Source organism: Talpa occidentalis, unplaced genomic scaffold (assembly GCF_014898055.3).
Source record: "Talpa occidentalis isolate TD23 unplaced genomic scaffold, MPIMG_talOcc4v2.1, whole genome shotgun sequence".
Classification (NCBI taxonomy): Eukaryota; Metazoa; Chordata; class Mammalia; order Eulipotyphla; family Talpidae; genus Talpa; species Talpa occidentalis.
Window position 1 is genome coordinate 51,214,947 of NW_026555331.1, and position 144,179 is coordinate 51,359,125.

The 144,179-nt window shown below is 38.1% G+C and overlaps 2 protein-coding genes across 4 annotated transcripts; both read left to right on the forward strand.

The window, feature by feature from the left end:
• Positions 1 to 5,773: 5,773 nt before the first annotated feature.
• TRPA1 (transient receptor potential cation channel subfamily A member 1) lies at positions 5,774 to 51,154 on the forward strand. 3 transcript variants are annotated; one of them, XM_037505429.1, is made up of 29 exons: positions 5,774 to 5,984; positions 6,066 to 6,226; positions 6,301 to 6,348; positions 10,021 to 10,180; positions 13,499 to 13,674; positions 17,404 to 17,511; positions 19,415 to 19,523; positions 19,992 to 20,137; positions 20,812 to 20,948; positions 22,961 to 23,009; positions 25,175 to 25,274; positions 25,899 to 25,999; positions 27,054 to 27,223; positions 27,590 to 27,754; positions 28,552 to 28,666; positions 29,848 to 30,014; positions 30,486 to 30,579; positions 33,510 to 33,569; positions 34,115 to 34,213; positions 37,279 to 37,349; positions 37,869 to 38,031; positions 38,588 to 38,677; positions 40,496 to 40,665; positions 42,359 to 42,488; positions 42,910 to 43,092; positions 43,980 to 44,048; positions 47,336 to 47,449; positions 49,245 to 49,342; positions 50,313 to 51,154. In XM_037505429.1, the coding sequence occupies exons 2-29, from the start codon at positions 6,119 to 6,121 to the stop codon at positions 50,518 to 50,520; spliced, it is 3,408 nt and encodes a 1,135-aa protein (XP_037361326.1). In that variant the 5' UTR covers positions 5,774 to 5,984; positions 6,066 to 6,118; the 3' UTR covers positions 50,521 to 51,154. The 3 variants fall into 3 exon arrangements, with proteins under 3 accessions (XP_037361326.1, XP_054548164.1, XP_037361334.1); XM_054692189.1 differs by having other exon boundaries at positions 5,774 to 5,954; XM_037505437.1 differs by lacking the exon at positions 6,301 to 6,348.
• A 64,632-nt stretch (positions 51,155 to 115,786) lies between these two features.
• On the forward strand, positions 115,787 to 116,995 carry LOC119249678 (10 kDa heat shock protein, mitochondrial-like). The gene is made up of 2 exons (XM_037517146.1): positions 115,787 to 116,044; positions 116,939 to 116,995. Exons 1-2 carry the CDS (start codon positions 115,787 to 115,789, stop codon positions 116,993 to 116,995), a joined length of 315 nt encoding a protein of 104 aa, XP_037373043.1.
• Positions 116,996 to 144,179: the final 27,184 nt, after the last annotated feature.

Genomic DNA, 144,179 nt, shown 5'->3' on the forward strand with positions numbered 1-144,179 from the left:
AGATTGAAAGGATAAGCACCAAACAGCAATTCAAATTTACAGAAAAAAATACAAAGCAGTGGATATGGTAAGCGTATAACACTGTATTTTGTAATATACAACATATTTATACATATGTTTGTATAAATATATTACATATGACAAGGATAGTAAAAAGGAGGGAGAGGACATGGAGATACATTGTAACAAAGTTGCTATAGTTTGTTAGATTAAAATAAACATTAACCTGAGGAGGTAAATTGTGATGTTAAATATGAATGTTGTAACCACTAGATTAAGAAAATAACATTTAAAATATCTACCAATGGATGGAAATGACTTACTAAAAAAATTGTTGAGCAAAAAATAAGTCATAAAGGAGAAACAGAGTGGCAGAAACAGACATAAGACATAGAAAACAAATATCAAATTGGCAGTATTATATCAATGGTTATATTAAATGTCAATGTCTAAACAGTGCCTTTAAAGGTAAAAACTACCAAGCTGTATACAAGAGCAAAATATAATTATTTACTATGTATAAGAAATACTTCAAAGTAAAGACACAAATAGGTTAAAAGTAAAAGTATGGAGAAAAAGCTACCATGTAAATAGCAAATATAGAGATTTGAGTAGCTGTCTCAGACAAAATAGATTTTTCTGTGGAGAGGGGCGTCATAGTTCTCATTTGTTGTGGATTCTAAAACTATTATATTTTAAAAATTATCTTTTCAGGAGTATATCCTTTTATACCTTTTAACTTTGTTTTCATAATTGATTTGCTAATTGTTTACATAAGTATATAATCTTTTGAAATTATAACTTCACATTTTCACATGGTGATCCACTCACCCTCCACTGAAGTCCCAGTGCTAATAATGCCCAACCACCCACTGCCTCTCTTTCCTCTACCCAATCCTCTGGAATGTTCTTCTCCCTCTGTTCGCTTCACCTTCCTCCCAAGTCCTCTAGTAAGGACCACATTTTTCATAGGATCTAAGAATTATTCTTGAGTCTCTCCAGTTTTCCTTCCTTCCTTCCTTCCTTCCTTCCTTCCTTCCTTCCTTCCTTCCTTCCTTCCTTCCTTCCTTCCTTCCTTCTTCCTTCCTTCCTTCCTTCCTTCCTTCCTTCCTTCCTTCCTTCCTTCCGTTCATATTCTACAAATAAGTAAAACCATATGGTAACTATCTTTCTCTGCCTTAGGTTTCTTAAAAGAAGAAATATTTCTAAACATAGAGAAATTTCATAGTGGTGGGAAAGAAAGCAGAAAAAAATTACAAATATGCACACACTCAAGAACTGAGACTTCCCAAAATGAAATAAATCCTGACCAGAACTGAGAAAAGAGATGCAAATGAATGATTATGATTGGAGATTCATATATTCCTCCCTTAGTAACTGATGATCAACCAGAATCACTAAAAATGTAGACTTGAACAACACTATTAACCAATTGGACCTAATGAGATATTCAGAAACTTTATCAAATAACAGCAGGACACAGATGCTGTTCAAGTGTACATGTGCCAACATCAGGATAAGTTATATATAGCCATAAAAAATATAAATCACATTTAAATTTACATGATTTGAAATCATACAAAATAGGCTCTTTGACTAACTGTGTTGAATAGAAAATCAACAACAGAAAGAAATTTGGGGAAAACCCACAATTGGAAATTAAACAACACTTTCCCCCCAAAATATCTTGTGAGTCAAACGAAGAAACCATAAATGAAAACACAGCAAGTCAAAGTTTATGGGATGCACTTGATTCAATACTTAGAAGTATTTTGTATCTTTGAATGCTTACTTCAGAAGGGGAAAAAACCTAAAATCAGTAACCTAAGATTATGTATCAAGAAAGTAGAGAAAGAAGACAAAATGAAACCCAAATTAGAAAGAAAATCCACAAAAACTAACTTAAAATGGATCTATGTGATAGCTAAAACTATAAATTTTCTCCAAGAAAATATTGAAGAGAATCTTTTTAATCTTGCATATGCAAAAATTTCTATATATGGCATACCTAAAGCACAATCCATAAAAAAACTAACAAACTGGACTTTCAATAAATTAAAAAGGTTTGCTTTTCAAAAGACACCATTAAGAAAATAAAGAGAAATCACAGATTCTGAGAAAATATTTGCAAATTTATTGCCTAATAAACAATTATATACAGAATAAAGAATTCTTATATATCAATAGTATGAAGATGTACAACAATGAGTCAAAAGAATTTAGTAAACTTTTAAGAGTCAAAAACCTTAATAAGCATTTCATTAAAAAAAAATACATGAACAGCTAATAAGGAATGAAAACGTGGACAGTATCATTAGTCACTAAAGAAGTGCTAATTAATATCACAATTAGACGCCACTATATGCTATCTAAAATGACCACAGTAAAAAAAAATTGTTTATACTAAATTTTGGTAAGAATATGGAGAAACTGAAGTCTTCATACAGTGCTGATGGCCATGTAAAATAGTATCATCATGTTAGAAAACTAGCAGTTTCAGACAAAGCTAAGTACATCTTATCAAATGAGCTAACAATTCACTGCTAGGTATTTGACCAAGAGGTGTGAAAGAATCTACAAAAATGTTTGATGAAAAAGTTCATAGGAGTTTTATTTATGATAGACAAAAATTGAAAATGATCCAAATGCCATCAACTGGAAAAGGGATAAAGAAAATATGGTCTATTCATACAATAGAATAGAACTGGAGAATAAGAAGGAAGAAACAAGCTATTTATACTACAGTACTGATGATTCTCAAGTGTATTATCTTAGCAAAGGAAGCCAGATCCTAAAGACTCCAAGTGCGTGAATTGATATATCTGAAATTTCTAGAAAAGTCAAAATTACACAGATAGCAAGCAGATCAAAAGTTGCTTGGGAACCAAATAAGACATAATTGTAAAAAAATAATAATAACAGTACAAATCACAACAAAGTAAAAACAGACAATTACAAATCAGAGACATACTGCAGGGGAGGAGGAGGCAGAGGGATCAGAGGGAGGGAGGGAGGAGCACAGGGGACTGTGGTGATGGTGCATGGGTGCCTTAGGGAAGGAAATTCTATGGGGACTCAATCTGAGGGGGTGGGGGGAAGCAAATATTGTTTAAAAAAATAAAAATTAAAAAAAAATTGTTTGGGGCTGGAAGGGGAGAGGAGATTGACTATATTTGGGAACAAGGGAACTTATTGAATTGATGGAAGTATTTTAAAACTGTATTGTGTTAATTGTTGCAAAATTGTATAAATGTATTAAAAAATCATTAAACTGCAATTCTTATCATGGATCAATTGTATGTTTTTGTTCCCTAACTTATTTATTGGATCCCTTGTCATTTTTTTACACACACGCACACACACGCACACACACACATATACATGCATACATATATGAGTTACAGCAGTTAATGAATGTAAGGTACTTTTAATAATGTATCTGGATTAATCATATTTTTCTAAAAGCAATTCTTTGTAATTTATTTGGAAAAAACAATTTTTTAATGTAAGGAGCAAAATAATTTTTGGTAATTTAAGTTTTTTGTAAAAAGTCACTAAACTGACATATGTATAGAACTTTTTTCCCAAACAATTAAATAAAAGTATCTTTATTATTATTTTTCATTTTCTTAGTTCTGTGAGATATCAAAAAGTAATTTAATTATAAAAATTACCCTGTCAAAATTTGTAATAAAAGTTTATTTTCTCAAAAAAAAGTTTATTTTCTCTAATAATTGTTTCTACTTTGAAATTAAAATAGTGACAAAAAGATTGCATTTGCATTACCGGATATCAATAACTAAACTTAAAAGAGAATAAGATCTTGATTGTAAATGGTCAGGTACTACCTTGTTCCCTTCTACAATATGCATTTTAAAAATGAGGATTTGCAGAAACTTTAAAAAGCAACTCTGCCTATGAAAAAGACATTTTTAATCAATAGGAAGTAATTTAGCTATTAATAAAAAACACTAATGGGAACTCCTGAGAGGTCTTAGGAAGACGCTGATTGAAAAATGCCTGAAGTGGGCAACTCCAGCAAAAGATAAAAGGAAAATTACATAATATTTCTGTCTTTGTTTTCATAAGCAGAAGGTGAGTGTGGGGGTTGTAAAATCTATAGTGTCAGTCATGTATCTTTCAGTTTAAGACAAGAACAAATTTAAAAGAATACATGTTCTGGGGATTGACAATGAGGTACAGAAAAAAGAACACAGAAGGCATTCTGTGAAGATTCTGTGCTGGCAGTTGAAGACCAAGAATATTTCAAAGGAGGAATGGTGGCCACCCTTGGCCCTCTTTCCAGCATGATGTAATTCCCTGGCCCCCACATTAGTCTCTCAAAGCCAACACACACAACCCACTGATGCTTGCTGCCATGGCATGCCCTCTAACCAGCTGCCCAAATAACTTGTCAGATTCCTCCTTATTTTCTTTTTGTAATACTGAATCTTTTCAGCTCAGTGTTAGGAGAAAAACAATTGACCAAAGTAAATGATAATAATAAATAAAAAGTATTAGTATTCCTATGAGAGAGTGCCTTCTTAAAGGGAGGGCCTAATGCAAATAAAATGGTAGGCAGTGACTCAAAGTTATTCTTTATCTCCATCCCCCTGATTCTTGCATTATTTTTCCAAATACATTACCTACTTTATCTAAAAAAATAACAGCAAACTATGTAGCTGATCCCTGCTCTGTACTCCCTGAACAGTCTCTGATGGGAAAACTGCACAGATGGTTCAGATGAAGACTGTATCCTTCACCAGTGTTCCAGCTGGTCACACTCAAGGTTTGATGACTAGTGATAACTGCACTCTTGTCCTTCCAAGGAATTCCATTCCAAGGATGGAATTAATGCCAAACTGACATATGTATCATAAGACTTGGGGGACATTTCCATAGTCTTCAATATCGTCATGACCGCTCTGTCTACTCTTGAGTTTGGTCCAGTGTAATCCCTGGGTCCACAAACCTTTATTTAGTGCCCACTTTATAACAGGTCCTAAATCCATGTGGCTCTTGGAGAGGTACCTGTGATCAGCAGGTGAATATAAACAATCAGGGCCTGTTTAAAGGGGCACATCTATCCAAACCTTTGATAGATGGTCAAAGCTTAGTTCTGTCTGGTGCAGTGTTCTCAGCTTAGGAAGAAAGCTTTTTGCTTTCTAACTTTGTGGCAAACTTTTGAGAGATGCCATTGCCTGTACTTAAGGTAGAACTAACCTCTCCAGTTCAGGGGACACACCTTCCACTCCACAATCTACACCTGTGTGTAGATTAATAAATACAATATAGGCCCATGCAGATAAAAGCTTCCAAACAAAGCTAGCTTGAAATAGCAATCACCGGTCAATACATTGTGTTTAACTTACTAAGGGTTTTCAATCATTCTAAAAAAGAACCCTGAGGCGATTACTATTTGTACCCGCAGTAAATGAGACCTAAGTTCAAAGGGACTTGATCTAGTTGCTCAAATCCATGCCCTTAGCCAATCTCCCTTTTCTTCTGGAAAGCGTTTTTTTTTTTTCCTAATAGCCTAATTACCAAAACAAAGAAGCTTCTAAAAAGAAGCGGACAAGATCTAAGCCCAGGCAAGCGACTTTTTGCTGGAAAAAAAAAATACCCCAACAGATAAAAATCTTCCCAATGCATCTAGTTATCTTCTTTCACCCTCTCCCTCCCTCCTGACCTCCCTGGGGAGATGGGAGGGGGGTTCTTGGAGTTTTATTATAAAAGATCCCCCATTCGCTAGTTCACTCAGACCTCACACCTCTGCGAGGAGAGACCCCTGGAGCTGCAGAGAGGACGGGCAACTTAGGCGCTCAGCCCCAAGCGGTGAGCACCGCACTGGAGGCGCCTCGGCCCCCTGCCTTCTCCCGGCGCCCCTCCAGCTTCCTGAGCTACCAGTAACCTAGACCAGACGACTTCCAGAAGTTTTTCTGGTCTTCCAGAGTGTGCGTTTGTAGCAGCCCGGGGATTGCCAGGTGAGCCAGGGCTGAGAACTCGGGCGGCCCCTCCGCAGCCGCCCACGCCCCAGCCTGGCTCACCGCGCTTTCTCCTCCCAGATACCTGCGCACGTGGGCAGCAGCTGCGCCAGGTGGCATCACGGGTGGGGTCGATGAAGCGCAGTGTGAGGAAGATGCTGCGCCCTGGGGAGAAGGAGCCTCAGGGCGTTGTCTACCAGGGTGTGGAGGACGACATGGACGAATCAAAGGACTCCTTAAAGGTACCCTGGGCGATCGGCTGTGGGGACCGCCCCGAAGTCTGGGCGGGGGTCTGTTCTTAATTTTGTCTTCCTAGGTTCGAAGTTTATTTGCGCGCAGCTTTGGGATGGACATGGCTGGAGAGGTAAGGGCTGCTTGCTTGAGGGTTTGTGAGAGCGGTACCAGAGGAACTCTCAGAATGTGAAAAGGGCGTTTAATGACGCGCCCGCACTTGGTCCTGCCTGCTTGGTCCTTTCTGTTAGCTTGTTTGTTTATTCAGCCTGTTCCGGCCGGTGATGGAGAGACGGAGCCGAAGAGTCCCCGGGACATTTGGCAGAATTAGGCAAGCACTTAAAATCAGGACACTTTCGTGGCATGTACTCATTCACTTAACCTTTTTTGCAGAATTTATTTAGAACCCAGCTGCTAAATGGCTGTATCTAGTAGACATGTAGTTAGTTACTCAAGAGGCACCCTGGCTGGGTGAGGAAGCATTCTTGTCTCATGGAGTGAAACAGAAATCCACACGGCAAGGGAAGTGTTAGAGGGAATGGCAGGATGACCAATTTCTCCTGGGACTGAGGACATCGAGAGAAATTGTGGAGGGGAGACCCTACAAAGATGGGTAGTTGATCTTGAGACTCCTAAAGTCGAGGGGCAGGGAAGTGTTGGGGACATCAGTGTTTTAAGCAGTTCCAGGGACTTTCAGACCGAAGGGCAGCACTGCCTAGCGCCGCCGCAAGATGGCGCAGTCTGAGGGGGAGCCCGGTAGGTGCTCAGAACACTCGCCCCTGGAGTTTTTTGTTTTGTTTTGTTTTGTTTTTTTTTTCCCAGACTGTTGGCAGTGGGAGGTCTCCTTTAAAATGTAAAGATATCATTAAAAGTGTCTTTTCAAACTCCCACCAGAAATCCTTTTCACAGTGGATTCATGTTAACAGTTACCTATGTATATATTCTTTTGTTTACTCACAAAATATATTTTAAAATAATTTTCAAAATAGCACCTGGAGATGTGCCTCACTCTTTTTAGCAGCTTTATAGTAATCACTTCTATAAATATGTCATGCTTTATTTAACCCGTTCTGTATTTGATGGGCACCTGGGTTATATTTGCTTTTGTTTTGCTATTGCACGTGTGATTGAGTGTATTTGTGAGTGTATTGTGGGGTGGTTTTTTTTTTTTGTCTGTCTATTCTTTGTTACCTTCTAGTTGGTATGTCTGTATGTCAAAATTCTAGCAGGATCAGAGGTACATGTAGATGTAAATTTGGTAGAAATTGCCAAATTGCCCTTGAAACAGTTGTCATGAATTGACGCTGTCAATCATGTGTGTGAGCTGGGCTTTTCAAATAAATCAACTAAACCAACAAATCACATCTCCCAAGGTGAGTCTTTCTGTATATCTAAGTTGAATACCTGCTCTTTACCCTTCTAAATATTAGCATGGTAGCCATCACCTTTTGGTCTAATCCAAAGAATGGAGGTCCTGAGTGAATTTCAAGCACTAGGATAGTGTCTTTGGAATCAATATTATGGGATAGGAATTAATTTAAATATTTTGAAAATCACACTGGAAATACTTCCCTAACTTTTTTTTGTGGGGGTGGGGAGGGGTTACCTCCTAGAGATATTTGGTGAAGGATTTCTGTATCACAAAACCTAGTTTTTAACGTTTTTGTTTAATTGTCTTTATTTAGTTTTATTGCCTATGTTCCAGTCAATCCATTTATGTTTTGTAAAACTTTTAGAGGCTATAATAGGTCTTATAGATTGAGAGGATTTATGTATTTATGTATTTTATATTATTACCTGCAGTAATTCTGGAGTATTTCTGTAGCAATCTCTGGGGTGAGAATATTTACAATCAATATATATATATAGAACACTGAGGAGAGTTCGCAATTGTAATGATTTTCTGATGAAAAAGATATTTTGTATAATATTTTCTCCAGCGTGCATTTGCACACACACATGTACACACAGACAGAGAGAGAGAGAGAGAGAGAGAGAGAGACTATTTCAGGAATACTAATAAAATAAAAAAGATGGCAGAGATCTTACAAGATGGGAAATATAGAAAAAGAACCATTGGACTGATGGTTAAAACCTTACCAATGATGTTCTTTTTTAAAAAAAAAAAAGATTTATTTATGCATACAAGAACTGGGGTACAGGCCAGAGGTGTGGGGGGTGAGAGGATTCACCAGAGACAAAGTGAGGAACAGTACAGGTAGACTGACTGAAATACACTGCTGAGGGGAGTAGCAGGCAAGACAGGAGAGGTCTGCTGCACCGTTTGGTTAGCTGCCTGGCTGGCCAGGGATCCAACTGGCTGCAGATAGCTTCACAGTGTTGTGCTTAACCCCTTGTGCCACCAGGGAGGCCCTCAATAACTTTCTTTCAAGAGAATTAATTCTTTAGAATTTCACCTTTCATTTCTTATAATCTCTGACCTTAGTTTCCCTTCTTTTTTGCCCCATTCTGGCTTATATGCATTTCATTATAACAACCCTAAAACAGATATATTTGATAACTCCATTTTATTTTTTTTTCAGAAAGTTTTTTTTTTTTTTTTTTAAGATTTATTTATTTATTTATACAAGCACTGGGTACAGTCAGAAGCATGGGAGGGTGAGAGAATTCACCAAGCCAGAGTGGGGAGCAGAGCAGGCAGAAAGACCGAAGCACACTGCTGAGGGGAGCAGCGGGCGGCAGGAGAGGTCTGCGCGCCATGTGGGACCCTCCTCCAGTGGCCGGGGAGCAGCCGGGGATCGAACTAGTGCTGCTGAGGCTTCTGGCAGCTTCACAACCCAGCGCTCAACTGCTGCACCACCGGGGAGGCCCGATATCTCCATTTTAAAAGAGTTAGAACCAGCTTCTTTAAAAGTGATCCGATCTGTTATGTTCTATATCTTGTCATTTATATTCATGCAGTGTAGAACCCAGAGAAATATAGGACTATATACGAGTAGATACAGAGCATAGCAGACTAGATCACCGTCATTCTGTGACATTAAAAAACTACTTTGAAAGAACATGTACTAGTTTGCCTATTTGGCATCCTTGACTTGCTTTCAGAGCTTTAACGAATCTTCAGTCTGAGTTAACCTATATCATATACTGAATACATACTATTTATTAATCTGGTGAGCTTGTATAAAGTACTAGATGGTAATTTGTCATTATGAATTCAGCAGTGTCTGAATCTAGTGCTTACTCTTAAGAGTTTATAAATTGGGTGTGTGTTAAGATCACAGCTTGAGCAGACCTTTATGTTGCTCTTCCTGGTACTGTAGGGCAGATGACCTTACCTTTGGTAACCAAATATCAGAATATCTAGTTCAGTATCATTTTGTCATCCCTGAACTCATGTGTGATTAAGTAACACCATCATATCTCAATAGTGTAAAAATTTTAGCAATGGAATAATGTGTGTCATTCATATTTGTTGACAACACCTAAATATTCATTTACAAATATAGGTAGGAATTCTAGAAGCAACTTTTAATAAAAACCTTGTCATCCAATTAAAGTACAATTAAATATGATTATAATTAATGGCTTTGAAAATTCTTAATTTTCTGTATAGAACAGATATTAAAAATTCTTTGTTGAATAGGGAAATAGATTGCCAGTTAACATAAATGTTTAGGCATTTACTTGCACCTTCCATATGTCTATAAGCACTTTGTATACTTAAAAAAGTATTTTTAACCTCATTGTAAGCCTGGGAGTTTTAGATAATAACCTTTTAACTATTAACTTACAGTAAGAAGTTTTACCTGTGTTTTATTGTGGTGACAATTTTTGTTTCTAGGTGGTTTTTGAAGGAAGTGCATGTGGATTGAAAAAACTTATGAAGAAAAGAAGGCCATGTAGAAAATATGAAGATATGAATGCCTCCCCTTTGCATTATGCTGCAGAAGAAGGCCAAATTCAGCTGATAGAGATGATCATCAATGACTCCTGTTGTGATGGTAAGAAAATGTTACATTGAGAGCTATATAAATCTATCATCCCATTAGATCCATTGGAAGAGTGGTATGAAGTGACTCTGAAGGGTAGGCAATATCTGGATTATAAAGGGCCTGAATATCCCACTCAGGAATGTGGTTTTCAATATAGACCATTGCTGTTCAGTCCTTTCCATTGAAATACTACACAAGAAATTGCAGAGATCTTGAACATTCCACAGCAAGAGCAGATTTTCTTTGATTCTCTATGATAGATAATAAAAATTTCTAAATACCTTATGTAATCTTCTCTACTATTTCTACTGAGGTTACTCTATACTTACAAATTCATTAACATTGGAAAAAAAATGGCATTCCAAGAAGATATAACATTCTCTCTTCACCCCAGCTTTGTACACAAATAAAGAATATGAATGCCATAAAGATTTAAGCAGTGTGAATGTGTGATAAAACCTATGTTATTTAAGATGATTCTGTCACTATTGTCAAAGAAGGGTTGGAGTAGAAGCCAGTTAAAAAGCTATTTAAGTACTGAAGAGAATATGAGTCCACCAGAGTTTTGAGGCTGGAATAAGGAAAAAGGGAGAGATTCAGGATCTTGTTTGCCTGTAGATTTGGTAGTGCTTGCAGTGTGGAGGTTTCTCAAAAGACTAAAAATGGATCTTCCACATAGTCCAGCAGTTTCACTCCTGTGTATCTACCCCAAAGATACAAAAACACTAATTTTAAAGGAACCTGCACCCCTATGTTCACAGTAGCATTTTTTATAATAACCAGATATGAAAACAACCTACATACCCCAAAACATATGAATGGATCAAAAAAATGTGGTATGTATATGTGTGTGTGTGTGTGTGTGTGTGTGTGTGTGTATCAAGAAGATGTGCTGTGTGTGTGACCCTTGAAAGCTAGCTATAGAACTGAAGCATCTAGAGGGGTAAGGGTGTTGGGTAGGAGTAAGAACACAGATGGAAGGAAGCACAATAGCATTGTACTATGGGTGATTTTGTAGCAGATACTCTACAGTGGCAATACCTGATGGGGAGGATCATAATGTTATCTCAATTAAAAGAATAAAATAATGAACTATAAAGTTTGGATGCAAAGAGTAAGTAGAAAGAGGTTGAAATGACTTTGAGATTCCTAATTAAAAGATTAAGCTAATGGTATAAACATCCAGAAAAAGAGGTACATAAGAAAACAGAAGAAAAGTGAGCCTAAAGATGTGAAGGCATAAGAAATTTGATTTTGATCATACTGAGTTTGGAAAGTTCCAGGGACAGTTACTTAGAAATACAATATCTGGTAGACAACTAGAAATAGAAAAAGGAAAGGCACCAACCTACTGAGCCATTATTGCATAAGGAAGTAGCTGAGACTATGGAAATGCATGAAAACCTTTTAAGAGACCATGCAATTTCTAACAAAGGTAGTTGGGAGTATTTCACCAACACTAAGGGACAAATGGTAGAGGAAAAGGCAGTAAAAGGCTGAAGAAGAGACTTCTGTGTAGGGGGTTGATGAGACATGAGCCAGGAGAGAAGTTTTTGGGAAAGATGAAGTAAAATGATCAATTGCCACAATGAGAGAAAGTAGGAAAGTCACAATAACTCCTATATTAGATCTGAATAAGCTTTATTAAACTAATTTTTGAAAAGTGCTAGAGATAAAAGCCAAATTCAAGATTTTTAATCAGTGAATGAGAAATTTGTAAGTTAAGGTATCTCTTTAAGTTTGGTACTGAATGGAACACTTTATTTTGATCACACAGAATGGCCAAAGGATACATATGTAAGTGTGTATGACTTGGTTGTGTCAGTGTGTGTGGGAAGGTGTGTATATGTTTAAAAATGAGGCTCTTGAATGAATGAAAGGATATATTGGAGAGAGATTTTTTTAAAGAAGAGAAATAGGAAATGTGGCTGCATCTTGGTTGCAGATATTATAAATGATTCCCAGTCATATTTATGAGTGAGAACATTTCCCTTTCCTCAGACATAAAAGTATATGGCCTCTAACTAAAATGGTTGATAAAATAAACAGTCATGTCTGTTTTAGAACTGATGCTATAGTATGAAAGTTATATTCTTATACTGAGCTTACAGGGTAAATAGTAAAATATATTTTATTGCAGAAATATACAAGGGAAAGGTGTGTGGGATCAGGGTCTCAAGTCTGTAATTCTAGTTATTAGTGGTGTGTCATTCTTTTGATTCAGATATTTTGAACCATTGCTATGAGTCAAGCACTCCACTAATGTCTTTTTTTTAAAATAAATTTTATTTTTATATTCCCCATACAATTGCAATCCCCTTATTTTGACCCCAATCCCTCCCCTCCCCACCCCCTACCCCCCATAGAGTGTCTCTGGCTCATAGTTGTTTGTTGATTTTGATTTTCACTTTCTTATAGTTATTCATTTTCCTGGTCCCTTATTTAAGTTTTCTAGATTCCTGCCATGAGTGAGACCATCCGGTATTTTTCTTTTTCTTTGTGGCTTATTTCGCTGAGCATGATCCCTTCCAGCACCATCCATGTTGCTGCAAATTGCATGTGTTTATCTTTTTTGAATGCTGAGTAATATTCCATGGTGTGTATGTACCACATCTTCTTGATCCAGTCATCTGTTTTTGGGCTAATGTCTTTGGAGACATAACTTAAAATATTCCTCTGAACAGTATTACACATTGCAAAATACATATACATCCTTCTCCTCCATCTATTTCCTGCCTCTCCCTTCCCTTTCTTTTCTTTCCCCTCCTTTCCCCTCCCTTTCCATTTTTCCCTTGTCCTCCCCTTCCTATTTGAATATGAAAAAACTGACGTTCAAAAAGGTAATTTAGAGAGCTCCTTAATAGGGATGTAACACTGGTAAATTTCGAACCTCTCTAGGCTTCATCTATCTTGACTTTTTCTTATCTTTGTGAAAAAGGGTCAAGGTGCCTTGTGGGCTGTTAGAGGGTTGAATGAAATAATGGTTGTATGGAACCTAGTAGAGTGCCTGGCACATGGGTTAATATTTTACAACAACTCCCAAATTCATACCACAGATAAAAACATGTGGCAATAGGAGGATCTATTTCTTGTGTGTGCTAGGGACTGTCATTTCACTCATCAACAAAGTCAGCACCACAGTTCTGTGCCTCTTCTCAGATGTCCATTAGATGTTTCTTGAGAACCAAAGCTATATTTTTATTTTTCATAAGGAAGGTAAAGCATTATTGTAGCATTTAGCACTGAGTTTTGAAGTGAATTGACATGCAGTGGGGGTTTCAAACAGTACGAGAACAGTCTAACCCATATATTTGTGTCTTTTTCTAGTTCTGAATGTGATGGACAATTTTGGAAATACCCCTCTGCACTGGGCGGCAGGAAAAAACCAAGCTGAAAGTGTGAAGTTTCTTCTTAGCAAAGGAGCCAACCCAAACCTCCGAAACAACAACATGATGGCGCCCCTCCACCTAGCTGTGCAGGGCTTGCATAATGAGGTGGTGAAGGTAAGGATGTTGGCAGGCTCCCAGGGCACTGACCCTCACAGCATGGGTTGTGCCCATGGCCAGCTGTCTCTGGGCTGGCATGGCCAACCTAAGTTGGCAGAGCAATGCAATGTAATGATTACACTATTAGCTTTATTTCCAACCACGTGGTGATGGTGAGAGAGATGGCAGTGATAATATTATTAGTTTTACCTTGACTGAGTAATTCTTATGTACCAAGCATCTTAGAGCTTTGTAGGCTTTAGTTGCTTTAATCTTCATATAAAAATATTAAACAAAAGTATGAAGTATGACTATTATCCCTACTTCCTAGCTTAGGAAATGAAATCACAGAGAGAAATACTTTGCCTAATGTTGCATAACTGCTAAAGGCCAAAATTAGGAACTTTGTTTTCATCTTTGTGTTTGCAAGTTAAGGCACTATCACTTTTACTTGACTTATTAGAATTATTAAAATTAAGACATGATTGATTATAAGTGAAAATGGATTCCTCAATGAATGTTTTTGAAGAATTATTGATTATACCATAATATGTGAGTTAAATCATTTATCAATGATGAATGAGAATTATCTAGCCTCAGATACAGGGAGGATGAGTTAACTAGTAGAACTTCAGAACATTGGAATTCTGAGGGACTCATTTGGTCCTTTACATCATATTAAAACTTATTTTGTATAAAAATCTTCAAAGAGATTTAGGGGTATTCACAACCTCCATGCTCTCTCTAGTACAAACGCCTTTCTCTCCAGTCACTGATTCCTTTAAGTCAGGCTTAGAGGACATGAGGGGAGCCCCCTTTCTGCTTTTCTGTTGTACCTTATATACAACTCTGTTGTAATTCTTAACACATGTAATATAATACAATCAAATATAATGTGCTTTTCTCCCCCTCTGACTGTTTATCCTTGAAGGATGTTGAGTAATTTTAATATGTTCAGTTCTCAGCACTACTGAGTGAGTGAATAAATGAATGTGTAAATGGGGGTTCTTGCTGAAAGAGAAGGGGAGAGTTGAGTGAGAGAAGCCCCTCAAGGAAGTTATTGGAAAGGCTTTTGGCAATACCGTTTCTTAAATGTCTGCGTTTTTCATGAGCCAGGTGCTGCCTGTACATCATCTGAGTTCAGAGAGCCCTCAGACATGTCAGCTGTTTCTCCAAGGAGCTCTTATGCTTCCTCTGAGGCTCTTTTGAAGAAAAATGCACATTGACTTAATTAACCTTGGCTATAAAGCATGGTTTGGGAATTCAAAGACAGGATAACAATTGAAAAGGTTATTGTAAATTAGAAATCTGAAATCCTCAGACTCACAAATATAGAAAGTTGATATCATATAGAAATAGAAAAAGAAAGTTTAGAAATAAACCGACATTGATTTTAAAATAGACGGTGGGTATAACAAAGATTCTCCTGGGTGATGTGTGAACAAGAAGAAAAATAGGGTTATAAGAGAATTGAAATTAATTGCTTTACTTTAATTTGGTCTTACCAGTTATAACTCCATCAAATATACTTTCAAACCCCTCTGCTTCACCAAAGGTGAAGAGAATAGAATAAGGAGGAAGAAATTGTGTTGTGTCTCCTTATGTTCTTGCAAGTAGCCATCGTCTGCCAATTCTGTCCATGGGTCAGGTCTCTGCCCGACTAGCTCTTGCCAGTTTAAAATGCTTTTCCTTTGTCTGCTCTGCCACTTCCCTCCATCATTCCCAATCTTCTACTGCTTCTCATGAAGCAGTGAAGTGAAAAAAAATTGTTACCTCAAGCTCTTGCCCAGAGGGCCTGAGGCACAGGGACCTGGGATTTAGAAGGTAGCCTTGTTTTTCTATAGCCTGCAGGCCTTGGGGCTTAACTTCAAAGTATCCAGTGGTTGACCTTCTCCTGAGGCTCCTTCATTTCTCATCAGAGGGATCCCTGGAGGCCACACCTGCAGACCTTCCAGACTTGCTCTGTCTTGAGTAAATTTGAAATGGGCACACAGTTTAGTTGCTCTCTCTGGGACCCTTGCCACCAATAATTTAACATGACTGTGTGAAAGATGGTACTTATGGTAGTACAGCAATAACAACCTAACAGATGCTAGCGATCTCCAACTCCAAAGGGCAAAAAGAAATATCGGGCCTTCCCTGGGGGCGCAGTAGTTGAGTGCTGGGCTGCGAAGCTGCCTGCAGCCTCTGCAGTGCTGGGTCAATCCCCAGCCAACGTGGAGGGTCCCACATGGTTGCCAGACCTCTCCTGCCGCCTGCTGCTCCCCTCAGCAGTGTGTTTCGTCGGTCTGTCTGTTTTGTTCCCCGCTCTGGTTCTGGTGAATCCTCTCACCCTCCCGTGCTTCTGACTGCACCCCAGTTCTTGTATAAATAAATAAATAAATCTTAAAAAAAAAAGAAAAATCTCCTGCTATAGACTTTGGTGAGTTTCCTATACATGTGAATCTAGAGTTTTGTCAAATGACAAAACTAAAATAAATTAGTAATGAGTTTGATGTCCTTTAATCAAGGTTGCTGACATATCAGGGTACATTCTATAAAATGTAGTTCTGTTAGGAGCTTGTGTGATTTAAAAAAAGCCAAAGTGTGTAAGACACAACTTGTTCAATAAACTCTTATTAAATAATTTAATTGTAAGCATGTCATAGTTTTATAGTCTTGTTGCAAGACAACTCAAAAGATTTTTCTCTAGAGAGTTAATTATATTAGATAAATATTGTTTGATTTAATAGCAAAAAAATACTGGTTAAAGATCTATAGATTCTTGGCCAGTAAGCAGCTGGAAGATGAGGAAGGAATGGGTCTTGGATTAAATCTTATTAGAAAATTGCTTAAGCGTATTATAAGGAAAGCTAATTTCTTACATCATGAAAACAGTTTCTGTTTCAGACTAAATTTGAACTAATTGAGTTAAGCTATACCAGTGTTATATGAAACTCCTTTCTCTGCTGAAGAGAATGGAGTTTTAATTGCCATTTCCCAGAATGCTCGCAATGTAATTAATATTTATTTATTTATTTACACAAGCACTGGGTACAGTCAGAAGCGTGGGAGGGTGAGAGAATTCACCAGAACCAGAGTGGGGAGCAGAGCAGGCAGAAGGACTGAAGTACACTGCTGAGGGGAGCAGCGAGCCAGGCAGGAAAGGTCTGCATGCCATGTGGGACCCTCACAGGCGGCCGGGGATCGAACCGGCGCTGCAGAGGCTGCGAGCAGTTTCGCATCCCAGCGCTCAACCGCTGCGCCACCAGGGGAGGCCCTTACAATGTAATTAAAAGAAAAATGACTAGAGAATAAAGAGACCATTTTCTCCCTTTTTCCACCCTCCTACCCTCCCTTAGTCTTTCTTTCTTTCTCTTCTCCCTTCTCTTCCTCCTTCCCAACCCACACATTCCAGATGACTCCACAAATTTGTTTTTTGTAGATGTTAGTTAACATTGCTCACTCAACACAAGTATAAAATGAGCTATGTTAACTAGTATCTTCAATTCCTAGTCTATTTCCACTTCCAAAATTCAATATTTCTTAATTGATATGATAAAGAAATTAAAATTATTTCATCTATTTGAGAAATGTAATACCTACCCAAGATATTTAAGATTTTGTGCCAGATTCTGTGAGAGATGGGTGAAGGAAGATAAAGACATGGTCCCTGAATCCTAGAGCTTATATTCAAGTTGAAGTCAAGTACCTTTTTTGCAAACCTGCAAGTTAACTTTTTGATAATTATTCCTCTCTTTTGTATAGGTCTTGACTGATCACAGCAGTACTAATCTTAATTTGGAAGGAGAAAATGGAAACACAGCTGTGGTGATTGCCTGTTCCAAAGACAATATTGAAGCACTACAAATTTTGGTTTGTACTTTAATCATATTTTTGTTTTTGTTGTCTTCAAAGAAAATGATCAAAATTCTAGAAATAGTTAAAATCACACACTTCTGTAGATTTTATAAGTTCTTTTAAAATTCATGGAAAAAATTTCATTTCAGTTAAGTTTTTTATAGCAAATTAATTTTATGAAGCAAATGTAATTCCAATATTTGATCATTTTCCTCAAAAAAGATATGTAATCTTTTTTTAAAAAAAAAATATTTATTTATTTATGCATACAAGAACTGGAGTACAGGCCAGAGGTGCAGAGGGGTGAAAGGATTCACCAGAGACAGAGTGGGGAACAGAACAGGCAGATCTACTGAAATACACTTCTGAGGGGAGCAGCTGGCAAGACAGGAGAGGTCTGCTGTACCTGTGGGTCACCTCTCTGGCTGTGGATCGAACTCATGCTGTAGTGGCTGTGGATAACTTCATAGTTCTGTGTCTTAACCCCTTGCACCACCAGGGAGGCCCCTGTAATCATTTTAAATTAAACATATAGACAGAAATATTAAAAATACTAGCAAATTACTGATTGAAATAATTAAGAGTCACATGCAACATCTTGATGTCTTTATCCAGGAAATACATCTATATATCTATATAGTAATATCTATTGCACCTCAGTTGGCCTTTAGAGACAAAACATATGATTATATCCACCTATTTATGTTTTAATGGAAATAAATTTATCTTGTCAAGTATTCTTACAAGTGTATAAGGAAAATACAATGCACTATAGAAAATTGGCAAGGAACACAAAGTTTAATTAATTTCTCTAATAATCAGAGAAATAGATTAAAGCAATGATATATCTTTTTGTCTCAATTTGCAATGTTGAAAACACTGTTGACATAATTCAGTGTTAGAAAAATTTTGATGAGTCAGGGAATTTCATTAACTGTGGAAGTAATACTTTTGCACTCAACAATTTCATTTCTTGAAAGCTTCCCAAGGATATAATAAAAACATCATTGAACTATATATAAGAGGGAAGGAAACTAAAAATTGACATTCAATAATAAGGACTCATCATATGTTTAGAACTTTCTGTACTCCAAAATGGGATATGTACTTGACAGATTCATAATTTTAAAAATATTAATAAATAAACATTGTTTTGAATGGCATGATCCACCAGTATACATATAAAAATTACTTTTGCAAAGAAATGAGACAAAAAAGTATTATTTTCTGAAATATAAACCAATGCTATTCCTAGACGGCAAGATTACAAAAGATATTGTTTCTTCACACATTACTGCTTTTCCAAAATCTTTCCTTTTGTGAGAATAAAAGGTACTCAAAGTAAATCTGAAGTGCAATGACCTATAAAAAGAGATAGTTGAAAATGATTGATGCAGAGGTCAAAGTAGTACATGATTCAGTTCTTCAAACATCTTTTTAGTAAAAAGATTTTTAATAGTAAAAATGCCGGATTTTCAAAGTTTAGGAAAAGTAAATCATTTACTATTTCTACACTAATGAAATTAAATGATTCTGGCAAATGTTACCTCTTTATTTGATTAAGTACTTGAGAATAAGTATGGGAGGGGTCATGGCAAAGTTTTTTAAAAATCTCATTAATCTCATTGAAAGATGTATTTATTTAGTTCACTGAGGTATTAAGAGTGTTAATTTTGTATCTACTTTTTTATTTCATCTTTGAAAATTTTTAACTGTCTCTGTTTCAGAATCTTAGCCCAGTTCCCAAATTACCTTTTATCTAGATTTTATATCATATGGAACTTTTCTGTGTAGTTTTACATAGGCATAGAATTGTGAAATCATCTGGGAGATGCATGTAAATTCTTGTCTACCCTTGTGATTTTGGGTTTTACTTGAGTCAATTTGAGTTTTTTAAAAATTCTTTCCTTTTCTCCAGTTAAATAAAGGAGCTAAGCCATGTAAATCAAATAAATGGGGATGTTACCCAGTTCACCAGGCTGCATTTTCAGGTGCCCAGAGATGCATGGAAATAATATTAAAGTATGGTGAGTAGAGGTTTTCCTACATCATATATTATAAGATACCTATTATGGTGAATGCTATCAATTTCATAAAAATACTTAACAAAATTTATGTGTGGGCTTTATAGAAGTCTAAAACAAGTCTTTACTGAAAAATGTTGTATTTGTTGGGCCTCCCCTGGTGGCGCAGGTGGTTGAGCACCGTGCTATGAAGCTGTCCGCAGTCTCTGCAGCGCCGGTTCGATCCTAGCCAGCCGGGGAGGGTCCCACATGGTGCGGCAGACCCCTCCTGTCTCCCCTGCTGCTCCCTCAGCAGTGTATTTCGTCAGTCTGCCTGTTCTGTTCCCTGCCCTGTCTCTGGTGAATCCTTTCACCTTCCCGACGCATCTGGCCTGTACCCCAGTTCTTGTATGAATAAATAAATAAATATTTTTTTAAAAAGTTGTATTTGTTTATAATATTTGTTATCTTGAGTTTTATTTTCTTCTAAAGGTGAAGAACATGGATATAGAAGACAATCTCATATTAACTTTGTGAATAATGGGAAATCTAGCCCGCTCCACATGGCAGTTCAAAGTGGTGACTTGGGAATGATTAAAATGTGCCTGGATAATGGTGCCAAGCTGGACATGATGGAGGTAAATGTTTATTTGTTTCATGATGCTATAATTTTAAAATTGTTATTAAATTATTTTTAAAAATGATGTATAGTTCTTTTATAGTTTTATATATTTATAGCTCTTTTGTATAATTTTCCCACGATACTATAATTTTAGAATTGTTATTAAATTATTTTCCAAAATGATTTATAGCTCTTTCATAGTTAGTTTACATTGATATAAATATTATTTCCTGCTATTGATGTAGAAGCATGGTAAGAGAATTTCTCAGATTTTTTAAGTTCTTTTTTTCTTTTTTTATTATATTAATTTTTTTATTTTTTACATCATTGTTCATTTTTTAAACAATATTTGCTTCCCCCTACCCTCTCAGGTGTAGTCCCCATAGAGTTTAACTTCTCAAATTTTTAATTTCTATTAAAGATTTTGAGTGCTACTCAAAACAATTGAAAAGAGAACACATAAAGAGTAATCATGGTGATGCTGATAGTGGAAGCGCTGGCAGGACTGGGAAGGACCTTAAGATTGCAAGGAAGCAAATTGCCAGCTGTGATTTTTATATTAATGCTTTTCAATACATAAAATTACTATTCCTCATCTTAAATTCCATATTCCATGATTTTGTTGATGTAGGAAGAAAAGCTAAATTGAGAGTTTAAACATTGATTCTGATAACAGTCACCTCTTTACAGAATGGCAAGTGCACAGCCCTTCATTTTGCTGCCACCCAGGGAGCCACTGAGATTGTTAAATTGATGATATCTTCCTACACTGGCAGCAGTGATATTGTCAATGCAGTGGATGGAAATCAGGAGACACTGCTTCACAGGCAAGTTTTCTGCCTGTCATCCTGGGTACTGTGCACAGGAATTTAAAAACTTTTAAGTGATTCCAGTGTTTAACCAATTTAGAAATGCAGTGATCTGGGTATAGTTAAATGTGTTCATTTAGACATGGTTTTAATATACAAATATGCCCCAAAAGGAATTATTTTAGGAAAATAGGTCTATCCACTTGACCCATAAGTATGCTTAGCCTGATGACTACTAGGCTGGAATACTCAGCTTGGATTGGCTGGTATTTCTTGTACCAGTTCAGCCCAATTCAGATGAAGGTAATTCTGACCTACAATCATGGAATCTCTTTATAATAACCAGTGGCATCTGAAATTTGTCTTGAATTCAAAGAAAAGTTTTCCCTTTGGGATACACTTCCCTTTATTACTGTGATGCAAAGATCTAAGTATATTGTTTTAGTTGAAACAGTGAGCTTTGGAGTAAGAAGCATGGGGCTCAGCCCTACCTGACTATGTTACCTTTGACAGGTCATTTAAACTTTGCAAGCCTCCATTCATTCCAGATCTCTTGACAATTTGCATTTTTTATGGACTCCTAGTACTGATGCTACTGGTCTGCAGCAAACTTTCACTAGCAAAGCTAGACTGGGGAAGAATAAGAACAAATCAAATGGGCCCTTAATGTTGTTCTTAAAATTAATAATTTAAATACAATTTAAATATAATACAGTATCTTGTGAATTTGGGTGAAAATTGGGAAGCTGATTCCAAGATTTATATACAAAAGCTAAGAAAAGCTGAGGTAACAGTGAGTAGGAACAAAGAAATGGATTTGCAATCAGAAACAAAGGTTTTTTTTTTAAGATTTATTTTATTTATTTATGCATACAAGAGCTGGGGTGTAGGTCAGAGGGGGAGGTGAGAGGAATCACCAGAGATAGAATGGGGAGTAGAACAGGCAGATTTGACTGAAATGCACTGCTGAGGAAAGCAGCGGACAGGACAGGAGAGGTCTGCTGAGCCATGTGTGTCCCTGGCCAGGGGATTGAACTTGTGCTGGAGTGGCTGCCAAAAGCTTAATAGTGCTGAGACTTAACCCCTTGTGCCACCAGGGAGGCCCAGTAACAAAGTTTTTAAATCATTAGTGTTAACATTTGTTATAGTGGTATTATAGATAGAACGTTTTATTTGCTTTATTCATTAATATCACCCTTGTGATTAGGTGTGATGTAATACCAAAATGACTTCCGTTCTCCTGATGATTTGTTTGACTTCATAAAACTGTAAGAGAGCTAACACTGCCTTGACAACTTTTGCCTAAGAGGCAGCATTTTGAACATTGCAGATGAATTTTAGGCACACATTGCATGAAACCTATTACTTTCCATATTTACAGTGATAACACCCTGAACTTTTCTATTTTCAGTTGTTAGTATAGATGTTACTGCTCACTTCAGATCATCTTCTTAAAGGTTTTACATGGAGAAAATGGAATGGGCTTTATAAAAGATGAGGAAGAAAATCTTAATGATGTATTTATTTGATCTTTTTCACTCCTGCTATTTTTAAAATATTACCCTAATCAGATCAATTAGAAATTATAAAAGGTGATTAATTCTCTAGCATTTTATCATTAAATGATTTTTTTTATTTTATTATTTTTTTTTTTTATAGAGGCATGTTTTTTTGTTTTTGTTTATACATGCACTGGGTACAGTCAGAAGCGCGGGAGGGTGAGAGAATTCACCAGAGCCAGAGCGGGGAGCAGAGCAGGCAGAAGGACCAAAGTACACTGCTGAGGGGAGCAGCGGGCGGCAGGAGAGGTCTGCGCGCCATGCGGGACTCTCCTCGGGTGGCCAGGGAGCAGCCGGGGATCGAACCGGCGTCACAGAGGCCGAGGGCAGCTTCGCAACCCAGCGCTCAACCGCTGCGCCACCGGGGAGGCCCTCATTAAATGATTTTTAAATTGACTTTAAAAATCTGGTAACTCTGTGTTATGTTTATATCAACAGTACCTTAATATGCTTATTATTCTCTTTCTACAGAGCCTCATTATTTGATCACCATGAACTAGCAGAATACTTAATCTCAATGGTAACTATTCCATTGACATGTTTATTTTTATTTCATATAAAATTTTTTAATTTCATAATGTGCATTTGCAAAAATGAATCAAATTTTAAATTCTTGCTTATCAGCAAAAACATTTACTAAAAGCTGATTGACATCTTTGCAATTGTTGTGTATGACTACATAATGGCCAAACTTAGTTACCATGAAGTTAGAAGCACCAAAACCTATACTCAATATACGTATCCATGTTTTTAGTGTCGGGAGTTGGTGGATCCCTGGCAAGGAAAACTCTTTGCCTTTCAGCTAGACTAAGAGAATGTTAGCTTGGTGACCCCCTTCAGAGCAGGTGGCTTTAAAGGGGAAGCTGGCCAGGTAGCAGGCGTCACCTTCACTTTCCAATGTAAAGTTCTACCCTGGCCACTTCCATGCCATCTTTAAAAGAGTGAAAAACTGAAAACATAAAAATATTGTCCAAGGTTTGTTACAACCGAAAGGTTTTTCACTCTACAGAGGATTTTGAGTTAAATTTTAGTTTATTTTTTTGGTTAAAATTTAATAAGCCCACTGTGAGTGAGACCATCTGGTATTTTTCTTTTTCTTTCTGGCTTATTTCGCTCAGCATGATCCCATCTAGTTTAGAAAACCTAAATAAGGGACCAGGGAAAAGACTAATTATAATAAAAGTAAAAAATCAAAATCAACAAGCAACTATAAACCAGAGACACTGTACAGAGGGGGGAGGAGTGAGTAGGATCAAAACAAGGTGGGGGGAAATGTATGGGGACTATACCCAAGATGAAAATGCATACATTGCACAAAAATGAAAAATGATGTAAAAATATATAAAATTTAAAAAATAATTAATAAATTTAAAAAATTAACAAGCCTTTTATACGAATGAATATATGATTTATTTATTTAAGCTCCAACACATCAGCAATGACTGCAGCTCCCTTTGTAGTATTTAGCATGTGCTTTTGCCAAATAGCAACTATTGCAATTATAGTATTTATATAGAATCCTGGGAAGATGCATTATATACCAAATCCTGTCATGCCTGATTTTCTGCAAATGTAGCTCTTCATCTGGCAAGAGAACTGTTATGGCAGGACCTCCCTACTAAAGCTGATTGACATATCTGCAAATGGAATTTGTTGTGTTTTCAAAAAAGGATGTGCTTCTATCATTTTCTGTGCTCAGATTTTATACTACCTTTATTACCCTGTCCAAAAGATAGATTTCTTTCAATGAAATTTTAAAAAGCCTCTGTTTCTTGTCATATCAATTATGATAACCATAATACATAATGGTGAGTGTTGACTTACTCATTTAAAAAGCACATATGTGTCATACTTTTATTTTTAAAGATTTATTTATTTTTATACAAGAGTTGGGGTACAGGCCAGCGGCATAGGAGGGTGAGAGTATTCACCAGAGACAAAGCAGGGAGCAGAACAGGCAGACGGACAGAAATACACTGCTGAGGGGAGCAGTGGGCGTGACAGGAGAGGTCTGCTGTTCCATGTGGGGATCTCCCTGGCAGGCCGAGAATCGAACCCACACTGCAGAGGCTGCGGACAGCTTCACAGAGCTGCGCTCAACTCACTGCACCACCAGGGAGACCTGTGTTACACTTTTAAAGTATAAATGCATAAAAAAATGAAAAAATAAAGTACTAATGTTATCAAATATTTGACTAAAATTTTACCTTAGGGTTGAATCATTTCCGTTCCATTTATTCAGTTCTCTGTTTCAAATAAAGTAGGTTTTCTAAAAAGTGAGGAGTTTCTTATAAAGGTTTGAAAAATCACATATATAATATTTTTGGAAGGCTATTTTTGTCATGGACATTCAGTGGTAATTAAGCTATTGATATTGGTGAAAGGATTTTGTTTTTTATGGTTTAGGTAATGACATAATTCTCTTGCGATGTTAATCAAAGTATTAACATGTGAGGGTAATTTTTGTTGTCAAATTTATAAAAGAATGCCTTGATTCCTGATGTTACAACATATAAATTATAGAGAAACATTTAGCAGTTCTATAATCATATGATTGGGTGCTAACTGTCCCAAGGATATTATCCCAAGGACACTATCCCAGGGAATTAGCATTATTTTTAACTTGCAAGGTAAGCTGGTTTGTCTGTACTTAAGCTCTATGTGGAATGACTTGTTTTATTTTAGGGAGCAGATATTAATGCCACCGATTCTGAAGGACGTTCTCCACTGCTACTAGCAACTACTTCTGCATCTTGGAATATTGTAAATTTGCTACTCTCTAGAGGTACCAAGAGTGACCAATTCAAATCTTTTGAAATACTACTCAATTTGGTTAGATAAACCAAATTTATTAACCATTTTATTATGTGTCAGTCATTGAGCCAGGTGCTATGAATGCAGACATAAGTAGAATAATTTTCATGTCTAGAATAATTTTCTGTATAGTAAGGGAGAAGTAGTTTGATAATTTCAGGATGATATTAAGAATAAGGCAATTATATTTCAGACATTTTGCTGGGCATTTTATCTATATTCTTTCAATGAATTAATGCTGTGTGAAGTAGGTACTGTAACTATTTAACATAATAACCTGGTGTGATGGTAACTAGGAAGAGTGGTATCCTCCCTTCTTTCTCACTTTCCAAGCTCTCCATGTTTATATTTTATACGTTAAAATGTAAGGACTCATATATTAATGTTAATAGGTCACATATCCCCTACCCTTTATTCACATACACAGAGGTAAGCCCATTTTTTAAATGTTTAGTTTTCCTGTATAAAGTTTCCTGTGTGTTTAAAGTTGGCAACATTTTAAGTCAAAAAACTTATTTTTAATTGAAAATCCACTATAGACCCTATGCTTTAAATGAATGGTGGTTATATTTATTTTGTGTGTTTTTTTTTTCAGGTGCCCATGTAGACATAAAAGATCATCTAGGACGTAATTTTCTACATTTGACCGTACAACAGCCTTGTGGATTAAAAAATTTGCAACCTGAGTTTATGCAGGTTATATGCATATATGTATATATGTGTGTGTGTGTGATAATATATATGTATGTTTCCATTAACTGAGTTGGCTTATTTAGAGAGTAAAGTGATTTTGTACATTTACTAAAAGTAAAACATATGAGTTTTACTCTTTTGAAGGCTGATTCTGGAATTTAAAATTATTTACAGCAAATAAATGATGTTATATTTGAATATTTATTTGTAACATAATGGTGATGGTTATGAATATGACAATAATAAATTAATTGGGATTGATTTTTCAAAAATACAGAGGGTTCCCATATCGCTCCATCTATAGTCAGTCAGCTTTTTTTGACTGCATATAAATGGAAATATGCAAATTGCATATAAATGGAAAAAGCAAGTATGTGAGTGAATTAGCAATACTCCATCATCAATGACTCAACGTGTTGACAGGTTAAAAACATTATCTCCGTATTTATATTCAGGAATTAATTCTTATTGAGGGATTGTTAGGTGTATCTATGTTAGGTGTATATATGAAGTTCATATTTTTATAAGTAAGCTTTTATATTAGCAATGTCTTTAATAAAGAATCAAATGCATACATACAATTGAATATTTAAAAAATAAACATGTCTGTAAATTGGTTGGACTAAATAACACATTTGTATTCATTTTTATGTAATATACATATAAAAGATAACCCAAATGTTATATATATCATTTCTTAACAGAATCCATTAGCATTAAGTTCTTAAGTGTTACTCAGGGAGGGAAGGGAAGGGGAGGTTGAGAGGGTGGTCTATGATCAGATAAATTTGGAAAATGTTGGGTTAAAGATGTAAAGTACATTTACCACTTCAGGAGTTCTCAGAACCTTTAATATTGTAGCATACAGTGTGGAAAGACAGCCTGCACCATTACCCAGATTTACTTTACCCTAGTGCTTATTAGTTTATACACATTTTTGCCCTCAAGGTATAGATATTAATCCTTACTGAAATATATAATCTTGAAGAATAGTTTGAAAACTGTTAGCTTAATAGCTTCACAGCAGAATTATATTTAGAATATTTTTTTTCTCTAGATGCAACATATTAAAGAACTGGTAATGGATGAAGATGTTGATGGGTGTACTCCTCTACATTATGCATGTAGACAGGGGGTACCTGTCTCTGTAAATAACCTACTTGACTTTAATGTGTCTATTCATTCCAAAAGCAAAGATAAGAAATCACCCCTACACTTTGCAGCCAGGTAAGGATCCGTTTATGTGTTCTATCAGCAGGCCTGTTTCTCTCTATTTAATAGGTGCTTTGAAAATTTGAAACCTAATTTTTTTAAATTAAATACTATTTGTTATTGAGGTAATGTTGGTTTACAACATTGCATATGATTTGGGATATAGTTTTGCACCTCTTGAGCTGTATGTTACCATAACCCACCCACCACCAAAGCACCAGTAATTCATCATAGTCCACTGGGCCCTCTCCCTGTTTGCTTCACTCCTCGAGGACTCTTCCCCCACTCTGCCCCGTAGCCTCATTTTTGCAGACACGTTTCTAGGGTATATTTACATTGTGATTTCACTAATTTTGCCTGATGAATCTTAATGTTTTCAAGTTATGGGCGTATCAATACTTGTCAGAGGCTCCTACAAGACATAAGCGATACGAGGCTTTTGAATGAAGGTGACCTTAATGGAATGACTCCTCTCCACCTGGCAGCAAAAAATGGGCATGATAAAGTAGTTCAGCTTCTTCTGAAAAAGGGTGCATTGTTTCTCAGGTGAGGACTTAATTATATTTATATAGCTTTTTTTATAAATTCTCTTTAATTTGTGATTTTCAGGCTGTTTTCTATTTTATTTTAAATTATGATATCTAACTTTGTGTGATATCTAACTTGTGATCTAAAGCAGTTGCTCACTAGAAGTGAGGTTAAATTGTGTTGCAGCTATTTTTTGTTTTCCAAAAAGGGATTTTTCCAAAGGGATTAAATTAGCATCTTCAAGAGAACAAGAGAAAACTCACCTTTTCAAACCTGAACTCTTAGAAGAATAAGAGACAATATTCTAAGTATCTTATAGCCTTGTATTGTCATTTGTTATTATTAATAATGACAACAGTAGCAGGCACAATAACTTTGGGCCGTGAAGACTAATACTGCCATCATGGAAATGTTTCAATACAGTGTTCAATGAAATAATAAAAAGAGGTTTAAAAGTGTGTATAATTACATTTGCACCTGGAGAAAAAAACTTGTCTGACACAGACATGCAAATTCTAATTTCACCCATTCCCCAGGGTTTGATAATATAATTATATACTTTTACATTTTAATCAGCTAAATTAAAGAAAAAAATGTGTGAGTCATTTTGTAGTTAGATCACATAAGACATGAGCTTTAAAATTAGCTCATTTGGTATAAATATGTAACAAATATTTAGTTGCTAGGACTCAGATAGCCTTTTTTTTTTTTTGTCTTGTGCTCCATCCACCATTCAGATTAATGGGCCAAGTGAGAACCTGCCCACGTTTCATCTGTAACGCGAACACCCACATCTTTTCTTAACTCTTTAACAGTGACCACAATGGCTGGACCGCTTTGCATCATGCTTCCTTGGGTGGGTACACCCAAACCATGAAGGTCATCCTTGACACCAATTTGAAGTGTACAGATCGACTAGATGAAGAAGGGGTATGTACTATGTCCTCATACCTACCCCAAATCTTGGCATTAAAAAAAACTGCCCAGGGCCTCCCTGGTGGTGCAGGCAGTTGAGCGCAGCACTGTGAAGCTGTCCACAGCCTCCGCAATGCCAGTTCGATCCCTGCCGGCCTCAGAGCAACCCACATGGCGAGCAGACCTCTCCTGTCTCGCCTCCTGCTCCCCTCAGCAGTGTATTTCGTCAGTCTGCCTGTTCTGTTCCCCGCTCTGTCTCTGGTGAATCCTCTCACCCTCCCGTGCATCTAGCCTGTACCCCGGCTCTTGTATAAATAACATAAATCTTAAAAAAAAAAAGTCCCAATTCCAAGAAAGCCTTCTTCTTAGCCACCCTTTTGCTCTTCCTTGCCCTGTTTCTAACTTTTCCTTGGATTCTTAATATGCAGACCCTTAGAATGTGGGAAGAGTAACAGGGAAACAGAATTAGGAGTTTGTTAAGAGGTGGGGTTGCATTGCACTCTTCAGGCTCTAAATCTCCCAGAGGCCGATTGACAGGCCCATGTGGATAGATGCTAAATTTTTCACTCTCCCTGGTGAACTGAGAAAAATAAAGAGGACAGGAGTAACTTTTCATAAAACTAAATGTACTCTATTTAAAGGAGTATCCTTTATTTGGCGGGATGGGCTCCTTCCTTTTTTGAGAACTAGTATTGAAATGTAGGCTCTTTCATGAAATAATGGGGGTAGAAGCTTTTCCAATATCTTCATGTGACAATACTAAAGGCTGGGTATCTTACAACACTCTTTGATTTTTAAAAATTTTACAAGCCTATGAAAATCCCAAATATTAAAACTACTGCTCTACTAGAAGATAAATATCTCCCAGAATTATTTTCATGTGCATTCATTCCAACATTCTTACCCTGAATACTTGTCCTTTGTCCTTGTGGAATCAACCAACCACAAAAACAAAGTAAAATAAAATACCCAGAATTCACATACACCCACACAGCCATCCTTACACCTCAAACCTATGCACGCCATGTTTAAAGCGTGTGTTTGAACACCTGTCTTAAACTTTATGTATTTTGGTATTAGATAATTTTGTTAATAATTTCTCTTAAGTAGTTCAGCAATGAACCAATGCAATAAAATAACCAAAAGGACAATTAGCCACTGTCACTGGATTTTTCATGTTCTGTTTTCTCTAAAAGAACACTGCATTGCACTTTGCTGCACGGGAAGGCCATGCCAAAGCTGTTGCCCTTCTTCTGAGCTATGATGCTGACATTGTCCTGAACAAGCAGCAGGCCTCCTTTTTGCATGTTGCAATTCACAATAAGAGGAAGGAGGTGGTTCTTTCGGCCATCAAGAATAAAAGGTATGGTATTTTCCTGCCTACTATCTTTTAGTGTACTCTGGCATCAGTGATTATTCCCAACCTAGGAAGAAACAGGAGAAAAATAATATATCTCAATATGCTTTAAAAGTCATTACTTACATAATATTTTTAGTGAACTCTTGGAGAGATAATAGATATGTTGCTTAATCTCTGATCTTTAGTTTCCATTTCTAAATCAAGGCACATAACAGCTTCATAGCACATTTGTGAGACTCACAGAGTTCAGGAATGTGTCGTGTTGGACAAAAGAGTCATTATCAAGTAAACTGTGCAGCCCTACATGAACTTATCCTATACTCTCCTGTCAACAGAGACTCTCAAACTGGTTATCAGTTTTAGAACCAATTCATTTTCTGATAAGATTCAATCTTGAGTTTCAACTGGTAGCTTTGTTGGTATACAGAACAGAAGGATCAAGATTTGTTTATCTCTCATTATGATGTTTTGCAGATGGCAAGAATGTTTAGAGGTTTTTAGTCATCATTCTTCAAGCAATAAATGTCCAGTCATGGAAATGGTAGAATACCTCCCTGAATGCATGAAAGTAAGTTTTCAAAACAAAATTCTTTCTGGGTCTATACTTGGCATATAATATAATGTGAGGATTTATTATTATGACCACAACCTAAATAATAGAAATGTTCACCTTTATATTAAGTTTCTAGTTTTTCATAGGCCATAAGGAAGTTGATTAATTAACAAATATTTAATAAGAATATACTTGGATTAAAAAATCCTGCTTGTTTTAGGTACAGAATAGGAAAATGTATTAAACAGAATTTTTACTCAAGCCATCCAAGCCTAGAGCAGAGACCACCAGTGGTTTGTTGTTGCTGGCCAAATAAATCATATATATAAATATAGATTTATAGATATAAATATTTGTACTTTTGGCATGCATGTTTTTTTTTTATTGAGGTATATGACTAACCCTGTATATAATACAGAGGAATAGGCTCACACCTGTTCAGATGTATGTTACCACACCCCATCCACCACCATAGCACTCATATCATCCTCTACCATAGTGCATTGAACTCCCTCCCCATTATTGTTTTAATGGGAATTACATGGGGATGATAACCAAAATGAACATGTATATATTGTGCAAAAATGAAAAATGATGTAAAAAATAAATTAAATAAAAATAAATAAATCTATAAAATTGTATTAGTTTCTAACAGTTAAAACCAGAATACTTCCCTTAAGGATCCAGATACCTGCCTTCCTATAAAAACCAGAAGCTGACCTTTACTGGGTCTGCTTTTCAAGACCGGATCACTGGGCCCAGTAGCAGCTGCCTCCTTAGCTGGCCAGCACACTCCCATTTGAGACCATCTACCTCTTCCTTTTTTGCATTTGGCTCTGCTGCCATGTTGTTTGCCATGTATTGTCAGAAATTTCTTGTACAGTTTCATTCCTTTTGATAGGAAGATAGTTCTACAGTTCATTCACACTACAGTTATCTCATGCACAGGTCCACTTGGACATATAAGTGGACAGTGCAGGTCCACTTATATGCAGATTTATTTGTAAACAGTTCTTGCAAACTTGCTCTATTGATACAGTGTAGTACTGTAAATGTTTTTCCTTTTCCTAATAATTTTTTCTCTAGAACTTTATTCTAGAGAACAAAATTCTAAAATTTTAGTCTAAGAATATAGTACACAATACTTATAACATACAAAATGTATGTGTTAATCGACTATTTATCTTAGTTGGTAAGACTTTCAGTCAACAGAAAGCTATGAGTAATTGAGTTTTGGGGTAGTCAGAAGTTGTATACAGATTTTACATTGTGTGGGAGATTGGTGCCCCTACCATTCACACCATTCAGGGGCCCGTTGTTCCTATCTGGTCTCTGTGGGCCTCCAAATGTAAGCCTATACTAGATTAAACATACCCCAGCACTGACAGGATGCTCATGCAATGACAAACATGCATGAACTGTTGAGAACATGATTGTTAAAGTACACGTCAAAAAGACTTGGGATTCATCAGACATGGAATGAAGAAGAAAAGACAAATGGCTTCAAATGTCATTTGAAGGAAAAAATATATCCAAATACAATAGAAGTCCGTGAGACATAGTGACGTGGGGATAGAGGACCAGATCAGGAGACAGTGGCTCTTGAATTTAGTGCCAGCTTTGCCTCTTGCTGTGCTGCTTTAGGTGAATCACTTTGCCTCTCTAAGCTTTATTTCCTAAATCTCTAAAGCTGTTATGCTGATACTGATCTCACAATGTAGTTACAAATATTAGAAGTAAATATATATAAAGTGTTCAGGATAGTGGTTGGCGCATATTACACACCCTGCTATTTTTATACTGCTCAATGACGTTTTTTTAGAACCACTACCACTTACTGTTTTTGATTTATTCAAAAGCACTAAGTATGTGTGACTGTTTCATGGACAGTCTTTCTATATGATGTCTAATGGACATTGCAGCCTGTCCAAAGTAGATTAACATTTTAGGTTTATTAATCCCATCAAAGAGCACATAAATATTGGGATTGAAAATGATCTCTCACATTTTCTTACTCAGTAATTCCTGTTGTTGCAATCTGTTCTAATGATCAGAGGTACAGACAGATTAATTTATGAAATGTTTTCTAACCAGCATTCTTAATATTAGTGTGTGTGTGTATATACATATATATACACATACATATATGGAATTCTCACATGTGAAAATCATAGAAAGTAATTGAAGAAATTGCAACATAATGTTAATTAGAATTATGACAACTGTGCTATGTAATTGGTTTATTTTTCTTCATTTTTGCCAGTAATTATTTTCTAGTTAGTTTTCTATAATGACTTATTATTTTATAGGGATGACTCAAATGTTCATATCAAAGGAACCCAACAAAATTTTGTGCTCACACACCCTAGGGGCAACTCTATTAACCCCTAAGTGTTAGCTGCATTTATTAAACATCTATAATGTCTTCAACTATTTATCATTTTAACATCTATCCCCCACTATCCTATTCCTCACCCTGGACAATTACTTTGGTAGCAAAAAGATACAGAAGCAGCACAGTACTCTTATAGAATACAGAAGACACGATCTTGACCATGGAAACTCCTCTGCAAGGTCTTGATTAGGGACAATAAGTTATCACTATAAGATGATGTGCAAAGTAATCCTTAATAATCTGTATATTCTCAAGAAAGCCAGAAAGACATCAAACCTTGGGCAAAAATAATGGGATATTCCTTACCAAATCTTAATAAATGCACTTTCATTCTCAAGTACATTTTTCTGAGTCATTTGGTATTTCTGAGGCATGCTGTAGTAGTTGTGACACTATCTATTTTAAACTTTGTTCCTAGAAGACTAGTTTATTTTTGAAGTGCAAGAAGCAAAGGAAGGGGAAGGGCACATCTCAGGAGTGATATTAGAAATGGGATCCAATCCTCTCTAATTTCCTGCCCAGTATCTTAGCTGGCTTCTCTCTTTCAAAGGTACTTTTAGATTTTTGTATGCTGCCCTCCACAGAAGACAAGTCCTGTCGAGACTACTATGTAAGTCACTTTTAGCATTATAAATTGAAGTTTCTTTTACTATAATTCTTTAAAGATTAGCAGAAGATTTTCTGGCATTCCATGATCATCCAAAGTGGTAATCATTGTCTTCATTTTCCATATTATTATATTAGCTATAGGCAAGATAATTTTTCCCTTAGATTCTCAGTTTTCCCCTATAATTTCAATTATTTATAATAACATTATTTAGGGTTATTTAGGGTTATTTCTACTATTTAACATCTGTATCTAATATTTATATTACTTATATATATTTAGAATGTAGTTCTAAAAGATTTAAGTGATCTTTTAAGAAGTCGTCTTTTCGTTGTGACTATGAGGTATAAAACAATCAAATAGCAGCCTTCTAGGATATCTACATCTTAAATATGCAATATCTTACTTTTTTTTCTCCAGGTGAAATGACTCAACTTTATTTGAATTACTTAATTTTCAGCTGAATTATACCTTGTGCATTTGATTTGTCAACAATGACTTTGGGGGCTATACTAGGTGGTAATTTTTTCAAATTATATCTTCTACAGATCGAATATAATTTTACATATCTTCAATGTCCATTAGAATTCACCAAAAAAGTAACATCTCCACAGGATATTACATATGAACCTCTTACAACCCTCAACGTAAGTCTAATGTTTTCATTATCTGGGTAGTTTCTACACTGGTTCTGTAATGTTTTACTAAGTATTTCCAGAAAGGGAAAGGGACCTTGAGAGAATTCTAGGTTTATAGTTTTATATCTGTGTCTTTCATGTGTCTCAAGTCTTCGTTTTTTAGTAAAGAAAGCAATCATTTTCTACAATTGTTATAATTTGGTCCCATTGAAAGTTCCATACTCTTGATCACTGTGGTCTTAATTGATGGAGCCTTGGAGTCCTGAGGGGCCCTGGAGTTTCTTGCCTTAATTTGGAGGCCAGGATCAGCATCTTTGCAAATTCAGTTAACTCCACTATCCCAATCACAGCAGACGTTTTCAAGAAACATAGAGTATACAACTCCAATAAAATCTTTGTGGTGACAACTCTGGGCATTGTCAGAGACAACATTTTTGTTGCAGAACTGAAGGGTTTGAAAACGATATTCCTGGCAGCCATGCTGGGCAGCCCATCATCCCTGATCTCTCAGTGCACTTCCAAGATGGACCTCCCCCAGGACCAGCTGACAGCCTCACAGGACAGATCTAGGAGGTTGGCATGGACATGGTCAAGGCAAAGCTGGGGCAGGCTCTGCTACCCTATCCTTGGCCTGATTTGTCTTCTTCCTTGTGGATGCAATGAACAGAAATGAAGGAGTTGTGCAATGTTTGTGAAGTTCCAAGACACAGACTCTACCTATTTCTCCACACCACTGCTGCTGGGGAGTAGGAGCTTGGAGAAGAAACTTGGCATCAGAAAAGTCTCCCCCTTTGAAGAGAAGATGACAGCAGAGGCCATTTCTGAGTCAAAGGCCTCCATCAGGAAAGGAGAAGAGTTTGTGAGGAACAAGAAATGAGAAAGCAGTTCATGAGCAGTTGTTTCCCTAACTGATTTAGGCATCACATCACTGTAAAGCCATTTCAGACACCTTGGTTTATTCGCTCCTGTGATGGGTATTGTATTGATGTTACCATGCCATCCAAATCATGGTTCAGTCTACTGGTACAGCCATAAAAGCAGTCTTTTGAAAAAAAAATCAAAATTTACTTCTTCATTTACATGTCAAGGCTCTTGGCTCTCATATTGAACAGCACAGATACAGAAGAATTCTATCATTGCAGAAAGTATCTGTTGTACAGTACTGGTCTCAATCAATTAGGCATTTTCATTTGCCTTAAATGAATTCATTTCTCTGCATGGGAGCTTTTGCTCAGATCATGATACCAAGGGCTTACTGAGTACTTGAAGTATCAGGGACACAAAACCTTTTTAACTCTGTTGGAGTCTTCAGGTTTTGCAATTGTTATTATAATTCAGACTCAATGACCAAGTGACTAAAAGCAACTACAAGGACATTTGCACTTCAGAGAATTTTTGTGTATGCATGTGGGTATATCTTTAAAAAATCTCTTTTTTTAAAGAGATTTATTTATTTATACAAGAACTGGGGTACAGGCCAGATGTGTGGGAGGGTGAGAGGATTCACCAGAGACAGAGTGGGGAACAGAACAGGCAGATTGACGGAATACACTGCTGAGGGGAGCAGTGGGCAGCAGGAGAGGTCTGCTGCGCCGTGTGGGATTCTCACTGGCCGGCAAGGATAGAACCCGTGCTGCAGAGGCTGTGGACAGCTTTACAGTGCTGTGCTCAAACGCCTGTGCCACCAGGGAGTCCCTGCATGTGGGTTTTAAAAAGAATAATTTAAATTTCTATCAAAGTTTATTGTTGCCACCACCAGAATGAGAATAGGAGAACATAAAATCTTTGTAGCTGCTAAAAAGAAATAGACTCTCTATAAAATACACTTAGTATAATTTTTAGTAGTTCATTTGAATGAACAACTGCACTCAGTGGATAACTGTCAGCATGATTGATTAATGTTTTAACAGATAGCAAACCCAGCCTAAATTATGAGACACCACAGATAGCAAACCCAGCCTAAATTATGAGACACCCTCCTCGAGGGGCAGCTAGCCTGGCATAGTAAATTTCTGTGCAAAGAAGTCTGAATATCTAGTTGGACCTGTCAGTGCTTACATTCAAGTAAGTCAGAAAGAAGGGGGTTACTTGGGCATTTCCCCCAAAAATTAGAATTTCCTTGCTGTGCTTGATGAGGTTCTTCTTAACTGCAGGTTGATTTAACTGGTTTCTGGATTTTTCACAAAAGAAGTTGGTCTATGAATTGTTAAGTTGATGTTTCCCTATATCTGTTTCTCTGGGGGAAGAAGGATTTGGGGGTTCCTGTCCCACCATGTTGTCATCACTCCCTCTGTGTATCTCTTGAATAATTAATTTTAAAATAGATGCTAGTAGTTACCATTAATTCATGGGCACTTAGAATTGATAGACTAATCTAACCACTATCATGTGAATTCTACAGTTTAAAATCTTTCTAGGAAGATAAGCTTTAGTGTCTTCAAAAAATAAGTAAGTTCTTGTTTATTTATTATTAATGTCCTTTCCTTTCTTGTAAGATTGAAAAACTTTCTCAATTAGTGAGAAACAGAAAGAGACAAACTGAATCAAAAGCTTGTATAAATGGTTCTCTCTAGTTTGTGTTTTTAATATATATATATATATATTTTTTTTTAAGATTTTTTATTTTTTATTTATTTATACAAGCACTGGGTACAGTCAGAAGTGCTGGAGGGTGTGGAGGGTAAGAGAATTCACCAGAGCCAGAGCGGGGAGCAGAGCAGGCAGAAGGACCAAAGTACACTGCTGAGGGGAGCAGCGGGCGGCAGGAGAGGTCTGCACGCCATGTGGGACCCTCCTCCGGTGGCCGGGGAGCAGCCGGGGATTGAACTGGCGCTGCAGAGGCTTTGGGCAGCTTCACAACCCAGCGCTCAACCGCTGCGCCACCGGGGAGGCCCTAAATATATGTATATATATTCTTGATATAATTTTGGAGTTTTCAAATTTTCTTAAGTATTATTTGTATATATCAAAATTAATTTATAAGTTGAATTGTCAAGTTAAGCAGGAAATCTTAGCTTATACTCAACAACTTAAAAATATGATTGCATTTTTACTGATCTTTTCTTATTTCTCAGGTAATGGTACATCATAACCGCATAGAGCTTCTCAACCATCCTGTGTGTAAAGAATATTTACTTATGAAATGGTGGGTATTAAGTCATATTTCCTTTTAATGATATCCCCATTGAATTTATTAAAAGACTTTAAAAGTTATGTTTTTATGTGTATTTAATGTACTTTAATGCTTTAGATTCTAATATTTTAATGTTTTACACTTTGAAAAGAAATGCCAATGGCAAATTTTTGGTATCTAAAAATGCTGTTGTTTATGTTTAACAATAATGAAATTTAACATTCATTAAATAACATTAATGAAACATTAATGAAAATGGGGGAGTGTCACTAAATCATACATGAAGGAAGGTAAGAGCTAAAGTTTCTTCTCTTCCATTAATTGGTGAGATATTTTAAGTAAGTCATGACTTGCATGGAAATTGAGATTCCTTTTCTTAAAATGAAAAAGGTGAATTTGAAGGTATTCTTGGTTCTAAGCTCTATGAATTCACTGCAAAAATTTTTTTAAGTGATTATAATTTCTTTTCCCACATGTATGTGAATTGTTTTGGTTGAAATGACTCAGTTATGGTTTGCTTACTTTTTGTAGGTTGGCTTATGGATTTAGAGCCCATATTATGAACCTAGGATTTTACTGTCTTGGTCTCTTGCCTATGACCTTTCTTGTTATCAGTATAAAGCCAGGTATGGCTTTCAACTCAACTGGAATCATCAACGAAACAAGCGATCATTCAGAAATTTTAGACACAACGGTATTTTCAATTGGTTTTTATATTTCAACTTTTAAAAATACAGGATGACCAAAGGTGTGGTTTTTTCTTTAGGAATACTAACCCCATAGTAAGTCTAAAGTATCAAGACTTTAATTACTATAAATAGCCTAAAACGTACATTTATGGTAGCAATTTCTTCTAAAATCTTTTGTGGAATGAGAGGGAATATAAATAAAGAAACCCATAAATGAGTTTGAAACTAATTTAAAAGAAACTGACACTGTGAGATAGTAGTTTGATTGCTGAAGTTTAAACTTTAAAATAGGTATACAAGAAAGCAGATTTCTAACTGCTAGGGATTGTGGAGAGAAGCAAATGATACTTAGTGGGAACAGGGGAGTGATATAAATGTTAAGGACACTGAAATGAGTATGTGTCATTGTTAGATTGGTAACAGTAATTTTCTGTTTAAAGTAAACAATAGACAATACATAGAAATGAAGCAAAACAAAAAATACTTAGTAGAAATTATGAAACTAAAATGTTTTAATTTATAATCCTCATAAGTGCTTGTCTTACTTTTTTTTTGTTTCAGAATTCATATCTTATAAAAGTGTGTATGATATTCGTTTTCCTTGCCAGCATATTTGGATATTGCAAAGAAGTGGTTCAAATATTTCAACAGGTACACGATGCATTTTATATTGCTAAGATTATAATATTTTTAACAATCCAGAATATAAATTAATTGCTAACATATTACTAAAATAATGTATGTCAGAATAAAATCACATACCTTGAACAATATATAGATTGGGAATAGCAAGCATAAAATGTTCAAAATTAGGAAATCAAATGATATTATATAAGGTCTCTGAACTGAATAGTGCTAGTTTGGTGTGACTAAAGTAAAGATGGTCCATATTTCAGCCATATCAGTTTTACTGGCTGAAAATGAACTCAGGAATGAATTTTCTGGGGTTATTTTTCTTATATTAGTTTAACATTTTAACATGATAGATTTTTTCATTAAATCATTTTGAATGTAAATGTTTATAATGTTGATCTAAGACTCCATTTCAAAGGAGGCTTTTCTTGATTTTCTTTTCTAACAGAAGTATTTTGCTGTATTGGATAAAATTTCAAAGTTCAATAAAATTTGTGAAATTTTTGTAGCATAATTTTTACTTTATACTCTACTTTTTAAAATGGATGAGCCATGTTCAGGTTGACCCAAGAATTATGTAAAATTATCTGTAGGTCTTGCTTTGGTTGATAAATGGCACCAATCTTTCTCATGTGGAGGTTTAAATGCCTTTATTATTGATTTTGGGGTGTATATTTTGTGAATGCTGTTTTTTGTAAGTTATGTATCTTTTATACAAAGCTCATTTTATATAAAAATTTACTTTATGACATAATATAAGCATATGGATATTTGCATTAAAGAATGTTGATACTTACAATTTTTTGCTTTTGCTTGATATTATACATTCTGAATATACACTTTCAACAAATTATTACCATTCTGAAGGTTTGACTGAATTATTCCATTGCACCTTAAATGGCTTAGAGGATATTATTTAATCTGTTATCATTATTTTTAATTTCTTAAGATAATTATTTTAGAAGTTGAACTATAAAGTTAAATGATATCTCTATCAAATCAGTCCCCCAATTATCTTATTGGTATTTAAGTCATATTCTCTACAGGAAATTTGATGTCAAAGCATAAAATTCTTAAGAATATTAAATGACACCAAATATTTTGGTAATGAAGTCTTAGCATGGGTCTCAAAACTTCCTTAAAAGCAATTTTAGTTCATTTGTATCTTGGGAGATGCACGTTGCATGTCCTTGTATAGGCAGAAAGGAATTACATCTGACCGTTGAATAGCATGAGGTTGAATTGTATGGGTGGACTTATATGGACTTATATATGGATTTTCTTGCACACATTAATTTATGGAATCTATAAATACAGTACAGTATTGTAAATGTATTTTCTCTTCCTTAATATTTTCTTTTCTCTAGCTTACTTTATTATAAAATATAGTATATAATACATGTAGCATATGAAACTCATATTGGCTATTAATAGTAAGGCTTCCAGTCAACAGAATGTTATTAATTGTTAAGTTTTGGGGGAGTGAAGAGTTACATGTGCAGAACAATTTGTGTCTGCTCCCTTTACCCCCGATAGTCTACTAAGTCAACTTGTAGCCCCTCAGTTTCCTTAACATGGAGTATTCTCCTTGGGGAAAGCCTACAAGCTTATAATGCTTCTTTAGGCATCAGATTCCCCACATGCCAGGTCATCTCCAAAACCCATCGATACTTAGGGTTCTGAGTTCAGTTCAGAGTGGCACCAGCTGGTTCTTTAGTCCTAAACTTCTTTACAGCTACAATGCCAGAAAACTGTTATTACTAGCTATGTTTCCCCACCTATAGGGTGCTGGGTCTCTGTCGCTAATGTGGTAATTCTCATTCTTTTCAACCCCAGAAAAGGAATTACTTTTTGGATATTAACAACGCAGTTGAATGGATCATCTATACAACAAGCATCATTTTTGTGGCACCCTTGTTCATTGGTTTACCAGCTTACATGCAGTGGCAGTGTGGAGCAATTTCTATATTCTTCTATTGGATGAACTTCTTATTGTATCTTCAGAGGTAAAACCAGCTTAAGTGATTTCTACATCTATTAGGCTTTTTTAATATCAAATAAAATGTTATAAACACTATACACTTACAAGGACTAGCCTTTAACATTTTATTTTTTATTTTTTTAAGATTTATTTATATATGCATACAAAAACTGGAGTACAGGCCAGAGGTGGGGAGGGTGAGAGGATTCACTAGAGACAGAGTGGGGAGCAGAACAAGTGGATTGACTGAAATATACTGCTGAGGGGAGCAGCGGGCGAGACAGGAGAGGTCTGCTGCGCCATGTGGGTAGCTCCCTGGCCAGCGATCGAACTCATGATGCAGAGGCTGTGGATAGCTTCACAATGCTGAGCTTAACTCCTTGCACCACCAGAGAGGCTCCTAGCCTGTAACATTTTAGATGCATCCCTGACCTCTACCAATCAGATACTAGTAGTGTCTTCCTCATTGGCTGTAACAACAAAAAAAGTCTCCATATATTTCCAAATATCTTCTGGGTGGCAAAATCACTGCAGGTTGAAAACCACTGGTCTAGACAAATGTAGGGAGAAATAAATGGTATTAACAATGGTATTATTACTGTGCATTTACTTTAAATTAAAACAAAGAGAAGTGATAAATATAGGAAATCATAGTAGTATAAGAGAAAAAGTAAGCATAAAGAATCTAATTCTAGAGGAGTTAAAAGGACAAAGCTCCCTTACCTTTTACAGTTACTATATTATTGAGATAAATATGTGATTTTGGATAATCTTTATAAAAAGAAGTAAATGTTATTAATCATGGTGTATAAAATAAGCTGAAGCATTTAGTTAACTTGCTCAAGATTTCAGAAGATAAGATGTACGCATTTTACCAAAGTCTTCTCAACCCCAGATATTATGCTTTTTTACCATATTATCAGCATTAGTGTGTCATGAGCTCAGTGTTAGGGATTGAGCCTAGCTCCTTACAAAGAACAGGGTGTGGGAGGAGAGCAGTGGTCCGGACAACAGTAGCCTTTAAGACAGGTCCCAGCACTGCTGCTCCCTTGGCTTTGACATGATCAGTGACCCTAGCTAGTTACTAGCCAAAAATGGAAACTAGTTCTGACACCTCTGCAGTTCCTTCAAGCTTTTAAAACTTGTGACTTTCCCTTTGAACAAGTTGTCTTTGCTCAAGGAAATGTACAAGCTAACTGCCACACCCAACAGTTCCCCCAAATATTTCACAGTATAAATTGCTAAAAGAGAAAATGGAAACCAAGGGAGGCTTTGAGGATGGCAAATGTAAATCATATGTGCGTCTCTGTAGGTGGCTTTGGTGACATGAGCTCATTGAATCAGCCCCCACTGAATGCAAAGCATAACTCCTCTCTCTAATTCCTTCATTAGACATGTGATAGCATGACCTTTGATAATGGAAAGCTATGAATTTTCTCTCACTTTGGTTGAAGTAATGTGCAGTGGTCAAGTGAGAACACAAAGATAATATTAATGAGAAAGAAAAAGAAGAAGAAAATAAAATAGAAGGTCAATGAACAGTTTCAAAATGAAACTTGGCTATTCCTGAATTCTCATGTCTCCTTTTTGAAAGTAGCTGTCATTTATGGTCTCATCTGTGAAATCAAGTGCCTAGTGTGTCACAAATACTGACATTGAATGAAATGTAATTTGATCAGAAAAATGTATAAATATTTTAATTTCTAAAATTTTCCCAGATTTGAAAATTGTGGAATTTTCATTGTTATGTTGGAGGTCATTATGAAAACTATGTTGAGGTCTACAGTAGTGTTTGTCTTCCTTTTTTTGGCATATGGACTCAGCTTCTATGTGCTCCTGAATTTACAGGTGAGTCACTTGCATGGGTAATTGATTTTGTTACTTCAAATATTGAAATTGAATATATATTTATTTTAAATCTAACTGGCCTAAAAATTAATAACAGAATAGTATGTGAATATTTTTATCTGATAATCATAGCATTCATATGACTTTTATTGCAGGAAAAGTATAGTCTTACTAAATGATTTTTTTCTATGGTCAGAAGGTTCATGTATAATGCATGATGATTTGTTATACATACAGAAAAATCTTAGCAATGACTTCACTAGCAATTTATTAGTAGTTCTTGTGGTTGTATTTCCAGAAACTCGGTCCATGACTTAAAAAAATTTTTAAATATGATTTTTATCATTTTACTTTCTAGGAAAGAGTTCTTCATTACAACATTTCTCATTTCATTTATACTTTACTCTCTTTTTTTAATCAGGATGCTTTCAGCTCTCCATTGCTTTCTATAATCCAGACCTTCACCATGATGCTAGGAGATACCAATTATCGTGATGCTTTCCTAGAGCCATTTTTGAGAAATGAACTGGTATATCCAGTTTTGTCCTTTGCACAACTTATTACCTTCACAATGTTTGTCCCAATTGTCCTCATGAATTTACTTGTAAGTAGTTTATTCTTATATTTTCTATTTTTTGATCACTTGGGATAATTAATAATAATGCTTAACCTCCCTCCATGAGAAAAAAAAAAGGCACTACTATAAAAATTCACTCATTCCACTTTCATTATGTGCCTGGGATATATTAGGCAGAGTGTAAAACGCAGGGGATGCAAAGATGCATTCACTTAGCAAACACTTATCACGAATCTACTAGGTTCCAGAAACAAAGGTTCCTGGTTTTGGTAAAGAGAGGTGAACAAAAAAGACTGACACCCAGTCTTTAGATTAAAGACTGGTCAGGAAGTTAAGCAGTAAACAAATAAATATGTAATGTAATTCCATGGGGGTGACACTTTCTATGAAGAACCACAAAGCAGAATAAGGAAGTAAAGATGAATGGTATGTGTTACATTAGGTCAGGCTAGGGATCAACTGTACCTTTCCTGCCAAACATGTGAGGTATGAATTTCTTTGTTCCTTCTGTTTAATGTTTTAACTTTTCCATATTGTCCACTTATTCTCATTTATATCATATGCTAAACATCTGTGGTTAGCAACCATATTGCTTGGCTACACCAGCTGCATGTGATATCACATCACCCCTGTCCTCCCAAATGACATATTATTATTTTAAATTAAGGTGAATTTCAGATTAATTTGTGTGTCTTCAGTTTTCACCAATAACATTAAGACCTACCGCTGGGACTATCACTGTGACAAAAGAATATACAGCTTTGCACTGTTCTGTAAGGTGTGCAAGCAGAGTGTTTTGAGGTCACTAAATAAATTATGTGCCCACTCCTCCTACTGTGGCCAGAGAGGCCTTAGTTCATTTTCAGATGAGCCATTAAACTCATTCAGTGTGTCATTGATGTGTTGGAACTCAGATTGGTTTGGCAGTTGGTGACATTGCTGAGGTCCAGAAACATGCATCACTGAAGAGGATTGCTATGCAGGTCAGTATTATATTTATTTAAAACTTATTGAAATTGGCATGGTAATTATTCACACAGAAGAATAACTGATTTCTGAGAATATTGTACAGAGAAGAACTATACTGTGCACTGTGTGTATTCTCTGTGCTCCCTGCTGTATCAGAGAATCAAAAAAAAAAAAAAAAAGCCCTAGAACAATGTCAATGGAGTTATTGAGAAACCGCCTCATTTTATGTCAAATATGGTGACAAGGTAGGTAGCAGCTGGACCAAGAACATCACAGGTAAGAGGTATTCTCTCTTGTCACAGCCCAACTGCTGGACAGAGCTCTTAACATGCTGAGCACAGAGTTACAAGGTCCCCACAGCGTTGTTAGACTGAAGTGTTGGTTGTATCTGTGAGCTTTTATTCCTTTGTGACATCCCTTTCATTTTTCTAGATAATTTGATGTAAAATTTGTGAAACAGTTTTGGATAGGTCCTTGACTGTTGAATCTTGTGAATTTGTTTCCTGGTAAACAACACAAAACAAATTCTGTGCTCTTGTTTACATTGTCTTTAGATTTCAAATTTGAATAGGAATATTTCATGCTTCAGGATTATCTGATGACCAGTGGTATGTACTTGTTCAGAAACTTAGGTCAATTGAAGAGAAAGAAAAATTCATGCTAAGATATAACTCTCTTTATTCTTCCCTTGATTGTTCTTTGCCACACTGCTTTCTTCCATTATACATTAGCATATATTTAAAGCATATGTTTTTACTGCATGGCATATGCAAGGTATAGTACCACGTAGCATTCAAGCCCAGAGAAATTAAAGGAATGTTATCTTTGAGTTCCATAAACAAACTCTCTTAAAGAGCATAATGTATCAAATATCAACTTAGAATCATTCTCAAATTCTGTACTCTATAACCAGACTAGGTATTACACAGGCAGCTTGGAACATTAAAGAATAAAATATATGAATTAAATTGCTAAAATATCAGGCACAGAAAATAAATGAAAAAATATTTGAGGGAATGCTAAATGGAAGTGTTGGCTATGAACTGCACATTGAGAGATGGGATTTATATGGGCCATGAGGCCACTGCAGAAAGGAGAAACGCAGAATCACAGAGCAAAAAAATGAAGGCAGAACAAAGGGAAATGGCTAACAGGTGTGACAGGACTCCCCTTGCCTGGAAGGAGTCTCACTGGAGGGTATTAAGGCTGATGCAGATGCTGGGAGGCTTTGTCTCAGAACAGTGAGCCCAGAAAGACCTTAACTTTGAAAGGAATTGTGATAAATGGAAAGTGCCTCAAGTTACTTGGTTAGTGAGTGGAAAGTTGTTATCAGTCCTTCTAAAGAATGGGAACAAAATGAATGTGGTGTTTAAGACGATCTATTTCATCTTGGCTTGGTGGGAAAAACACTAGAGGAAGGAAGCTCTGGCTATTACCATAATCATGATGAAGTGTAAGACTCCAGGTAGGTGGATGAGGGGGAGAAGGGATGTAGCAACATCCTGGCTGGCGTGTCAGCAGTCCTGCACAATTGATAACTCTTAAAATACCAGGGAAAATAAACAAAAATATATATATAAACAGTAGACATGGCTGGGGAAGCCGGTTAAATGGCACTGTCAGCACAGTTGATTAGAAAAGCATGATCTCTGCTGGATTTATTATGTTTCCTGAAACAAAGCAGCACAAAGCCTTATGAAGGAAGTAGGCAAAGTAAATACCTGTGTTTTCCATCCTTGTTTTGTATCAAGGGTATCATGGCTAGAAAACCCAAAAAAGCATTCTCCTATTACCCCGGAGTTTTTTTCAAGCAACTCTCTACCTCCATTATGATGCTCTAATCCATGCATGACCCTCTGCATCAGACTTCCAGCCTAAGTCTGAGCCCACCACAGAAGCAGGAGCAGGTGGGGACAGGCAGCTCTGCACCCTACAGAGAACTTTGTTCTGCTGACAAAATCATCTCAAACCAAGTGAGGACAGTAAGTCCCTGGGATAGCACATGCAGGAGATGTGCTCATTAAAGTGACAATCATTGGGGTCCTGAGGACAGGCATTGTATTTTGGGGGACTTGATGCTGTTTGACGTCATTATTCCGTCTTTTCAGCATGGGCAGGCAGCTGTAAGAACTGTATGAACATTTATATATGTGCTCCAAATTATGAGAGGAAACTCATGGGGTACATTTTACTCGTCTACATGGAAATCCCCCGTTAGAGGAGGTGAAGAAGCTCCTTAGCCCAGAGGAACTGCGACCCAGTCGGTTCCTCCAGGCCCACCCCCCAACTTTGGACTGGAGTCTTTGCTTGCCATATTTGAGAGAGGAAACCTGGAAGCTACTATGTAGAGAATGAATGAGGTTAAGACAAACCATGTGCCTTATCTGCTGGCAAACACTGCTTGAATAAAAAATTTTCAATCAAGTAAGTATAAGTAAGAGTAACACGATCTCTGAAAAATGTATATGGCAAGGGGAAAGTAATCTTGACTAAAGACCTAAGGGAAAAAGGAACCCTAAACATTATTTATTATAAAAACTCACAGAAAACACCTAATTGGTGCCATTAATACAGTACAAGAAAACAAAGCTTTTCTTGAAACTGGAACTAACATACAAAGTGACAAAGTGCCATAAAAATAGCCAGCAAGCCAGAAGGTATGCTATAAAGGGAAGGGGGTTGTGGGGCTATGATTTTAGAAAGTGGCACAGGGAAGGGAAGTCTTGGCATCTCATCATTTGGAAATAGAAATATCTTCAATGCCCATGTAGCTAAGAGCATGCAGTCTTAGATTAGAAATCAAGATCTCATTTATGTAGTAATTACAATAAATGTAGATAAACACAGGTACAAAGTTTTTTAAAAAGTGTCAAAGATAAATATGGCAAGTACAAACAGAAAGTTGATACTCTAAGAATTAACCTAAATCTAAACTCAAGGTAAAAATGTTAAATGAGACAAAAGATTGCATCTCTGGAAACAGAAATTATACTTACGATAGCTTATGGGTAAACCATTTGACACCTGAGTGTCATGAACAATTGATGAAACGCCCTGAGATGTATAGTTGTCTATCTCACGGCTTTCCCCACCTCTCCCGCAAGGGCATTCAGTCCTGCTGTCCTCAGCTTCCCAGGGGTGCCCTTTTGTAGTGTTAGCCACCCCAAGTGCCTGGACTGTCTTTTCTTCCACACAGACCACGACAGAGGCCTCATTCTGTTGTTCTGAGTCCTTCCATGCAGAGTCATCATTCCAATTGCAAACTAATGTTTCCTATCAATAAATCCAAAATACACTTTAGGTGGAACTTCATACCAGCTTAGAAAAGAAGCTGCCACTCTGGTTTCTACGCAAAGTGGATCAGAAATCCATCATTGTCTATCCCAACAGACCCAGATACGGCAGAGGATTATTTGTAAGTACATGTGGCAAATACCAGCACAAATAATTAGATAATGCTAGGCATTCACTCACTGTATTATCTGTAAGGGTGCCCTTTTATAGACGTTACGTCTGCTCTGCTCTGTAGTTATGATTTTTTTTAAAAAAGTGCATGATTAATTCTCAATGCATGCGTGATGGGCAGTGGGGAGGGACACATCTGTTCTCCCTGGCCAAGTGGCATCTTTGTGGCATCTGTGTAAAACATGCATCACATCCCTGTGACACCTGCAGAGCACACATGCATATATTCACAGATACAAACGAACATACATGGAAGTGTGCATTAGAGAAAACATATAAAGTATCCAAGACTCAGCAACACCATTGCATCATAGTGTTAAAGGGACTATGCTTAGGGCCCTCCCTGGTGGCCCAGGGTTTAAGACACAGCACTATGAAGCTATCCGCAGCCACTGCTGCATGAGTTCATGAGTTGGATTCCCAGCCAGGGAGCTACCTACATGGCACAGCAGACCTCTCCTGTCTCACCCTCTGCTCCCTCCAGTAGTGTATTTCAGTCAGTCTACCTGTTCTGTTCCCCACTCTGTCTCTGGTGAATCTTCTCACCCCCACACCTCTGGCCTGTACCCCAGTTTTTGTATGCATAAATAAAAAAATCTTTTTTTTAAAAAAGGGACTATGCTAAGTGTCTGCCTGGCCTCTTCACTGTTACCTCTCAAAGGTACCTCCAATTCAGCATGTTCAAAATAACTCAGGCCAAACAAACCCATGATCTTCTCAGCTCACATGTATACTTCCTCCTGTCATTGACTACAGAAAGAAAGTGAACAAGCCCCCTTCTTCTCCAGAGAGTCTCATTTCAACACGTCATTTTTCTGGGCAGGACGTCATCCATGACAGCCCTCTTCCTTCCTCTCCCTTCACAAACGAGTCCCATGTTCAGGCATCCAGGTGACTTCCTGGGTGACCTGAGCGTGTGCTCCTCTTTTCCTGCCTGGAATTATCTTATCTGTGGTCTTTTCACATCTGCTCTGCACCCTCTCCAGCCTACCAGTTGTTTAAAAGACACAGAATTGGGGCCTTCCTGGTGGTGCAAAGGGGTTAAGAGCAACCTATGATGCTGTCCGCAGCCACTAAAGCATGAGTTTCATCCCCAGCCAGCCAGGGAGTTACCCACATAGCACAGCAGACCTCTCCTGTCTTGCCTGCTGCTCCCCTCAGCAGTGTATTTCAGTCAGTCTGCCTGTTTTGTTACCCATTCTGTCTCTAGTGAGTCCTCTCACACCTGTACCTCTGGCCTATACCCCAGTTCTTGTGTGCATAAATAAATAAATCTTTAAAATAAATAAATAAAATACACCAAATTAAAAAAAAATGAGATATCATTTCAGAAATATCACCATGTGAAATTCAGTTGTGCTGGATAACAGTAGAGAGCCATTTTGAAGAATTAAAAATTAATCCTGTGTGAAATAGTACCATTTATGATAAACATTTTTTCATGAGCATATATAAAATGATTTAGTTAAACCTTTTCTTCATCCATCCCTCACATCAGTTTACTGTATTATTAGCACATCTTATACTGTCCTCTATTACATTATATATGTCTTCGTTTTGTGGTTCTTTTCATGTCTACTTTTCTCACAGACCATGAGGTCTGAGGGCCAGACTGTGTCTTAGAATATCTGTGCTTGTAGAATATCTTAGAATATCTGGCTCAATAGCTGAATTCTGGCACGTGTTCAAGAAATAGTTCCTAAATTTAGTTCTACTTAAGTAACTACTAATCTTTTATTCCATAGTGTTTTTTTCGTTCTCTGTTTTGCACCTGCGAAGCAAACCAAGAAATGCCAAATGTTGATACATCTTTAGAAACAGAAATATTGAAACAGAAATACCGGTATGTATTTTTCCATTTTTTTTTTATTTGACAAACGTAAAACTCTTCAACAATGAGGCATTGTGTAAAGCTGTACTATGTATTAGTGTTTATATATTTCATATATTAAGTCATACCTTAACTGACTGATGGTGCCAATATGTTGAAAATCATGAAACATTTTTTAGACCGAACATTTTATTTGCTGCTATTCACCATTCACTTGGCCAGTCTGTATCTTGAACTTTCTTCATCACAAGTCATCTGAATTCATACATCAGAGCTATAAAGGTTTTTGAGGATCTTTGGAGAAACTATATTATGTGCAGTCATTAAACATAAGGGCTTTAGTGTACATTTGCCAAAGTTCAAAGCCCCACTCAACTGTTACTAACTGTACTATACCAACTGTACTATATTGCTAACTGTACCCTGGGAAGCTGCTCAGACCTTCTGTGTAGCAGTGTTTTAATCTTTAAAATAGAAACTAGGGCCTCCCCTGGTGGCACAGGGGTTGAGCACTGGGCTGTGAAGCTGCCCGCAGCCTCTACAGCACCATTTCGATCCCTGGCTGCCTGTGAGGATCCCACATGGCGCGCAGACCTCTCCTGCCTCGCCCACTGCTCCCCTCAGCAGTGTACTTCGTCAATCTGCCTATTCTGTTCCCCACCCTGGCTCTGGTGAATCCTCTCACCCTCCTTTGCATCTGGCCTGTCCCCTGGTTCTTGTATAAATGAATAAATAAATCTTTAAAAAAAAAAAAACAGAAACTGAAAAAAAAAAAAAAACTAGCCATGAACTAATAGGGTTACCTTAGGAAAATTACTTAAACTTTAAAAATTCCTTAGTAGGATTATGACTAGAATGAGGCTATGACCTGAGCACAGTTAATCTAATATGGAACACTTAGAACCAGGGGGGTGGGGGGTTTGCATGTAAATGGGTTAAAAGAATAGTTAGAAATAAATTGATGAAACGTGTATCCTTTTAGGCTGAAGGATCTCACTTCTCTGCTGGAAAAACAGCATGAGCTGATTAAACTCATCATTCAGAAGATGGAAATCATCTCAGAGACAGGGGATGATGAAGATAACCACAGTTCCTTCCAAGACAGGTTTAAAAAAGAGCAGTTGGAACAAAAGAATAGCAAATGGAATTCTGTGTTGAAAGCAGTTAAGGCAAAGACACAAGCCCCTTAGCATTAGTCACCCCAGCCTGTAGTGGGGTTCCTGTGGGCAATTGCAGGGCTTGCTGGGTCTAAGTTCCAGTTTGGAAAGAGTGGGAAAGAAAGCAGAAATTTGATTCTGACTTCACTGCACATGAAACATGGTTCCTGCATTCTATATAAAAATAAACTATCTTTCTCTCCACATTTTCTGCGAGTCACTCCTATTGGGAAACCTTGCTGATATGTTCAAGTTAGACTTTACCTCTCATTATTTGAAACTAAATTGCTAGAGCACACATTTTTAATGATGATAAGGAGTTATAAATGTAACAGTTAAGCTAGAATATAAATGTAATATTGAATTGCTTAAAAACGATATAATATGTGATGCATTTGACAATGAATAATTAGATTAGTTTCTATCATTTGGTAGGCTTTTTGCCCTGAAAATCCTGTGGGTGGAACCCTGTGTCCTCTGTTCTGACAATAAGTAATTTCTTCAACCTCTTCTCTTGCTGCTCCAACACAACCAGTGGCACTTTAGTCAAGACCCAAATTAATAGATGTCATGATGTATGTGAATTTTACTGGAGATGGCATGTTATTTCTGTTTTTTTTTTTTTGTTTGCCAGTAACTACAACAAATATAAAACCTGTGTTATCACCTCAGCAATTATTGTGTGAGTCTCTTTTTTTAATTTTTTCTAGCTCTGCAAAAATGCCTCCATCACATGTATCATTTTTTCTTTTGTTGTTTGATATAAAGTATGACTTAATCACCTGCCTCACCACTGATCTTCTCAATGTCCTCTTGTTTCATTTCCCCTTTACCCTGATTCTCAAGTTTATTCCCCAGGAGGTAATATCTTTGATGAATGTCTTTGGCCACTTATATATCTGGATAAGTTATAAAAATTGAAGTATACATTTTACTTCTTTTATTCTAAGTTAGATGGATATGGTTTCATTTCACCAGTCAGCTATATGATTTCAAGTGGTGGTGATTTATGTGAAGATGATGTAAATAAAAAAAATCATTTGAGGACTAGATATAGAATTAATATATGTAAGAACTTCCAGTTTCTCTGCTAAATACATTGAAATCACAGATTTGTTTTATAGGCTGATATTTAAGGAGAATGAGATTTAAAAGGTAGCTGAAAATTGGTGGCATCCTTCCAAAACTATTATTTGCCATGGCACAAGAGGATTATTTTAAAACATATCAAGTCTAAGAAATACTTCACTTTAAAAATCACTTAGCCAACACATGCAGCACATGGACAAAAGGCCTGACAATAGCCAGTAGCCCCACAACCCCAGGGGCTTGGATGTCAAGCCTCCTGGGAACTCTGCTGTAGAGTGACACATTCGTGGCTACAAGATCCAGAGTGCCAGGAAGGGCAAATTGCCAGACTGTGGAACTAGAAAACCTCCTGCTGACATTATGGGAGTGGTTTTGAACCAGCAGAGTCAGAGCCCAAAGACAGAGGACTCGTGTGACTTTATGATGGGTTAAGCTTTGCTCTGCTACAACTGGACCCTCTGGTCTGAAGTCCCTGACACCGACATGTTTGATACTGACATGGGGTCAAGCAATTTCAGCAGGGATATGAATGAGAACAGGAAGCTGCAGGCCACCCTTTGTGATGTCCACCCCTTGTACTCCCAAAAGGCTATTCAAGTGTTTCCACAGGTCCTGAGGAGGAAAATAAGTAACAAGATCACTATGGGCCAACCCAACTAATGTCAGCAACTAGACCCGCACCTTTTAAATCTCAAGAAAACCTGCAGGGACAGTTAAGTAATTATGCTCAAACTTCTATTGAAATTTATTGCTCAGTTGCAAATTCAAAGAGAGGTGGTAGTACTAATTTAAATAATCTTCAATTGCAATTACACCATTACAGTATTAGGCTGCCAATGAATATATACAGAACAACCAGATGCAAAATTGGTACTTTTATGTGAATCAGAAGTATTTAGAAGCCTAAGGGAGCTATAATCCACTCTCTGAACCAAATCTGAAAAAAAAAATGAGTATCAAGGAAGAAAACTCTGTAAGAGAAAGCTATCATTGAGAAATTCAGTAGTTTTTAAAAAATTGATAGAGGAAGAAGAGGTGATTTTGGCTCTTGGTCAGAAGTGGTATTGCAATATGTCAGTAACAACAAAACCTGGAAAGAAGACTTCACTTAATCTTTCCAAACAAGCTTGCAAGTCTCTTGGAGAAATACTGAAGAAACTATTGTGCTCAGAACTCAAATTTCTCAAGACCTATTATAGGCACAGCCAGAGGCAAAGCAGGATCTTTATGAAAGGATTCCACAAAAAGAGAAATATTGAGGGGGGGAATCAAGGGGCACTTCAGAGACTATTGTTTTCCTGTCTACAAATTGAGTCCATAAAGGTAAAAACACTGCAGCTCAGGCAAAGAACAACCATATGCCATACAGTTACAGATCATTGATTCTGAAGATGCCAGTAGTGAAAAAAAGCAGGAGGAAAATCACAGTGAAAAAAAGCAGGAGCTGGGGTTGAAGTGCAGACATGTTTACTTTCAGAACCTTCGCTAGACACAAAATCACATATGACAGCATAAACCTCCATGTCCTGAGTTTACTGTGATGCTGGTGATATCCCCAGTCTTTGAGATACAGGCTAGGTCCTGTGAAGAAATGAAACCAGTTAGCCAAACTTCAGTCTTCAAAGAGGGGCTCAGTCTCTCCCACCCCAACAAGGGCCTAAGCTCCGTGACTCAGTGAGGTTTACTCATCAAATGCTGGGTGTACTAAGGGACCAGAACAGTCCCAAAGAACTGCAAAGCTGACCTATCTTTAAAAATATGTGCGCTTCAAATACTGTACAGAAATGAACAATATAAGAAAAGAAAAATTAAAAAAAAAGTGTGCACTTACCACTGTCTGGTGGCACCCTGAAATATTTACCAATTATAAGTTTGCAAAAAAATATTTCTCATCCAAATTTAAAAACGTTGGGAAATGTATTAAATCAGATTGTCGCTCTGCTCAGGTGAGCAGGACCGGCTCTGTGACTGTGAGAACACTGCCATCTAGTGGTCAACTGTGTCATTGCCACTCAATTTGTAAGATCAATGGCCCTTATCTCATTTAAGTCATTGTGGCCTTTAACACTCAAGGTACAAGCCCTGACTGTACACTTTAATATCCTGTAATGGCTATGCTGGTGGCATCATGCCTTGAAATGAATTTAAGCCAACCTGGTAAATAACACTGCCAGCTAATGACCTTCCAGAGATCAGGGATTTTGAAAGTTTTCATAAACTAGTGAATCCACAGAACTTATCAAGCCCTTGAAAGACAGAATATGTTTATGTTTTAATATGAAGTGTACTGCCTATGTGACAGGTATAATTTTTCAAAATAGTAAGTCTTTTTAAGTTGCTTTAAATTCAATTATGAGGAAAAACCCAGAGATAGAAAAAGCTAAATTCTATGAAAATATTTTGACATGTTTTAATAATCTTTTTTTGAAGATTAATTTATTTATGCATACAAGAACAGGGGTACAGGCCAGAGGTGTGGGGGTGAGAGGATTCACCAGAGACAGAGTGGGGAACAGAACAGGCAGACTGACCGAAGTACACTGCTGAGGGGAGCAGCGGGCGAGACAGGAGAGGTCTGCTGCACCATGTGGGTTGCTCTCTGGCCGGGGATCGAACTTGTGCGGCAGTGGCTGTGGATTGCTTCATAGGTTGCGTCTTAACCCTTACGCCACCAGGGAGGCCCCATTTTGACATGTTTTAAGCCTTAGCATTTATAAGAAATATAAAAATCTGGGAACTTCACTGTTATTTAGATAGTACCACATTGGCTTCATTGATGTTCTTTGCATATGGAGATTCATCAAGAGTAGTCTCTGCGGGCCTCCCTGGTGGCATAGGCTGTTGAGCGCTGCATTGTGTAGCTGTCCGCAGCCTCTGCAGCGCAGGTTCAATCCTGGCCGGCCGATGAGAAGCCCACATGGCGTGGCAGACCTCTCCTGTCTTGCCCGCTGCTCCCCTCAGCAGTGTATTTCAGTCAGTCTGCCTGTTCTGTTCCCTGCTCTGTCTCTGGTGAATCCTCTCACCCTCCCATGCATCTGGCCTGTACCCCAGTTCTTGTATAAATAAATCTTTAAAAAAAAAGAGTAGTATCTGTGAAAACTGAGTCACTTGTTTTAGTGCACCCCAAATTGGTGCACAAATACCATAACCCATTTTGAAAACATAGTAAAATAGGGCCCTAACAGTGCTGGGATGCATATAGTAGTTGTTCTAATTTTAGTTTTTAAAATAGTTTAATTTGAAAAGCATACCAATAGAGCAAAAATGTGGATTAGATCTTTCAGGTTGGATACTACACTGGGTAAAATGTTTTCTAAGATGCAGGTCTTTACTTGCAAAGAATGAGTGGGAAAAAGTCAAGATGGATGTTTTGCTTAAACCATTTAAAATGGCAATTGCAAAAATAAGTATAATTTTATACTTATTTTTATTGTATACTTATTTTATACTTATTTATACTTATTTTATACTTATTTATATTTTATACTTATAATTTTCATTTATTGATAATATTATTTTTAAATAAATTTTAAGAAACCATTATAGAAAATACTCATGTATGTACACACACAGTGCCAGAAAATAGTAATTTGGTGCAGAATTTTAAGTTCACAAGAACATATAGTTATATCTTCATATTTTGAAAATTGTACTAAGGACTGTTTACTATGACTATACTGAGAGTTACTACTGATGATAATTTTTGAAATGTCAAATCTGATCTAAACAGTATATTTTAAATGACACAAATAGGATGAGCAAATAGCAGATTAGGATTATATGTTTAGACTGTCATATTAATATACAGAGATTTATATGTATCATTTAAATGTTTTTATTAAGATATGTAGTATCATTGGTTTTGAATTAAACAAGAAATGTATTACTGATTAAAAAACAAAACAGCTTGGTCACTAAGCAGCTATCTTAACATTCAAAGAAGAAAATTTAAGTTAACACAAACAAAAATATGATTTAATTTTAACCTTCCCATGTAAATATTCCGAAGAGTCAGGTCTAGCTAGACGGGGGCTTCTATGCACTGCTAATGACACTTGTGACCCACAGAATTCCCAACTGGATTTAGCCTGTCTGCATTGCATTTTAAAACAGGTTAGAGAAAAGGCAAATTCTCAGTTCTTCCATTGCCTGTGTATATATTTTGGCCAACTCAGGATACAAGGTAATGGGGGAAAATATCACCCTTTGTTTCATTTTTCACCATAATGAGGAGTCCCAAGTGACAAGTGCTACAAATCCATGAGATAAGACAAGGGCAGTAAGGCACAGTAAGGTCTGAAACATGAGGGGAAAAAAAATAAAAAGAAAGAAAAGAAAAGAAAAAGAATGTTTCCTAAAGTCCTGTTGGGCACTGGCTGTTTTTATGATATTTCAAAAGTTATTTTTAACTTCCCATGCCTGAATGCCAAGTGTGAAACAACAGGCACTTATGAATTCTCACTAATCAAAGGTTCCAAGAGATCAGGAATTCCGGAATATGCATGACATAGGACATATGTTTATGAGAAAATGACTAACCCATTGCCAAATTTCCACTGTGTACAGCTCATAGAGCAAGCCAGCTCTATGTAACTAGATTATACTTTCAGTATTGACCCCGATGGCTCTGGCAACTACAACAAAGGGGGAAAAAGTGAAACTGTTTACATTTCACAATTTTGGTGGTGAATATGAATGTTAAATCATTCATTTTTTTGTAGTGAGGAGTCCATTCTACTCAAATAAAAGTTAAAAATACTGCCTCATACCCGGTACTTCTAACTAAATATAGGTTAATTTTGTTTTAAAATTAAATAACCACAAACATAATTTAAACAGAATAAATACCTACCAATAAAAAAGGAAAACAAGCAATAAAATAAAAGAGCAAACCCCACAAAAATCCAAAACATTATCACTATACAGATGAAATAGATTATATCAATTCCAATAGCAAATCTAAACGTCTATAAAAGTCACGTTGCCCTTCATTTGAGTTAGGAAAGTTAATTACTAAGGAATAATCTAAATTTTCATCCTGAAAGATGATAAAGATAAGTTTAAAAATGTAAACAAGAGTGACAAATGAACTTAAAGAAATCAAGGAGGAAAATATAAAATTAGGCAAAAATATTGTTTTACACTGATAAGGTTTTGATCTACTAGGAAGTCATGAGTTTTAAACTTTTTGTTTCTAGCAAGTTATCAAAATATGTCAAGCTGTAACTGGTAGAAATGAATCATCGGTAGAAACATCATGGGAGAATCTTATCACACCTCCATTAGCCTAATCCCAGCTCTACATTTATGAATTGTGTGACCCACAAAGGTTATTAAAACACAGTTGCCAGGAGAGGAGTCTCTGGACCAAGACAGCTGGCAGGGAGAGCAGCTGCTGGCAGCACTCCTGCCAAAGTTGGGTTCCCAGGCAAGAACAGGGTCTGATCAGAAAGAAGGGTCTTTGAAATAGGCAGATTTGTGAAGCTTTTAAATATCTGATTATATTTTGTATAATATATAATGCGTTCACCTGGCTCAGGTTAGCCTTCTTTTCATCCCAGCCCACTTTCCCCTTCTAATTTCTGAGGTTAATATCCCATGTTTTATTAGAGTTTTTTAAAAATTCATAACCCATGGAACTTGAGATTATGACTAGAGAGAGAAAATAATACTAAATTAGACCAATACTTCCTTCCTTTCTTCCTTCCTTATTTCCTCCTTCTTACCCTCCTTCCCTCCCATGCTCCTGCTCTGCTCTCTCCTCTACTGCTCACTAGCTCTTTCTTGGTTCTTCCTGTTTTTTTTTTTTTAATAAGATTTATTTATTTATTTATGCATAAAGAACTGGGGTACAGGCCAGAGGTTGGGGGTTAGAGGATTCACCAGAGACAGAGTGGGGAACAGAACAGGCAGACTGACTGAAATACACTGCTGAGGGGAGCAGAGGACAAGGCAGGAGAGGTCTGCTGTGCCATGTGGGTAGCTTCCTGGCTGGCCAGCTGGGGATTGAACTCATGCTGCAGAGACTGCAAGTAGCTTCACAGTGCTGTGCTTAACCCCTTGCACCACCAGGGAGGCCCTTTTCTTGGGTTTTAATGACAAAAATGAAGGCACCTAAGCCCATGAACGAATTGAGGGGCTATTTAACCATCTCTGTCCCTTTCCCAAACAATTTACCACTTACATTTTAGGTGAATGAGGCCTGACCTACTTATCTAACTTTAGTCTTGCTCTCTGCTCCTCCAAATCTTGCTCTTCGTGTGGTTTGTCCCACATTCCCTAATCCCTTCCAAACAGCATACTTGTTTAAACAGTTGGTCTAGTGGCAAGTAGGATGTGCTTCAGTAGTGTTTGCCCTTTCATAGGATGCCAAATATTTCTTCTTGATTTTGGTAGATGCTAATGTCTTGCCAGTCTAAGTGTGGGAAAGTATCCCATGGATGGTTGTTAGAAATGCAGAATCTCAGACCCTGTATTAGACCCACTGAGTCAGAATTTGCATTTTAACAAGATTGCCTGATCATTGAAATGAACAGTACTGTGTGAAAAGCACTGCTTCAATGAGAGTTTCACTGGATTGCTGCTGAATACATTATTTAAAAAATCTGCAAAGATGAGAAATGCTACCTATATTACCCCAGGTTCACAAAGCACATTGGTTTAATAAAGTCTGATAAAAACCTGAAGTAATTAAGTAGATTGTCTTTATTTTTTCACTTCACTATTCTTGAAACATTTTTCCATAGATTCCTCTGTCACATAATCCCTATTAACAGTTGCCAGAATTCACAATCTATGAAACACATTTTGGGAAATGCTGGACTAATGGATGTATTAATTCATTTGAAAGAAAGCAAATCATTAACTAGGGACTTCTTTGGATTTCAGTTTCCTTGCTATGCAATGGGGATAAAACTCAACCTCTCAAAGTAAAAGAATAGTTTGGGAGAAAAGATGAAATATATGAGAAAGCCCTTTGAAAAATGCAAATGTTTGGGAAATTTTCTTCATTATTTATTCACTTAACAAATATTTAGGAACGCCTACTCTCTTTGTACTCCTTACAGCAATGATGGAACCAAAGGCCAGTCCTAGTGAATTAAAGATTAAGATCTATAGACCACAAATGTATGCACCGATTCTTCTGAGGTAATCAATTGCTAGAGGAATCCCATCGATGTTATTTTAATTCAAATTATTTAATTAGCAAAATGCCTTCACAAAACCACAAGGGAGTTGTAGTGCCTACTGGGTCATGATGTTAACATTTATGTAAAGCTTCCTGTAAAAGTTCCTTATAAACAACGGCCATGCAAGAAAGTCCCTGAGGTTTACCAGTTTCCATCATGTTTATACTCTCATTAATTATTTTCAAGGTATAAAATGATGCCCCGAATGTGGGATTGGGAAGATTTGCAGAACCATAAAGAATGTGCACTATCGATCTCTGAGAGTCAGTTCAAACTGGCTGCAGCACCATGGCATGAGTCATTTTAAGCAGTTCATGTACCTCATGACAAAGTAATTATTATCTGCCCATTTTACAGATGAGGAAACTGAGATATAGAAAGATCACATAATTTCCAAGGTCATGTACATCGTAAATGGTAGAGCTGAGATTTCTATCCAGGGACATGTGACTCCAGAGGCCCTACCTGGCCCAGAATTTGTTGAAAAGGTCTGATGTACTTTCCTAGGCTAGTGTCATACAAATCCACCTCATTGTTCATTTATTCTTTCAATAACTGGCCAGTAATAGTCAAAAATGGGAAATACACTTTGGCCAAGAACCTCATAGTTGCTTCTCTTGAATGAAGATAATTTGCATAGAAACCAAAACAAACCAACATTTGGAGTGACCAGTGCACTCCTGTGTGACAGAGCTGACTTCCATGGGACAATGACAAGAGTCCCTTACTGTAGTGTTTCAGATAAACTGAGATTTCTCCAAAACTGCTGATGAAGAACTTAGCTAACAGGTTCTGATAGAAGTTCAGGTGGGCACATGGATGCATATGTAATTCTTGTTATCAGAATGGTAAGAATATTAGCCTAGATTAAGCTCAGATTATTTTAATCAGTCTTTAATTAGTGAAGATAATGTGTTATCACACAATGAGTGACTTAAACAATAGACATTTAATTTCTCACAGTTTTGGAGACTAGAAATCCAAGATCAAGGTGTCAGCAGGCCCTTGAGGAACAATCTATTCCATGCCTGTTATCAAGCTTCTGGTGATTTTCAGACAAACTGTGGCATTCTTTGGCTTGTAGTAACATCTCCCTAATCTGTGCCTTCTTCTTGAGCTGGGGGTCTCCTTGTGTGTGTGTTTGTGTTTGTCCTTTTTTATAAGGACGACCATCATATTGGATAAGGGCCCCATTAATGACTCATCTTAACTAATTACATCTGCAATAATCTTATTTGGATATATTTCAACACATAACAGACAGATCTATCTATAAGAGCAAAATGCTGGCTTTTTGTCATAGCATGACTCTAAATGAAAAGTTTAAATTAAAATGAAATAAACTAAAGTATATTTCTTTGTAACATAACAAAGTCTAGAGGTGACTACACTGCGCTACATGCAACCTTGTTCCACTGAATCCTCTACTCACCATCCTACCATCCAGCCTGTGCCCTTGACTTCAAAGTCTAGAATGTTGGCACTCATGTTCCAGACTGTGCATTAAAGGAAAGGACATGGGGGGGAAAAAAAAAAAAACAGCACAATCATCTCTTAAAAAGGTTCCTGGAACCTGTATATTTACTTGGTTTATATGTGAATTATTGAACTGGGTAAAATGACTATGTATTGCTTTAAGAGACACTGAAAAATAAGAGTTCTTTTTTTCCAAGCAATTTCATCCTTGGTGAACCTTGCTTTTATTTGGAAGAGTCGACCAATAGGTGGCAGTCAACCAACAAGATTATAAGAAAACATTACAAAATCAAACTACCCCCTAGTGGAGACTGAACTTTGAAGGAGGCCGTCATTTCTAATGTCAGTTACTTTATCTGCTGAGGAAGCCATGGGTCTCAGAACAAAAACATTTTCTGGAAGAGTGAGTCATAGCTAAATGGCAACAAGAATTTTGCTGAATCTGATCTGAGAAATGGCAGAGGTATTCAAAAGGTTTTGCAAGAGGTTAAGTGTTAAACAGAAAGCCAGTCTTAAGGAAATATAACAGAAGCGGGTTAATGGCATAGCCCAGGCAAAGCATTTACCTTCTTTTTCTTTCTGGAGGTCCAGGAAGACTGGGTAACAGTTGAAATACCCCAGAAAATCAGTTCTTTTTTTTTTTTTTTTTTTGCAAGACAAATTATTTAGTTTATGGCACTCTGTGTGTTTATTTCTCTCTTTTACTTAAGCATTTCTGTAGTTTATTTTTGAACATTTCATTTCTGTTTGAGCTGTGAGCCACTTGCTGAGTTGAGAGATTTTGTTCATGGTGAGGTCAGAATATTGAAATGATGAAACAGTCCACCTGAGGTAAATACTGTAGAGGAAGCAGGAATTACTCTGGCTACAGATGTTACACTGTGTGGTCCATCACACCCTCTTCTTTATAGCAGAATTTATAGACTAATAGAGCTAACTTTGGAAGTCTGGAGTGTGTGTGCTACATTATCAAAAATTTTGCAAGTATCTATTACAGCTCCAACAGCAGAGGAGAGAAAGGTTGCTGTATGGATAACTCACAAAGTTCTTGGTATGGGAAGATCTAGCATACCACTGATTGAATAACAGATAACATTAAAAGAGGATTTACTTCATTCTAGAAGTTGTACTAAAAATCCAGCCCCAAGTGAGTAGCACCAACAGACTTACAAGTATGGCAAGTTTGTATAGAAATCTTCATCTTCAGGAAAGCAAAAAACTGCTTTATCTAGAAAATGAAATAGGGAAGAAAAGAATGGATTAAGTGAACAAATAAAGGATGTTCTTGCTTCAACACATTTTCCATTATTAATATTAAATCTCTCCCCACCAAATACTGAGTTCATTTTCTTATCCCTATATCTTAAGATAAGAGGTAATTCAATTGTCAGATAAGCTTACTTTGAAGGATCCAGGAACATAATAATAATATTGATCTCCTGCAAAATGTGTTTTTGAAATTTTTATATTTTTATTTCACTACCATTAGGGGATTATGCAAATTGCAAAGTGAAACTTGATAGAGTTATTAAGATAGTATTTATAAACAAAGAGGATTTAAATTTGAATGAATAAATTATTTTCTATTTATTCTATTTCTAAATAATTTAGTGTTTTGTTGATATTTTTATTCAGCAAGTTCACAAAACAACAAAAATTTTAGAAGAGAAACTGGAGACTTTTGAAGCAAAGACCGCTTTGTATATGTCCACAGATGTATGGATTATCTGTAGGTGAATTTATTATATAGACAGACAGGAAACAACTTGATATTTACCCAAGTAAGTTTTAGCTGGCTTTTAGAAAATATTTCAGTCTTCCAACCTTGAGTATTTAATAGAAAGAGGTATCTTTTGGAGTTCTATTAAAGTGAAAGTAAAGTTAGAAATGTTTAAACTTTTTACAAAAAAAAATGAAGGAGTGCTTTCTTAGTCATCTCCCCAATTTATTTGTGAGTTATAGACTTTCTGTTTTTTTCTGGAACACTTTGGGCCTCTTGGACAGGACATCTGCTTGGTTCATTTCCCAGACTGAGCTGGTGGTTACTATTTCTTTAAATAAATTTTCTATGCCTTTTTCTTTTCCTCTGGGATCTGTATAATATGGATGTTATTTGTCTTTAGGTTATCTCAAAGAGCTCTTACACTTTTCATTTTTTATTGTTTTTTTTTTCTCTTTGTTGTTCAGTTTGTGGGTTCTCTGTGACTGTGCTTTCAAGATCCACTGTTTGTGTTTGTCTACTGCTGAGGCCCTCTATTATGTTTTTAAATTCAGTTATAATATATTTTAGATCCATTTGCTCTGGTTGTAGCAGTCTCATGTTTTCTTGACCTTGGCTTTGTTCCTGTTTAACATCATCCATTGTTTTACTTAATTCAGCAAGCATGTTTTATAATTGTTACCTTAAACTCCTCTGCAGGCATATTCAGCAATTATGCACAATGGAAACTTCTCTTGGAAGTTTTTTTTTTTTTTTTTTGCTCTAGCATTTGTTATATGTTCTTTTGTCCCTTCATTTTAGTTTATATGGGTTGTAGTAGGGAGTTTCCTTTTCCTTATTTTAGTAAATTGGCTTTATATCCCTTCTATGAGAAGCTGAGTTTAATCCTAGGTTTAATGCCCAGGATCTTAGGTATCTACTATTTTACAGACTACTGCCTTGGCACCTGTTCAGATGCCTGGGGCACTGGTGCTGACAAAGTTAACAGCAGTAAGGAGTCAACAGGTCTAGTTCCATGAACATCAAGGTTCAAGCTCCCTAGTATACCGTCGGTATCTAGTTGTATGGTGGGATTCCTCAATGAACCCCTCCCCTAGGATATCTTGGTCAAAATATCTTCTACAGTGTAGGGTAAATGAATCAATCAGGCTTTTTTTCACCACTAGCCTCTGTGGCTATCACCTGTGACCCTGATTGTGTTAATGCAGAAGGCACATGATCACAGGGCAAGCGTGCCTGAGCGTGGACACCTGGAGTATGGGTACATACACATGTGCAAGTGTGCACACCTGAACTTAGAGGTGGTGATAAAAATCAGCAGCGGCAGCAACAATGAAAAGGCCAGTGGCGTGACTACAAAAAAGGTGAGACCACAAGATGATGTAAGAGAGAGAACAACAGACAGAACCCAGAGAAAGACATAGAGACTCATGGGGAAGGTTGGGAAGCTCGGTTACCTGTCTGCCTCACAGCCCACTGCCCTGCCAGTGCCTGCCTCCTTGCATGACAGCCTCCCTGTCTAGAGTGCCTGTGCACCTGGTTCCCTGAGAGCATAAAGCCTGAAAAATCCCCTGAGGGCTCCAGTAATCTCCTTTATCCCTCTATCCAAATAGATAGTGAAGCTGCCCTGTGCCTACTGGCACTACATACAGTTAATCCCATGCCAACATTAACTGCTAGATTGTGGTTGAACAATAGACTTAGTCCTGGTGGAGAATTTTTCTCTGCCTTTTTAGTTTAGGGCCTCTTCCTGGGGTACTTGTTCCTGCTGTTAATATACAGGTGCTTCAATCCCTGGATAGTGAGAGCATTCAGTGTTTGTGGCAGTTTGCCCTTGGTCAGGTACTTAGTAAATCATAGCCACATGCTGCAAATAATAGCCTCTTCTAGGAGGAGAAGGAGGTGATCTGATCTGGCTCTACCCACCAGTTTGGACTCCAACAGTTCTAGTTTGAGAGCCTCAGGCTTAAATCAGTAATCACCATTCTGCTCCCTTACTCCTATATTTTTCCAGTGATGCCCCCTCTGTCCTGGACACTGACTCTGTGCTCCCCTTCTGCAGTGCAGTACCCAGCTTTTAAATTGTTAATGTAGGCATGTGCTCCTGAGTTAACAGCAGAGAGGCTCATATGGCAGCCGTATCAGTAGCACTCTAAACACAATAGACAGTTTCTCCTAGTCCTTTCCCTTGTGCATTGCTCCTGGTGTAAGGGATAGTCATCCATTTATCTTTCAGTGGTTGCTTGCTTTGTTTTGTTGTGAGTTGCTTGAGAACACGTGGAGGAAGCAAACCTGGTAATTCCACTCCTCTGCTATCTTGTCAGGCTGCTCCCCCAATATTTTAAAATGAAATAATCTATGGATACTGCGCCACATCTTGTTGGTCTTCCTGCAGTAACAGTTTCATTATTTTTTTAAATTTATTTATTTATGCATACAAGAAGTGGGGTATAAGCCAGAGGTGTGGGGGGCGGGGGAATGAGAGGATTCACCAGAGGCAGAGTGGGAAACAGAACAGGCAGACTGACTGAAATACACTGCTGAGAGGAGCAGTGGGCGAGACAGGAGAGGTCTGCTGCATCATGCGGTTGCTCCCTGGCCGGCTGGGGATCAAACTCGTGCTGTAGCGGCTAGCAATAGCTTGATAGCGCTGTGTCTTTAACCCCTGCGCCAGCAGGGAGGCCCAACATTTCCATTATCAATGTGTCCTTTAAGAGCCTTGGATAGAACAGGAGTTTTGTGGCCATTCCTCAGGGCATCTAGAGCAGAGAGTAGGCAGCCATGGGTCTCACATTATGGGATACAGTATGCAGACATTCATGGGAACCTAAGAAGCTAGAACATAATCCCCAGAAAAAAAACTACTGTTTACAAAAGAGGAAGCCAAGACAGGGTGGGACTGGAACAATCTTTGGATCTTCTGGGAACAGAAGCCAATATTTCTCTTCTTTAGGCTTTTTAATTTTCCTAATGACCGTCTGTTTCATGTCATAATGACAATTTCAATGCAGAACTTGTGCTCTTTCGTACACCTTGAAGAGCTTAAAGTTGGCAATATGCCTGTTACAGTACTTAATACTTGGTAAATGACAAAATGGAAGCATTTTATTCTTTCTTTATATCTCACCCCATAAGTGCACTTTAAGGTATCCTTTGTCTTCGTCACCCATAGGTGAAACTCCAGTCACACGTGTAGATCTGAAACCCAAAGTTTCTCATTTATCAGATTTCCCTGTCCTAGCCTGGCTGGCCTTAAATGGCTGCAGGTGTAGAGAATGAGTCATATTTTGCTCCTGTCCTCTTTCCTCTTTCAATCCTCCTTCCACACTCAGTGTGCTGCTCCTGCCCCCTATTGGAAGAGCAAAAAGAGAAATCTTACTGGATAAATGCGGCTCTAGTCTATCTTTGGTACCCTTCGATATGGCAGAGGCCCAGAGTGCTTTCTCTCATGGGCAACTAAATGGGCTCTTGGGAGTCTCTGCTGGACCTTTTACTGCAGTCCCCTAGTGTTGGTTCTTTTGCCTTACCACATCTTGGGTTTTGTATTCAATATCATAGACAGGTTTCCCCCACTATTGGAAAGTAGAGCTTCCTAACTGGTATGATTTAGTAGATTATTGGTGGGGGGGGGGTCTGGGAATGTTCAAGTTACCATTATAAAAGAAAGGTAATCATCTCATGCTATGATGCTAACCATCCTCCACTGTCAGCTCCCACAACAGAGGATTGTTCCTGAAATGTCAACAGCCTGAGATCAACACACACTGGATCAGAGTAGCCATATTCAGGACTCTACAAAAGTCTATAAAACCCTACATGAGTTAAAACTGAAGTAGAACAGAATGAGAAACTGAGAAGAGCCATCACAACTGTGAATTTCCAGAACAACTGGCCTACTTACCTCCCATCAGTGTGCACGGGCTCATTTACAGAACCTAGTTTCAAGACTGTAAGGTACTCTCAGAATGTGTTCTAGTTACCCACAAGGATGTCCCTCAATGATCGATCAATTTCTCGTTAAGGGACTTTTGCTAATTCTTAAACTACCTCCTTACTTTGCATTTCCGTAAGTCCACTCAGTATCACATCTGAAAATAGAAAGATTAGTCAGCATTGCATCTGAAAATGGGAAGATTAGTCAGAAACTGAAAATGAGTGTTTTTTTTTTTTTTTTTTTAAGTACTTGCTTTGAAGGCAAAGGGCTTAATCACCAATCACAGCTGCATTCTGAAGGGTGTCAGAGTAAGCACAGTGGTTGGTTAGCAGCTCAGGGGCCACTAACTCTACCAATAATCCTGAAGGTACAAAGGACAAAGGATGTGCAAGCTCAGCCTCAATAGTCAAGTTGTTCACACCTCAGCTGGTGAGACAGACAGTTTTCATCTTAACTAAACTTAACAGGTAGGAGGGAAAGAGTTGCACTTCATAAGGTTGGGGCTGCAGAGAATTGTCGTTTCTTTATTTCATGAATTGAATCATTGTCAACCTCATGTTTATTTCAAACGTTGCTAGGTAATCAACAGACAGTGGACAGCAGAAGAGGATGGATTTTATAATGTGGGAAGGTAGCAGTCTCAGGATGTGATATATCAGGGAAAGGTGTTATATTATGGTGGAAAGAAATCACAACGTGTGCAGCTGCAATCATGAGGTTTTGGAAGAAATACGTAAATAGAGCAATGGAACATAAACATGATGAGGAAATTGGCAGGGTTACACCCTGTAGTGGTTAGAGTAAACACAGCTTGCTTAAAAAACAGAGATAGTCCTTAAATTTCTTCTAACTCCTGTAGGAGCAAAGGACTTTTCCCTGTTTCCAGCCTGTGGTAGCGAGACTCTTCTTTACCTTGAATAAACAGGAAATTACAACCAAGAATGTGGTGTACGGCAGAGTAACCTGACCTGTATCACCCTGCACACCATTGACTGCAGGGCTTCCGGATTTATATATAAATAAGTCAGAGTTTTAAACAGTAAAAAGTAAGATCTGTTTATCTCTGCATTGTGTACTTGAGAATTAAGACAGAATTAAGGAAAAAACTCACTTTACAGTATAGGCCCTGAGTGTAATGTTTATAATATAAAATTCCTTTCCTTAGAAAAGGTGGGGGAATATGTGTGGGAACTTTTAAAATAACATACAGAATGCCTGACAGACCTTTGCTCAGGCCCTCCATTGTTAGATTTTATTAGAGATTCACGTTGTGTCCCTTGGGAAAAAATTACCATACTCAGAAATGTGTCCCTCAAATGCCTGTCCTGCACCTTTGTTGTGAAGCACTGTTAGGAAGCTGTAGACCCCCCATCAGAGAGTACCCAGGAGTGCTTCAACCGCCCCTGACGCTTTAGAGGCAAAAGCCCAACAAGGTCCTGGGATTTGCCTGGGACTGAGTGACAGGGAGTGACCTTGCAGCAGTAGGAAGGGCACAGGGCAGGATCACTATAGGATCTGAGCAGACAGGGTAAAGGAGAGTCCTGGGAGCCCTTGGTGGCTTTTTCAGGCTTTGAGTTTAGCAGGTACACAGCAGGCAGGGGTGCAGGGGTGCAGGTGGGGGGCTGGAGCCTGGCAAATCTTTACTCTTTCTGGGCTCTCCGGTGTTCTCTCATGGTCTCATTGTCTCTCTTCTGGTTCTCTTCTGGTCTCTTGCTTGTTCCTCCTTCTAGTTCCCTTTCGCTCTCCTGGCGTCCCATGACGCTGCCCTTATAAGCCCAGTCTCTCAGCCCAGGTGTACTCACCTATGTATGCCCACGCCCCACTCCAGGTGCCCGCCATCAGGCATGCATTCAGGACCGCAGGGATCCGTCATCAATCCTAATGGAGGCAGGGCAGAAAAGCCTGACAATCATTTACCCTACTGTAGGGTAAGGGAAAATATCAGGCTTTTCTGCCCTCCCGCCATCAGGATAGATGAGGGAACCCTGTGATCCTGAATGCATGCCTGATGGCGGGCACCTGGAGTGGGTACACCTGGGCTAAGACTGTGTTTTTAAGGGTGGCGTCACAGGGACGCGAGGAGAAGCAGAAGAAGAAGCCGAAAGAGAAGCCAAGAAGCTGAGAAGCAGCAGAACGAACAGAAGACCAGAGAAGCAGAGAGAACGCCAGAGAGCCCAGATAGAGTGAGGATTTCCTGGGGGCTGGGAGGCCTGCCAGCCCCCCGGCCCCCCAGCACCCCTGCCTGCCATATGCCTGGTGAACCCCAATAAAAGACCTGCAAAAACCCACTAAGGACTCTGACTCCTCCTTTACTCGGTCTGCATGGGATCAGAAAACCTGCACTGTGGTCCATTCCTGCCCTTACACCTAACACCCCAACAGCACTGGCACCCTGGGCTCCTGATTCTAGTTCAGGGTCATTTCTGCTTCTCCCAAAGAAACACCGATGGTCCTAGAAGTCTGAACAGCTGTGCTAATAGACCCAATCATCTGAGGGATTCTCTCCAGTCAAAGTACCTGAAACACATTTACATGTGTAAGCTAAGCCTCATGATACCCGACTCTAAAGGAAAGGTAGAAAGGTGGTCCATACTGACTCACCCTTCTGAAAGCTTGGGAGAGGTGGCACAAGGTCTCCAAATGTACCTTTCAGTATGACCCAAAGTCCCTTTAGCTTTTAGCATTTGAGACCTTGGAAAAGGAAATAGGTTGCTTGTTATAGAAGCATGAATAACACTAAGACCAACAGGAGTACAACTTAAAAAAAAAAAAAACATTTATAATCTTTTCCCTTTGATATACAAGAAATTCCAACTCTAAAATGATATGGCTAATCTAATAGAAAAGTACTTTATAGGACAGCTTCTCTTCAAACATAACTCTTAGAATGATTTATGTTTGTGAGGGAATATGTCTGTGTGAGAGAGTGGATGTATTTAGAGAAGTAATCATATTGTTTATTTCCAAAAAATTTCAAAAACTCCTTTTAATATGTTTTGATTAACAGCTACAAATAATAGTCATGCAATAAAAACATCAGGTCCTAAAAATCTAGTTTTATTTAACAAAGGAGCTTTAAAATGATTAAAAGGTTTATCTACTAAAATTAATATTAAAATCTGGTGGATTTTATCCCTATGGTTATATTAGTTTTTTTTTTTTTTTTCAATTTATTTTTCTTTATTGTTGTCATTATTAGTTAATGTTGCCGCTGTTTTATTTGCATTAGGCCCCAGGACAACATCTTTTCTCTGAAAATACAGGCCCTGCTGGCAATAATTTGGGAGCAACATAGAGAGGAGGAGCTCTTCCCGTTCAGTCCTCAGTGAAGCAGGAGAGGGGCTTGGTGGCCCTAAATACACTTCCTGTTTACAGGAAAATGATGCAACTGAGTCCAACCTGCCTGTGGTGCTGTCCGGCCCTGGGAGGTCTTTCACAGCAATGCATCCATTCCTGCTTTAGAATCACTTTCTCCTCCACTACATTCTAAACTTTGCTGTGCAGCCTTCTCTACAGTCTAGTCTCTTTTCATCTATAATCAGTAAGGTCCCAAAGGAGATGTTTCCTCAGTTTCCTTTTGATCAAGCATTTCATCCCCTATGGCCTCCTGGTGACAATATCTGTATATTAGTTTTTGGTCCTCTTCGGAAAAAAGTTTTCATTTTGGACCACCAAATCATTTAGTTGTTCATGGAACTCTTCCTTCATAATTACTCTTAAGGAAAGTTTCAGAAAACTTTCTTCAGGAAGTCTCTTTCTCTGTTCCTGAAATCATCAGTTGGAGGCTGGATGAAAGTGCTTAAGAACACTGAAATTACTTTGAAATTAATGGTTAGTGATTTTTTTTCTGATACACACACAAAAGAGCATTCTAAGTAAATGATGTTTACTTTTAGCTAGAATTTAAAAATTATTAAATTATGAATCAAATAAAAAAAAAACCTGCAGACATCCTTTGTTTGAATGTAGCTCTTCCACTTACTATCTTTGTAACTTCAGGCTGTTACTTAACTTTCATGCAAAGCAGTTACCTTTTCTTTGAAAGGAGTATTGAAAATACCATTCTCATTGGAAATGCAGATTCCTGGATCTCATCCGGTATGGGGTGTGAGCCAGCAACTTGTATTTTTGGAAAGCTCCTCCTGTCATTCTGATATGTAGCCATACACCGGGACCACTGATTACTCTAACCCCTAGAAAATAAAAACATCATCTCATCTTAGGCATCAACTGGAAGAAGACTATTTTAATTCAAGAAAAGTTTAAATTTAACACATATAATTTTATAAACCAAAACAACTAAGGGGGAAAAGCAGCAAGCTCCTTGGCTGCTGACAGAATTTTTTCAGCTAATTAGTGTAAAGTGCTTAGAACAATGCTGGGTACAAGTAAATGCTCAACTGAGTTAGCAGTTATTTTTAGTATTAAGTGGAAATTATGGAGGCTAGTTGAGGAAAATTGCAAGTGATCATTTAATTGGATAATCAGTTCTTTCTGTGAGCCCAATATATTTTAGAAAATATATATAAATATCAAAACACATTAAAACTTCATTCAGTATGTTAACTTCTCATTTTTCTAACTAACATTTTGGATCATCTAACTTTTTATTTTCACCCTTCCTTTTTCTCTTTAAAACTGATACTGATAACCCTTTCTAGTCTTCTGAAAACAAATACCAAAAATGATATGGAAAAGGCTTATGTTCTCATTTAAAGAAATTAGAGCCGAAAAGATCCTTTAGATCAGCTAGTTCTTCATTCGGACAAATGTTATAAGAGTATTTTGAAACGCACACAATCAAGCACACTTATCTATCATAAAACTTCACAAACTTTTTCTGTCTTAGGCATATTTATGGTAAAAGATGTAAATGAAGTAGGCATGATGGCTTGAAGGTATAAGATGTTGGGTTTGATTGCAACTTTGCCTTAATTGTCTGGTTTATTTGAGTTTCAATGGAGTCCTTTGTCTTCCTGCATAAGCATTTTGTACCCTGCAGGTATCAGCCCATTTTTTTCCCCATTCCTTGCTGGGGAACACTTAGCTGATATAAATGATTAAGGGACTTTCAGCTACGTCAATCTTGTGCTGGGTCAATAATGCAAGACCACTTTGTGACCCTGTTCAATTATTTCAACCCTTTCTTCTCCCCAAGGTGTACTACTCGGTGAGAATACCAGCCACTATTAAAACATGATTATAAGTTGTGGTTACTTACTCACTGACCCTTTACAATGCCAAAAAAGCAGCAGCTCTGAGGGCTCAGATCTAACTTAGACAGCATCTCTGCTGCTGATGAATCTTTATGGAAGCCTTATCTTATATTTTTAACAGCAAAGCTCAGGCTCTGTTTTACTGAGCCTGTTTATATATCTAATCAGAGTAGATCAGGAAATGTGGTTGACAGCATTGGGCTGCTTGAGAAACATAATATTTGCTGGCTAGCATTAAGGAGACCTTTCAGCTTAGAGGCATGATCAATGAAGTGTGCCTGAGACACTGTTTAGATGAAGGGAAATAACACATTGGTGGCCACATTCATCCTGAGCAAATCGCTTTCCCTCAAGTGATCTGCAGTGAAAAGCTTTCCAATAAACTGATGACAGGATTAAATACAAGCAACTTCTCACAAGCCCCTCTGGTGGTTGCTGGCCACAGGCTGGAGGGACACCGGCTTTCTTTGACTAGAAGGAGAATGTCCCTGCCAGCAGGAGCCGGCTGAGTGCTGCCCGGCCTGCCTCTGGCTAACCAGCTTGCTGTGTGGCCTGTGGCATGGTGTTTTATCTCTGAGATTTTGTTTCGTATTTGTAAAATGTATATAATTCAGGGTTCACCAGAGAGATAATATATATGTGTGTGTATGTATGTGCGGTACAAGAAAGAGTTAAAGAATTAGTGCCTGGGACTATAACTGACAAGTAGGAGAACTGCAGGCAGACTAGCAGACCGGAAGGCAGGGAAGAGCTGATATTGTAGCTGGGTCCAAAAACAGTCTGGAGGTAGAATTCCCTCTTCTTCTGTGAACTTCCTTCTTTTTTTCCTTAGGATATTCAACTTGTTAGGGTATAGCAAACTGATTGGGTGAGCTTACCCACATTATGGAAGGCAACCTGTGTTACTGAAAATCTACTGTTTTTTTTTTTTTAAGATTTATTTATTTATTTGTTTGTTTATACAAGCATTGGGTACAGTCAGAAGCACGGGAGGGCGAGAGAATCCACCAGAGCCAGAGCGGGGAGCAGAGCAGGCAGAAGGACCGAAGTACACTGCTGAGGGGAGCAGCGGGCAGCAGGAGAGGTCTGCGCGCCATGCGGGACCCTCCTCCGGTGGCCGGGGAGTAGCCGGGGATTGAACCGGCGCCGCAGAGGCCGCGGGCAGCTTCGCAACCCAGCGCTCAACCGCTGCGCCACCAGGGAGGCCCAAAATCTACTGTTTTAAATATTAATCTCATCTAATGTCATCAGTATAGTAACACCTAGACTGGTGTTTGGCCAAATATTGGTTACCATGACCTAGCTAGTTGACACCTATACCATCACTGGAGATCCTAATACTTCAGCCAGAGAGGTAGAAGTGTTACACTTTGCACTGTACGGGGTAATTGACTCTGTGTCCCAAGCTTTTAAGCTAATACAACTAATGATTTAAAATTAAATTTAGAGCATTCAGAAAACATGAGTTATGCTGGGGCATTCAGCATTACCATATGACAACATCTACTTCTTCAGACTCCTTACCAGCCTCCGGAAGTAAACTCCCGAGTCCCCAGAAACTGAGAAGTGGCATGTTTGTGGCAAAGACATAATTACAAGCTCCTACGACTTTGTAAAGATGTACCTTGTGGCCAGTGAAAAACTAAGAACTTTCGTGGATACAGTCAAACTTTCATGGGCGTTTTCATACCACATGGACCCCCAACAGCATGGAACATAGACGTTAAAGGCTCATTTAACATTGTCACACAAAGTGCTTGCCCCAGAGTTGGAAAAGGGCACCTGCAAATGTGACTTCCATGTACATCCTTCTCTTCGCACTGTGAAATATAGCCTCAAAGAAAACTTCGTTGTTTCCATTTCAAGGACCTTTTGTGAGAGGAGAAACTGGGCAGTTACCGGTGGAATGCTACCTTTCCAAGATTTATTAGGAGTCGTGGAGGGCTCAGTAAACTCGGAAGGTAGCTTTTGTATCCTATAGCACTCAAGACTGATTTAATTTCATGTCAGTCCTGGAACTGCAACCACAATATGAACTGCAAGTTTATAAATTGCTCCTTGGAGCAGCTGACCTTGCAGGTGGGGGAGTCAAATGGGGTAGAAATGTGGAGGAAGTTGGAAGATTGAGAATCAGTACACCGTACACCAAGCAAGCAGATACATTTCACCAAAACACCGGAGTTCTCATCTGCCCCTAATTTCACCCCCCAAATCCCTCCTTTCCCTTGTGTTTGTCTCCTGTCTAAAATATTCATTTTTCCCCCAAAAAGATGTCAGATGAGATAGAAACTGTCAGATGAGGGGGAAACTGGATTATGCTACAGTAGTGTATAGGGTCTTTTGGATTGTCAAAGATTATTTCATCAAAATTCTGCTCATGAGAAATTCAGAAAAATAAAGTAAAGCCTAAATTAAATCTCCTCTCACAATAGAACCCCAGATGGAAATGTTAAAACAAACTGATGTCACTAAAAAAACAAAAGCTAATACTCAGAAGCACAGAATTCTTACAGGAGCTAGAAAATGTGGTTTAGCTTCATGGCATCAATTAAGTCATGCCTTCAAAATGAGTTAGCAATAGACAATGTTATTGGAAGGAAACCACATATTGAGTATCAGGATAAATCTCCTAACAGTTTATTAGTTCCATTGCAATGGAACGTTGTCTATGCCAGTGGTGACAGCTTATTCCCTTGCAATTATACTGGACCAAACATTTGTGGACAATGTGAGGACAGTCTTACTTTGATGACAGGATGGTCATAGTTTGAAGGGGATTTATTTTCATATTCAAAATGCAAACCTTCAGTTCATTCTTAAAAATTAAATAAAAAGTAAATTAATAAATTTCATTAGGAAGACGTGTAATCTAAAAATGCAGTTTAAAATAGAAACCTAATAAACAATATTAGCACCAGTTACCAGTTGTAATTTTCAGATTTGAGGTACATTCTCTAATACCATTCATTGCATTGGATTCATCAACTGATACGGATTCATAGTCCTATAGGAAGATGTTCTTTAATTATGATAATATCATGTCAGACATTTAGATTCTACACTGTGCTTTTATGTTTGTATTTGACCTAAGCAACACTGTATAGTATTATATTGAGCATTTTAACAATTTGTGAAAGTGGAGAAGAGGGAATCATAGCTACACACTTGCGAATCTTTTTTTTTAAGATTTATTTTTATTTATTTATGCATACAAGAGCTGGTGTGTAGGCCAGAGGTGTGGGGGTGGTGGTGGTGAGAGGATTCACCAGAGACAGAGTGGGGAGCAGAACAAGTGGATTGACTGAAATACACTGCTCAGGGTAGCAGCGGGAGAGACAGGAGAGGTCTGCTGAGCCATGTGGGTTAGCTCCCTGGCCAGGAATCGTACTCATGCTATAGTGGCTGCCAATCCCTTGATAGTGCTAAGACTTAACCCCTTGCACCACCAGGGAGGCCCCACACTTGCAAATATTAGCACTTACCAACATCACCCTTATGAAAGCACACTGATATATACCTAATTGCCAATATATACTCATAGAGCTCTACACACACACACACACACACACACACAGAGAGAGAGAGAGAGAGGGAGAGAGAGAGAGAGAGAAAGAGAGAGAGACACAGACACAGACACACACTTTCCCCAGAAGACAGGTGGAGGTTAATCAGGTACGATTTTAGACTACGCTACTTATGTGGCCTAAGTTCATTGTTATTCCTTCAATAAGGGAATCTCTTCATGTGCTATTCTCATCTGAAATCAAACATAGAAGAGTCACAACACAATGCATTTCTTTTTCCAAACTTCAGAGCAGAAATGTGAGTTTCAATGTGGGTCTAGTGTATATAACAGAAGTAGATGAGATGGAATTCAAATTTCTCAGGTATGTGGACACATGTCACACATATAATCAGTATATTTGCTTCAAGATTGAGAGTGAAGATAGCTATGAGCATATTTTTGATATGTATTTATCTAGTTCCAAAATATTTCCATCGCTCCTGGTTATGCCTCATTGTGAATTTATTAAATGCCAACGCATTTTTCACCTTAAAATGATTACTTTTATGGTATGTGAATTTCACATCAATTATTTTTCTAGATGTATTATCCACACAGCAGTCATCAAAGTGATACAAATGTCCAGTATTTCCCTGCTCCCTGCCTCTGCTTCCTTTTGGGACTATTTTAAGATTCCTGGTACTATTATCCACCAGACCGGGTCCTGGATCCACTGTGAGGTGGGTGAAATGTGGGTGATTTTTTTTTCCTGCTTTCCTCTTTTTCCTCTTTCCTGCTGCATTAGGCTCCCCAAACCCTATTTCCCTTTACTACTTAGCACCTCTGATCCCATAGAACTGTATCTGGTAAACATATTTGGAGGTAGTAAATTGATGTTTTACTGCTGAATATTTTGTCTGTCATTTATTCACAAACAACCTCTAAGGTTGGCTTGGCTCTAAAGTGCAAGTGCATGTTATTGCTTGTTTGTTCTTATTTTTTTTTAAATTATTTTATTTATGCATACAATAGCTGGGGTGTAGGCCAGAGGTGTGGGGGGTGAGAGGATTCACCAGAGACAGAATGGGAGCAGAACAGGTAGATCTACTGAAATACACTGTTGGGGGAAGCAGCAGGCAAGACAGGAGAGGTCTGCTGTGCCATGTGGGTCAGCTCGCTGGTCTGGGATCTAACTAGTGCTGCAGTGGCTACTGATAGCTTCATAGTGTGGAGACTTAACCCCTTGTGCCACCAGGGAGGCCCTGCTTGTTTGTTCTAATTAAACTAGTTTTAAGAATTCAGAAAAGTATAGAAATAATGGACCCTGTGTTTTCAACTACTCCTTATTAGCAAATATTAGCATTAAGTCATATTAACTTTTTTTTAAAGATTTATTTATTTATTTATACAAGCACTGGGTACAGTCAGAAGCACGGAAGGGTGAGAGAATTCACCAGAGCCAGAGCGGGGAACAGAACAGACAGACTGACGAAATACACTGCTGAGGGGAGCAGCGGGCGTTAGGAGAGGTCTGTCGCGCCATGTGGGACCCTCGCCAGCAGCCGGGGATCGAACTCGTGCTGCAGAGACTGCGGACAGCTTTGCAGCCCAGAGCTCAACTGCTGTGCCACCAGGGGAGGCCCCATATTAACTTTTATTCTTTGAAAAATCAAACATCAAAATAGTCAAATCCCCCAACCAGTGCATACTACTCCCTTCTCTTAGTGCCCAGGGATACTGGTCTGTGATTGATATCTATCCCTCCCTTGTATGTTGTTATACTTTTATTACACATATGTTCAAAGTTTTTACCACAATTATGACTTTGTTTTCTTCAGCTTTATAGTTGATTGATGCATCACTCTTTGTTCATCTTTTATTCATCCCTTTAACTAGTCCGTGATTCCATTGTATGAACATGTCCTTTTTTGAAAGACATTATAATTGTTCACAATATTTTGCTAAAAACAATAGTGTAATGAACATTCTCACATGTTTTCATGTTCGCATATGTGACAGTTTCTCTAGGACATACGTGTTAGAAGTGTATTTGCTAGTTCACAGGATAATTGGTTCTGATAAATTTTTTCCCAGCACATTGGTGGTTTCAATATAGAAATATTTCATTTGGAACTTCTATAATCAAAAGGAAGCTTTCAATTATGATTATTTTCATGGACTTATAAATTACTTAGAAGTGATTTTATTAGTCCGAAAGTATTTGGAAGATATCTTTTGATTAATTTTTGCTAACTTAATTGCACTCAGAGAATATATTCTGTCTCCCTATATGAAAATGCTATGATATTTGCAAAGACTGACTTTTTGCTCTAGTATGTGAAATATTTCTGTGAATGTTATATTTATCCTAATACAACATTTTACTTATTGAGATCTCTATGTATATTTATGTATTTGCCCAAATATAAACAATGCATATTCAAGTTTTTTATGAGGTCTCAAACCTTGAGTATTATTTGCATTCCTCAAGCTCTGTTGCAGCAATTGTTGAAATGTAAATTACAGAAGTATAATTTTGGTGTACGTGCTAAGAGTACCATACAGTAAAAAAATTGTGCAACTTGAAGAAAATAAAATTGTCAAGTAGAGAAAAATAACTGGCAACAAATACTGCACCAAACACTGACCAGAGAGAGCTAAGATTTGGGTAGGTCTACTGGACTCTTCCTTTAGGCTCTAGTGATTTTCACCATCTCTATTTTTAATCTTACTCTAAAACCATGCAGCAAACTCATTAAACATATTTTCTGTTATTTTAATTTCATTAGTCAAAAAGCAGCTGCTCCCTATTTTCTGAATACTAATGACTTATCAAAATTCCATTGTTACATTTGGTGTTGGGCATGGTGAGATATATCCAGTTGCTGAGGTGAGAAACTGTACACTTGAAACCTGTACTCTCTTGTAAACCAATATGACCTCAACAAAAAATAAAAAGTAAAGCCAGTGAAAAAAATCCAATGTTAAGCATCAAAATATTTTACCATATTTCCTTCAGAAAAGAAATATTTCCTTAGAAAATGTCTTTAAATGAAAGGGCATTGGAGATCAGTCCAAATCTAATCTAATCTATTATTGAAGGAAAAATACAAATGACCAGAAAAATGATAGTTTTCATCCATCAGAACATGAAAAATAACAAAAGTGAATGATATTCAGTACCAGCTATAGTGTAGAGAAATGAATGAGCTTTTCACTGTTGTTGAGAGAGATAAATCCTTTGATAAGTGACATTTGCTTTTTTTCTGGCTATTCAACATTCAGTCTGCTTTTTACTGTCTGTATCGAACTTACTTTGAGAGGAATTCCCCATTGTCTGATGACTTGGCAGCAGTTTCTGAAAGACTATCTAGTGTAGTGGTCAAGGGTATGAATTTCAAGGTAAGACCACTCTGTGTGATCTTTGACTTTGTCATTACTCTGTCATCTTAGGAAAATTATGTCACCTCCCTTAAACAAACTTTTATCATCAGTTCTTGAGCTCCGTGTTTGAGTTCTTGTTAGATTTATTCCAATTGGATAGATACCTGAAGCAAACTTCCAGCTGAAACTGGGGAAAAGAAAGCAGAAGAAAGGGCCTCCCTGGTGGCTCAAGGGGTTAAGTCGCAGCACTATGAAGCTATCTGCAGCCACTGAAACATGGCATGAATTCGATCCCCGTGCCGGCCAGGGGGCTAACACACAAGGCACAGCAGACCTCTCCTGTCTTGCCTGCTGCTCCCTTCAGCAGTGTATTTCAGTCAGTCTGCCTGTTCTGTTCCCTACTCTGTCTCTGGTAAATCCTCTCACTCCCTGTATCTCTGGCCTGTACCCCAGTTCTTGTATGCATGAATAAATAAATGTTTAAAAAAAAAAACCCAGAAAACAGAAGAAATAGGTCCAGATGTGGTGAGTAGAAGGGAATTGCTATTTCCTGACTCTTTAAAGCCATTTGACTCTTCAAAGCCATTACATGAGGTAATAAGCTCATTATGATGCCCATTTTACAGATGAAGAAATAGAGTCATTTTCAGTATCAGATAACATTTTAACAGCAGAACCAAGAACTAAACTGAGGTCTATCTGAAATCAGTGTCCATGCTTTTAAACACAACGTAACACTGCTCCCCCAGCTCACCCAAAAGGTGAGGAGAAGCTATGAAAAGACTAGATAACTAATGGAATAGGGGCCCGCTGTAGGGGAGGAAAAGCTGAAGTCCAATTGATCTTGATGGCTAGAATATTGGTCCTGCCACCTAGTTCACCAGAGTCACAATTCCTGACCACAGATCAGCAGAGACAACCTGCTGTGGTTGAAGGATAGTTTCAGATAGTCCTGAGGAAAAATATGAAAGCAGCAATAAAGAATTTTTTAAAAATCCTCTCAAAAAGAAAGTAATGTGACTATCTAAAGTGATCCACTTTCTTTCTAAGAAGGAATTGGAGGGCTATGTCACTTAAAAAAAATAGAAAAACGGAAAAAAATGGAACTTAATCTTGGAAGCAATGGCCTGCCATTAAGAAATATTATTAGTCTCAAAAGAGCTTTAGAGTATTGCTTACATGCAAAACATTTGAATCAGACTTGGAATGATTTGCTGTACCTGAAATAGATGAAATAGAAACTTTGCAAAATGAATGTAGTCAATATTTAGAGTCTCTCACTCAGGTCAGTTTTCTGTCTGAGAATCAAGAATAAATATCCAAGGGACAAAATCAGGGCTTTAATCATTATTGACTCAATTTTATATATTCTCCCAAGAAAAGAACATATATTTAATACCTTCAACTTTTATTCACCAAAAGAAAAGACTATGTTTATTTATTAGGTGAAAATACTGAATTTATTTAGTAAAGGTCCACAAGTCCTAAAATATCCCCCATCTTATAGGAACTGTTTTCAAGTCACCTTGGCATCCAGCTTGACAGCTACCAGTTGGCTGGCACAGTGTGAACTACATAGCACAGTGACCTGAAATAGATAATTCAGAAGATTCATCTACAATGAGACAGTACATCTGGTAATCTAAAAGCTAAAGAAATAATCTTTTTAACAAGAAAGAAATATGTGTAACAAAAAAGGACAGTCAATGGAACAAATTCATAAAATTCATAAAAATAGCTGCAGTCTCATCAACTTGGGCTCCTATAACAAAACATTATAGACTGGCATGCTGAAACAACAGACATTTATTTCTCAGTGTTTGTTGACCTGCCAGTCCAAGAGCATGGTGATAGCTGATTATTTCCTGGTAAAGCTTCACCTGGCTTGCAGATGGTTGCCTTCTCACTTGGTCCTCCAATTACTGAAAGAAAAATCTGGTGTCTCTTCCTCTTCTTATAAGGACACTAATCCCATCATGTGGCCCCACCCTCATAACTTCATCTAAATCTAGTTACCTTCCAAAAGCCTCACCTCTTATACTATCACTTTGGAGGTTAGATTTTAACATACTAATTTTGTGGGGACACAAACATTCAAGAGATAGCACCTGCTAACTATTAACTCCAGTGATCTTATTCCTCAAAAACTTTGCAACAACAGTTTCTTATTTTTAACCAATTCTCTGAATGTTGTTGGATGAATATTTAAAATTCTCACTATGTTTTCTCTTCATTCCTGCTCCCTTAGGCAATTTATAAGTTGACTTCTTCTTAATCACAACTGTGCAGTTTGACCTCATGATCTCTTCATCCATGAAAGCTGTCTTCCACCTGGACCATCTGTCACCTCTGACATGAAAAATGGAGAATTATTCTCTGCTAAGAAATGAAAACCTCCAGTTCCTCAGTCTACTAAAAATGGAGCTACCGTGTGACCTGGTAATTCTACTACTAGGGATCTACCCAAAGGACACAAAAACATTGATTCAAAAGAACACCTGTACCCCTATGTTTATTGCAGCACTATTTACAATAAGTAAAACCTGGAAACAACCCAAATGCCCAAAAATAGATGACTGGATCGAGAAGATGCGGTGCATATACATAATGGAATATTATTCAGCAATCAAAAAAGATAAACTCATGCCATTCACAGCAACGTGGATGGAGTTAGAAGGAATTATGCTCAGTGAAATAAGCCAGAAGGAAAAAGAAAAACATCGCATGGTTTCACTTACAGTGCCATTTAGGGGAACCCAATAAGACATCAGTGTGAAAAAATTAATAACAATACAAAACACAACAAGGCAAAAATGGACAATTACAAATCAGAGACATACTGGAGGGGAGGAGGAGGAAAAGGGATCAGAGGTAGGGAGGGAAGAGCACAGAGCACCTAGGTGATGGTGCACAGGTGCATTGGTGAAGGAAACTCTATGGAAGAGGTACACCTGAGGGGGTGGGGGGGGAGTAAATATTGTTTAAAAATGAATAATGATGTAAAAAATAAAAAAAATATATAAAGAAAAAAAAGAAATGAAAACCTCCAGACTGATAAAAATAAATGTTTGTTGTTTATAAGCCACCCCAATATGGTGGCCTCTTACAGCAATGAGAATGGATTAAGACAGAAACTGGTACTGAGAAGTGGGGGTACTGCTGTAACAAATACCTGAAAATGCGTGAGCAGCTTTGGGACTGGGTAACGGGTAGAAGCTAGAAGGGTTTTGAGGTGCATGCTAGAAAAAAACCTACAATGCAAAGGACAGGTTAAGGTAATTCCAGTGAGAACTCAGAAACAGAAGAACTGTAAAGAAAGTCTTAACTTTTTTAGTGGGTACTTAAGTAATCCTAAAAGAACGTAAAGGCCATTTATTATGAGAGGAGGTCTCAACTGGAAATGAAAAAAACATTACTAATGATGGAGGAAAGGCCATCATTATTATAAAATATTCAAGAAATATGGCCAAATTGGCCATCCTAGTGTTTTGAGCAAAGAGGAGCAGAATATATCTTACTTTGGCATGAGCCTTCAGCTTAAAGATCCAGCAGACTCAGGAGAACTTCCTACCTCTCCTTTAACTGGCAGAAAGAATTTAAATGGGGGACCTGCAGCAGGAAGAAAAAATTATTACCAGAGACAACTTTCATTATCAAACAAACTTAGCCATGGCATGGCAAACACTTCTCATCTTCCTGTGAATTATCTTCCTCCCCCTTTGAAGTCCCAGATCCATACCTTCTTTTCTTTAGCTCAGGGCAGCATGAAAACCTCAGTTACTTCACTATCTTTGGGCCTCATGTTGCTGTGACTCCTGTACATATGAATGAGTATTTCTCCATTAATCTGTCTTATGTCAATTTAATTATTAGATCAGGTAAAAAAGAAAAAAAAAAAGACCTGCAAGGGAAAGAAAGGAAAATTTTCTTCTCCTCCATGTGGGATAAAGCTGGATATTTGAGGAAATGTCTAAGCAAAGTGTTGAAGGTGTGAGTTGGCTTATTTTGACTGTCTTAAGAAGGAATTGGTAATTGAAAGGGAAGCAGAACTTAAAATTCTGGAAAATTCTTCACCTATCCATATGGCAAAAAATGAGAAATCCTCTGTTCTGAAGAAAACATGAAAGTTGTGATCAAATTGATGAGGACATTTGTATGAGCTGGCTTTGTCAATACAATTCCAGTGATATTTATCAGACAATGGGGAAATATTTAGCCATCTGAAAAAAGACTTACAAAAGACAATGGAAGATGACTCCTAAGGTATTTGCCAGATCATCACTTCCAGTCACTGATCAGAGTGCAAGGGCCTGTAGGACAGATTTCAAAGAAGGGACCACTTGTACCTTGCACTGCCTCATACCCTCCCTTGGGGGGCTCTGCTCCCAGAGCTCAGTCCCTGTGCTCCTCTGCCTCCCCAGGTGTGGCTCCGGTGACTCTGGTGCAGTGCACAGTATGCCCAGCACAGCTTCGAGGGCCTGCCTAGCTCCACATGGATTCCCAAGGCAGAAGGAAACCTTAAGCTCAATCACCAGAGTGCCATGCCTGCTGGACCCAAAGTGGTGAGGTTGCCCTCACAACTCCAGACTGGTTGAGACTCCAGCTTGTGATTCCAGGCCAGCGGGGCTGAAGTGTAGATTGTGCCCAGCAAGCCAAGGGTGTGGGTCTGCCTGAAGTTGTAGGGAACTAACCCCTGCCCCAGTGTGTCTGGAGGGTGGGAATTCTGCCCCAGTAGGGCTGGAGATCACAGTTTTTAGTCAAAAGAAGATTATTTGTGAACTGTATGTCTCTGGACTTACCTGGCACTCCTTTCTTCTTCCCTATTTCTGGCTTTTGGGGTGGAAGCATCTGTTCTATGCTTGTACCACTGATCATATTTTGGAAGCACAGGAGATGTTTGATGTTTGCTTTCACATGCACCCAGCTAGAGAGAAATTAGCTGCAGAATGAATCTTATTTCTAGCCTCACTTTTATCTGATGTAGGTGATAATTAGATGAGACTTTGGATTGAAGACTTTTGAGTTGTTGACATGTGAAAGGGATTGGATATCGCGGAGTCAGATGTGGAATGCTATAGACTGAATGTTTGTGCTTCTCCCCCTGCTCAAATTCATATGTTGAAATCTTAACCCCCAAGGTGATGGTATAGGGAGGTGATTAAGTAATGAGGGCATGGGCCTCCCTGGTGGTACATTGGTTTGAGCGCTGCACTATGAAGTTGTCTGCAGCCTCTACAGCATGGGTTTGATTCCCGGCCGGCCAGGGAGAAACCCACATGGCATGGGAGACCTCTCCTGGCTCGCCTGCTGCTCCCCTCAGCAGTGTATTTCGTCAGTCTGCCTGTTCTGTTCCTCACTCTGTCTCTGGTGAATCCCCTCACCCTCCTGCGCCTCTGACCTGTGCCCCAGCTCTTATATAAATAAATAAATCTTTAAAAAAAAAAAAAAGTCATGAGGGTGGAACCTTCATGAATAGGATTAACACCCATATAGAGAGATAGCAGAGAGATCCCTCTTAGCCCTTCTACCAAGTGTGCGCACAGTAGAAAGTCTGTGTGTGAGGAAATAGGCTCTTGTTAGACATGGAATCTGTTGGTGCCCTGATCTTGTACTTCTCAGTCTCCAGAACTATGAGAAATAAATGTTAGTTGTCAGTCAGTCTGTGGTATGTTATTTTACCAGCCTGAGTGGACTCAGATATTCCTGCTCAACATTTTAGGTTTTTTGTATATTTTCAGGATTCTAAGAGAAAAATCCACATTTTTTCCACAGAATAATGAGTACAGGAGGGGTACAATAAGGTAAATAATTAGGGGAAACCTAGAGGAGATTCAACCTTGGTCTCTAGTAATTTGTATTTTTCGCTCTTGCTCATGCATTAGCATCATATAATCTTTAAGGACACATCTGTTTTTCATGCAAAGCTTCAATTCATATGTACAAAAAGACATTTGTGTATACAAATGAGATAAGGTCCACAAAATCTCTAATATCCATATGTACACAGGTGTCAATGTTTTAATGGAGAGTCACTGAAGAACACACTTAAAATGTCACATTTCATAAAAATTCTCCCCCATCCAAAGACATAAAAACTTGGCTGCATTTATTTGCAAAACTGAAATTATTCTAAAGAGGCTTAGCTCACCTTCCATGACAGCCAACAGAAATTTGAAGTTTAAAGGACGTAAGGCTATAGATATCTTTTTTTAAAGATGTCCTATTTATAGTATTTTTATTTTTTAAAAGATTTATTTATTTATGCATACAAGAGCTGGGGTACAGGCCAGAGGTGCGGGGGTAGGGAGGAGGCAAGAGGATTCCCCAGAGACAGAGTGGGGAACAAAACAGGCAGATTGACAAAAGTACACTGCTGAGGGGAGCAGTGGGTGTGGCAGGGGAGGTCTGCTGCACCATGTGGGTTGCTCCCTGGCAGTCTGGGGGATTGAACTCATGCTGCAGTGGCTACAGACAGCTTTATAGGTTGTGTCTTGACCCCTTGCGCCACCAGGGAGGGCTATAGTATTTTTAAAGAAGATATCAGAAACTAGGACAGTCTCATAAATACTAATTTTTGTATATGCTACCTTTAAATTCTGTTTGATAGCACACCCTTTCACATTTGGACACATATCACAGTAAGTTTCTAATGCAAATATTAGCAATGCCTCTTTCTGTCCAAGAGGGAAAGGCTGTGAGAAGTTCTGTTTGGGGATATTTCAGTTCTTTGAACTCTGTGTTAGCTACAAATCAGGAAATAGAGAAAGAACAAGGCACATTTTTCAGAGGATCTGGTTCTCCCACCCCTTGCTCATGTCAAAATCATCTCATCCTTGTCACATCTCATTTGGACAAACTCTTCATAGAAAGTGTGAGTTCACAATCACTTATAAAACAGAATCACTGTGCAGTAAACATGGCCGATGCCCTTCATATGTCAGTGTGACTGCTCATATATCATTAACACAATCAAATCCATCCCCACACCTTAGGTCGCTGCTTGGGTTTCCTTGCTAATGCATTCCTGCAGTGCCTGCCTTTCATGTTCTGACTTTACTCAGAATAAAAATGACTGGGTGTCCCCACTCTGTATATTCTGAAACTAAAAAGAATCAATTAAACTAGCCATATTTCCATCAGGGGGGCTACTGCTGTTCCCCAAACAGCTTAAGCTGTCTTCTCATAGTTTATGATGTCAGCAGGATCTCCCGACTGAAATACAGCCTTGAAATCTCACCCCACCCCCACCCCCCTGGCCCTCTGTCTGCAGTATATATTATTCTTTTAGTTTTCAGAGACAGCTGTGTGAATTAATGAACTGATGTGAGAATCGGAGTTGGCCTCGAGCCCCATTTAAAAGTCATGTAGATGACCTCATAAAAACAGCCAAGAATGCTTGCAGCTTGCTTGTAAAATAAATCCATTTCTTAATAACTTGGAATGCCCACATAATTCAGCACATATTTTAACCCAAAATGATTATTTCATAAGAAAATGAAAATTTCCCATGAAAAAGACATTTAGCTAACCCAGGCAACTATAAACTTTAATTGATACTTCACAGTATGTACTAGTTTGCTCTCCTGGGAGTGTAGAATATCACTCTTGCACCTGCACTTTAACTCCAGAGTTATAGTATTTCAACCATTAAACATTTTTCATTAGAGCACTTCATACAGAATTAGTCTAATCTGATTTTAACAAAAGTAGTCTATATTTAGTTTTTCACACTGTATTAGTCCAAACTGTTAGAACTAAGAAAGATTGTGCTTTTGTTCTCTGGCAAAAGCAAAAGGGTGGTCTGTATCCATTCACTTCAAAGATGGCCCTGATGTTTCTGCTGTCTCTTGAAACAAGCGCAGTGTTTCTTAAGCAGGTTGCTCCTGAAAGGTTCCTAGAGAAACGGAGACACGTGGTAAGCTCTGCTCTGTGGTTTTCTTCTCCTTTCCCTGTGAACAATCTGCCCAGAGCCAAGGCTCTTAGGACCTCATGCAGAATATTTCTGCTGGGCTCGACCTGAGAAAATGTGCAAAAATGTGCAGCTTACAGTTTGAGTTTTATAGCTGTTATCTTGCTGGCAATCGTGGGCAAACAGCTGCAGGGTTTTAGGATGTGTGACTTGAACAACGAGGAAGGGGTCCTTTCTAAATGCTTCATGTTAGAATCAGAGGGGAGCACACAATCAAAGAGTCACTTAGAATCTGAAACTAGTGAGGTTTAAAGAAAACTACCCTACTTCAGAGAATTGTTTTCCCCTAAAAGGTTAATTTCTATTCTTTCAGTTAGAGCATTAATTGCTCAGAATTGAGAACATATGAAGTAAATAAAAGTAGTTGTTCTGAGCAATGGCTAGACGTTTTGAGCAATGGCTAGAAGTTTGGTCAAATGAACAGTTTTGTGAATACTTTCTGACCTTAGTTTCTCTGGACTTAGCATTTACTTAAGAAAGCTAGTTGAATATTATTTGAATATTATTTTTATGTGTTTCAGATTGACATGCAATCAAATTTAATAAAATATTCGAAAATTTGTGGTTAACTCTGCGAAGCAGATACTGCTGTGACTTGCTTTAGAAATACTGTGTTTGCTTTAAACACAGTTTTAGCAGAAAATCCCAGTGTGCCAAAGGGTCACATATAGTCTTATTATGAAAAGAAACATAGTGATAAACAGATTTTCTTTAGTGCTTTAAAATATATTATCTAAACCAGTTCTGATGAAACGTACAGTAGTTGACTTCACAGAACCTGAAACCTCCACTACACTTTCCTTGGGTTTGGTAAGAGGGAGGTGCTAGGTTAAAGCACACAAACATGCTGTTATTTGACTTTTTTGATCTATAAACATGGTTGTTCATAGCGCCCAATCTAGCAACTCCAAAGTCTCTCTGAGTGTCCTGAATTGGAAAGCAACCAGGATAGAGAGCCACTGGGGGGAAAGGAGGCAGGGGGTAGGGGCACTCCAGCAGAGGGTTCCTAGCTTTCGAAGCAGGGAGCAAAAGCCATCAAAATGAGAGACCTCTTGCCCACCCAGTAAGAAAGGAATCTTACTTTGAAGAAATAGTTTGCATATTGTTACTGGCAGAATATTCAGATGCCTTCGTGTTCACTGTTATAAATGGTATGGCATCTTCTATGACCTTTCCTGGCAAGCAGGTAAAGCCACTGCAGGCCTTGTGTTACAGAGCAGGGTGTGGCTGTGACAGTCCCTAGCTTGCCTCAGAGGCACAAAGTCAGAAAGGATATATTAGAATTCTAACCTTGGAGGGGAGAGAGCTGATGAAAATCCATTCTGTCTAATGGACAAATCAAGCTTTGGGTCATAGTGAAACATGAATGATAAAAAGCAGATACTGTACTGGCAAAGACTAGACACTCCAGTATATTTTATAACTGCCTTCAAGTGATGTGTCAAGCCACGAGACTGCTGGGCCAAAGAAAGCCGGTGTGGGTGATCCGCACTCACCTGAGCCAAGTCTGCACTCCCCTGTGTCAAATATTTGCAGCAGGCTGGTGTGAGGTGGGGCGCACATGCTTCTTGTTTTCTTGGAATTAACCACCACAGCCCACTGAGGAGGATCCAAGAGACTTAGTATTCCCCATTCCAAGTCTGAATATTTCTAGGGTACCATTTTAGAAGAATAAGTGCCCCTCTCCCCCATGTCACCCCAATACACACATTGACACAAGAGAAGAGCCCAGAAGAGGAAGAGTCACAAAGTGTGTGGAGCATCAATTACCTCTTCCCAAATTGACTCAGCCTCCTGGTCCCACTTCCGACAACACAGAAGGATGTCTGGCTGGAGATTGTGTCTTGTCCGAAGGCAACTGATCCACAAAACCAAAAGTCTGGTCCTTCCCAGAGTGTATGGAAAAGGACAGAAAAGAGAGAGAGGGGAGGAGCAGGAAATGCTGGGGACAGTCATTTTGCCATGGGCAAAGAGTCACTGTCCGCGTTTCTTCTCTTCCTCTGCATCCTGCGTCTCCTGTTTAGTGAGCTGAGCAAGCTGGAAGCACTTTCCCATGACTAGGAGTTTAAACATTAAATGATTCCAGTTTTCTGATGTCTATTTTCTGCTATGCTCTGTCGAATTCCCCATTCTTGTTGGCTCTCGGTTTTCCTTAATGATACTAATCTGAGTCCAACTTTTAAGTCCTTTCAAGTCATGAAAAGTTTTATTTTTGTTCTTAAAGTACACTTCAGTTTTGTTTTTGTTTTTTTTTTTTTTTTAAACTTGAGTTTCATGTTCATTTTAGGCTTTTCTTGTTCTCAAACCAGCACAGGCAAGAGGAGCCTTGGGTGGTGGTGGATGGTACTCCTTTTGCCCTACATCTACTCCTTAGAGTGTGAGTTGGGGTAGAGCAATAGGACCAGATGGTGTCAAAGCTTGCTCAAAGGCCCCTGAAGAGGTCTGTCTTTTCCTTTTTCTTGTTATGGCTTCTCTGTGACCCCTGAAAGGGGGGTTTGGGGGAGGGCACACTGCTGGCTCCTTAATATTGCTAATGATCAAAGATCAGCCCTCTCATTCCAGTCTCTGAGAGGAGTCCCTCAAACCCATTTCGATAGGACCTCCCTGGTGGCGCAGGCGGTTGAGCGCAGTGCTGTAAGTCTGTCCACAGCCTCTGCACTGCCGGTTCGATCCCCGCCGGCCTCAGAGCAACCCACATGGTGAGCAGACCTCTCCTGCCTCACCCGCTGCTCCCCTCAGCAATGTATTACATCAGTCTGCCTGTTCTGTTCCCCGCTCTGTCTCTGATGAACTCCTTTTTAATGACTGACAGGAAAAGCAAAGGAAAAATCTTGGCAAAATCAAGTAAATGAGTTGAGTTGACCCAAAGTCCTTGCATTCTCTACACATCTGGATGACTGATTTCAAAATTTTTAAGATCTCATTGTCTATGTGAGGCATCAGCTATCTATTGTTTTTTAGTGAGATATATTTCAGATATTAAAGAAACAACAAAAAATCATGCATAACAAATAATATCAACATATAACATCAACCTAATTTTCTAATGCTTTGTTGTACATATATTGTAGTAAAGAACTAATAACTAGCAAGTATAATGTCTGAGTGAAGTCTCCAAGTGATTTTCTGGTAATTATATTTTTCAGTAAGAGGAAATTTATGCTATGAGTTGATGGTAAATTATTTTTAATGGCTGAGAAGTTTTCCTGCATCAAAAATACCTACTGTGGGCCTCCCCGGTGGCGCAGTGGTTGAGCGCTGGGTTGCAAAGCTGCCCGCAGCCTCTGCAGCACTGGTTCTATTCCCGGTTGCTCCCTGGCCACCGGAGGAGGGTCCCACATGGCTCGCAGACCTTTCCTGCCGCCCACTGCTCCCCTCAGCAGTGTACTTCAGTCCTTCTGCCTGCTCTGCTCCCTGCTCTGGCTCTGGTGAATTCTCTCACCCTCCCGCGCTTCTGACTGTACCCAGTGCTTGTATAAATAAATAAATAAATCTAAAAAAAAAAAAAAAAACCACTACTAATCCATAAAAGCCCTCTATCCTCTATTAATCAATAGAGTGTTTTCTTTCAAAATTCAAATGCATTCTACCAAGAGAATGCATTATCAAGTGAATTATCAGTCACTTACAACTTAGTATATGTTTATCAGCTCATTTGGAAACATAGCCAATTTTGAAAAAGGGAAAAATGGATAAAAACATAAAACCTTAAGAATTTACTGAGAAGAGATTAAGGTAGAGTTTGAAACTAATTACTGACAAACTGTTCTTTATTTTTATTTGATAATAACACTGATGCTGGTAGAAGAATGAGCACATGGCAGCCAGTCAGTCTAGTTGGTGCTTTAATGAGTTCTGGCTTTAAAATCGTATGGCGTTCACAACGTTCCTCGGCATGGTCACTAGATGGCGCTTTTGTGCACATTAGCTCTTGGCTTTGCAACCTTTGTTCCTTCCCTTCCTGAAGGAATTTGTTTGGAAATTCTACAAACAACTTTCTTTCTTAGCTAATTAGTCTTTGATTAACAAAATTTACATCTTCTTATGAAAAATTATAAAATACTTTTCTATCAAATATATCAACAACAATCAGAAAATATTTGAAATCATGCGATTTACCCAGACCATCTCTGTAGTTGTATGAAAAGTCTTTGTAAATGAAAGGGTAACTTGCTATCAGCTTCTACTTCTCTAAAGTAACAGATATGCTAAGTATAATGTGATTTGTTAAAGGCCTTCACCATAATAAGTTAAGGTATCCAGTGTTTATTCTTCACATGCAAATAAAGAGTTATAGGTTACAACCTCACAATATATTGATCACTTCCTATCTGAAATTTTGATTTACTCTTTCTTTTTTCAAGTTTTGGGGTCTAGGGCCTCCCTGGTGGCGCAAGGGGTTAAGACGCAACCTATAAAGCTAACCGCAGCCTCTGCAGCACGAGTTCAATCCCCAGCCAGGGAGAAACTCATATGGCGCAGCAGACCTCTCCTGTCTGGCCCACTGCTCCTTAGCAGTATATTTCGTCAGTCTGCCTTATCCACTTTGTCTCTGGTGAATCCTCTCACCCCCTACACCTCTGGCTGGTACCCCCATTCTTATATGCATAAATAAATCTTTAAGAAAAGTTTTGGGGGCCAATTATTTCCAAAAGGTGGGACTTGTATTAAACATTCTCCAGGTGAGGAATTTACTGGCCTCACATGTGTAACCACCCCAGGGTCCCCTTTTCAAGAACAACAACACACAATGCTTTGAAAACTGAAACTGCTGGTAGACAGTGAAGCTCTGTAAAGTTTTCAATCATTCAATAATTAATCAGTGGCACCCATTCAGTAAAAAGATAACTGGAATAGTAATGGAAGTCAGCAAGAGTCTCCAGGACATCCGAGGAGACAGGGCTAGCTATGTGGATTTTCTAAAAATCTCTTTACTGTACTTTTACTTTCTCTGAGCTAAAAAAAAAAAGTCTGTTATTCTGTGGTATCTCTACTGAGTTATCCTCAATTTTTTTCAATCTGATTCCAATCATGTATTATGACAAATGTTAATTCAAGATGGTTCTTCACTTATAGACGTAAGAAACAGTGAGAACAACCAGAAGCTCTCTCTTTGATAATGGAAGGGTTTGATGAATGATAATCCAAAACAATAATCAATGATATGTCATACTTAGTCAGATTTAGCACAAATAAAATGCTAAATGAATGAATTCCTTATTAGTTTTATTAAACTAATAATAGTAGATCTGATGGGTCAGAGTAGGGAGACGGTGTGTCAGGTAAGACACCACTCATCTGCAGACATGTACTGTCCATGAAGAAAGTTTAATCTTTCACTGGCTCCTGCACAAATTTCATTGGCCCTCCTTCCTTTCTCAACAAAGTATAGCAAAGTCAGTGGCCACATTTCTGTTTGTCATCTAATCAACTTGGGGAAATAATCAAAGGAAATTTACTTTCCATTTTTGTTGGGAAGGAACAAAGCATATGAAGCAGAAAGTATCTGTGCATCATTCTACAAAGTAAAGGGTATAGGTACTACTTCTATTTCTTAAATAAAGCCCAGATCTCTGAGCCCTCCACAGTGACCCACCCACTTCTGTGCTTTCTCCAATCACACTTCTCTATGTGCTATAGTTATGCTAGTTATGCTAGTTTTGCTCTACCTTGGGTATTAGCTATTTATGTGTTTCACCAAATTTTGGTGAATATTTCTCCCTTATTTGGCTAAAAGATCCTGGTCAGCAAAGGAGGTAAACATTTCCTATATAACTGCAGTTATTCATCAAATGCATTATTTCATTTAGTGAACTTCATTATTGAAATTAGTAAGTTTCAACGAGTCATTGTTGTTATTCAATATAAATATGCCTAGCTACCATTATCTGAATGAATGAGAGTAAATGATCACTGCTATTCTTAGCATATTCGTTAGTGTGCAATATCTCTATTTGATGCCGCAGCTACAAAAAGAAGAAATGTTGCTAGTTCTTGATTCCCTTGCTGTGGTGCTAACATCTTCTGGGATTTCACTGGACAGTGATGTCTCATTCTGTGACTGGGAGCTGATGCAGATGAGTAGAAGTCATCTAACACCTTTTGGCCCTGGAATTCTATGAATTTATGAAATAAGTTATTATGAGAGATTATCATGTTAGAAGTTCCATTAGTCGAAATGAATGAAGTTAATGGACAGTATTCACAACTGTATTTTATTCATATAAGAGGAAGTTACCACTAAAAAATACTAAAATATACATCCATCCAGTTATTTAGGTGAACTATGGAATTAATTTATCAGAGTAAGCATGGGAGAAGAGTGGAAAAATCATTTAGGTTTTGCAACAAGGTGGTTCTATGAGGCATTTCATGTGATTTGGACATGTTGAAAATACTGTTTTTAATGTCCTACATGAGGCATTGGTGTAAAGTAGACCTAACTTCCATGATCTGAGGGCATTTGCTTCATTTAGAAGCATATCCTTATTGATATTAGCTGGTAATTTGCTTTTCTTTCTAATATTCATTATACTTTCAAAAGCCAAATTTTGTCTCATTGCCAGAATAGTATTGTTACCACTGTTGATCATTTCTTATAATGACAAGAAGATAAATAGTTACATAGTTTTCTATGTACAAATACATGTATAATTAAGTGACAATATTCAGTAAAAGCAGAATTTTAGTTCACATTTTGATTTAAAAAATGTTGAAGATGATCTGATCTTCCTCAAAATCATGGCACACCTCCTTCCCTGAATAAAAGTTTCTGCTTATTCCCCTCAATATCCACTCCTCAGAAGGGTTCCAACTTCCCATAATAAAGTCCATTCTTTCTTTCTCCTGACCCTAACTCATCAGTTATCTCTTCTTGAAGATGTACCTTCAACCTTTCCTATTTATTATTATATCTTCCTTGTTTCACATTAATAATATCAAGTCTCTCTTCTCTTAAAAGCTTCCTTAAAGATCTATCTCTTCCTAGGTAATAGCCCATCTATTTCTTTCGGCTTGTTGTCACATTTCTAAAATAGATGGAATTTACTGGTTCTTTTATCTTCCACTCATTCTCTCAATGGCCAGATGACTTTCACTCACATCACTCTATTGAAGTCATCCATGTCAAGTGACCTACTGAATTACAAAATAATTCAACTCGTTTTGATCCTCATCTTGACCTGGTTGACAACTGTTCTTGAATTTTCATATAGTCATCCAGCTGCTGCTATTCACACTTCTCTGGCCACAGCACACACATGTGCACACCCACATACACACACACATATTGTTTTATTTATGAGGAGAGAAATCTTTTTTCAAGTATGGAACAATATGAAGAAAAATTTAAAAAATGCCGACAACCCAAAATGAAGATTTACTAACATTGTATAATATTTGCTATTGGTCTCTTTTTTCCTCTAATAATACTCTTAAGAAATTTTATAACTAATAGAATCCTATATTCTACTTATAAAAATAAAAAGAAAACATTGCATTTCAGATAAAACTAAAGCTTCTTTTATTCACCACCCTCATTCAACCCCATTTCTTTTCTTACGCTTCTCTAGAGGCAACCATTATAATGAGATTGGTGTATAACTTTTCAGTTCTTTAAAAAAAACTCCACATAATACAGTCATACATTATTTGGTCCCGTGTGTTTTCAACATTTACATAAATGATACCAAAATAAAAATTTTAATTTTCTTGTTTTTTTTCATTGTTGTTCAATGGTATTATTTTAAGGTCAGTTTATACTAATATATCAAGATCAAATTCATACCTCTTAATTTTGATAATACACCTATTAAAATAATAACATTGACAGCCATGAAAAAATACCCTTTTGCTTGTGTCTCTTACACGTGTGAGGAATTTTCTCAGGTAGATGTAACAATACGTGACATTGTGGGGTCTTCCCAATATCTCAGCTGGATGCGGGATGCACTCCCCTTCCGAAGTGATGTTTCTATAATAAAAAAACCTAATAATGTGATCTTCCTGCTTAAAATCTTCAACTAGATCTTCACTCACTTCAAAACAAATTACCCAGACATTGGGGACTTATCTGACTGCTGCCTAACTCTCTGGGCCTATCTCCTACCCCCTTAGCCTATTTTCCAGTCCTATTGGAAAACTTGCAGTTTTTTGGCATTTCAGAGCTGCTTTTCTGAGTGTGGCATCTTGATCTCTTGTTTCTCTGTCTTTGCACATGCTGTTCCTTATGTTTAGAATATCTGTCACCCCTGGACAAACACACACTCATTCTGGTGCTTCAAAATTCAGCTCAGATGCCATCCCCTTGGGAAATCCAACCTTTCTCTTCTGTGATGATTTAGACATTCACAACAAAACCTGCATCCTCTAGTAAGTAAACTGCCAAAACTGCTAGTACATTGCTTCCCATGTCCATACATGAAGGTAAGGAACCTCGAGGATTTCTGTCCATGACAACTAGCCAATCAGGAATAATACCCAGGAATAAACCCCATGGTCACTAGCAGGTCAGTGTTCCTTTTCATTGAGAACACAGGGGTTGGAGGCAAACATACAACAGCTATTTCAGTCCAAATGAAAGAGGGTAGCTGTAGGCCACTATTTTAAGGGAACCTTATTATCTGCTAACTGACTGCTCCCTGTACTACCTTGTCTCTTTTCTCACAGCTGCAAGAGTGATTTTTAAAGACAACTCAAAAACTCCTTTTCTCACTGGGGCTACAGCTACTATTGAAACATATGTGCCCCATTTCACACAATCTTCATGAACAAAGGACACAAAACACTCATTGGGGTTAAAACGATTTCACAGATTATGGACCTCACTGTGGCTTACATATGAAAGAGTTTCCTCCAGCAGATGTGAACTGCAAGAATAATCATAACTGATCGATTCCTCCACAGATAAGTGCATTTCACACATAATCAAGAAAAATTATCATTGGAAATATGGGAATAGGAGTAGAGTCTTGATCCTCTGTGAAGATAATCAAGCACATTGCTCCATAAGGATTGTATTTCCAGAGGCATCGGTGAGGGGTTCTAAGGAGAGGAAAGAAAGAAGAAAACTTCTTTCAATAATCACATGAAGAGAATTTATGTGTTGAGAAAATAGTTTCTCTTTTTCTTACATACTAGTCCCTCAATAACTTTCAAGACACTGCAGTGAGTGCCTACTATGTGCTGGGTTCTTCTCTAGACATAACTGATACGGAAATAAGGGGCTGAATAAGGAGGCCACAGTCCAGGAGAGGAGATATGTCATCAAACAATTAAATCATGTATGATTAGTGCTGGGATACTGCCCCACTGATGGCATTTGCTATGAAATTTGAAAGCATAAAGAACAGGTCCAATTGACACTGCAGAGACTGACGCAGGCGAGGGAGACTTGCCATTTAACATACAAGATGGCTTACAAGAGACTATAAGTTGCTCAATCAGTCAGACTGGTCCTCTGTAACAGGTCCATGTGTGCAGGACCCTGTAAGAGACACAATGACCTGGAGCGGAGTTTGGCAAGTGAGTCTGCTGTTATCCACCAGTCTTCTGAAGGATGTATCTTCTTGATCAAGGGGTGCACTGTTGTGCAAGACCCTATTTTGGGGTCACCTATCCTGGTGACAGCCTGGTGACAGGCTGGAGTGCAAAGCAGAGTCTGATGAAAATAGAAATTCCTCTAGGGTTGGCTAACAGTAATCCCAGGCCTTAGATTCTGTAATGATTCTTTAAAGTTGACCATGCCCTTTCAAAAATCACCTTGTGTGTCACCTTCCAAAGGTACAACCACAGGACTGACTGATCCTGGGACTTAGGAGGGTATTTTTATTTGTTTGCAGAGATGAGTGGATCCTAAAAATGTGGCTGCCCTTTCCAGCACAGCACCTGCTTACTTGCCCAGCTTTATCTCCTCCCTTTCTATGCTACACATCATGCACCCTGCCCAAGTCTTGCTATGTCGTGGAACTCAACCTACTTTCCCATAACAGCATAACTTGCAGATTTTCTTCCTTTTGCCCGTGATGTTCTTTCTTTCCTTTAACAACTGGAGAAAATCTATGTGTCCTTCAAAGTCTAGCTTTATTTTTTTTATGGGTAGATTTTCTTGCCATGCCTAACTCTGTTACTCTCTGAGGATAACAATTCTTAGGATAGACCTGTAGTTTGGACAACCTTTACCTCTATCTCTAGCAATATATAATGCATGGCTGATACTAAAGCTTATTGTATGTCTGAGATTAGACAGTAATGATATTTGAAGTGTGCAGGGAAAAGAATCTTCCTCACTTTTGAAACTTAAGGCTTGCAATTCTTTTTTTAAAAAAGATATATTTATTTATGCATACAAGAGTTGGGGAACAGACCAGAGATGTGGGGGGTGGTGAGAGGATTCACCAGAGACAGAGTAGGAAACAGAACAGGCAGATTGACCAAAGTACACTGCTGAGGGGAGCAGCGGGAAAGTCAGGAAAGTTCTGCTGTGCCATGTGGGTTTCTCCCTGGCTGGGGATTGAACTCGTGCTGCAGAGGCTGCATGCAGCTTCATAGGTAGTGTCTTAACCCCTTACACGACCAGGAAGGCCCAAGGCTTGCAATTCTTACCTTTCCTTCTGTGGCATGTCCTCCTGGGAGGAGTGTCTACTAATCATGCACAAGTCCATGCTTTTTTAATGAAGAATGTGAACTCTGGGGCCTAGTGGGAGAGGGGAAGAAGATGCAAGCTCCAGAGGAGGTAAAAGGGACTCAGAAGTGACATTTTCACTCAAGTCATGAAAAATCTACATTTATAGAGATGCCCTAATTCGATTTTTATTCAAAAGTATCTGTGAAGAGAAATCCAATCTTTCCTAAGGCTCTCTCTCACATCTAAATACAAACTAAGACAGTTTCCTTAGTGAAATATTTGTCAGATAGAGACTAAATTATTCAAAGGAAACTATTAAAGTGGAAGAAAGTAAGATTCACAGCCCAGCAGGTGGAGCCCATGGAGATTAGATCAGCTGAGATGCAGCATTTCATTGCAAAGCTCAATAGTGTGTGAGTAAATCTGCAATCCTGTTATACCTGTAAGCATAGCCCCTGAGCCAGTGAGATCTTCAGGACACACCTTAGTAACCCTGGCACTCAGCACTCAGAGTCATCTGCTGTCGTAAGCCTGACTTGCCCTGGTGACTTCTGGACATTTCAGCATTTTTCCCTGTTCCCATTTGTGTCAGTTCAACTTCTCCTTCATGCTTCTTTCTCATGATAACTGAAAACCTGCTCTGAATTCCTCAGGGAAGTCTTCCAGCCCCCTAAGGGTATCTTCTCCTGAAGGATTGACCTTTCAGATGATGACTAAGATATCTGATTTTCTCAGGTAACCAAGAAATGGTCTCTATCTTAACAAAATATCCCTGCTTCTCAGACAACCTGTACTCCACCTGCGGCAGCACAGATAAGGCAAACATTAGCCACACCCTCTCTAATGCTCTAATTGACTTCCTAACTTCCTGGGGATCAACATTACCTTTTTATTATTTCAGATAAACCACAGATCCATCTTGTTCCAATTTACTACCGCTAAACACAACTGTGGGTCAACTATTGTGGGCTCTTGTATAAAACAAGACAAATACTAATAATCAGAGTCTAGATTAAATTGAGATCCTATAATTTTAGATTTAAAAGGAAATGTGAAAGTTTATAGTTGGGTGCTTAATTCTTTAGAGAATTGCAAATTAAAATCTGTGAGATATCACTGCACAACTATCAGAAATACTAAATTAAAAAGTGGAACCACAAATTCTGACATGGAACTGGATAACTTATAAACAGCTGGTTGAATGCAAAGTAATACTGTAACTGGTTAAAGAATTTGACAGTTCCCAGACCTCCCCAGTGGCACAGAGGGTTGAGTGTGGCACTGTGAAACTGTCTGGCAGCCTCTGCAGCGCTGGTTTGATTCCGGGCTGGGCAGGGGAAAACCCACATGGCGCAGTAGGCCTCTCCTGCCTCGTCCGCTGCTCCCCTCAGCAGTGTCTTCAGTCCGTCTGCCTGTTCTGCTCCCCGCTTTGTCTCTGGTGAATTCTCTCACCCTCCCATACCTCTGACTATACCCCAGTTCTTGTATAAATAAATAAATCTTTAAAAAAAAAGTTTAAAATGTTAATTTGATTTTTTATTCGAGAACTGTTTTGACTCACACAAATCTAGGACTGGTTAACTTGACTGGAATAATAGTTTCTAACCACTGATAAATCATAATCATCACTGAATCATGTTGCAAGTAATTCACTGATAACAATACGCTTCTAGAATTTAGAAATTGCTTTTTTTTAAGATTATTTATTTATACAAGAACGGGGGTACAGGCCAGATGTGTGGGAGGGTGAGAGGCTTCACCAGAGACAGAGCGGGGAACAGAACAGGCAGACTGACGAAATACACTGCTGAGGGGAGCAGTGGGCGAGACAGGAGAGGCCTGCTGCGCCATGTGGGACACTTGCCGGCTGGCCAGGATGGAACCGGTGCTGGAGAGGCTGCGGACAGCTTCACAGTGCGGTGCTCAACCGCCTGCGCCACCAGGGGAGGCCCTAGAAATTGCTTTTTGCAATTAAGTCAAGGAACTTCCAACTTATTTCTAGAATAAGACCATTTTTTCCCTTGGATCTGAGATATTTGCTTGGATGAAATAGAAAAGGGAGGAGTTGTAACATTTGCATTAGAACTCATGCACATGAGGATGAGCTGGATCTGAGTGCCCGTGGTCATGTGTGGCACAAGGGAGACTGCTGAGGCCTGACATCATGGAGCATATTGGTGAAAGACCATGCCCTGCCTGTGATGCTTTGGTGAATGCCACTGAAGCAATTGCAAAGCTCCACCTACTATGAAATCACTGTCATACAGGTAGCACCTAAATTTGTCAGATGCTATGGTAGATACCACGAATCAATTATTAGGATAAATTATCGTATGAAAATTCTACCACCGTGTGTGGAAAAAAAACAACAACAAGAAATAGTCGTGGGGGGGCCTCCCTGGTGGTGCAAGGAGTGAAGACACAACCTATGAAGCTACCCGCAGCCATTGCAGCATGAGTTCAGTCCCCAGCCTGCCAGGGAGCTACCCACATGGCGCAGCAGACCTCTCCTGACTCGCCTGCTGCTCCCCTCAGCATTGTATCTCAGTCAATCTGCCTGTTCTGTTCCCTACTCTGTCTCTGGTGAATCCTCTCACCCCCCATACCTCTGGCCTGTACCCCAGTTCTTGTATGCATTAATATTTTTTTAAAAAAAGAAATAGTCATGGTATTCCTATCTGGTAGTCCCTAAACAAAAGTTTAATCAAACAATTTCTTAATTCAGATCATGTGATTTCTCTGGAGTGCCTCTTCCCAATTTTGTCTTTGAGTAGTTCTTTCCAAATTGGAGACAGTTAACTTACTGAGTGTAGATATTAGCTACAGTTTATTTTGTATAATATCAAATCTTGGGTGCATAGTCTCATTTAATCTTCACAAAGCTGTGTGTCCTAAATATTTACATTATTCCCAATACAAAGACAAGAAAACAGGCTTATTAGAGAGGTTATATAACTTGACAATGGTTCAGGCTGATAAGTGATGATGAAACTGGCTATTGAAGCAATTCTCTCTGATTCCTCTGCCTGAGCCTATAAATCTCGGTATATATTGCTGTTCCTCTGGCCCTGTGCTTTCTAGTGATGTTGGGAGAAGTGCTCTCATCCTAGGAGTAAGGGAGTGTCCCTCAGCCAATTCTAGCTCAACCTTTTGCTGCTCTATGCCCTGCAGACATTTTCCAAAAAGGAAAAACATCAATGTGAGAACTTTTGCTTAAAGGAGCTCTGAAATGTCTCAGTACTTGTAAAGGAGACCCACTACATTCAAACATCCATAGCTGGAGGTTATTTGGGGGCCACATTGAAACGCTTAAGAAAATTTGGGTGCACCAGAAACCTGACAATTAAATTTCTATTTGGTTATTGTCTACCACTCTGGCTAGAACGTGAGTTTCATAAACAAAAGGATTTTGTTTTGTTTCACTGCTGTGTCCCAGGCACCTCAAATCAGTGCCCTCCAGTAAATAGACACTCAGTCAATATTCTCAAATAGTGAATCCCTTGGGGAAGCCAGAGGGAACTTGATTCAAGTTTTTAAAATTAAAATTGCAGAAAGAGACTTTTGGCCATTTGAAGTTGCACCACCCAGGTAGAGTGGGTCCCTGGAGGTGTCTGAGTAGAAGTGTGGGCTAGAGTCTAGACTGAGAGCCAGGAGCGGGGCAGGGGCAGCAGCAGCCTCAAGTGAATCAAGGCAGAGTCAGAGCCAGGTTGGTAGTGGGGCTGAGAGGAGACCTGGGTCTCAGAAAGCCCCAGTACCTATGATATGCCATGCCCTGAGCCACATCAGGAGAGTGAAAATTTGATGATTTCCTTTGGAATTTAGTTCATTGCCTGGTTGTGGGTTGAAGGAAAGAGGTTATCAGAGAACTCAGTGATCAAATGTGACAATTACTATGTAGTGGATAGAGAGCACATGTCAGGCAGTGTTCTAAGCACTTCATACAACTGACTTGTTTAACTCATTGAGAGAGAGGCTAACTCATCAAAGTGCCAAGGAGTGACAATGGTCAGATTTGAACCCAGGCCGATGAGCTCCAAGGCTGCTGCTCTTAATGATGGGGCCTTGGGACAGTAATGCCATCTATCCGCAGAGTCTTGGGAGGGTGCCTGAATCAGATAAGCTATTGACAGCAATTTCAAACAATACATTCTCAATAATGGGAGGTGGTTGAGGAAACAGGATTTCACATACACAATGAAAATAAAGTTTTTGGGCCTCCCTGGTGGTGCAAGGGGTTAAGAAGCAACCTATGAAGCTATCTGCAGCTACTGCAGCACGAGTTCAATCCCCGGCCAGGGAGCTACCCACCTGGTGCAGCAGACCTCTCCTGTCTTGCCCGCTGCTCGCCTCAGCAGTGTATTTCAGTCAGTCTACCTGTTCTGTTCCCCACTCTGTCTCTGGTGAATCCTCTCATGCCCCACACCTCTGGCCTGTACCCCAGTTCTTGCATGTGTAAATAAATAAATCTTTAAAAAGAAAAAAAAAAGTTTTCCTGAAGTCCTCAAAGTCTTGATGCCGTGACTTCCTGTGTAGGGTTTCTTCCCTTCTTGGAATGAGATACACAAACAACTACATAGGGCACTGGGGTCATCTGCCTGGGCCAGGGTGTGATTACCTTGAGCACATAAGCACCCCATGTAACAGACATCATACAAGGTGCAGGGGACACTGGGGTGACTAACAACCAAGACCCCAAGGTTTTCTGGAGCAGCGAGACTGTCCTGCTCCTCACACCTCACACACACTGACTGAGGGCAATAGCCTATGCTCACAAAGACAGCATCGTTTCTGATAGACTCCCATACCAGCAAAAGACAGGGGAAAAGAGTAAAATCAGAAACAAAATAATGTTTCCCAAAACCTGCCTGAAGGATTCTCTTCTACCTCAAATATGCATGAGACCACACACATTCACCCTCTCTACAGGCACAAGTCTCTTTGCCTAATACCCATTTTGCCTAAGTGTCTGGACAACTTTGGAAATCAGATTACCAGTGACAAACACAAATCAGATTTTTCTCTTTATAGAAAACAGAGTTAAATTTTTAAATCCACTAATATGTACTTAAAATCAAAATCTCTTCAAACCACTATTTTTCCTACGAGTTAGGGCTGAGTCCTCTGCCAGCTGGCTGGGGTGTGTGTGTGAAAAGCCGTAATATTTCGGGAATTGTCCCTGCACCAGACATTTTTCTCAGCATTGTGGGCTGCTCACATGTGGGCTGCCATGCTGCCCTGGGCACCTGCAAGATCAGTCAGTTTGCACAAGTGGCTTCCCAAGTGAATGACGTAGCTGCCCTTCTGTTGTTCCCAAAGACCAACATCTGTCAGAGATCAGTGTATGTATCCATGTATTAAAGCGCTCACTGTTCTAAGGCCCTGCACTTAATTTTCCCTTGGGTAAACAGAGCCAATAATGGATAAATACTGAAGGATCAAGTATCCTTCAACTATTGGAGAGAGCTGTGAGTGCAGACTTTAATCCACATCAGAAGTGAGAAAAAACAGAGGGAAAAAAATATGACAGTCTCTCGAGATCATGACTGAGGAGCCTGGGATGGACTTCGTATCACTGGTCATGTAACAACTTGGGAAGCAGCTCAGTAAGTGATGGTGGGGAAAGAGTATTTAGGGGTACAACGGTTAAGGGAATTCAAATGTAAACGTGATATGATCCAAGCAAATGATCTTTGCTCTCTTAAGAAAAGAGTAGCAACTGAGGTTACCAACAGTGTGGGGGGTGGGGTGCTGGGGGTAGAGTGTAGGGAGGGGGCCCAATGGATTATGCTGGAGATTGTTGTCGCTTTGGTGGTAGATGTGGTCTGATAGCATACATCTGAGAAGTTGTGAACTTATTCCCCTAAATCATATACTGAGTTGTAAAGTTATATTACTACAATGAAAAATAATACAATTAAAAAAATAAAGAATAATATAGGGTCTTTTTGTTGTTACCTTTCAAGCTGAGTTTACCCGCACCCTCTCCATAACTTTACACCAAAAACATATGTACAAGTGTCCTCCTAGTTGAATTCAGAGGCAAGTCCCAGTAGGAAGATGAACTTTGGACAGACTGACTGGCCTTTGAATCTCCAGTTGGCCTTCTAATGGCTGAGCCAGCCCCTCAGGGAAAACACACAGCTCAAGTTTATCTTTCAAGTATAAACTTCTGAGGATGAACATTTCAGTCTCTAAGGAATTCTTGTCTAAAGTAGGGACATGATGTGTTTCATAATTTCTATATAACCTTTTCTTTTGAAAGAAATGCCCTAACCTTTGAGATATTTTTGCCTCATAAGGTTCTTCAAGTTTTATTACCACTTGGAACTGCAATATCATTTTCTGATTTGCTTAAAAAAAAAAAAAAAAAAAAACACTCAGCATCCCAGTTCTTATTTTTGTTACTTGAAAAATTAGAGGTGTTTTCTTGTTACTAAAAAAAAAAAAAAAAAGTATATCACTCAATTTAGCTATGGACTGATATTCACCATTGTCATGTATTTATCCTAAACCACCTGGGTCAACCACTGAATTATCTTTATGCGTATATCTCAAAAAGAGTTTAAGTATACGGTTGATGGCTATGGTGGTAAATTGCCAGTAGGAAAGAAGAAAGAAAATTCCAAGTGAGGAAACCAGGCTGATACTACCACACCAGTGTCTGCTCTGGATTGTTCTCTGCCTCTTACATTCCTGCCTTAGACAGCCAGCCCCCATGCAATCTTTCTAGTAAAAGCTGAGGCCTCTGATTTTATTCATTCTTGCCAGAAAAACAATTGGATAACCTTCATAGTGGACAAAGCAAAATAACACCCGTATTTGAATAAGGAAAGCAGTACAGCAATTAAAAGACTTGGTCTAATGCAGACTTGGATTCCCAGATATCGCTTCTATAAGAGTGAGCTGTTGGGATAATGCCAGAAGAAAATGAGAAACATGGAAAGCAGCACCTAAGAACTACATTACATTTATTTTCCAATGGATTAAAAGAATGTTTATGCCTTGAGAAATCAATGAGGGAATAACAACACCTAGATTCCATAAATAATAAATGAGTTGGATATATAATCAACTGTGTTAAAACTGCATTAATAAAATGACTATAACCAAAAAGGCAGAGACAGCAAAAAATAAATAAAATCACCATCACTCTTAAAAGCTTTTCATTCTTATTGCTTGTGTTTTTTGCATATGGGTCCTTTCCATTTATGTGGTGAAGAAAAACAAGCAGACAAGCACTGCATGTTTAAGGAGCAACAGCAAGATGACTGTCATTTTAAAACCCACTTGACAAAATTTCTTCTTTAATTGCATTTGTTGATTTCCCTTCTGGTAAATGTATTTATATTCTTTTATCTTCCTCCAAACCAGAGATCTTCTAACCTAGTTTTACATATATTTTCTTATGTTAAATTCACAGTCTAGATGTTAAATATAATCATGATTTTTAGAAAGAGCAAAGGGAAAGCTTAGTAGGGCTAGGAAAATGCCATGGTACAGTATGAAAAGAGTTAGACTTCTAATTTGGGAGTATCTGGACCCTAAATCAGTCTAGTTTCTTAATCAATTTTACTTTTCCTCTAATGAAATAGATTGCTGCCTTCCTACCACCAAGTGTCTCTTGTTTTCATTTCTTCCTCACTGGATCCATGTTTTGATAGAATTTTGACAGCATAGACGATAACATTAGGTAACAACTAATTCCCCATTTGTAGTCATAGAAAACGTTTATTAAAATATGAGTGTTTGACCAATGTGAAACAATACTGAGTTGATATAATTTCAGTCAAAGCGTTTTGAAAAGGCATTACTCTGTTTAACTGGTTGGTTTAAATGTGCAATCTATTTTATAACGCCTTTTTTAAATACTAAAAAGAGTCATCCAGTATGTGTCTGGGACGGGGTGGGGGTGGGGGGGAACCATTGGTTTCTAAGCCACCACCAGAACACACCAGATTCTGTATTTTTAAATAACTGAAGCAGGAGATGCGATTGTGCCATTTGTGAGAAAGCATTACCTTGGGTTAGAAATACTTTCATATGCCAGTCTAAATCTCTCCCTCTCCAGTGTAAACCCATTTCCTCTTCTGGCCTCAGGAGAAATGGAAACAGCTGCTGGTCGTCTTTTAACTCTCTTTTGTGACCCGGGGCTGGTGGTCCAGCATTTATTGTCTGTGCACCTCGTTGTGAGCCATGCTGCACAAATTCCTGCCAAACTGTAGGTTGGTTAGCCTGACTTCCATTTCCTAACACATTTCCCAGTTTCTCTTTTTGTTGTGCAAGTAGGGATTTAGATTCTGGGAATCTGGACAGGAAACCTCTAGGCTTGAGAAGTATCTCACAGGACTGTTTGTATTCTTCATGGAGCACCGGGCTGGAGGAGAATGAGAATCTGATACCATGATAGCTGAGACTAATATCTGTTGCTGCTATTCCAACAGCATTGAGTACTTCTGGAAATTCTTGCCTTGGGTCACAGTCCTATTACCAGCTGGGGTCAAAATACACCATATGAAGGATTCATATTTCCATCTAATTCATTATACTGATGGCTTTTATGAAGCATCTGGAGTTGGTCATACTAGGGGGATTCATAGAGAATTCCTTTAGAATAATGACAAATCTCTTTTCCGTTTATCAATCAAATCATGCCCACTCATTAAATGACATTTTTAGTTCTCATCACTTCCATTTTTAATGTCCCACCAAAAAAAATATATATATAGACATAAAAATTATGTTTAATCCCTGTCTTTAAGGATTCTGGGGTAAACCTCAGGAACAGATTTAATCCATCCCAATCCCAAATCAAATTTTTCATACAAAATCACTTGACTTGCTTTGGATTTCAATGTTTGAAACATCAAATAATGGCTGTGTAACAATTGTGAAAATAAATTTCAGTCTTTTATGCAGCTACTTAATGGAACCACTCCCCAACTGTATTTGCTAGCTCACTAAAGAAAGCAAAATAAAACCACTACTTCCCAAAAAAGATTTGAAAATTTTCATAAAAATCTGAGTTTGTTTAAGAAAAGCAGCTTAGAATTTTATTATGACAATTTTCAATGTTTTTGCTACTTCTTAAATTTTCCTTTTGACTTCTAAGCCTCCTTGCATAGCTGTCAATGATCATTCTCTTTCAGCTCTTAGAAAAGATGGTGACTGTAAGAGAGCTGCTAAAAACAAACTAAAATTTGGTTTTCCTATGTAAAAATGTCTTCACAAATACCAGGATTCAGAATGAAAATACAGTGATTCCAACGGATGAATCTTCTAAGCCATCTGTAACAACTTCCACAAACATTTCATGGGGCAAATAGGAAGTCTATATTTCTAATTCCATCTAAAAACTACCAAAGAGTTTGTTCTGAGTGTTTTTACTGAAAGTTAATTTTATTTTTGCTGCCAATGAAAAGAAAGCAAGGATAGCTACTTTGGTGCATATCTGATTTTATGATGTGACTAAGAGATAAATCCCATGGACAGGGGTATTTGCAGTAGGAAATCTTTCTCTTTTCATGGTTGTTGTGAATTGAATGGTGGCCCTCCAAAAGGCATATCCATGTTACATGCAAGGAGCCTGTGAATTGATCTTATTTCTAAAGAGTCATTGCAGAGGCAATTAAATTAAGAGAAAGTTACCTTGGAGTATTGGGTGAGTCCTAACCAATGACAAGTATCCCTATAAGAGACCCACAGAAGAAAAACATATGGATAGAAGGGGTGGAGATCATGTGAAGACAGAGGTAGAAGTGGGAACAAGGTGGAACTGAGATAGACAACAGAGAAGGTGATGTGACTACGGAGGCAGAGATGGGAGTGATGAAGTCACAAGTTACGAAACACTTGGAGATACCATAAGTTGCAAGAGGCAAGAACTAATCTCCCTTGGGTCATCACAGGAATATGTCCCTGCTGACATTTTGATTTTGGATTTCTGGCCTCCATAATGTTGAGAGAATCAATTTCTATTGTCACCAAGTTTGTAGTAGTTTGGTATAGCAGCTATAGGACACATATACCATGATTTTTCAATATGTTCCAAATAACCAAATCTAATTATATGGTCAAATTGACCAAACTCTACTGTCTATAAATCAATAATGAGGATGGTAAGGGAAAAAGTAATTCAATTTTGGGCCTCCCTGGTGGCCTAGGGGTTTGGTTTCAGTGCTACCACGGCATGGCCTGAGTTCAATCCCCGGTCAGGGAGTTAACACATATATGGAGTAGCGGACCTCTCCTGTCTCGCCCACTGCTCCCCATAGCTCTCTATTTCAGTAGATCTGGCTGTTCTGCTCCCTACTCTGTCTTTGGTGAGTCCTCTCACCCCCCACACCTCTGGTCTATACCCCAGTTCTTCTACACAAAAATAAATAAAATCTAAAAAAAAAAATTCAACTGCAGTTTAGTCATTCAGGAAAAAAAAGCAGTCGTGGAACTTCTATATACCAAATTTTAGGGACAAAATTGAGTGAAAGCTGACTAATTCCCTTCCCTGACTTTATCTGTGGGAAGATACAGATATCACAGCATAAAATGGGAAACTCAAACCGGAGAGTATTTCAATGTAAGACTACATTGTTGGTTCTATCATTATTATGGGACTTCTTATGTCCTTGTAGGGTGACTACCTGTTACTATTTCCACTGGTAAATGCCAGCAGTGCTAAATAACTGCCTTCCATATAATAGTGCACACTTTCCTTGGAAGAAGAGTGCACATACACCCTGGCTTCAAAATTCCTTGTGCCACTCCAAATGCTGCTGCCAGGATTACTGTGTGCCCATATCTCTCCAAAGCAGTAGCCTTCTTGGACAGTGTGACAGACAATTTTCTATAAGCAGCAAAATATCATGAGGAGAGCATAAGCTTTGATTTTATTTCCATGCATGGTCTATCACTTACTAAATGTTTGTGCTACTGGGCATGTCACTTGACTTAGTGGAATCTGTTTTCTTCTCAGTGCGTGTTTTTTTTTTTTTTAATTTAAATTTTCTTTAAATCTTTAAATCTTACAATCAAGTTGTAAGATTTAAAGGATATCACCTATACAAAGTACACCATTCAGTCCTGACATTTAGTGATGACATAGTGAATGGTAATTATTACCTTGTTGTCGCGGATATAACACTGACCAAGGAGATCTCTCCTGCCTTCAAGGTCTAATGGAAACCTCCTTTTGATTTCCTCCACTCTTCTGTCTCTGTCCCCTGCCCAGTTTTGCTCAGTCACTGTTAAGGGAGCTACTTCCACTTTTCGGTTTTTCCAATATTGTAGTTTCATTCTTGTCTTTTCCTCTTCTATATGACCTTCTGTTTGATCAACTGTGTGGTTTCAAATATGCCATATATTTGGCATATATATATGCCAAATAGTTTACATGTAGAAATACATGCATAGTTTAAGACGAAATAGTATGAAAAGAATATTTGGACCAGGGCCTCCCCTGGTGGCGCAGGAGGTTCAGCGCCGCGCTGTGAAGCTGTCCGCAGCTTCTGCAGCGCCGGTTCGATCCTGGCTGGCCGGCGAAGGTCCCACCTGGTGCACAGACCTCTCCTGTCTTGCCCGCTGCTCCCCTAAGCAGTGTATTTCGTCAGTCTGCCTGTTCTGTTCCCCGCTCTGTCTCTGGTGAATCCTCTCACCCTCCTGCGAATCTGGGTTGTACCCTGGTTCTTGTATAAATAAATAAATAAATCTTTTTTTAAAAAAAGAATATTTGGACCAAAAGCCATAAGAAAAGGAAAAGGAAGTCAGTGAGTGATGGAAGGCAGGCAGGTTACAGAAATTACAAATACCTTGGAGATGGAAGAAATCATAAGATAGGAAGAACTAAATGGTAGCACATATATTTAATATAAATATTATTTTTAAGACAAATGCTAAAAGAAGCCCTCCTGTCACCCCACCCTCCAAATTCCTAAATCTGTACCTATCATACAAGTTATAGCATACCTTACCAAATGAATCGAAGGTCTTGGTAATCAAAGGTCTTTGTATCATTAAAAGCAAAGTCAAGATTGGTGTTATACATGTATAAGCAGTCAGTAAGCTTATTTTGTGACAGCCACATACAAGTATGAATCAGGATCTTCTATTATTTCCTTCTCAAATACATACCTGCTGAGAACATTAAATCACTTGTGTTTTCATTTGACTGTGTATCAGTGTTTTTTCCAAAGATTGATAGGAGTAGCAGAAACAGTTCAATTACAGCCTGCATTTACCTCCTGTTGTGTCAGCAAGCACAGGGTGGGTTCTCTATGGACCTGGGCTTTTAATGATCTTTTTACATCATTTGTAGTGAGACAACCAGGTGCAGGGCAGGCAAGGGGGCCCAGGGGGCCCGAGAGGCCCCCCAACCCCTGGCGAATCTTTTATCTCTTTGGGCTCTCTGGCGTTCTCTTATGGTCTCTGTGCCTCTCTCCACCAGGCTCTGCCACACTCCACTGCCCTTATATGTTCAGCTTCCAGGCTCAGATGTGCACACCCAAGATGCCCACATCATGCTCCAGGCCACCATCAGGCATGTGCACCCCTACGCCAGGCTTCCAAATGCCTTCTGCATTCAAGGCTGCCCGTGACAGCCACTAAGGCCAATGGCATAAAAGCCTAAGCAATCTTCATTTACCCCACACCTCCTTACTGTATTGTAGACTATGCAGTGGACCAAACTAAAAAAGGAACTTCTGAGTATTATTGGATTCATTTCTACTTGTAAATTGTGATGCCTTTATAATTTTAACTGTGACATATGATAACAATGACACCTTCCTGGTGCCTTGAAAGAGTTATGGGTTTTTGTTGTTGTTTGTTTGTTTTTGTAACGCTTAACCAAAAAGTGATTTTATTACAGACTATGGGAGGGGAGGGCAGAGGTGAAGTGATTTAACAATATTTTATAATATATTTATATAAGTGATTTCTACCTTTCTCATCAAACTCATCAAAATAAACAAACAAACAAAAAACCCACCTGGGTGATAGCTATCCTCTCTCATAGGATTATTTGAACTCTTTAAAAATGATGTGAAAAAAAGTCCTTCCCAGTTTGGAAAACTAATACTGATGGTTATTTGTGTCCAAATAGACCACATCTGGGACTATCCTAGTTGATCAAGGAAAGCAAATGATTTTTTTTTAAGATTTATTTATGTATGCATACAAGAGCTGGAGTACAGGCCAGAGATGTGGGGGGGTGAGAGGATCCACCAGAGACAGAGTAGGGAACAGAACAGGCAGACGGACTGAAACACACTGCTGAAGGGAGCAGTGGGTGAGTCGGGAGAAATCTGCTTCACCATGTGATTTCTCCCTGGCCGGCCAGGGGTCGAACTCATGCTGCAGAGGTTGCAGATTGCTTCCTAGTGTGGTGCTTAACCCCTTGTGCCACCAGGGAGTCCAAACCAAATGATTTTAAACATTTTTCCTAGAGTGGCATAAAATTCTAAATAGGAACAAGTCCTCTCTCTTTTTGGAAGAGAAAAAGTAGATTTTTAGCTCACCTGCTTCCCTTTCTTAAAGAAAGTTGGCAGAAGGGAAGGTAGGTCCTGGATGTGTATTTAGGATTTTAGTAACCTGAGATAGGCAGAAAGTGTGCCCTGAAATACTTTAAGAAAAAGCCATTTGGGTCTCTCTAGAACAGTTACCCTGAACAAGGGACAACTATGCCTTGTATGAGTGGTGAAATGGGGACACAGCACAGCCAAGGAGAGCCCCTCTTAATTCTGCCTGTTCCACTAGGGCAGCCATATCAATCAGCACCCCAGAAAAGATCACCTTGGGAAAAACTCAGTCCACCTGGATACTATAGTGCTGGTAAAAGGAATAAATTTTGGAGTTAGTTCTTCTTGATACCACAATTAGATACTGTCTGTTCAATGGCAAGGGCCTTAATGGGTAAATTAATTAAAATTGCTTTTTATATCATTAGCCTCTGTATCTATCACCTGTAGCCTTGATTGTGCTAATGCAGAAAGCGTTTGGGAGCATGGGCGTGGGGCATGCGTGCTTGACTCTGAACACCTGGAGTATGGGTGTGCATGCATGTGTAAGTGGGCACACCTGAGCCTAGAGCTTGGGCTAAAAGCAGCAGCAGTGAGAGGACAAGTGGCGTGACTGCAGAAGAGGTGAGATCATGAGACGATGCAAGAGAGAAGGCACCAGAGAGCCTAGAGAAAGAGCATGAAGATTCATGGTGGCTGGGAGGCTATGTTGCCTGACTGCCTTCCAGCAGCCCTGCCGGGCAGGTGCTTGTGTGCTTGCATGCCAGCCTCCCTGCTGGTGTGCCTTTGTACCTGGTTCTCTGAGAGACCATTAAAGCGTGAAAAATCCACCAAGGGCTCCTTGACCCTCTGTTATCCGTCTGCCTGAATTGATAGTGAACCTGCCCTATGACTGCTGGCACAACAGCCTATTCCCAGAATGTGTTAGATGCTACTGCCAAATGAAGAATGTTAAAAGAAACTCAGGAAAGCATACAAATCCACCCTAGCTAGAGGATACTTAAGATCACAGATGACTCTACATGCTGAGTCCATTTCCTCTCTACACGCAGCAGGATGTGGTCAGTCTAATATCAATAGTTGTATAATCAGTGATTTTAAAATCTATCCTGAAAAAAGAGGGGAGCTCTTGTCCTCCTCTAAGTGTGCAGGACACAATCCTCTGACACATTAATTAAGTGCTAAATAAAAGACACAGATGCAATGTCTTGTTTGCCCCCATTGTTCTGCAACTCTCTTTCAGAATTGTATTCATTCTATTACTTGCCTGAAACTTCTTTCAGCCTACCTTTCTCTAATCCCCTCTCTACACCAGAGTCATTGGTTCTGCCTCTTCTGATAGATTATTATTTACTTCCAATTTTCCCAAACCATTGAAATTATGCTACTTTCTTTATTGCTCACCCAAGCTCTTTAGCCTGGATTATTCACATGTATTTGGCATGTAATCAAATCCCACTGAATTGCCCTTAAAACAAATTATGGTACAGTCTGGTGCAGCTTTGTATTAACAGTCACCAGCACTGCCCATGATTTGAGAAGGAAGTCTATAACACAGATTTCAAGGCCAGGCCTTACATTAAATTAAAGGAAAGAATATGTCAAGGCATTTCTCACCAAGGTACACTATAGGAAGAATGAAAGTTTGCTCCAGCTTCAGAAAACCATGGAAAAATTTATAGGAGGAGCCAAACCTATTCTGGGTAAGTTCCTTCAGACACAGACACATTTTTTTTTTTTTCATTGAGACCTGGTAGAAGACAAATATTGTTTGCAAGCTAAAATTTTTTTATTGAAAAATATTATTCTAGTTCTTCAATTGCTCAACACATTTGTTAAAATGACTATGAGACTATGTCTCTTGTTTAATTCCTTCAATATATCAAGGTAATTTAAAAAACATACTTCTGAATCAGAACAGCTCGAATTCCCATTAACAAAAGACTGAAAGGCAAAAGAATTTATTATTTGAAACCAGTCTTGGTCTATGCACAGTAGTAGAGAATGGACTAATTTAATGGAAACAAGGAACAAGTTGCATTTGTGGGGTGGTGACGGGGATGGGTTTTCAGATAAAGTTGCTCAGAGTGGAAATCATTTAAGGAACACCTGGCCTGATTCCCAGCTGCCCATTAGTTAGAAATTGGAGAAAGAACCACTTTTAGAACCACTAATGAGCCCCAGGTGAAAATGCTGTTAACTAGAATGTTCCTTTATTTCAAAATTTCCAGTGTTTTGATTGATGAGCATATTGTTTAGGATTCCTAATTTTCCCTTACATTAAAACATAACCTTTGCTTTTCCTCTCAATTGAAACTTTTTGGCGGGGAGCGGGAGATACCACAAATACCTGTCATTAGTTATAGAAAAGGCTAGATTCCATTAAGGAAACCACTCTTGTTGTGATAGATGTTTTCATGGTAGTTTGAGTCTGCAGAGTATTTGAGTCTGCAGAGTGTTTATGAACCAAAAAAAGTATTTTTGATCGCTGGATCAATTGGCTTGCAAGGCCCCTGAAACTATCAGCTCTCAAGAGCTTTTGTACAAGCTGTCTCTCCAGCACACCAGAGCTACCAGAGTTTATCTTCACTGATGCTCCTGTTCTCAGACCTCTCTCACCAATCAGCTAACAGTGGGCAGGCAGCCCCGGCAGCCCTTCAGTCCTTTTTGATTTGCCTTTGGGTTCTCACCTGGGCATCATGTCATTGAAAGTGAAAGTGACTGATCTCTACAAGTGAAGATATTACTAAATTCAAAATGTAGTATTTCAAGCACCTCAAGACATTTTTATGCATACTCTTGAGTAGGGATTCATAATGGTGTGCTGAAAACAGGCAAAACTACAGGCTGATCACAGCATATCTTCCTAGAATGTTGGTGTTACGAGCAGTTTAAAAAAAAATCTTCAAGTTTTTGACACATATATATGAAAGCTAAATGAGCATACCCTCACTTTTTCACATCTGCCAGTTTTGGGTGTTGAAGGGCTGGAGATGTGAAATTCAGCCAAATAAAGAGAATTTTCAATTCTATGCAAGTTTGTGATTTTGAGCATAATGATAATGAAACCATGACCAGTATCATATTTTTGATGGAGACATAAAACCCTAAGATAATAAAACACCAGTTTCACAATATGGTTGAAAGAAAATGAATTAACATCTACAAGACTGTCAGAATAGTGCCTGGCATAGGATTAGCATTGTTGTCACTCTTAGTAGCTTCATGCATCTCACCTATTACATATTCTTCCCTTTAATTTGATAGGAAAAATAAACCCAATCTCTCAAAAGGGGTCAGTGTGGTAAAAGTTGAAAAGATGGGAAGAAATGAAGAAGAAAACTAAGCAATCTTCTGATTAGTTCTGCTTAGGCAGAAGTGTTAATGTCAAACACTGAAAAAACACAAAAGAAGTAAAATTTCAAATAACAAACTCTTTTTTCACTTTTGTGTTTCTTAGACTTGCTGTAAGTATCTTGAAAATAAGGAAAATTATGACATTATCACAAACATAATAAGTGATTCAGAACCAGACATCAGCTCTATTACATATATCAAGTGTATATATGGTGTCAAAATGCGGGTTTTAGTTTGTGAATAAGCAAATGAACCTAATAAGCCTTGTAATTTCTTCTGGAAAAAAAGTGCCCCCAGCAATAATTCCATAAAATAATGATGCAAATCTCACCATTTAAAAAACTGCCACAACAATTTTAAAAATTAGTCAGAAGCATTACATTAAATACAGTAGATAGAATTTTTAGCTAAGAATGTGACAATGAAAAACACAATAAAATTAAAACTCATGAGATAAATGAGGGTGCCAATATGGTATAACTGAGGCCATACTTCTCCTCTCATGTCAAAAAAACTCACCATTTTTTAAATTTAAAAAAAAATCTGAAACCAATGATTTAAAAAATTTACAACAGATAGCAAAGATTTGTCATTCCTGAAAGAAAATAAATAAATGAAGTAGACTCTATGATCACTCAATCAGAGGCATTTTTTTGGTCCAGCATATGGGGGAAGTTTTACAGTAGAGACGTTATATTTACTATAAATATGCTCAAGGATTTAAATGAAAACATGACTATAATAATAGAAATTAAAGATATAAAAAGAAGCAAATGGAATGACTAAAGAGAATGTATATAAAATTAAAAAAATCTAGTTGGAAGAGACTGTACAGAAGAAAAAAATCAGTAAGAAAAAACTCAGTATTCTATTGAATACAGTAGAAAATTTTCAAATATAAATGAAGAGAAATAAAAAGACTTAAAAGTTTTACAAAACCACAGAGGTATGTGAAATGGTATTAAGAGATCTATCATGTAAGTAATTAACATCCTACAGGGAGAGGTGAAAAAAGAGTAGGGAAAAATAGCATTTACAGAAATAATTGAAAAACTCCAAATGTGATGTTAAATATAAACTTACACATTCAATAAGGTCAGAAAACCCAAAGCAAAATAAATGCAAAGAAAACAACACTAAGGCATAGCATTATTAAATTTCTGAAGAGTAGTATGAAAGTTATAGGAGAAAATTTACAGAAAATTATAAAGGCAGAAAAAAATGAAACATTAACTAGAGAAGAACAAAAAGATTGCCAACTCTGTGTGCAATTAAAAAAATGCAAGTCAGAAGAAAATGACATCTATAAAGGAATGAAAAAATCCACCTTAGGTGTAAAAATTGAAAGAGCCTCGCTCCTACACCAATAAGAAAGATCTGGGGCCTCCACTGGTGGCGCAGCGGTTGAGCGCTGGGCTGCCCACAGCCTCTGCAGCGCGGGTTCATTCCCTGGCCGCCAGCGAGGGCCCCACAAAAAAAAAAAAAAAAAAGAAAGATCTGGATAATTCCCAAAATTATAACTTCTTGAACCCATTGAAACAAAAGACACAAGGCAACCAAATACCTTGATACTTAAGAAGAGGCAAGTTACTAAATTATTAGTAATCAGAGAAATGAAAAACAAGATAATAAGAAGGAAGGGGAAGAAAAGGGAAAAAGGAGGAAAACACTTCCTTAGGTGACAGAAAATTCCTAATAAATTTTATGTGCTAATTTCTTAACATGATGCTCTGTCCTCTTCAATGTCTGGATAGCAGACCTTTCTTTTTTCTAGCTAAGCGATTGCAGAGCAATAGTCATGGTGTGGGAGGTGCCCAATATTCAGTATATCTAACATGTTCAGTAAAGAAAAGCAATGATTCACAAGAGGAATGTAGCACTCTACACTCTACATATGTAGCACTCTATAGCTACAATAAAACCTTATCATTTTCAAGCCTATTTTGATTTTCAATTTGAATTTAAGAGTTTTGGGCCTCCCCTGGTGGCAGAGCAGTTGAGCGCTGGGCTGCGAAGCTGCCCGCAGCCTCTGCAGTGCCAGTTCAATCCCCAGCCGGCTGGCGAGGGTCCCACATGGCGCGACAGACCTCTCCTGCCGCCCGCTGCTCCCCTCAGCAGTGTACTTTGTCAGTCTGCCTGTTCTGCTCCGGGCTCTGGCTCTGGTGAATTCTCTCACCCTCCCATGCTTCTGACTGTACCCAGTGCTTGTATAAATCAAATAAATTAATTTAAAAAAAAAAAGAATGAATTTAAGAGTTTTGAGGGAGTGGTTTTCTCTCCTTTCTGCAGCCATGAGAGGACAGAATATGAACTGTGATAACAGAGCCATGGCAGGACAAGCATTTAGGAAGTTTCTTCTCCTCTTTGGTAGAATATTAGCTGACAGGCATGCAGCTGAAACTGTAACCAAAGGAGACACTATGCTTCTAGAAAAACCTCAAGGGAAAATATTGCAAGCAATAGTGTTAGAGGTAGGATCAATTTTAAAGGATGGAGAGATTCCACCAGTTGGAATGAAAGTTGGAGATAAAGTTCTTCTCCCAGAATATGGAAGCACCAAAGCAGTTCTAGACGACAAGGATTTTGATTTTTTTTTAAATATATTTTTGTTACCAATTTTGAAAAGATCTTGAAAACATTGGTTTACATTGATGTTTGTATTTTAGAGGTATAGGATCTCCACCTTCAGGTGTTTCTACTACAACACATCCATCACCAAAGCACCGACAGCCTTTCCTATAGACTGTTGTGCCCTCTCCATACTTATTCTTACTTCTCCACCTTCCACTCTGGTAGACTTAGCTCTATAGTCAGTATGGCATTTTCTGAAAATATTAAAAATGGATCTACTATATGACTCAGCAATTCCATGCCTAGGTATCAACCTGAAAAAGAAAAAAACACCAATTCAAAGGGAACACTTCCGTGTTCATTGTGGCACTATTACAATAGCCAAGCTATGGAAACAACCTAAGTGCCTAAATACAGTAATGTGGATCATAAAGATGTGGTATATACACATGAGGGAATACTACTCAGCTATCAAAAATGATAAATTTTTGCTAGTTGTGGCAACATGGATAGAGCTGGAGGGGATTATGCTAAGTGAAATAAGTCATAAGGAGAAAGATAAATACAAGAAAGTCTCATTTATAAATAAAATATAGAGAAACCAGGTAAAGGTTCAGATAAATGACTATTTCTTTTTTTTAAAGATTTTATTTATTTATACAAGTACTGGGGTACAGGCCAGAGGTGCGGGAAGGTGAGAGAATTCACCAAGACAGAGCAGGGAGCAGAACAGGCAGAAGGACCAAAAACACTGCTGAGGGGAGCAGCGGATGAGGCAGGAGAGATCTGCCCCGCCATGTAGGAATCTCTCTGGCCGGTCAGAAATAGAACTGGTGCTGCAGAGTCTGCAGACAGCTTCACAGAGCTGTGCTCAACCTGCTGTGCCACCGGGGAAGACCAAAGGACTATTTCTATTTACAGATGCCGCCATTCTTGGAAATTATGTGGACCAAACTCAGGATTGAAATGAAACTGCCCATTCCACTGAATTTCTGAAATCTTTTATCATGAAATAATTTCCTTTTTTCTTTGATAATAAACTAATGCTATCCCAAAAATAAAGTTATGCAGGGTGAATGGTTATTCCCATTTTGCAAACTGGTAACAATGAGACTCATTGAGTCAAGCAAATTGCAAAGATGGAATTGCAGATGAAATTTTCTAACTCAGTGGGTTGTTTCAAGATGCATATTTTACAAAGCTTTTATCCTTAGAGAAGGTGCATTTACAATAGTTACTTATATTTGATCTATTTTCACCATACCACAACAGCAGCAAAGTCAAGTTTGAGGCAGTCTGACCTCATGACCCTGAATAAGTTTAAATTCAAAGGCTAGGTTCTACTTCCATAATTTGCTGGTGGAAATCTGACAGCAGTGTGATACTAGTTTTCTTATCTGTTTTACTATTACAAGAATGAAACATGGGGTTCCATAATGTAGATAGTTAAAAACAAATAAGGCTAAATTAGAATTGAAGAGCTAGAAAGAATTCTTTTGCTTTTTATCTCACTAACACTTGTAGACTTTATACTAGGATTTGCATGCGGCAGTTTGAATCTTGAGTCTGGGTTATTTGCAATATATGAGACATGGTGAGGGAGCAGTGAAGTTTACATTTGCAGTGAGAGCTTCCTCTGTAGGGATTGAGACTAAAACTACTATTTAACTTTCCATGTTTGGAAAAGGAACTGAAATAAGCACTTAAATCCCTCTTCCTCCATTTTTGTAACATGAGTCAAACTTAAGGAAAGCTCTTTTCTTTCCTCTCACAAAGAAATTTTATGTTCCTATCTGGTGTAGAGTTATCTAATGACCTAAGTAAATCCCAAGATTTTTTTTTTCCTGGAAAAGCTACTTGTTTGAATGGAACAGTCAGCCTGTCAGGGAGAACACAGCAAACATAATTGGCAACCCTGGAGCAGATGGCTCCTGGAGTCTGTTCATGTACCTGATATGTCTGAAATAGTTATTGAAAGGCCAACATGTGGTTTTTAAATTGTGGGGAACTGAATATTATGAAAACTCCACTCATAATGTCATTTAGTATTTCCCAAATTGTTATTTTTCAGATTATTCTGTGTGTAAAAATAGCCCAGAGAGAAATAAAAAATGTTTCTTATGTTTATTCTGAACACTCAATTTCTCAATAAATTTTCAATTAACTCTCAACTTTAAAAAGCTAGGACTTCTCAATGTATACTGTTCAAAATCAGTATTCTAATGGACAATGCTTTGTGTTCAGTTGAGTTGCTTTTATATGTATCATCCATTCTTTCAAGACATAGTGTGCGTTCTTCAAAATACAAGATACTGTGGGAAAAACAAAACTACTTAGTCTTCGCTTCCAGAGTTTAAAATTCAGAACAGGAGTAATGCTGGCATTGAATTCATTTGTAAAACACAGTTCAGTATAATAAGAGGCAGAGGGGAAGAACTCAGTACTCTGGGGATGCAGAAGAGGAAGAGAACCCCTACATTTAGAGGAACCATCAAAAGCGTCATGGAGACAACTCCTGTACCAAGTTTGATAGGGGGATTTCACGGGTGAGTTGTAGGATGCTGATATGGCAACAACATGAGCAATTGTGCTAAGACAGAAGCATGCGGGGGAAGTACACTGACAGTCAATTTAATCAAAATGGTGATGCACATGACCACCCTCATCTACTGTTGCTCAAATGACATAAATGAATTGGTTTACTTAGAATAAAAACCCATGACTATTTTTGTTTAATTTTTGATGGAGTCAAAGTTCAAACATATAAACTTTGCTAGGAGAGTTCATGTCATTAGGACTGATGTATTTTAAACTGATGGCCACTCAAGTTTCAGACTTCTGTTTCCTAACCTGCAAAGCAGGGACTTGAATCAATCCAATTAGCTTTTCCTGACCTTATAATTCTCTAAATACACCTTAATACCATACCATTACATACCAGCTGCCATCTATATATTGTCCAAATGCAATAATGTTCGAACAACAATGCATGACTCTACTACGAAACTCAATTTTATAAAACCATATTTTTTTTTAACTTAGGAGATAAGAAGGTGCCCAGACACAGACATCTGGAGACTACTGAGAACATCCACCAGAACATTTGATCTCTGGTCTAAATGGACATGAAGCTTAAAGGAGTAGAGGAAGCAAATTTGGTGAAGAGGGAAATACACTGTCTGGGAATAGGAAATGTGTTCTCTTTCCAGCTCTGCCAAGGACTGACTGTGAGATTTGTGGGTAAGTCCTTTAACTACTCTGGGTCCCAGTCTCACTGGCTATAAAGAAATTGATCCAACTGATACCTTGGATCCAATTTCGCTCTGCAAAGTTCTTTTATCCTGTGTGAGACTTACGATTCAATATATTGATGCTAAACCACAGCAATCATGCTGTCACTTAACATTCAAATCACCAAACCCCAAAATTACCAACTTCCTCGCCAAACTGCCTTCTTCTACACATTTCCCTGCTCTGCAAGAAGCGTCACAGATTTCCGAGGTCACTCAGGTTTGATATATGGGATCATATATCAGTTTTTCCTTTGCAGCAACCCCATGCCTGTTTCCAGATGCTGCTGTTTTGTTTCTCTGTGGTGATTCTGTGTTTCTCCATCTCCTTGGCTATACTCCAGCCCAGTGGTTCTCAAAGAGTGTTCTAGGGAGCAGTGGGGGGTCACTGAGTCTTTCAGGGTGCCATGGTGTTGGAGGATTTTCATAATAATATCAAAGTGCTTTTTGTCTTTTCACTTTCTCTCACAAGTATACAGTGGAGTTTTCCAGAGCCTGCATCATGTAACATTACAACAGATTGAATGTATGTCAATTGAATGTATAACAATGTGGTTAGGTTCTCTTAAACTAGACATGAAAGAAATTTGCAGAAATGTAAAACAATGTCATTTCCTCATGACTTTTTTTTTTAAGATTTATTTATTTTTTATACAAGCACTGGGTACAGTCAGAAGCGTGGGATGGTGAGAGGATTCACCAGAGACATAGCTGGGAGCTGAACAGGCAGACTGATGAAATACACTGCTGAGGGGAGCAGCGGACGCGGCAGGAGAGGTCTGTCCCGCCATGTGGGACCCTTGCCTGTGGCCGGGGATCGAACTGGCGCTGCAGAGGCTGCAGGCAGCTTTGCAGCCCAGCACTCAACTGCTGCGCCACCAGGGGAGGCCCCTCTCATGACATTTTTATTTTAAAAAAGGTTATATTTTCATGAACAATGATCTTACCTTAATATACCAGATTGGTTCTTATTTAGACAATTTAATAAAATATTTTTCTATTTCTCAGTTTTAATTTCAAGTATGATAAACACTGATAGATAAAGTCCACATAAACAGCAGCACTTTGGGCTCCTCCATCATTCTGAGACATGTCATTGATTCCTAAAGCAAGTGTTTGAATACTGCTAGTCCATGACTCCATTGCCGCTTCTCTTGTGCACATTTTTAAAATTATTTCCCTGCCTCTGGGTCTTCTCTCTTCTGTCCATGTACACATGATGCCAAGTTCACCTTCTTAACCAAACAGTTTTTCTGCAGTATTATTTTCTTGCTCAGAATCCATTAATGGAGGAATCCATGATTCCGATAACATTTTTTTAACCTTATTATTTCTCTGGTCTATCAACCACAATTACCCCCAAAACTATCCACTTTGGTCAGGCTAGTCCCATTGTCCCCAGAATGTTTTCATTTACCTTCCAGACTCTTTCAATTGTTTTGTATCCCTTCCCTTTCTAGACTCAGCCTCTCTCCTCTGCCCAGTCTAAGCAGCTTATGGAAATATAGAATTTAGAACATGTACTTTAGAGTCTGGCTTGAATTCCAGTTACCTCTTACTTGCTATGTGATGTGGGTAATTTGCCTCTGAAATCATAAAATAGAAAATACAGTACACTGGTACCTACCTCAAATGGCTGTTGTAAGACTTATGAGATTATATTTAATAAAGTAAGTGTTCAATAACTGCTTTTCAATGTTGTTATCTAAATACTGCCTAAGATTACAGCTTTTCCACGAAGTCAGTCTCTTCATCCAAAATTATTCTTTCCCTCTTTTATTCCTTGTAGTGGATTGGAAGGTTTTGGTCCACACATCTTTCATCTTTACTTCCCAAGAGAGATAAGAAGTGGTTACATGAATTAACTCTCTCTCTCTCTCTCTCAGGATATGTATCTATTTCTTAGACCTACACAATGCTGTTATTGCTCCTTCAATCAATTCAATATGTGTGCCACTGTGCCTCTGCTTTCCAAAAAATGATACACATAAAACTATTTTCAGCTGACAAGGCCAATAAATGCATTTGATCTATAACCTTTCATTTATCCTCTCCTCCTCAGGACAGCTAGGTCAAGTCTTCCTCTAGGATAATAAATCCATTCATCTGAAAAAGGAAACTCAAACAGGAAACATTTTATAGAAAGAAGCAGATCTGATGATAGAATCATCCAAACTACACAAAAATGAGGCCAAAGGCTGGTTGATTCTGGCTACAAATCAATCGTACTGTGAGATGACTTCTAGCTATCCCCAAATTCTTAGAAGTGTGCTGAGAATTCACATGGCTTGAAATCTTCAGTTAGGGCTCTGTCAGCTAGGGGTGGATGTGGAAAAGCCTCCAACTTGGAGAGAAGACTGGCTCTGAGATCGTGCAAGGCTTCTTCATGACTGGGAGGTGGTATTTTGGTCTCTGGAGATCAGAAGACATTTAGCATTCTTGTCGGTTGGCCTATATTTAAACTGTATTCCTAGGTTTGAAAATTTCATTGTAAGGTAGAGCTTATTCTAGAAGCTAAAAAAGTTCAGCTATTTGCTTTCCCAAGCTTTTTTGAACCTAAAATAGGGGCATATGCGATCAGGTGGTGTCAATTAGTGCAAAGAGGCCAGACTGACCCAGAAGCCATGCACTGAACAACTGGGGATTGTGCAGAATCCATTTTTGGTGAGTCTGCTTGCAGAGACATCCCATTCCCAAGGGCAGAAGTGGCCACAATTCTGGCAGCTGTACCTACGTCTAGGATTGGTGATTGTATTAGCTATCTGCTGCTGTGTAATAAATTATCCTCAAATTTAATGGTATTAAACAGCAAACATTTCTTTTCTCATAGTATCTGAGGTTCAAGGATTCAGAGCAGCCTGGGTGAATGGTGATGGCTCAGAACCCTTAGGAGTTTGCAGTTATGACATTGGTTGGGGCTGCAATCACTCAAAGGTGTGACTGGAGAGGTTGGGCCTGCTTGTAAGGTGGCTTACAAACATGGCTGGTAAATTGAAGCTGCTGTTAGCAAGATACCACAGTTGTTCCTCTTCATGGTGCTCCTCTTCATGGGTGCTGACCTCCTCGAGAGTGTGCAATCTCAGAGATCAAGGGAAAGCTTCCACGTTCTCTCTAACCTCCCTTCAAAAGTCTCACACTGAACACCTCTGTCAAACTCTGTTGGTCACACAGAGCAGCCCTAAATTGTGTGGAAGGAAATGAGCACCACAATGTGAGACTCACTGGGGCCACTGCCCACCCAGTGGACTATGGGATCTGTCCCCAATGGTGGTAATGATGGGTCTATAGAGGAGCAGTTTCCACTCATGCCTTCAGGCATCTTTCATGATTGACAGGTCTCCAAGCTGGGTTCTCAGGCCATCTGAGACACTGAGTTAACAAATACCCTTTCATTATTTTTTTTTTCTGCTGAAGTAACTAGATTTAGTGTCAGTTGCTTGCAAGTAAAAACTACTGACGTGTTTTGGGGAAAAAACTTAGAATACATTCATACCTTATTTGCTGGAAGCCAATCTAGTGTCTTTTTGCAGTGTGGGAAGTTTGGTTTTGTATAATTAGCATATACATTCTATTTCCAAGCCTGACTACAGCCTTGTCTCATGGCAATTCATCTTTCATTGCAGAACTTACAATGTGGCCTATCGGTGGAGTGGCTAGTTAGGGCATAAGTCACAAGAAAGTTTCACTAAACATAATTATGTTACCAAATTTATCTTTCTATGTATGCAGCAGACTGTTTTTTGGATAATCTTTTCAGTTAAAGGAAATCTCTTGACAAACAAGTCTGGGGAAAACATTATAATTTAATATAGGAAAGAAAGTGTGTAGGACCACATTGCATACAGTTTGGCATGCTCTACCATAACTGAATGTATACATACTCTATAACCCACCAATTTTACTGTTCAGTTCAGATCCAAAAGAAACACATGCTGTGTTCACCAACACATGTGTAACAACCAGGGTCCTATCGGCACTATTCATTAGTCACATGTCTGTGTGATTCCTTTATACAAAATTCACACATATACACACACAGAATTTATGCTGATAGAAGTTTTGTAATAAAGGATCAGAAATGGTTTCCATTAGCAGGACAAGTGGAAGAGAGCTACCGATATAATGCTCTTGTGATGCTCTATTTCTTGATACAAGTGCTGGTGATGTATTTAATTTGTGAAAAGTACCTTCAAGCACTACATTATGAATCATGTATTTTCTATGGATATATTTATTATCCTTAAATAAAAAGCTTATTTAAAAAGCATTATGGGGCCTCCCTGGTGGTGCAAGGGTGAGGATGCAACCCATGAAGCTATCTGCAGCCACTGCAGCACGAGTTCAATTCCCCACCAGCCAGGGAGCAACCCACATGGTGCAGCAGACCTCTCCTGACTTGCCCACTACTCCCCTCAGCAGTGCACTTTAGTCAATCTGCCTTCTGCCTGTTCTGTTCCCCACTGTCTCTGGTGAAACCTCTCATTTCCCACGCCTCTGGCCTGTACCCCAGCTCTTGCATGCATAAATTAATAAATCTCAAAAAAAATAAAATAAAAAGCATTATGCATGGCCTTCCTGGTGGCACAAGATGTTAAGGCACAACCTATGAAGCTATCCACAGCCACTACAGCATGAGTTCAATTCCCAGCCAGCTAGCGAGAGTCCCACATGGCACGGCAGACCTCTCCTGTCTCACCCGCTGCTCCCCTCAGCAGGTATTTCAGTCAATCCACCTGTTCTGTCCCCACTCTGTCTCTGGTGAATCCTCTCACCCCACACACCTCTGGCCTGTATTCCAGCTCTTGTATGCATAAATAAATAAATCTTTAAAAACAATAAAATATGATATTTTCTTATAATTTGTAATTTATAAAAATTTCATCCAAATAAACTAGAATATAGTTTGCATTGTTGCATTACCTAAATGTATTTATTTGCAAACATGTTTGCATGTGAAAAGTTTTCTTTGGGGGCTTAGGAAGGATGGAAGGGAAAATTTACCTTTCCTGAAATGGAGAAGTTGGTTTTTCTGTATAGTTTACAATCCATTACTTTTTAAACTTGGCAAAGAAATAGTCCAAGAGGAATTTTCTGGGACAACCTGAGTAAGTGATGATGGAGCTGGAGTGAATGTTTGGACTTAAGTGCTATATATAACCATAACCAATGTGCTTAAACCTACTCCAGCAGCACTGACTGACACCTGTGACGTGTGTCCCTGTATGAAAGTTTTAGCTAACTTGTTTACTCAATTGAATTTCCTGACCTTTATTTTAACATGACTCTTGAAAAGAAAAAAAAGTCCTATACAAACATTTTATCTGAAATCCTGGGTAAAGTTCTGAAGGACTGTTCAACTATTTTGTGATTCCATAGTTACATTTTAGCAATAAAATCTAACATTAAAAATGCCTTCCCCCAAAACTATCAACAAACCAGATACAAATAAAATCTTTTTTAAAAAGTATGCTGGGACCTCCCCTGGTGGAGCAGTGGTGGAGCACTGGGCTGTGAAGCTGCCTGCAGCCTTTGCAGTGCCTGTTCGATCCCCTGCAACCAGTGAGCATCCCACATGGCGTGCAGACCTCTCCTGCCAGCCTGCTGCTCCCCTCAGCAGTGTATTTCATCAGTCTGCCTGTTCTGTTCCCTGCTCTGGCTCTGGTGAATTCTCTCATCCTCCCGCGCTTCTGACTATACCCAGTGCTTGTATAAATAAATAAATAAATCTTAAAAATAAAATAAAATAAAATTATGCTCATTGAGGTAGTGTTGATTTACACCACTGGATAAGCTTTAGGTGTACAGGTTCACACCTCCACAAATGAATGTTATCACACCACACACACCACAAAAGCACCAATGACTCTCTGCTCTAAGTCCACCCTCTGCTCTGTGCCCCTCCCCACTTTGCTCCCAACTACCCATTCCTTTTCTTTTTTTATTTATATATATTTTACATAATTGCTCATTTTAAAACAATGTTTGCTTTCTTTTCTCAGGTGTAGTTCCCATAGAATTTCCACCACCAATTCACCTGTGCACCATCACCACAGTCCCCTGTGGTCCTCCCTCCCTCCCTCATTCCAATCCCTCTCCTTTCTCCTCCCTTGCAGAATGTCTCTGATTTATAGTTTTGGGTTTTTTTTGCTTTGTTTTAGTGTGTTTTTTTACTACTATTTTCCCCCCTAAGGCCTTATTTGGTTGCCCTACCTTCCTCCTATAAGCGAAACCATTTGATATTGTTTTTTTCCTTCTGGCTTATTTCACTGAGCATAATTCCTTCTAGCTCCATCCATGTTGCTGTGAATGGCATTAGTTTATCTTTTTGATTGCTAAGTAGTATTCCATTTTGGATATATACCACATTGTCTTGAACTAGTCATCTATTTTTGGGCATTTGGGTTGTTTTCAGGTTTTACCTATTATAGTGTTGCACTAAACATAGGGGTACAGGTGTCCTTTTGAATCAATGTTTTTATGTCCTTTGGGTAGATCCCTAGGAGTGGAATAGCTGGGTCATATGGTAGCTCCATTTTCATTTTTTTTTAATTTTTTGCCAGATTCTATAAATTTTATTTTTTTACTGAATTTCTTATACCTTTATTTTTTTCTTGATGGAATGTTTTATTTTTATATTAATTTTTTTACTTTTTTACATAATTGCTCATTTTTAAACAATATTTGCTTCCCCCCACACCCTCAGGTGTAGTCCCCATAGAGTTTCCTTCACCAATGCACCTGTGCACCATCACCTCAGTCCCCTGTGCTCCACCCTCCCCCCCTCTGTTCCCTCTTCCTCCTCCTCCCTTGCAGTATGTCTCTGATTTATAATTGTCCATTTTTGCTTTGTTGTGTTTTGTACCGTTATTATTATTGTTTTTACATTGATGTCTTATTTGGTTCCCCTATATTCCTGCTGTAAGTGAAACCATGCGATATTTTTCTTTTTCCTTCTGGCTTATTTCACTGAGCATAATTCCTTCTAGCTCCATCCATGTTGCTGTGAATGGCATGAGTTTATCTTTTTTGATTGCTGAGTAATACTCCATTGTGTATATGTACATCTTCTTGATCCAGTCATCTATTTTGAGCATTTGTGTTGTTTCCAGGTTTAACCTATTGTAAATAGTGCTGCAATAAACATAGGTGTCAGGTGTTCTTTTGGATCTATGTTTTTGTGTCCTTTGGATAGATCCCTAGGAATGGAATTGCTGGGTTGTATGATTGCTCCATTTTAGTAGACTGAGGAACCTCCAGACAGCTTTCCATAGTGTTTGGACTAGTTTGCACTCCCACCAGCAATATAGGAGAATTCCTTTTTCACCACATCCTCACCAACATTTGTTGTTGCTTGTTTTTTTGATATGTGCCATTCTTATTGGTATAATGTGGTATCTCAATGTGGTTTTAATTTGCATTTCCCTGATTAAAAGGGATGTTGAACATTTTTTTCATATGCCTGTTGGCCATTTGCAGTTCCTCTTTAGAGAAGTGTCCTTTAAGTTCTTCTGCCCATTTCTTTACTGGGTTATTTACTTTGTGTTTTTGTTGAATTGTGTGAGTTTTTTGTGTATCTTTGTGATCAGTTCCTTATCAGTTTTTTCACCCCTTCCCTTTCTGATAGCTTCAGTTCTATAGTTAAATTTCGAGGTTTTTTTTCCTATTACTTTGCTTTATATCTTTGTATTCCAGATATGAGGTAAGTCATTAGATAATAGTCTACTGTCTGACTTATTTCTCTTAGCATAATCCCTTTCAATTGTAGTCATATTGTCATACATGTCAAGAGCTCATCTTTTGTTTTTATATACAGTTGAGTAGTATTCTATTGTGTATCTACACACACACATCTTCATAATCCACTTACTTATCTATCATTGAGAACTAAGATTGTTTCCATAACTAGGCTACTGTAAATACTGCCACAATGAACTTAAAAGTGCAAATAATTAGTGAATGCAAATTAATTTTGCACTTTCAGGAAGATATCTGGAAGAAGCATTGCTAGTTCACATGGTATATCTATTTTTAACATTTTGAGAAATCTCCATACTGTTTCCATAGAGGCTGGACCAGTCTACACCCCACCAACAGTGTCTAGGTGTTCCTTCCTCCCCATACCCTTGCCAACAGTTGTTGTTTCTGGTCTTTCACAAATTAAAATCTTTCATGACAAAAAAGATCGTTGATTTAGGAAAGAATTCAGATTATAAGAACTTCCCTTTTAGATTCAATATTTTTATTTTGAGGTCATGTTGAAGGGCATGGATGGACTTTTCAAAAACAATAATTACTTACTATTAGCCATCAAGACTGCATAAGGAAGTCATGTTACAATTATATTCTGGGAATTCTGCCAGCAAAAAAAAAAAAAAAAAGTGTTTTCCAAAGCTGTCACAGCTAATTGTCTGCCTGGTAGTCTTTGTGTTGGGTTTGTCAGCCTATGCCTAACCCAGGATCTTTCTTCTATGAGTGATGAGGAATAACTCAGGAATACTTCTTGGGCCAGACTAGGGGAAATAGATCCAGCATAAGAAAAGTCTTCTCTCCCTTCTCTCCACAGCCTCTTACCCATTAAATATTTTATATTAAATGACATACAAGTTTAAAATCCAAAATCTAAGTGACATGTTCTTATTTCATCAGCATCTTGTTTTATATTAGCCCCTAAAATTTTCTTTGCAAAGGCATTTTTCTTTTGAAAGTCTGGAAAGAATTCAAGAGTTCTGTGTATTTTCTAGATTACATGTGTATACTGCTAACAAAATGTTGATTTTCTTTAATAGCTTTTCCTTTTTGTATATTAAGAATCTAGTCAATTTCCCAACACATAATAGGTTCCTAATAAATGTTTGATGAGTGCATGAACAATGAATAATATGTGATCCTGAGCAGTAGGGAAAAGTCAGAGTTAATAAAATTGAATACGCCAAACCTAAAGAAGACAAACTCAGTTGTCAGGAGGGAATTATTCAGGACATCCATGCAACTGTACAGCTTCAACTGTGATATATAACCCTCTAAGTCAAGTTAATTCCAATTGCCAGGGCTTCTGACCACTACTGAAAACCTCTGTACTCACAGCTGGGCCAACCTCAATGCTGCAGAGTCATTTGACTGGCTCCTCTGGCAAATCTGTAGCTACCTGACTTGGGAGAAATTTTCTTCTCTTATTCTTAACTCAAAAACATGGACTGAATGTCTATTATTAAGTATCTATTATGCGTTAAGCATTGAATTTTGTACATAAATTAATTACTTAAATTCATTTATACCCATACATTAAAAATAAATTATGCCATGCCAGGTTATTATAAAGCTAAATGATTTGTGTTACGTAAGTTCCCTAACATATTATCTAATTTACAGTAGAGGTTGAAAAATTATAGCTATTATAATTGATGTGATAAAATATGATCTGGGAAACATTACAGAAATTAAGTCAATTATTGAATTTTTTTTATTATTTGTAGTTTGAATATTTTTGAATCCTCCCTGAATAGTGGCTATTTCTATTAGTTTTTAATTTTAAATGCAGTTATAAAATGTAACCATTAAAATTGTTATTAAAAATTAAAATTATCTTTGTATTCAACCAATGTGATGAAAAATACAACTACATTTTTTCCAACTTGTAAAATGATGGTAACAAAGTAACTCCCTGGATTCATAGTTGTAAACATGTTCCACCTTCTAAAAACCATGAGCATAAAAAGCACTTGCACTCCAGTGATGTTCACTACACTTCCCTGTGCAGATTCCTGGACCTCTTGTAACTCCACCTGCGATGGTACCAGATACTATCAGAGCCCTGCTCCTCTTCTTTGAACCCTACTGTTCATTACACAGCCATTTTCAACAACCAGTAGCTGCCTCTTGGTGCCAGAAGACTCTTGCAAGAACCATAGTGCCAGAAAATGAACCCTCCCAGAGAATAGTCTCTGACCAATAATTGTGGGAGCAGAAGTTCATTCAACCTTCCTCACCTCTTCAGAGGAATTATTCGGAGAAGTGTACACCACTTTCCAGAGATCCTCCTTGGAATGAAGGCCCAGTCTTTTGCCCTGGTAAGCTACCTTAATAATACGGGAGGGTTAATGAGAAGGATGCCTTCCTTTGCATTTCTTTTCCCAACAATAAATTAAATATTTTGTACCCAAAAGTATGCATTGTCTGTTGGGCTCTGTGTTAACAAAATTTAAGAAACAGTGCATCAGGGCTAAGTACCTATACTGATGTTCAGAAACAAAGGACATGTATCTCTTAAAACAAAGAAAAACACCTGCTAATTAAGTTCAAGTTCCTCAAAATGCAGTATTTACCCCTAATGTAAACAGAAATATGGAGAAAGTATAGATGGTCTCACATATCCCTATCAAAATGCCCCTTCCCCAAATTCCCCTAATAAATGTTTTTGTAACATAGCAATATCAGTATCATCAAAAAAATCCCCAATCTCATATTTGTATGACCACATTAGCAATTTGATTTCTATATTATTTCATGATTTTTTGATTGAATATAAAATTAGGAAAAAATTATCATTTTTCTTATAAGTATAGCAATAATGAGCTGATCGGGATTTCTAAAATAGAAAAACCTCTATCTCAAACTGCAGATAATCTATTAACTCAGAAAAGATGATCATTATAAATGGGGATTTTAAAATAAGCGGCCAAGACTCTCTCCTCTCAAAAACATGACTTCGGTGTCTTCCACTGATGTTTCCTTGAGGCAGTTTTGAATTCATCAAAGGCAACAGTTTCATCTTGTGCAGGACTCCTGGCAGACAAGGTCAAGAAGATGGATAATTAGCTAAACTGACCTCTTTACCTTCTGGACATTGATTCTAAAATGGCTCCCTTTGAGCCAAATGTAAAGTCATTTTACAAGAAGCCAAATGTTTTGGGTAATACAGGTAAGAGCCCCTGGCTTTTGGTGAAACCACTCTGTGGCACTATTCTCTACAATAAGCACATGGCCCATCCAATTTATTCCCAGCCAATTTGGGGGGAACTAAATTAGGTATATTCAATGAGTCTCCTACACAGGTATCAGTGATTGGTCAAAATCCCTAGCTAATAGACTACTTTCCCACTTTTTAGAGAAGGAAGTCAATGTAGTACTTCCCTTCTAGACCTCATTGAAATTGGATCATTATTTCTGGAAAAGGATATTATATGTAGTATATCAGAGTTGTTTTTAGTTTTTGTGTTTTTTGCTTTTGCCAGAAATGTTGCCAATTCCAAGTTCTGTGGGGAAAAAAAAGGTATCAACTCTAAATTAGGAAGTAGTCAAACTAAAAAATATATATGAGATATTACTGGAGGATAGATCTTGAAATGACAATACAGCTATGAAGTCATAACTGTTTTCATTTTAGGAAATGTTTAAAGAACTCTTTAAAAATGTATCAAAGTAAACAACAGTTCATCCATTTGCCATATGTCACCCTTCTGTACCTCTGATAAACCTTTGCCAGTTTTCTTAAATACCAAACTAAGTTGACATAACTGTTCACGAGGCATCACAACTAACACTCCTCCTCAGTGCTGTACAGACAAGACACATGCATCCAGCATGGATACTTGAGAGCTACTGAAAATCATTTTGTGCACATGAACAAATATTGTGCTTGAAATTTGAAGAGTACTAGAGATTTATTTGACCTTACAGAGAAAAAAAAATCAGAAATAATAGTGTCTTAGAAGACACTTCCAATCAATTTTAACTTTCAAGCTTTAATTCATCATGTTCAGACCCTGAATCATTTCCCTTCATAATATCTCACAGAAAGGAGGACTCAGGGCCTCCCTGGTGGCCTAGGGGTTAAGTTTCAGTGCTATTATCCCTAAAGCCTAGGATGATCACTTCCCATCTTCTCGGAAAATGCAGAACAACAAATAGCTAAAAAGTGTGTGTTTTTATCTTAATCTGAGACTCCTATGCCGTTTAAACTCCTCTGGAAGGACAAAATTTCATTACCTCTTTTAACCATAGTCAACTTTTCTTCTATTCCCTCCTTGTTTTGCCAGAGTCTGGAGCCATTAGTACCACCAGGGATGAGGAGGGCGAAAGACTTGGCAACTGTTTCCTATTCACATATGCAAATTATTATCTAACAAATACATGTGAAACAAACACATGAGAAGAAAGTTAGTTTGTTTCCACAATAGGTACATCGTTTATTAAGCTGAATTCCCTAGTGCACATCATTAGTTGGCTGGTTTGCTTGCAAGCTGTTTTATCAGCTTTTTTGGATTTAGACACGATCTCCAGCTGTTCTGGATGCCCCCTGAGTAGATTTAAGAATCATTTCTTATGATAATTGTATAAGAATGTTTTCAACTTGTTACCAACCATTTTGGATTTTTTTTTTTTTTTACTAAATGTAGCAGCTAAATTAGTCACAAAAATATCAGAAGTCTTACAGTTATTGCAAAGAGGAAAAAATAGCACTAATGAAGCAGTTTGGTCCATTCAAAAAGTATCGCTTGGCGTTTCCTAGGCTAGGGAATAGGTAATATCACTGACTCATATTCAAGTTTAACCCCCAAATGCATGATGATGGAGACCAAGGATGTACTTGCTAAGCTCTCAGCCAAAGCAAGAATGTGGACAAGACCTCTTTCTGCATGTATACAGCAAATGAGGGAAGCAACTATCTGGCACATGACCACAGAGACGGCTACTTGAACAGTAGCAGCAGAATAAAATCAATCTTCTCTGCTAGCTTCAATTATCTCAATTTGCTCACATATATAGGTAAACAATTTATTTAAAAGTTGAACTCAATAGTGGTTAAATTATGAAAAATACTTTGTTTTAAACATTACTGTCTTTAAAATACTTTGTTTTAAACATTACTGACTTTAAACATTACTCACTTTGTCAAATCACACTTAACTTTGGATGAAATCTCTGTCAGACCAACAATGACATGTTAAGAAACAGGTAGGAAAGGGATCACAGGCAAAGGACAGGGTCTTGTGTGACTACAGTTATATGACACCGGGGATCTCTGTGTGAATGGGCAAATGCCCCATACCTTCCAAGTGATGCTTTGAGGGTTGTTAAAGATCCTATCATCCAGGGCCTCCCTGGTAGTGCAAGCAGTTGAGTGCCGTGCTGTGAGGCTGTCCACAGCCTCTGCAGTGCAGGTTCGATCCCGGCCGGCCGGCGAGAATCCCACATGGCAAAACTGACCTCTCCTGTCTCATCCGCTGCTCCCCTCAGCAGTGTATTTCATCAGTCTGCCTGTTCTGTTGTCTGCTCTGTCTCTGGTGAATCCTCTCATCCTCCTGTGCATCTGGCCTGTACCCGGTTCTTGTATAAAAATAAATAGATCTTAAAAAAAAAAAATCCTATCATCTGGGATCCATTCCTGTAGTTCCCATTAATGATCAATCCCTTTAGTGAATGAGGTTATCTCAAGACCAACCCTTCTTGCATACAGATCTGGATTTTATCGTTTCAATGGTTAGAAAGAGCCATTGTGCAAAATGCTTCCTCCACCTAGTTCTCATTACATGTGAGGTGTTTGTTTGAGCTCTTCCTCCAGGCTGTGCACTCCCTTTCTTTACTAGGAGGAGAGTATAGTAAGTCACTAACACTTTAGGGCTGTCTTTATTTCAACCTTGTCATAAAAGCATAAGGACTGACTCAGGGCAGGATAACAAGAAGGACGGGTGAATGATGACCAAGGTCTCCATGCCTTTAGGTACTTCCTTGGCCTACCTAGTTTCATTCAAAAGCAGACCCTTATGTTTCGCCTGGTTGAACGTGTCTCCACCAACCCAGCAATGTCATCATTGCTTATCTGAGTGAATAGTTAACTAAGACACTCTCAGGATTCGGTTGAATTTTTGTGAGACAATACATGACAGTATTTTGCAAAATGTAAAGCCCCTTGAAATGCTAAGTATGTATCTGGCATGGTATTTAATGAATGAATAAATAATAAATGAATGCTATTACTTGAATATTAATCTGTATTAGACCTAAGAATGCCTATAAATCAAAAATTATTGGATTTTTTCAGGCTTTCAACTCATTTAAATGAAGGTATTTCTTTGAAACATAAATCAGTTTTATAAATTTATGAATACTCAAAAATTTTATAAAGACCACAAGTTTAAAGAACTCAAAGTCAAACTAATTGAAAATGTTCTGCAGTAGAGTCCTATTAGTGATCAATATTACTAAGAACAAAAAAGGAAAATAGTCTGAGACTGGCAAAAGGCTCAGTAGGTTACATTTAATCTATGAATATATATGGAATTTTATGACTCTAAAAACCTCTTTACAAGTTGTAAACAGAAATTGTGGGTTTTTTTTTTTTTTCAATTGCCAAATTGTCAACAGAGCTGGGACTAAAGATTAACTGACTTAATTGCTACAGTGTTACTTCCCCTTTTCATGGATCATGTGTGCTGCTTGGCAAAAATGGAATATTGGTATTGAAAGGCTAGAAAAATATATTTCTACAGGCAACAGAAAGACCCACCTAATGCTAGAATCTATCTCTCTTTTGAAGCCAGATCAGGAAAACTTTGCCCAACCAAATAGCCTTGCTAAGACTCCTGAAAAGGCTGCACCCTTTACAACCTTAGTGATGCTATGACCCAGGTTCAGTTCTGCTGGCTTTCTTTTTCTGCCTCCCCTCCCCAACTAGTTTTGTGTGAACAGTGTTTTATGTTGGCAAGTGTCCAAAGAATTTGCCATATATAAATTTGCTGCCTGTCTACCAGAAAATGACATAACTGACTTCCTTGGTCTTGCTAATTTACTTCAGTGTTGGAAATGACTGAGGGCTTGGGGATGCTGCAAAACTCCCAAGGATTGCATGCATGGAAATTTAGAAATGCCAAATCCCTGAACCTTCCATGTGCAGTTGAAGGCACAAGTCCCTGTGTCTCCCAAGCCCCTAATTTACCACTGGTGAGGGGCATGCTCCAGGATTTTATCTTCAGGATTTAGAAGAATGAAAGAAGAAGATAATTCCAACCTCTTCCTATCATTCTTCCTTTATGACAGTAGGAAAATCAAATTACAGCTTTGCCCAAGTTTAAATAGAAACAGCGGAAAAACAACACCCTCAATATGTTGTAGATTTGCTCTCCAAAAGCCCCAAACCACACATTTCACTGGCCAACTGGTGTTGCTAAAATTTCTGGAGGCTCAGATTAAAACCCAAAGTAGATATTTTTATAGTGATTGATTTTTCATGGTTGACTACTGATCTGGACAATTTGATTCCCCAAAAGAGTCAATTTGGGATCAAAACTTCTGATTACAGTTAACTTAATCAGTGTAGGCAGTTAGCAGACATCACTTTTAGTCTGAAAAATAAAATCTCATATGCTAAAATGTCCAGAACATAGAAACTTGTGGTTTCATCTGAATGAATAGTTTTTCTTGATAAACTGAGCAGATTTACTCTAATTTGGATGAACTGTGGTGTTTTAAAAATTGAGTTTCTGTTCAATTTCCTTTTAAGAAAAACATGGAATGTAGTAAACTAAAAATGTAAAAGTCTGACAAGAACAAATGCTGTCAAAGTTCTAGAACAGAGGAGACACATGGTCTGCTGCTCTTTGGAGAGTAACAGTTCAGTTGATTGGAAATCAATTTGGCACTTGCTAGTAAAGCTGAGGTGTGCAGACTCTGCAACTCAGCAATTCAATTCCTGTGCTGATGCAATATTTTAAAAGTAATAGTTGACTGATTATGACCCATTAGTAGCTCAATAAATCACTATAGAGGAATATAACTAGAGTTTTAAAAAAGAAAATGAAATGGAGTGGAGTGAAGTGGAAAGGAATATAAACTATTGAAATGCATTCCTTGTAATCAATGTATTATTTTTGAAAATTTTACAAAACCAATTTATGTCTTCCTGAGCTCAGAAAAGCTTACAAAATACTATTTCTAGGAACACTTGCATCTCAGCTCACATTTATAACAGCAGAGTATTATTTCTAAATAATCTCATGTTATATGTGTTTATATCAATGAAGAGTAGGCACTGAAGTATATGTTAATTACAAATAGAATGAATAAATGTCTGTGGGACATTATTATAAATGAACACTATAGAGCAGTAAACATGAATAGCTGCAGCTCAGGCATCAACAAAATTAAATCTTAAATATAACATTGACAAAAAAAAGGTAAATCAAAATGGAAAACTGATAGTAGATTCCATTTATATATGATTTGGCAGCAGGCAAAGTGAAAAATATTTATTGTATATGGATACATACATATTTAATAAAATTATAATAAAGTCAGGAGGATGATAAACAAAATTCAGACTCATAATCACTTCCAGGAGAAAAAGGAAGGGACCCAAGAAAGAAGACAGGATAGAAAAGATGTTGAAAATATTCTATTTCTTAAGTTGGGTGTCAGATATGGCAATTTATTGACTATTCTCCACAGTACACATATATGTTATTTATGGTAATGATATATGTCATAATAAAAATATGGATTGTGATATGGGATGTGTGAATTCATCACCATGTTTTGTGGTTCATTTTACTCATATCAAAAATGTCACATATTAATTCCTTAATATAAGTTAAAAATAGATATCTCTTTGATCTATTAACTATATTTCAGATGCTGCTTTCACCTTCCTTGTATAATTTATGACTTGATGCAGATTTCATTGCTTCTAGAGCTAAGTGAAATACAATATTCAGTGAGGTCATACTATTCCACCTAGGAATCCATTCTCTGGCTTCAGTAGTTATAATAAACATGCTGGACTATGTCTACAACACATAAAGAAGTTCTTTACAAGTTTACTTTATGCTCTTTTCATTAGTATCACTCCTTACCACCCAAGAACATAGCATGGGTGGGTAGGTCCCTTGGGAGTGATACGGTTCCTGTGAACATAATCAACAGTGAATGCTTTTAAAATTTATATCTCCAACTTGTTTTGCAACTGGATAAAGCCTTATAAAAACTAAAACATTTTTAAATTGGAAATCAATAATTTATTTGATCATATAATTATACTTACATGACAAGCATAGCATGGAAATATTTTTTTAAACAATTGTCCCTATTCTACTTTATTGCTTATAAATGATACAACTGATATCTACTAACTATATTGCTGTTTTTTCCTTTTTAAAAATTTTTTTTAAATAATGTTCATTTATAACACTTCATATGACTTGGAGGTATTGTTTCACACCTTTTCAGGTATATGTTACCATAATTTGTTTTTTAAGATCTAATCCAAATCCTCTACTCTCCTCAAAGCTACTCCTGATTGCCCTCCGCATTTCTACCCAGGCCAACTTGTATAACTTTTCTTTCATGTGTCATAGTTCTATGTACTTATATCACTAAAAATGGATGCTGAAATATAAGTTACATAGTCGGGTATGAATAATTAGTGACTGATATAATTGACAGTTTAAATAGCAAATGGTATCAGCCTGCTTTCTAGGCTATAACCAATAGATATTTGATAAATGGAGCAAAGTTTAATTTATAAAAATGTATATTGAAGGTCTCCTGGAAGGGAGTTTGGAGAACCAGGTTTGGAAATAGGGAACAACCTATTATTGGAAAAGAGAAGCCATAGCAGGATGATTAGCACCCCACCTTACATTAAAAGACCCTGCCTTCTCTTCCATGAATGCTACCCAAATATGTACAGGATGCAGGAAATTACATATCCATGGAGGGAAGTGGACATCTATGTGAAATGTCCCTGACAGTAGAAAACTGTACATGATTAGCAAATCTTAGAAAGAAGGAAAGAAAAGAAGGAGGATGGCAAGAAGGGAAAGAGCGAGGGCATATGGGGGAAAGAGAAGATAAAGAGAAAGGAAAAGAAAGAGATACCAGAATGTTCCAAATAAAAAAAAAATGATAATAACCAATGCTGACCGGGATGCAGAGAAATTGGATCATCATGCATTACTGGTGGAAATTAAAATGGGAACAGCCACTTTGGAAAACAATTTGGCAATTTCTTTTAAAATTAAACATGTAATTGCCATATGGCCTAGCACTGGGTGTTTGAATACTCTTGAATATTTATCACAAAGAAACTGAAACTTATGGTCACCAAAAGTCTGTGCATGAATGTTTATAGCAATGTTATTGATAATACCCCCAAACTAGAATCAGCACAGACATCCTGCATCAGATGAATGATTAAAAAGTCCATGGGATATAGATATGGTGAAATACTACTAAGAAATAAAATATTAATGTGTACAGAAACTTAGATTTATCTTCAGGCAGTTACACTGAGTGAAATTAGCCAATCTCAAAAGAGGATATACTGTATGATTCTGTATAATGTATATTTCTGTAATATGTGAATTATAATTTATGGGATTTCTGCATGTATTGATTTAATATCTTTGAATAACAAAATTTTAGAAATTTAGAACAGAGGTTAGGAATGGGAATGAAAATGGCAGAAGGGAAGAAGGACATATATGGGGTTATAAAAGGGCACAGGAGGGATGTTATGGTGTTATAACTGTTCAGGATCTTGATTGGTGCTGGCTACACAACCCTGCACAGGTGATGAAACTTTATGTAGCTCCATATATACACATATCAATTCCTATAAATAACAATGGAAAATCTGAATAAAATCAGTGGATTGTAACAATGCCAATACCTTGGTTTTGTTATTACATTGTAATCTTACCAAATGTTACCATTCGGGGGGCAATGGGCAGTGGATACAGGAGATTTCTCTCCATTATTTCTCATAATTACAAATGAATCTAAAGTTATACTTAAAAAAACTCAGCTACACATACAAACATATATATACAGAAAAGCCATTTTTAAACACCAACTAGGTGGTAAAAACTTCTGCTAGCAGTTCCAAGAATATTAGTATAATAAAAGACAGGTGAACTACGAATTTCCAAAGATGATGAAAAGTGTTAGAGTTACAGGTTTGCACAACAGATGAAAGTTGGAGGGAAGGTGTCACAGAGGATTTAACATCTTTGCCAGACTACAAAGGAGAAGCTGAGACTTACCAAAGACTGGGGAAAGAAGGGCATTGTAGGCCAAAGGAGCAGCAAGCAGAAAGACCAGTAGAAGACAGGATGGGGGATGCTTAACTTTACCTACCGTTGAAGATTAAAGCATGACAAGAGATAAGGTTAGCACGGACAACTGTAGACAGTGTTGTATTTTGTCCTATGAAGTTGAGAGTAGGTCATATGAGCAATATGGAGAGAAACAAGAAAGTGAATTGGTTGTGACACTTTAGTTAGTTATGTGACCACGGAAATCTTGTCTCTTTCAGTTTCAGTTGTCTCATCTGTAAAACAGGAAAAAGTGTGGTGACTATTAAGTGGACATACATCTACAGGGCTTACTAGTGTACTCAACAAATATTAACTTTGAATAGGAGGACAAGAAAAAAGGGAGTAGTAATAGTAGTCAATATGCTGAAACCTGAATAAATGTGGAGGACCAAAGGAGAGGTAACAAGAGTGGGAGGAAAGAAGGCTGCAGGACACAGTGAGATGCAGGGCAGGTGCCCTGAGAGTCAGGGGGAGCAGGGCAGTGGTCTCACAGAGAGAAGAACTGGGGCCATAAAGAAAGGAACAGTAGAATTTACTAAGTGCCTACCGTGTACTTTAAAATATTAGTTAATTTAACCTTTGCAATGGCTCACCCAAGGCAAATATTGTTATCCGCATTACTTGAAAGTGGAAATAGAGACTCAAAGAATTAAATTTGCTAAAGAATATATAGTGATTGAAAAAACTGAGATTCAAAACCAGATCTGTCTGTACGATGTCCATGCTCTTCCCACTACACTAGGTAAATCAATACCAAGTCTTAGTAAATAGTCCATTAAAAAAAAAAATCACCATAGGTAGTAAGCAATTTATATAAGAAATTATTTTCTGTGACTGAAGTGGTTTTTAATGCTTCTCAGGAATCCCTCTCCCCCACCCCGAAGAAACTAGCCACTCTGTTAGAAAAATAGTCAACCAGAAAAGTGCACATGATTGGTTCTGATGATGGCTGGCAATCTATTTTTGTTTTTGTTTTTAAACATCCTTGTTTATTTCTTCACAGCATAGGATTTCTCCCATCAGGTACAGTCACCATAGTTTTCCCACCACCAAAGTGCCTACAGTCCTCTACCACACTCCACCGAGCTCTCCTTTTCTTTACTCACCCCCTCTACCTCCCATCCTGGATGTCTCAGATCTATGGTCTGCTTTCAAGTTGCAGCCTTACAATTTGTCTTTGTATTATCTTTGCTTCATTTTTTATATTCCATGTATAAGTTAAACCATCCAGCACATACATGCATTGGAATACTACTCAGCAATCAAAAAGATTTTAAAATCCCTATTCATTGCTGAATGCTATCCACCAACAATATCTCTCCATTGTCATGAGTTTTTTGATTTGTTTTTACATTCTTTATTTCTTTATTGTGTTGACATTGGTTTACAATGTTGCTTGTGTTTTAGAAGTATAGGATCTCTCCATTCAGGTATTGTTACTATGTCACACTCACCACCAAAGCATCCATAGTCCACCACCATAACCCATGGTGCTCTCTCCCTACTTTGTTCTTGCTTCTCTCCTTCCCCTCTGGGGGATTTCTAGGGTTTATTATTAGTTTGGCTTTATCTGACCCTTTGGTTTGTATCTCTATTTTCCACATATAAGTGAAACCATTCAGTATTTGTCTTTCTCCTTCTGACTTATTTTAACTAGCCTAATCTGCTCCTGCTCCATCCATGTTAGTGTAAATTATCTTTTTTGATAGCTGAGTACTATTCCATTTTGTATATATGCCACATCTTCCTGATCCACTCATCTGCTTTTGGGCATCTATGCAGTTTCCATAGTTTGGCTATTATAAATAGTGCTTCAGTGAACATGGGAGTGCATATTTTCTTTAAAATTATGGTTTTTGTATGCTTTGGTTATTTTAAATTTATGTCTTTATATTTAAAGTGATTCTCTCATAAACAAATTAAAACTGAGTTTTGTTTCTATATCTAATCTAACAACCTTTGCCTTTGGTTCATTTATTTAAACATTTAAAACTAATTATAGTTCTGGTTAGACTAAAATGTACTAATTTGATAGCTGTTTTCTATTATTCGTTACCATTTCTTGCTTTTTTGTTCCCCTTCTGCCTTCTCTAAATTTTTGAGCATTTTAATGACTCAATTTTATCTCCTTTAATTACTTAACATAGATAATTCTTTTTAAAATAACTGATAATCACATTATAAAAGTAGATGTTTAAGCACCTGTAATGGTGACTTCAATCTCTAATCCTGGATCAAGAGTGACAGAACTCATTGGTTCAACAATCTGGAAAGCACTGTATATGCCAAAAAAAAAAAAAAAAAGTCTTTTGTGGATTCTTATCTGGAAATGCTGTCACATCTGTAATGATGCTGAATTTCACTATACTGAATTTTTCTCATAGTGATTTTCAATATTGGAAGGTGACTGAATCAGTCCTTTCACCAAAGTTTTTTTTTTTTTTTTTTTTTTTTCCTTGTGCTTCTGCTTAAGTCAGCACACACATTACCCAGGGATTTTCCACTGTGGCTGGTTAGGGTAGGTCTAGTTAGGTGAACCATCACCTCTGTCCATTGGCATCCTTCTGTCACCATTAAAAGCCATGGCTGCTGTGCGACTGTGGCACAACTTCCTGACCAACTTGTTCCTCAGCAAGAAGAGTGATGAGTCAGAAAGAGCAGCCACCTCTTAGAGGTTTGATGCCTCTTTTTTAACATTTAACTTTTTAATGGTTAATGAGCCTGCCTTCAAATAACATAGTTCCACTTCCTACACATTTCAATCTATCAATAGTTAGGAGTTGGGGTGAGTTTGAAGCTTGCTGCCTGCAAAAGTCTCCTAATTTGACTTAGGCTTTTTTCTTTGTACAACCGACAGAAAATCTATCTCCTGCTGTATTCCAGTCTTTTTTGTTTTTTAAATGATTGTTACAACTTTTTATTTATTTTTTAAAGATTTATTTATTTATGCATACAAGAACTGGGGTACAGGTCAGAGTTGCGGGGGTGAGAGGACTCACCAGAGACAGAGTGGGGAACAGAACAGGCAGATCCACTGAAGCACACTGCTGAGGGGAGCAGCAGGCAAGTCAGGAGAGGTCTGCTGCACCATGTGGGTAACTCCCTGGCCAGCCAGGGATCAAACTCCTGCCGCAGAGGTGGCTGACAGCTTCATAGGTTGTGTCTTAAACCCTTGAGCCACCAGGGAGGGCCCTGTATTCCAGTCTTAATTTGATATTTGATAGTGTGAGAGAGCCAGGTGGCTGGGAAAAGGAGGTGTTCTCTGATGCTCTTTATAAGTCACATATTTAGGCAGGTATTGGGAGTCTGATCCATTCTCAAATATTCCTGATCCTTCTGTAGGGCCTACATAGAGTCCCATCCCTCCCCAGTGGCCTCAGTCTATACATTTATTCCATTTTTCCTGAATATTAAGGCTTTTGTTTTTCTGCAATAACACAGAAGAGGAGTGACAATGTTTCAGCAATGGCTTCTGTTCGTTACCCTGCAATAACCAGTATCACAGGGAAACTTTTCTTAGATTTCTCTCCAATATTCCCTGAGAGTCCCTAATTGAGTCTTTGTGTTAACAGATAGAATGAGGGGCACTCTGGGTCCCCCAAACCCTCTGCTCTGCATGGATTCTGCCATCTGCCTCATCTCAAGACAAAACATACTCTGGTATGTAAGACCTTCAGTAGAAAAGAACTTTAATACAACTGGTGTGTAATGGCGACAATAAAGAGAAAACAATGAGAAAGAATATAATTCCCAAATCAAGCACCCAAAGTTACTGATTTCCTGGGGGTAAATGCCCAGCCAAACAGAGTTGGCTGATATGGCACAGCAGACCTCTCCAGTTTTTCCAGCTGCTCCCCTTAGCAGTATATTTCAGTACATATGCCTGTTCTGCTCCCCACTCTGTCTCTGGTGAATCCTCTCACCCACTACACCTCTGGCCTGTACACCAGTTCTTCTACACAAAAACAAATAAATAAAAAATCTAAAAAAGAAAAACACTGCATATGATTTAAAGGTATAGCATCACTCCTTTTCAGATATATGTTAATACACCATACCCACCATCAAGGCACCCTACACTTCCACCACAGTCGATTGGGTCCTCTCCTTTCTATGCTCTCCACATTCTCACCTCCTCCTCCTCTGGTAGCATCAATCCTGTAGTCATATATTTTTTTAAAGTTTATTTATTTATACAAGCACTGGGTGCAGTCAGAAGTGCGGGAGGGTCAGAGAATTCACCAGAGCCAGAGCGGGGAACAGAACGGGCAGACTGATGAAATACACTGCTGAGGGGAGCAGCAGGCGTGGCAGGAGAGGTCTGTCGCACCATATGGGATGCTAGCCAGAGGCCGGGGATTGAACCATTGCTGTAGAGGTTGTGGGCAACTTTGCAGCCCAGCGCTCAACCGCTGCACCACCAGGGGAGGCCCCGTGTAGTCATATTTTTAGGGTTTTTTTTTGGTTTAGTTTTGTTGTATTTTGTTTTGTTTCCTTCTGTTTCACATAATAGTAAAATCACCCTGCATTTCTCTTTCTTCCTCAAGGAGTTTTTAGTTTAAAAGAGAAGACAAACATGTTTTATTTGATGTAATCAAATGAACCCAGCATCTCACCCATCTAAAAGGAACTCAAGTACACAGCGTGTGCATACAAAAATAACTTTTTTTCTGATTAAAGTGCTGTGCATTAGGATACTGTTCTAAAGTAGAAAATGATGGCAACTGAATTTATCTCAAAATCCTATTCTGATTACAGCTTCAATAGATTGATAAAAGTTCTTACAACTAATGAAATATTTTACTTTTTAAATAGTTAATCTGTGTCTCAGATATTATAGTTACATGCTCTAAAGAGTTAAAACTTGTCATCACCAGATAGATTACACTAATAATACTTTATTTTTAAAATAGAATCAACATTTTTATATATTACTTAGGTAGTACCTTACATGATTTACTTTTTTCCCCAGTAGGTCATTTATAATTGAGGGGTTCCTAAAGTTGAACAGTTATATGCAAAAACATGTGTTCAAAGTTGAGACAGAAATGGCAAATGGCCACATTCTTAAGATCATGTAATTGAGTGAAATGGGGAATTCAATACCTCAGCAGATGACAAGTTCAAGGATGACCCTGTTTTAGCAAAAGCTAAGTTGGAACACATGAAACCATCTGATTTTGAGTTTTCATGTGAATGGTTTAGGAGCACCAGGATTAATGAATGTATGAGAATGTGTCCTTGGATTAGAATGCATTCCTACAGAATGAGAATAAGAAATATGAGAAATATTAAAAAGAAAACAAATACAGCATGTTAATTTCTTAGTATTTGACTAAAAAACTTGAAGCTAAGGACTTGTGTGACTTCAATGGTGGGTTACTTTCCCACAATGCATCTGCATGCAATAGACAACTGTAAACAGTATACGATTCTGTTCAGTTAGAAATAATCACAAGCTACCATCAAATTTGTTCAGTCTTCTTTGCACACTGTTAGGTATGTCTTCTACTCATGCTTTGGACTCGAGAGTAGAATTATTTAAGAACAGATGTCTCTATCAATATAAGTGTGAATATAAAATTATGAACTGCATGATATGAGAACATTCTGGATAATTTTTAAATGTTTTAGGTTAGATCTATTGTGCAACTTAAAACTTTATCTTAAGTTCATGTGAATTATTTCACCAAATAACAGTAGGTGATGGGCTGTAGTTTATATAGTTAATGTAGTGAAGTCAGATTCTGCTCCATTTATAACAACAG

Excerpts from the sequence above, each read along its gene's own strand:
- LOC119249678 (XM_037517146.1), top strand. The coding sequence starts at position 115,787 with ATGGCAGGACAAGCATTTAGGAAGTTTCTTCTCCTCTTTGGTAGAATA. Across the intron at positions 116,045-116,938 it reads TTCTAGACGACAAGGATTTT|TTTCTATTTACAGATGCCGC; the intron begins GATTTTTTTTTA and ends ACCAAAGGACTA.
- TRPA1 (XM_037505429.1), top strand. The coding sequence starts at position 6,119 with ATGAAGCGCAGTGTGAGGAAGATGCTGCGCCCTGGGGAGAAGGAGCCT. Across the intron at positions 13,675-17,403 it reads TGCATAATGAGGTGGTGAAG|GTCTTGACTGATCACAGCAG; the intron begins GTAAGGATGTTG and ends TCTTTTGTATAG. Across the intron at positions 47,450-49,244 it reads GATACGGCAGAGGATTATTT|TGTTTTTTTCGTTCTCTGTT; the intron begins GTAAGTACATGT and ends TTTATTCCATAG.